General features: G+C 31.1%; 17 protein-coding genes, 2 long non-coding RNA genes and 4 pseudogenes across 37 annotated transcripts; 19 read left to right on the top strand and 4 right to left on the bottom strand.

Moving 5' to 3' along the window:
• Window positions 1-2661: 2661 nt before the first annotated feature.
• LOC111274741 (protein LURP-one-related 11-like) lies at window positions 2662-3760 on the top strand. The gene is made up of 3 exons (XM_022859629.2): window positions 2662-2923; window positions 3022-3261; window positions 3517-3760. Exons 1-3 carry the CDS (start codon window positions 2684-2686, stop codon window positions 3649-3651), a joined length of 615 nt encoding a protein of 204 aa, XP_022715364.2. The 5' UTR covers window positions 2662-2683; the 3' UTR covers window positions 3652-3760.
• Window positions 3761-4677: 917 nt separating this feature from the next.
• LOC111274740 (uncharacterized) lies at window positions 4678-8168 on the top strand. Its single transcript, XM_022859628.2, has 5 exons — window positions 4678-5350; window positions 6749-6901; window positions 7010-7151; window positions 7360-7601; window positions 7754-8168. Exons 1-5 carry the CDS (start codon window positions 4874-4876, stop codon window positions 7958-7960), a joined length of 1221 nt encoding a protein of 406 aa, XP_022715363.2. The 5' UTR covers window positions 4678-4873; the 3' UTR covers window positions 7961-8168.
• A 368-nt stretch (window positions 8169-8536) lies between these two features.
• LOC111274742 (late embryogenis abundant protein 41-like) lies at window positions 8537-9171 on the bottom strand. The gene is made up of 2 exons (XM_022859630.2): window positions 9067-9171; window positions 8537-8921 (listed from the first exon to the last, which is right to left on the bottom strand). The coding sequence occupies exons 1-2, from the start codon at window positions 9102-9104 to the stop codon at window positions 8699-8701; spliced, it is 261 nt and encodes an 86-aa protein (XP_022715365.2). The 5' UTR covers window positions 9105-9171; the 3' UTR covers window positions 8537-8698.
• Window positions 9172-15678: 6507 nt separating this feature from the next.
• On the top strand, window positions 15679-16696 carry LOC111318637 (FCS-Like Zinc finger 17-like). Its single transcript, XM_022921509.2, has 2 exons — window positions 15679-16032; window positions 16181-16696. The coding sequence occupies exons 1-2, from the start codon at window positions 15728-15730 to the stop codon at window positions 16395-16397; spliced, it is 522 nt and encodes a 173-aa protein (XP_022777244.2). The 5' UTR covers window positions 15679-15727; the 3' UTR covers window positions 16398-16696.
• A 1547-nt stretch (window positions 16697-18243) lies between these two features.
• LOC149511278 (agamous-like MADS-box protein AGL61) lies at window positions 18244-19440 on the bottom strand (annotated as a pseudogene).
• A 6305-nt stretch (window positions 19441-25745) lies between these two features.
• Window positions 25746-28533, top strand: LOC111274739 (subtilisin-like protease SBT1.5). The gene has a single exon (XM_022859627.2). The coding sequence runs from the start codon at window positions 25920-25922 to the stop codon at window positions 28236-28238; it is 2319 nt and encodes a 772-aa protein (XP_022715362.1). The 5' UTR covers window positions 25746-25919; the 3' UTR covers window positions 28239-28533.
• Window positions 28534-44009: 15476 nt separating this feature from the next.
• Window positions 44010-47024, top strand: LOC111274738 (ethylene-responsive transcription factor RAP2-12-like). Of its 3 annotated transcripts, none has more exons than XM_022859625.2 (3): window positions 44010-44444; window positions 45758-46689; window positions 46804-47024. In XM_022859625.2, the coding sequence occupies exons 1-2, from the start codon at window positions 44159-44161 to the stop codon at window positions 46645-46647; spliced, it is 1176 nt and encodes a 391-aa protein (XP_022715360.2). In that variant the 5' UTR covers window positions 44010-44158; the 3' UTR covers window positions 46648-46689; window positions 46804-47024. The 3 variants fall into 3 exon arrangements, with proteins under 3 accessions (XP_022715360.2, XP_022715361.2, XP_089612142.1); XM_022859626.2 differs by having other exon boundaries at window positions 45758-46693; XM_089756016.1 differs by having other exon boundaries at window positions 45758-47024.
• Window positions 47025-48434: 1410 nt separating this feature from the next.
• Window positions 48435-49736, top strand: LOC111274186 (uncharacterized). Its single transcript, XM_022858816.2, has 3 exons — window positions 48435-49155; window positions 49315-49404; window positions 49525-49736. Exons 1-3 carry the CDS (start codon window positions 48595-48597, stop codon window positions 49585-49587), a joined length of 714 nt encoding a protein of 237 aa, XP_022714551.2. The 5' UTR covers window positions 48435-48594; the 3' UTR covers window positions 49588-49736.
• A 2376-nt stretch (window positions 49737-52112) lies between these two features.
• LOC111318636 (GDSL esterase/lipase 5-like) lies at window positions 52113-55524 on the top strand. The gene is made up of 5 exons (XM_022921508.2): window positions 52113-53148; window positions 53310-53431; window positions 54113-54343; window positions 54538-54793; window positions 54983-55524. Exons 1-5 carry the CDS (start codon window positions 52869-52871, stop codon window positions 55225-55227), a joined length of 1134 nt encoding a protein of 377 aa, XP_022777243.2. The 5' UTR covers window positions 52113-52868; the 3' UTR covers window positions 55228-55524.
• A 771-nt stretch (window positions 55525-56295) lies between these two features.
• LOC111318635 (GDSL esterase/lipase 1-like) lies at window positions 56296-58476 on the top strand (annotated as a pseudogene). The gene is made up of 5 exons (XR_016334281.1): window positions 56296-56632; window positions 56724-56845; window positions 56987-57223; window positions 57492-57747; window positions 57838-58476. The product of XR_016334281.1 is annotated as a GDSL esterase/lipase 1-like (transcript).
• Window positions 58477-60778: 2302 nt separating this feature from the next.
• Window positions 60779-64237, top strand: LOC111274736 (GDSL esterase/lipase 1-like). The gene is made up of 6 exons (XM_089755470.1): window positions 60779-61061; window positions 61145-61266; window positions 61434-61664; window positions 61759-62014; window positions 62106-62240; window positions 63985-64237. Exons 1-6 carry the CDS (start codon window positions 60815-60817, stop codon window positions 64083-64085), a joined length of 1092 nt encoding a protein of 363 aa, XP_089611596.1. The 5' UTR covers window positions 60779-60814; the 3' UTR covers window positions 64086-64237.
• An 878-nt stretch (window positions 64238-65115) lies between these two features.
• LOC111274735 (GDSL esterase/lipase 1-like) lies at window positions 65116-66982 on the top strand. The gene is made up of 5 exons (XM_022859622.2): window positions 65116-65566; window positions 65653-65774; window positions 65931-66149; window positions 66267-66489; window positions 66579-66982. The coding sequence occupies exons 1-5, from the start codon at window positions 65320-65322 to the stop codon at window positions 66815-66817; spliced, it is 1050 nt and encodes a 349-aa protein (XP_022715357.1). The 5' UTR covers window positions 65116-65319; the 3' UTR covers window positions 66818-66982.
• A 5301-nt stretch (window positions 66983-72283) lies between these two features.
• On the top strand, window positions 72284-73157 carry LOC149511277 (uncharacterized). Its single transcript, XR_016334207.1, has 2 exons — window positions 72284-72541; window positions 72722-73157. It is a non-coding gene; the product is annotated as an uncharacterized LOC149511277 (long non-coding RNA).
• A 541-nt stretch (window positions 73158-73698) lies between these two features.
• LOC149511276 (uncharacterized) lies at window positions 73699-75124 on the top strand. Its single transcript, XR_016334293.1, has 3 exons — window positions 73699-73938; window positions 74038-74296; window positions 74379-75124. It is a non-coding gene; the product is annotated as an uncharacterized LOC149511276 (long non-coding RNA).
• A 9662-nt stretch (window positions 75125-84786) lies between these two features.
• On the top strand, window positions 84787-94556 carry LOC111274730 (phosphoinositide phosphatase SAC2-like). Of its 14 annotated transcripts, none has more exons than XM_089755328.1 (17): window positions 84787-85222; window positions 86038-86117; window positions 86307-86511; window positions 86594-86759; window positions 87485-87656; window positions 87866-87942; window positions 88233-88420; window positions 88522-88619; window positions 88725-88858; window positions 88958-89083; window positions 89436-89784; window positions 90100-90221; window positions 90458-90538; window positions 90965-91138; window positions 91411-91584; window positions 93628-93718; window positions 94057-94556. In XM_089755328.1, exons 3-17 carry the CDS (start codon window positions 86316-86318, stop codon window positions 94177-94179), a joined length of 2271 nt encoding a protein of 756 aa, XP_089611454.1. In that variant the 5' UTR covers window positions 84787-85222; window positions 86038-86117; window positions 86307-86315; the 3' UTR covers window positions 94180-94556. The 14 variants fall into 14 exon arrangements, with proteins under 14 accessions (XP_089611454.1, XP_089611453.1, XP_089611452.1 ...); XM_089755327.1 differs by having other exon boundaries at window positions 90458-90571; XM_089755326.1 differs by having other exon boundaries at window positions 87434-87656.
• A 480-nt stretch (window positions 94557-95036) lies between these two features.
• On the bottom strand, window positions 95037-97316 carry LOC111274732 (small ribosomal subunit protein uS2y-like). The gene is made up of 5 exons (XM_022859620.2): window positions 97066-97316; window positions 96009-96271; window positions 95700-95897; window positions 95401-95614; window positions 95037-95309 (listed from the first exon to the last, which is right to left on the bottom strand). The coding sequence occupies exons 1-5, from the start codon at window positions 97211-97213 to the stop codon at window positions 95212-95214; spliced, it is 921 nt and encodes a 306-aa protein (XP_022715355.2). The 5' UTR covers window positions 97214-97316; the 3' UTR covers window positions 95037-95211.
• Window positions 97317-97835: 519 nt separating this feature from the next.
• Window positions 97836-105986, top strand: LOC111274734 (protein SLOW WALKER 2-like; annotated as a pseudogene). Its single transcript, XR_016334009.1, has 15 exons — window positions 97836-98434; window positions 98908-98983; window positions 99808-99927; window positions 100644-100718; window positions 101122-101189; window positions 101305-101384; window positions 101755-101830; window positions 102364-102471; window positions 102556-102716; window positions 102852-102999; window positions 103342-103427; window positions 103877-103959; window positions 104054-104401; window positions 104729-104951; window positions 105121-105986. The product of XR_016334009.1 is annotated as a protein SLOW WALKER 2-like (transcript).
• A 380-nt stretch (window positions 105987-106366) lies between these two features.
• LOC111274733 (HSP20-like chaperones superfamily protein) lies at window positions 106367-107176 on the bottom strand. The gene is made up of 2 exons (XM_022859621.2): window positions 106860-107176; window positions 106367-106766 (listed from the first exon to the last, which is right to left on the bottom strand). Exons 1-2 carry the CDS (start codon window positions 107049-107051, stop codon window positions 106509-106511), a joined length of 450 nt encoding a protein of 149 aa, XP_022715356.2. The 5' UTR covers window positions 107052-107176; the 3' UTR covers window positions 106367-106508.
• Window positions 107177-109410: 2234 nt separating this feature from the next.
• Window positions 109411-110601, top strand: LOC111318634 (auxin-responsive protein SAUR78-like). Its single transcript, XM_022921507.2, has one exon. The coding sequence runs from the start codon at window positions 109914-109916 to the stop codon at window positions 110283-110285; it is 372 nt and encodes a 123-aa protein (XP_022777242.1). The 5' UTR covers window positions 109411-109913; the 3' UTR covers window positions 110286-110601.
• A 3289-nt stretch (window positions 110602-113890) lies between these two features.
• On the top strand, window positions 113891-116773 carry LOC111318633 (putative complex I intermediate-associated protein 30). The gene is made up of 7 exons (XM_022921504.2): window positions 113891-114132; window positions 114257-114370; window positions 114464-114514; window positions 114697-114788; window positions 115659-115739; window positions 115871-115969; window positions 116313-116773. Exons 1-7 carry the CDS (start codon window positions 114081-114083, stop codon window positions 116499-116501), a joined length of 678 nt encoding a protein of 225 aa, XP_022777239.2. The 5' UTR covers window positions 113891-114080; the 3' UTR covers window positions 116502-116773.
• A 5796-nt stretch (window positions 116774-122569) lies between these two features.
• LOC111274729 (uncharacterized) lies at window positions 122570-126629 on the top strand. 2 transcript variants are annotated; one of them, XM_022859609.2, is made up of 6 exons: window positions 122570-123032; window positions 123522-123615; window positions 123817-123884; window positions 124024-124080; window positions 125076-125318; window positions 126072-126629. In XM_022859609.2, the coding sequence occupies exons 1-6, from the start codon at window positions 122928-122930 to the stop codon at window positions 126222-126224; spliced, it is 720 nt and encodes a 239-aa protein (XP_022715344.2). In that variant the 5' UTR covers window positions 122570-122927; the 3' UTR covers window positions 126225-126629. The 2 variants fall into 2 exon arrangements, with proteins under 2 accessions (XP_022715344.2, XP_089611494.1); XM_089755368.1 differs by lacking the exon at window positions 126072-126629 and adding an exon at window positions 125413-125856 and having other exon boundaries at window positions 125076-125371.
• Window positions 126630-132797: 6168 nt separating this feature from the next.
• LOC111318631 (dormancy-associated protein homolog 4-like) lies at window positions 132798-134447 on the top strand. Its single transcript, XM_022921503.2, has 3 exons — window positions 132798-133305; window positions 133595-133694; window positions 133940-134447. Exons 1-3 carry the CDS (start codon window positions 133047-133049, stop codon window positions 133965-133967), a joined length of 387 nt encoding a protein of 128 aa, XP_022777238.2. The 5' UTR covers window positions 132798-133046; the 3' UTR covers window positions 133968-134447.
• A 112-nt stretch (window positions 134448-134559) lies between these two features.
• On the top strand, window positions 134560-136976 carry LOC111318630 (trihelix transcription factor ASIL2-like; annotated as a pseudogene).
• Window positions 136977-140137: the final 3161 nt, after the last annotated feature.

Below are 140137 nucleotides of genomic sequence, written 5' to 3'. Positions count from 1 at the left end.
GGTTCAGGAAAGCGAAAATTTTAGTAATTATTTTTATTTTTTTAATAATATGATATGATAAGAAATATTTATTAGTTTTGCGTAGATTTAATTTTCTCTTGAAAATATTTTAAGACAGATTTTCTCACATTTTTAATTATTTTTTGTGGACAATTATTTTTTATTTAATTAAAAAAATTAACTGAAAGATGAAAGGGTAGTCCACAAATATTAACTTGAATTTTCTAATATTTAATTTAAACAGTATTTGTGTTATTTTTATGGAATGTTGCCCAATAGATAATGACAGATTTTGTAATAATATTAACCTAAATTTCTTGGTAAGATTTGTATCTTACTTTACAAAAAGAAAGCCATAGTATTTGTTTACCTCTTAAATAAATAAATAATTGAAAATATAATTTTTTATATTTTTTTACTGTTAAATTTTAAATTTTAAAATTGATTTTTTAATATCATTGCATTAATAGCACATTGACAAAAATAAATAATATATATATAAAAGAGAGATGAAGTTAATGAATACAATTAACTGACAAGTGAGGGAAGAGATTTATGGAATGGAAAACATAAAAATTCAGTATTTTATAGGCGAAACCGCAAAAGCCTTTTTCTTTCCTATTTTAATGGAAAATTAGGATTATGGTATTGGACCACCTAATTAAATACTACAATATTATCGTTTGTGGGATGCACAAATCTAGACGTTAAATTATAGAAACGTGAGTAGTTAAGCATTAGAGATATGCGTCAGAAATTGGAAACCTTCCTAGAAAAGGCCTTGGAAATTTCCTGAATCAAAGCAACTGAAAATCTTCATGCTTTTTCAGTTAATTTGATAATTTATATGTTATATAATTAAAATATTAAAAATTATATATTTATATAATATTTTATATAAAAATTATATATCATAATTTATATATCGATATAAAAATATAAAATATATTTTTTTAATTTTATTAAATTTATTTATAATTATTATTAAATTTATAAATTATATTATTTTTATATTATATTTTAGATTACTAAAATTTAATCAAACCCAGACAAGGTTGAGACTTGCAAGACCCAACTGGCACAAATTAAGTATTATTATTTAATTTGTTTGATCAAACCACCAACTTCCTTACTCTGAGAGGCCCATTCTTATCCTAAGGAATAAAGGCCTGGGATTCATCCACAAACTAATTGCAAGCAATAGTCATTTGCCACGAACGAAACCAACACTTTAGTCGAGCCCGCCGGGATTTTTTCCAAAGCGGCAAGCCTCTAGTTTGGAAATTAAAAAAACCTGTACGCAAGTGTTTTTTATATAAAAATTATAACAAAATTTTTAACATATCAAAGAAAAATTAATAAACAAACCAAATCTAACATATAATTTGACAAAATTTCTTATGATGAAATTGAATATGAAATTTAAACATTTTTGGAATATTTTCCTTGTCATTGAAACAAAACCTTCTTAGCAACATGAAAGTTATAATTTGACAAAATTTCTTATGATGAAATTGAATATGAAATTTAAACATTTTTGGAATATTTTCCTTGTCATTGAAACAAAACCTTCTTAGTAACATGAAAGTATATTTAAATATGACTATTAGTTTGAGAGAAAAAAGTACATTAAAACATGAGGTCTGTGATTGCCTGATTGGCAAACATGATTTTGTATCGATTTCTATTTAAGTATTGAAACCTGTTAAACCTAAAGCCAGCTAAATTCGCCGGACATAGAAGGTAAAGTTTTAGACGTGTATTATCTTCAAATTGTGAACTCATGCTTAATGAAGGTTGAGGAAGCAACAACCACAAAGTTATGGTTCAAGCTTGTGAACCAATTATAGGCTTTAATTAATCAAGTATAGGGAGATAGTGAAAAAGCCATGGTTCAGTTAAAGCACACAGAAATTCAGACAAAGATTAACCTGTTTTTGTAGTGTCAGGTTAAATTGATGATTATGAAAGCCACATTAGCATGACATTGTTTTTTTTTTTTCTAAATGCTGAGTGAGGTGTTACGCATATCTGGTTTGATGATTTAGACCAGATTAGAGGGATCTTAAGGTAGCCATGACTTAATCTTCAAGTTGAAACAGTGAAACCCTACACTATGACATCCGATCGAGCTAATGGAGTCACTGAAATGATAAGGTTTCAAATATAAATTACAAATGTTGATGATAAACATATAAATAAACATTCAGCATTATTATACCCCTAATCATCACATTTTTTAAAGTTATCTCCTAATGCTTAAAGAACAAGCCAGGAGACGAAACCCAAATTATAATCCATATCCTTGAGCTAATCGCTTAATCTCTGAAATTAATACATTACATTCATTGGATGTTAATTAATTAAAAAATTTATATATAACACCAAAGTTTGGTTTAGAACTCAAAGTCTACTTTCCATTTTCTATTTTAAAGTATAATTTTCAAATATTAAGAAATAATACTAGCATTTTTTAAAATTATCTAAGTAATCCCAAGCGGTTATCAAGCACGTACTAGTCTATTAATATTATCTGGTATTGAATTCCGATTAAAAGATAGTATTTTACCAAATATGTTAATATTTTAGTTTTCTTTCGTACCCCACAGAATTGAAACTCAAAATTTTATATAAATAAAAGCCTCCAGAGGTTTTGGACCCAGAAATCCAAACTTTCTTTTAGATGGCAAAGATACATCCCCAAGTCCCACAAGCTTCTCTTGTCTCTATTCCCTTCACCACATCCAAGCAAGAAACTTTCACAATTTGGATGAAATCTCTCATACTCAGCGGCAAAGGCTGCACTGTATTTGATTCAAGCGGCCAGATTGTTTATCGTGTTGATAACTACAATTGCAAGTGCAGCCATGAAGTTTACCTAATGGATTTCACCGGGAAAGTGTTATTCACCATAAGAAGAAAGGTAAGAAGCAATTTTCTGATCATCATTTTGGAAAGTTGTACTTGGCTAAGCTGCAAACTATATAATATGGAAATTCAAGTGATTTTTTTTTTTGGCAGAAATTTAAGCTGCTTAGGTTCTGGGAAGGATATAGATCATTCAATGGAACAGTTGACGATGAAGATGAAATCCCAGCTTTTCAAGTGAGAAAAAGTTTCAGGATTTTAGGAGGAGACTTGCTATGCGAAGTTCGTATTCGGTTGAATAAAGATCAACCATGCCAATATTATCAGATTGAAACCTGCCCAGGCCAGTCAACATTCAAGATTGTAGACAAGCTCGGCGGGCTTATTGCAGAGGTAAATTTGGTACTTCAATAATGTTCAATATCTAGTTCTAAAATAGATTTTTTTTTATTACAAGCTATTAAAATTTGAATTCTTATCATTAAAATTTATAAAAATCAGTATTTTATCAATAAATCACGTAACTATTATCAATTTTAGAATAAAATTTCTATTAAAAAATTACAACACCCAGGATTATTTGTAATCATTAAATTAGGCTTTTTGTTTGAAGTACTCATTAGAAATTTTCGTGTGTTGCATGAACAGGTGAAGAGAAAGCAATCAAAATGTGGAATTAGCTTGGGAGAAGATGTTTTGACAATGGCGGTGGAGCCCCATATTGACCATTCTTTCATCATGGGCCTTGTTGTAGTGCATAGTATCATCAACTGTAGGATTTGAAATTGATGAAGCCGAAAGAAATACTGTAAAGCAAATCTGCGACCCATAGTCGTATACGAATTACTGTTGATATATTATGTATAAAGTCCTGATAAGCATTTCCACTGTCTTTTAGTAGTAATTAACAATAATCTCCTAATTATCCTTTCAAAATGTTAAAGCATTCAATCTAAACTACCTCATATAGATTAAGAAACTCAGAATATAAAATTATAAAAAATTCAAAATATAACAGGTGTGAGATATAAAAAAAACTTAAACTTGAATATAAAATTATAAAAAAATTTAAAATTTAATAGATGTAAGATAATATTTTTAAATATGCCTTTTGAGTTTTCATATGTAAGACTACTATTTTAATAATAAACATAATATGTATCAAGTAATAAATTCAAAAAGTAAAATGAACAAGAAAATTAAATAAACCTAGATTTTAATATCAAATTAAAACATTTAATTTAAAATCAATTGGTAATAAATAAAACAATCTAATTTAAATATAAAATTATAAGAGATCCAAAACTTAACTATTGTATAAATTAAATATTTATGTGAGTTTGATATCACCTTGACACAATTCAATTGATAAATTTACATGAAAATAAAAATATAAAAATATAAAATTTATGATATTTATATCTTTTTATTTTCCTAAAATATATATATTTTTTACACATGCACTCTAATCACACATATATATATATATATTCGATACGTCATAATCCAATAACATAAAATATATATTTTTAATTTACATAAAAATTTATTATTAAAAATGAGATTGATTTTTGAATCTAGCTCTTCAAAATAAAGATGTACTTTCATATATGCATTTCATAATTGGGCGATAAACCAATTATCATTTGACTTCCTTTTTTATTTTGACCTAATTAATTCTTATATATTTCATGTTTATTTAAAAAGTATATACAATCTTTTAAAAAAAAGTACTATACAAAAAGCCGTATGCAGCAATTTCAATTGTACGATATCGTTTTAATTGATTGCTCTGGCACTAATAACGCTGATAATCCCCTGATTACCTTTCCCTAAAACGCACATTATCAGGATCTCCCTCTGATTACCTTTCCCAGCCGGAACTTTTTTTTGTTTTTTCTCTTCCTCTCCCTCTTTGCCTTTAAATTTTCCCGAGAAAGTGATGCTCCTAATCCAAAAATAAAAAAAATACAGGTACGTACCAAAACACCCCAAAATTTGTTAAATGTGGTGGAGATCGCCTTCTTTCATTCTTGACAGGCAGCAGCAGCAACAACAAAACGACAGCGTTCCGCCAAATCCCGAATCACTATTTCTCTCATCTTCGCCTCCTTCCATGGCCGATTCTCTTCAAAACCCTAAATCCAACATTTCTGCCTATTACCAGACCCGTGCCGCTCATCATGCCGTTGTAACTAGCGATTGGCTGGCCCAGGCCCAGGCCGCCGTCGGCCGCCTCCCCGACGACGATGACTCGTCGGGAAGTGAAAGAAAAGCCGCCCTGACTGGGGGAGGAGGAGGAGGGGTACGAGGAGGGAAGGTGTTTAGTGTTATTAATGAGTTCAATAACTGGAGGAAGCAACCGGATTTGGCGGAGGCCGTGGCGGCTATTCGCGCCCTCGCGGCGGTTATTAGAGCTAGCGAAGCTACCACCATGATGGAGCTGGAAATTGAGCTTAAAAAGGCTTCTGATTCTCTTAAAGTGAGTCTTTTGGTTATTATTTTAAAATTAAAAAAAAGCTTTATTTTTGAAGTTCGTGAAGTTGTATTCTTTCGATTATGGTATAAATTATACTGTGAACTAAGTGAAATACTAAAATTTAGTTCAGCTTTGCTCGTTTGAATAACTTAAATTTATTGCCTTTATCATAATTTTATTAATCTTTTAGTGACATTTTTCAGTTCATTTTCAATGGGTACATTAGGTTCTTTTGATGGTTATATGTGTTATTATGTTCCCTTTGGAGGTGCAGTGTGAACATTATCCATTGGCACATGAATATTTCGGAGCTAAAGATGCGAGAGTTCCAATGAGGCTTTCTGTGTTATTGTATATGAAAGCCAGCGAACAACATGCCCTCGTTATCGGTATCTAAATTTTAAAGGCGGAAGATGCTCTTTTCTAGTTTTCTAATTTCGTTGCAGCAATGCTATTAAGTGCTAATGCTAATACCTGTATGATTGTGAATGCCTAATAATACTGCATCTTTTTTTCTTTTTTTTTTCTAGTTTGTTCTTGAGTTTCCCATGGACGCTATGAATGGTACTGGCACCCTGGTTACAGAAGTATATTATAAGTTGCTTAGGTATCTGCGGTATAAAGCTGTTGGCATTCTTAGGTCTCTTTAATTTTAAGCCATTGCAATTAGCGTCAGTACTTTGGTGTGGTTTGATATATCTGAGGCTTTTTGTCTAGAAGAATGTTCATGTAACAAGGTAATAGGTTAGCGATTTGTTTACTCTATTTCCAGATCTTTAATATTTGCTTGTTTAAGAGAAATTATATTGTTAATTAGAAGTTTAAAGGATGGCTTATTATGTGTTTAGTATGATGATAACATGGTGTTGGAGGAAAGGATTGGGGTGGCATGATAAATCTATGAAGATGATTTGTCCTTAAGTGGTGTCAATGCTATGTAGATTTATGAGATATCCTTATGGTATATGGTATACCCTCGAATTTATGACAGATACACGTTCTATCTTACAACACAAAATTCAAAACCCTTTTGTAGAATTTGAATGTGAATGTGAATGTGATAGTAATAAAAGGAAAGTGCTTTAATGGCATAAGCTCTTTTATATTGAATGAATTCATTCCGTGTATACTTGCTAGAAATTTAACATATTTTTTCTCAGAATACTTTGGATGAGGAATTCTGTTTATGGAGATGTGGAAATTAGAATTGCATTTTGGATAGCATGCAGAAATTGTCCCAGTTAATGCTGTTTTATGGCTGGTTTCGATGTGACAAAAATGACAAATCCATCAAGAAAAATGAATTGCTGTTCGCCAACTTTTGTTCATTTCTTTTGCTGCTTAGAGAACATTACCTCTCTTTCTGGTTTGCCTCACACTTAACCATATTTTTTTTTCCAGTCCTGGGACACAACTTCTATCTCTTTAACAGCAGGTTGTGATCTCTTCATGCGATATGTAACAAGAACGTCAGCTTTAGAGTATGAGGACTTTAATTCAGCTAGGTCTCGCCTGATTGAACGTGCAGAGAAGTTTGGGGAAATATCCTGTAAGGTATTTTGATAATTGTGGCTTTTTAAGTAACTGCTTCACTACTGTATCATTTCATTTTAAGTATGCTTCGCGCATCCCCATTTTAAAGACATTAGCCAAACAATGCAGGCACGCAGGATTATTGCAATGCTTAGTCAAGATTTTATATTTGATGGATGTACCATTTTGGTACATGGTTTCTCCAGAGTTGTTCTAGAAGTATTGAAGACAGCAGCACAAAATAAGAAACTCTTTCGAGTTTTCTGCACAGGTTCTGCTTTTTAATTACATGGACATCTGCATGCAACTATTTCTTAACAGCACTAAATCAGTTGTCATGTCATCAGAAAAGGAGTCTAGTCATTTTCTGTTTTTTTGCATATGTTCTATTCTGACAAGTGACTGCATTTTAGTAATTCGTACCAGATGATGTGTTTATGACAGAGCCCATCTTACCTTTTCCCTTGCTTTTAGTACAGAAGGAAGGCCGGACAGGACAGGATTACGTTTATCTAATGAGCTGGCCAAGCTTGATGTTCCTGTAAAGCTTCTAATAGACTCTGCTGTTGCATATTCTATGGATGAGGTGGACATGGTAATTGTTGGGGCTGATGGAGTGGTTGAAAGTGGGGGTATCATAAATATGATGGGGACATACCAGATTGCATTGGTGGCGCATAGCATGAACAAACCTGTTTATGTGACTGCTGAAAGCTACAAGGTGATTAAACTTCGTTTCTTTCTCTCTTTCGAAGTATGTGAACAAGGAAATTATCTTGTATACAACGTACCTAAGAAAGAAAGGGTACAGAATAGAAGTTGAGGGTATGGATTAGTGACTAGCATACTCACTTATGATAATTTTCCTTGTAGTTTGCCCGCCTGTATCCATTGGACCAAAAGGATATGGCTCCTGCCCTACGCCCCATTGATTTTGGGGTACCCATCCCATCTAAGGTCGAGGTTGAAACATCTGCGCGAGATTACACTCCACCTCAATATCTTACTCTACTCTTTACAGATTTGGGTGTTCTTACTCCTTCCGTGGTTAGTGATGAGCTTATTCAGCTATATCTATAGTGGCGCTTGAATGTAATTTTGTTCAAGAATTTCGCAGATGAAGCTTGTCACAACGTACTTTTTAGGATTTATTTATAGACCGCTTTATATCTTTTAAGTGATAATTTTGTATTCACTGCTTTAAAATTCATTTCTGGTCATATGTTAGTGGATTGTGTTTTTACCAAAATGTCGTGAAGCATTAATAAAATTTGAATTTGTTATGAAACTTGTCACACCTCATTGTAGTATATTCTTTTAGGTAGAGATTCATGTCGAATCAAATACATTTTTTTTAGTTTTTGTCAAATTTATGTAAAATTTTTTTAAAAAATTTAAATGGTGTCAGTTTTTTTTTTTTTTTTTGTAATGCTCTTATGTTTAAAATTTGACATATTTACTTAGGTATCCATAACATGGTTTGGTTTGTGCATAAACTGTGATTGGAAAACTTTATATTCCATTAGATTAATGTTTTTGTCTTGTTTTTAACCAATTTGTAAAAATATCAATCAAATTGGAATGAAAGGAAACTGTCTTATGCAAATCTACCATAGCAAACAAGATGCTTAATTGCATTGCAAAACTATAACCATGGACAAGGGGAACGCAAGTAAATTTATTCAGTCGATGGTAACAGAAATCAGCAAGAGCTCTAATTAACATTATTATCAGCCAAAGCTTCGGCTTATAATAAGTCTTTGCAGGTCAATTCCTATTCGAGTAAAGTCGTTGACTTGGTTTATGTTTCTCTACTTCTTATTTATTTTTCTTGGAAAGAAGTTTCTCCCTCAGCTCAGCAACATCAATGTCGCCAAAATGATTCTCTGGAATCCAGTTGCCGGTCTTCGGATCTCTCATCCAGAACGTCTCCTTCTGCTCTTCTGCTGAAACTAATTCTGCCTTCAAATCTGTTCTCTTCCTCATAACCGATGCCACGGTTGGCACTTTCATCTTCTCCGCTGCTACTGCGTATGATCGTCTACAAAATCACAAAAATAATCCATGATCGTTCATCATATCAAAAACCAAATAAAAAAAAAAACTAAACTTCAAACATATAAACCTAGGACAAATGGTAAGAGAGAAACACAAAAAGGAACTAAATATAATAAACTAAAGGTAACCCGAGTAGCTGAAAGCTCTTCATGGGAACCCGAGCCATTTTTTTTTGTTTAGAATAATGAATGGAATTTGAGATACAGAGGAAAATGGAAAAACTAGGTTTCTTTTTTTAGAGTTCGAAGGCAGAAAAACACATTATTTATAAGCGCTGCTAACCTAGGCCTTGGTTGTTGTTGTTGTTGTAAAATAGAATTCGAGAATAGTAGTGACTCCTTTTTTGCACAGAAAGATAATATGGAGAATCCAGATAAGGTTGGGAAAACAATTAGTTTATAATCAAGTAGGAATCTAGATTTTCAAGTTTTTTTTTTTTTTTTCATTTTTTCACTGATTAATAACTTAATGATAATATTTATAAGTGAAAATTAAAAAAAAAAAAAAAGAGCTACCAATAAGTGATTCGTTTTAAAATTAAAAGTTTCGAATTTAAATTTTAATATATAAAAAGATAAAAAAATTTTAAAAAATCATCAATTTTAATTTTATCAATGATATTTTTGAATTGAGAAATAAAGCATCTTTGTTTACCTAATTGACAAATGTGAAATGGAATTTTGTGGGAAAAACAAAAAGCTATAAAAACTTGCCTTCAGAGGGTGACTGATTGACTTAAAATACTAGTGAAAATTCCTGCTCCTTTGGTCTCCTCAATCATTCTGTTTAATATTCTTCACATTTCTTTTTTAATACATACAAATTGGAGGGGGACGAAAAAAGAACAAAAAAATAAAGTAATTGGAGAACAATTGTTTGGATTGGAACTTGGAAGATTGACATTCACTTAATTTCATTTCCTGTATCTAAATATGATTCATCCCTTAATTTACATCACATGCATTGCATCAGCAAAATAATTATGTGTTAAGTAAAGGCATGGTTTTGTGATCATAAAATTTTACCTTTGATATAAATAAATATATATAATATTAGAAAGTATCAATTTATATAAAGTAACTTTTTTAAAGTTTTATATAGTTTTTTAATTCTTAATTTTAATAAATTTAAGAGATAAAAGAAATAAATAAAAATAAATAAAATGATTTAATTTTATTTTTTAAATTTATTGAAATCAATTATTAAACATATATATATATATGAAGGTGAATGAGAATATATAGATTTTCAAGAATAAAATCTTATTCATGGAAAAATGTAAGTATTTAAAATTATTCAGAAAGCTAATTAGACTCATGCTTTACTTAGAATACATTAATCATATAACACAAGAAAAGAATATATTAATTATTCCTAGTGCAAATTGCAAAAGTCATTGATACCATTTGCCCATAACAGCAAAACCCAACATATAAAATATATGAAACTGGAAAACAGGCATCTCTTATTTTCCATCTATGCTTCGTCTTTTTCTCCAACTAGCTACCACATGTATATAATTTTGTAAGGAATAAGAACATCTGAAAAATTTTGTCTTAAACCCTCCATGAATATTGATGTTTAATGTGAGAAGAAAATTTTTAATTTTGACTTATAAACCTCAATTAGCTCGTAGGAGTTATTATTATGGTATTTGTTTTTCTCGTTTAACTGTAGATTGGATTGGTTGAATTTTAAGATATATCTCGGAGTTGAAGTAAAGAATCTCGCAATAAATTAAAAAAACAAAAAAAAAATCTACTCAACATTCATAAATCTGAATCCAAGATTACCAATTTTGATAATAGATTATACTGATTAGAGGTTTAATTGAATCAAATTGATATATTAAAAAGTTTGAATTCGAGCTCGACTCTCAACCCACAGCTCAATACTCGATTCGAATTCAATTAAGTTTCATTTTTTTAATTTACGTTCGATTTGTGATCGAATTCGAACTACTTGAACTCGCTCGATTAAGCTCGAAAATATGTAAAAATAAGTTCGATTCTTATACTCGACAAGAACTTGATTATTTGTGCTCGAATTTGAGATATTTTATTAATTAAAATAAAAAAATTTTAACTATAAAAGTTCGATTAGGCTCGTAAATTATTAGAATATTCGAACTTGACTCGATCGATGAGTCGAACTGTTTAAGCTCGAGCTCGACTCGATAATAATCGAACCAAATTCGAGTTTTATTTAAATCGAATCCAAACAACTTACGAGTACTAATGTATCATTTCTACCTCTAATATCGATAATCAAAGATATGAGTAGGCAAATCATGTTTTAACTTAACCATTATTCTTAAAATATAATTATAGGAAGAATGAGATTTAAATTTTATTATTTGTAAAGTTTTTAATTTTTAAATTTAAAATTTTATTTTAAAAAAATTTAAGATTAGTTAAAAATATCAATTTTACGTATTTTCAATGAAAATTAAAATTATTAATCGAAAAGAAATTAATATTACATTGCAAAGATAAATATAATTTTAAAATTTTTTTCAACATTAGATCGAGGATAGAGAATACAACATGCACTTGCCTTGTATCCATATTCATGCTTTACATATATATAAATATATATATAATAAATATATTTGTTAATAAATAATATAAATTATTATTTTAAATTAATTATAATTAATATATTTCTATTTAAATTATATATTAATATATTTATTAAAATATTACATAAATATATAAGATAAAAAAGTTTTTAAAAAGTAAAAAAAAATAATTTTTATTTTTTTTAAAGTTACGAATATAAAAATTGTCTATAATTATTTGCAAGAATGAAAATAAATTTAAAATATTTATTAAATATAAATATAAAAATAAATATAATATAAAAATTTAAAAATAAAGACAAAAATACTCTATCCATTTTATATTCTACCCGTTGACATTTCGAAAAGTAAGCAAAGCACAACCGTTGTTTATTGTCCAGCCAGCGATTATGCACTGAAAATTGCCATTTAGAATCAAATATCAATAAAAGTATTTTGTCCCATTTTCACCAATGATTCTTTGGTTTCTGCCCAGGACCAATACTGATGTTACTTGGAAGAAAATTTAACAAAAGTTGGGATCGAAAGCTCATTCAAAGATGAAAAGGAATTTATTGATTTTTTTTAGAAAAAAAAAAAACAAAGAGAGCTCATTCAATTATCTTGATGAAAATCAGAGTACAAAGCATGAGAAAATATTGATATTTATTGATATTTAAAACATAAGATATTTTCCCAAAATATTGATTTATTTACATTGCATATAATTACATTAATTAAGCTGTTTAGCCAAAAAAAAAAGAAATAAGTAAGATTAATTATGCTTAATTAATAATTAACTAGCTTGCCTGACTTATATATGGTTAGTATAGATGAAATAGATTAGCCTAATTTCTTTAATAAGACCTTGTCTTGATGGCAAAAAAAAATTGTTTTGAAAATATCACATTCTTAAGTTCGAGTCTCATGTCATGAATGTATTTAGCTTAATTTTATATTAATTTATTTAATTTATTATTTTTTAACTAATACCCCTTTATTATTCCTTCGACCTTCATTTTTTTTTTTTTTACGTGTGATATTGAACTATAGAACGAGACATGACTCCTTTTATATATTTCATAAACTTTATATTTTTTGTCTCAATATTTGAATTGAAGACCTTTAATACGAAGGTTTTAGCTCGTCAAAGATATTATTTCTTTTTTTTTTTTCAAATGATTTTAAATTAAATATTTAACACATTTAAATACAAAAAATGAAAAGGAAAACAACTTATACAAATTAAAAAGATAAGGAATTTAGAAAGATATAATTAATATTAAGATAAGTAATTGGAGATGTCTAATAACAATAACCATAATTTACAATAGTTATCAATATTTGATGAAGAAAGTTGGGCCAATTTCCTTTCCTATATGATTTGTGTACATTAATACAATACCATAAAATTGCATTATTATATATGAATGGATCTTTCTCAAATATATATATATATATATATATATATTTGTTTATTTCAAAGTAGATTAGATAATTTCAAGGATTGAGTTATTGTAAGATCTTTAAAGTTTATCCAAAAATTAGTAGTATTTAGAGATAAATTTTAAGCCCATTAAATGAGATTCGATTTAGATTTTTAGCTTGTTTGAAAAATGAATTGGGCTTTGGACATTAAGTTTAAGGCCTTGGCTCGACTCGATTCAAATAATTATTATATAAAATTTATTTATATTTATATTACATAAAAATAAATAGATAATAAAATAATATATCTATATACACTAATACCTTATACTTATATATATTAATTACATTCAAACACCAAATTAAATTAACAAAATATTTTTTAAAAATTTATTTTATTGATTATTTATTTTATCGTAGTTAATATTTATTATAAAATTTTTTTTTATTTTTTATTTGAAAATGTTAAAATTTGAACGATTCTAAATAAAGTTCTTTAAAAATAAATTGGATCTGGATAGCAAAATAAAATTTATATTTTGGAGTGGACAAATTTAAAATTTTTTTAAAATCTTGTTTAGAATCAATCATGGATAGATCTATTATGTGTGCATTTTAAAAGTATTTATGAGCTGGATTAAGTCAAGTTAGATCGGATTAATATTTGATATTAATAATTGATATATTTGCTTAAGTCGACCTAATTCGATATTTTAGACTTGAAATTTTTTTCAAATTTGGCTCAAGTGAAAAACCTAAATTTCAAATTCATCTATCAAGCCCAATTTATATAATAAAAAAATAAAAAATTATTTTTAAAAAATAAAATATTAATTAAAAATTCACATATATATTTACATAATTGTAATATTTTAATTATATATATTTTATTCTGAATTAACTTAGGTCGAACTCAAATTTTAATTTTTTATTCAAAATTTACTTCAAAATTTAAATAAATCTAAAAATTATATTAAAATTCATTTAATAAATTTTAATTTTTTTTCAAATCTTGTTCAAATAACCCAATTCTTAAACAATCTAACACATTCATATATGTGCATTATTAACTTGATTCATATATGCCATCTATCATGGACGGTGGCGACAAAAGAGAGCTGGCAGGGGTCCACGCCCACAAAACCCTTTCTTTTGGTTGGCAATGATCATAAATCACAATTCACTACATATACTTTGTTTTTCTGTTGTTTTCCAAACTTGAAATGCGTACAAACATTTTAGACAAATATAAATAAAAAAGGTATTATGGACATAATTTTCCCATTAAACTTTTATTATCTTATTTCAATTTTCTCCTTTGAAGAATATCTTATTTTAGTTTTAAATATTATCTATGAAATTAAAAAAATCATGGGACTAAAATATGAACCCCCTAGTTTTCAGTTACTGTGATTATCTTATTATATTCGTTTCACATTATGGGATAATCATATCAAATATGACGAATATTTCCTTTTGTATATACATAATTAACTAGAGGAACTTAATTAATTATAACAAAAAACACAAGCAATTAGCATGCTAACTACGTGTTTAGGCATTAATTATTATTTTTTTACTTTGACAAAACATGCCATGCAATAAAATATAGCAAAAGAAGCATATATAACTGACTATTGAGGATACTTGATATATACGTTATCTCACACAACCAAAACAACAAGGAACATGTTTTTGTTAAGTTTAGCAAATTTATACAAGAGTGCTGGATGATAAAATTTTTTATTATAATTTTATAATTATTCAATCACAATAAAAAATTTTGTAAAGATTTATCATTTATAAGTGTGTCAGTTTAACTCTTTGATCGATTTATATTTTTCATTAATTTTTAATACAATTTTGGTCGTCATTCACAAATATAACTTTTATAATTTACGGTGAATCTTACCAATGTGAATAGTAATAATAAATTTATTAAAAAGTAGCAAATAAAAAATAATAAATAAAAACTTAAGTGCATTTGACATAATATTTTAATAATCATACAAAATTTTAAATTTTGATTAATTAATTACTATAATTTAATTATTTTAAATGTTATGCTTCCATTTGAATAGCATATTGGGCTTGTTGATTTCTTTATATTCTTATAGAAAATCTTAATTAAATCTTAGGAGTAATAATTTAAGTAAGGCTTTCTAATCTTTAAAAGGATAATAGACCCGATTTTTCTCTCTTAATTTAGTGGTTAAAAAATAGATTAAAAATTATGTAAGTGTAGATTTGATTCCGTCATCTCGCTTCTCCTTTGTAAGGATATTAATTTTCTTTTAAAAAAAAAATCAATAGACCTGTGACATATTTTAATTTTAATTTTTAAAAAATTATTTTTAAAAGAACGTGATCATATTCCCAAAAAAGATGAATTACTAAAACAAACAAAAAAAGAAAAAGGAATTAAATTATTTATTTGAACACGTTTCTCATGTTTGGCAAAAGGTCTTATTCTTGGTGGGCCAAATGCACTTTAAAATGGCTGAAAAAAGCTGTCAATTGCTCTGTTGATAATCAATCACTTTGGTGCAAAATGCAAAATGCCAAACGCGGTAACAGTATAATCTCACGTTTCTGTAACACCAAAATATACGAACATATGAAAAAATATAAACATGTCCCCACATTTTTTTACCATAGCATGATTTGTATTTATTCTAATATGGTAAAAAAAAAGGTGGATATAAATAACCATCACTCCACTTCTGAAATCTCTCCATTCCCACAAATTTTCCTCTCATCTTCTTGTCTCTCTTTCTCTCTCTCTACTTACTGAAACAGCGATGATTATGAAACTTAAGAGCCATTTCAAGCTAGAAGGAGGCAGTGAAGATGGCAAGAAAAACCCAATTTGTGCAAGCTCTGGCAAGAGCTCATCAGTTGCTGTTGGGTTGAGAATCCTTACACAAATTCCACGGGGAAAATCTAATGTTGTTGTTGTTAAACCTGCATTGAAAATCAGCCTTCCCACCTCTAGAAAGCATCATGGCAATTCCAGCCGGTTGCCAGCTGATCAATCTTGCTTTCTCAAGTCATGTCATCTATGCCACAAGACCTTAAGCCTAGATAAAGAAGTTTACATGTACAGGTAACAAATAATTTCATACCATATTGTATATTTTTTGTTATAGAAATTTTTTTGGGGGGGATTTTCCAAAATTTTTGGGGCCTTTACAACATATATAGAAAGGTGTGAATATATATGCTGAATTCTGATAAAAATTATGTGATTGCAGGGGTGACCAAGGCTTTTGCAGCATACAGTGCAGGGACAGGCAAATTGTTTTGGATGAAATGAGGGAACTTGAACCGTCTACAAAGCAAATGATAGCATCTTGTAGAAATTGTAGCGCCACCTCCGGCCGACGAGAGACCCGTCTCCTCCTAGAGGATCTCCGCCGGAGAAACAAATCGCCTCATCAAAACCAAAACCATTGGGCAATAGTCTCATAACCATAAGTTCATACATATATAAGTTGATAACTAGGGTGTACTCGGTTTTAGTTATTAATTTGGATAATTCTTCTCTATAAAAGAGAAGAAAAAAGAGTGATCACGCAACTTTTTTTTTTTTTGAGATGAGGAATTGGAGAAGATAATTGATTAAAGATGTAAAGTGAATGAAGAAGTGATGGTAGCTGGGATATTTTTGTGACATGTCGTTATAGACAAGAATGGATAAATATAATTGTAAGTTATTGTCTTTTTTCATCAAACTTTTTAAGATAAGCACCCCTTTTCATTCTTTCCTACCACTATCCTTTTGTTAAATATGATATGATGATATATATGAAAATGATATAAAAAAAGACATGAAAGCAACATAATTTAAAATTTTGATAAAATTTATATATAAATTTGATTAAAAATAAACAAATATATATTTTATATTTGATATGTTAATATAATTATATTATGATATATAATTTTAATATTTTACACATTAAAAATAAAATAATTACAGTACATATATACAAATTATCAAAACCATCTCTTGCTTTTTTTTTTTTTGTCTACAACAATAAAAGCCGATAATGGCCAATAACGTGTCTTTCTGGATGCAGCATTAACAATGTTTATTGGTGCTACATTCCACTAGATATTTTGCTTTTTTGCACGCACTGTCAATATACTTTGGTTTTGACATAAAATATCTATGAGGGAAGAAAGTTCCATGGATTTTACAGTGTTTTTTGAGATATCATATGGCCGCATTATGAAATGTCCATAGATGATGCTATCTTGGCATTTTCCTTTGTGGTTAAATAGTCATCACTTTCATTTGTCAGATGTAACTTGTCATTGTCTCTCAATTAGTTGCATGCCATTCAATCAATTCAATTCATTTCCTAGTAGTAAATTGTTGAGCCATTACTCTTGGATTCTACATTAAAAAAAGTGTTCTAAAATCAATGGTTGCAAAAGTAAAATATGCTTTTTTATGGTAAATTAAGTCAAATTCTGATGAAAATCTCATATGCCAACATAACCAAAAACAACTTTGAGAAAATTACTAGTCCAATGCTGGGTGAACATTTGGGATCTCAGTTCTTTTCTCTTTCTTTGTTCTTATTAATTATATCTTGTACGTGTTAAATGAAAAAAAAAGTTGAAGAAAAATAATATTAAAAAAGGAAGAGATTGGACAAAGTATTGCATGGTGTTTTCATATATTTAATTAAAAGAATATCTTGAATATATAGTAGAACATTACATTTGCATTTAATTGTACATATATTTATTAATTGATTTAATTTTTTACTACATGAACAAAATTATGTAACCTAACAGTTGTAAATATTGACAAATTTGCTCTCAATAATTTATTGACAAGAAATTGGTGGACACCCCTTCAGCCCTTTCATTAAAACAGGAAAAAAAAAAAAAAAAAACCTACAAATTAGTTAGTGAGAGAAAAGAGCACAACAGAGATAAAATGGTTAGACAATTGTAATTAATTTAGAATTTGTTGTATTATTATCAAAAGAATACAAATGTTTGTGACTAATCAACACCTTCGTTGGACTAGATGTGGGCTTATGCATATAAAATTGGATGCAGATTACAATTAAAGAATGCTTCCCATCGTCTCAACCGAAGTAGAAAAGATGGTGGTGATAACAAACAATGACAACATTTTCTTGGTTGATGATTTCTATTTCTCAGCCATACATGACGATGAAGAAGTATTTTCAATATCAGATAAGAAAAATGCACCAGAGTTACAGTTGCAAGATGCTTTAGTGTCCTCAGTCATCTCTTCTAGACTGCCTTCTTGATCGGTATAACCTGCACCCAGTTTTTCTGCATTCTTTAGCCAATATGTAACAGCAAAATTACAGGAAAATACATCAATGGTTAAATGCCCTGACTTAAAACTGTAATGGTGCTTTAGAACCACAATTTTGTCATTCAATTGTTCCTGGTGAAGTATGAGATTGCAACACTAGTACTGTAGTACAATAGAAATTCAAATAAAACCCTGCCCAAGAGCCAAAATAATAATAATAATTATAAATAAAACAAGCGTTATTGTCATCGAATCGACTTCTTTTAGCTCTCAGAATTTTCCTCCTAAAAGATTATGCAGGAGAAATTAACATAATCCACGGTCAGGAGTGGCATTGCTAGATTTTCCCTCAACCATGAATTGGTGTACAAATCCTCCCTTATTCACTTCCTCATCAGCAACCCATGGCCGTAAATAACTAGAGTTTGGATGCTCAGTTCCTCCAGTCTATCCACTGCTGTTTTCCTAAAGTCCTTAATGGCCAGCGCATATTCCACGAGCTACACGGGACCCAAGTTCTCGATCCACTGATCATCCAACCAAAACCCAGCATTAATGTCTTCTTCGTCAACTTCTTTCTGCTTTGGCAACGAATCACTACCATCAGATGAGCCGCCAAGAAATCGATCAAGAACAACATCCACACCATCGGCGGTGGCGTAAACTCGTCTAGATTTTGATAGTATGAGGATACCAACTTCTGCTCCACACAATGTCGAGAGCTCTATAGCTTTATTGAACAACCCTCTTCTACGTTTGGAGAAAGTGACTTGGCGTTGCTTTTGTCTTCCAGTTTCTTGATTTCAATTCGTTGACGACCTCGGCTGGTTCTTGTTTTCTTCGCCTCTGTTGTGTTTGATGTCGCATAATCATCCATGGCAAGAAAACAGAACCAATTGAAGACAGAAAATTACTACAACACCGAGGTATCTCTAGGGCTTAAAGAAAGGCTGCTTGGGTTTATATATTTGAACTAACAAGCTAGGTTGAACAAAAAGAAGCAATATTTTAGCTTGTTTCTGCGGCGGCTGTGATCGGAATAAACAACCTTTCGTCACAAAAAAAAAAAAAAAAAACGGTTGACTTGTATTTGAAATTGGGCCAAAAATTGGACTCCATGGTTTTTCATGAATCTCAAAAAGAAAAAATTACTCTAACTATCTTGGGCTAGCTATCATTAATCAGTGGGCTTTGCCTTTTGAATGACATCCAGCCCTCCAGGCTTCTTTCTGATCAGTAAAAAATTAAGCCCTGCAAAATGCAAGTATCAAGGGACAAGAATCAGTCCTCCCAATGGCTTCTTTTAAGTAGAATTCCTCTCCAAATTTTATTATTTCATGCTTTAGCCAACTTTTTTTTCAAGAAAAAAATATAAAAACACCAAATATCTTTTTTTTTTTTTAGTTTAATTTGAAAAAAGATATCCTAATTGGATTATTTGAACCGAAAAATACGTAAATTTATTATTAAGCAAAACATTTAAATTCCCAACTCTCTTTTCCACATACATTTTTGTCTATATATTTAAAATCTTTATACCCATATATGCACGTACAAGTAATAAAATAAAGAGAAAAAAAGGGGGGAAAACATATGGGTCACCAATGCCATCCATTGCATTTTCTTTGAATATAAATTCAAAATGACCCTTTGACCACTATTAGTGCAATGTGCTGTCTCTTCAGCCCTGGCCATGGGGCCAAATTTTTCCAATTTTTAATCAATTTCTCATGAAACATTCAATGCAATAACCTTTTAATACTACTAATCAAGTATTCTAATAAAATTTTGTTAAATTTGGGACAAAAGCCTGTTTCAGAAGGAATAATTAATCTGCCTTCAGACTTCTAATTTCATCATTAGATGCTCTTCTAGATCAATTTTAATTATTTAGCTGTTGATAGCGTATAGTACTTGCTGATTAAAAATGTACCATTAATTCAAGTTAAAGGAGCCAAAGCGATGATCACCTATACCTATGAAAAACCAACTTTTGTCAAATTTTAACCGAGCTGGCCTAAGCAAAATGAGGAATGGACTGATAAACAACACGATTATACCTACAATATAGTATTCTGGCCAAAAAAAAAAGGACCTATAACATAGTATTTTCCTGCCAATTGGATGGTCCCCGATGGGTTTTATAAGAGACCTTTAATTAATACTATAAACATTATATTTTGGGGGGACACTTAGTATTAATGATGAGTATTTATAAATAACTATTGCAATAATACATTTTGTTGCCAAAGTTGTAGCCTGGCTACTGAAAAAGAGGAGAGCCTTCAACAATTTCAGCATTTCTGCAATGTTCTGCCACAAAACTTTTTGATAGAATCATTAAAAATCATGGGATGAAGCTTTGTACAGATTGAAATCATAATTCTTGCTGTATTTCTAATGAAGTATAACATGCTATCATCATGCAGATGATGAACAATTAATCCTTTTAATGGTTGATTAAGTTGGTAATTACCTATAGATATACATTTTTTCTAATTTAGTCAAAAAGTGTCCCTTGATTTTATTTTCAAACTATAAAAATCAATCCTAAATAAAAAGAAAAAGAAACACCCCTCACCAAAAGAACTAACACGTGTAGGTGTCGGCAGTTACGTGCAAAAGAGCATGATGATGAACTCAACTTTAATCCCTTTGCTTTGATATGCCATATATGTTATTACTTTGCTATCACTTTCCAAAACCTAGTGCTTAGCCAAAGTAAATAGTAAGGATTGGGTGACAATAATTGAAGCAAAAGAATACGACCATTGGCATAGAAGATGCAAGAACCTTCTTTGTGTACTGCATACAACTTTTATCCTTTTCAAACCTGCTTTAAAGTCTAAAATAACACTTCCTTTCAAGATTAAGATTTAGAGATAAGACCATGCAAAAAAAAAAAAAAAAAGGAAAAGGGTTTTAGTAAAAGAAGATTTGTCAAACATAAGAAAGCCTTTAGTTGCTTTGATTCAAAACCAAACCCTTTGAGGTCCATTCCTCTCTTTCTTTAGTTCTAATAATGATGGAACTTCTAATAATTGCATGTGATCTGTACCAAACCCCACTTCTCAACCTCCCAGTAAGTCCCTCCATTCTTTTTCAAATATTGTTTTACAGTTTCATTGGGGCCTCGATGTCTCATTGATCCCTTGCCCTATAGGCTTTGCTATGTTTTGTTTTGTTTTTGTTTTTTTTTTTTTTTATGGCAAGATGAAACCTTTTGTTGCACCATTTTCTTAATCAAACTAGCTAAATATCCTTTTAAGAAAATCAAATTAAAGACATAATTAAAATGATTAACAACTTGATTTGTCTTATCAAATAACCTTTATTAAAAGACTAAACTTATTGCAAACTTGTGCAAATGCAACCGTTGAGCTTTGTAAATATATAAGAACTAATTTTGTTGTGATCTATTATTAGAACAGTGAACTTTTAATTCCAAGAATCAGGGATTAATTTTTATACGAAAGAATATATAAAAATTCATTTTTTATTGTGAATTTGTTAAAATATGTTTGGAAGGACGATGTATCTACTGCACCACACCATGAGTCAACTAATTTATTTTTCGTTCTCTAGCCTTATGTTTGAGGGAACATAAAAAATTTAGTTTCGAGCTAAATTTTTTTTTTATTTATATTAAAATTTTATCCTATTAATATAACAAAATTTTTTTTTTTTTTTAATTTTTCACTTGACCCTTGTGGGAAGGTAAGAGAGGATTGAGAGAGAGTGGGCAACAAGAGGAATGGCATTATATGTTTCAAATTCAAACTAGAAAATCTGAAACGTAAAGTTTGTCGTCTGCAGATAGAGAAGGAGAGTCCCCACCATTTGCATGGGTTGTTGAGATTTGCATAATGTGTAACTGAAAAGGGCGACATTTTACCCCAAGGTCATCCATGGGCTTATAATAATACAAAGGAAAAATTGATGATTGCATCGTTTATTTGTAGTTTTAGTTTCTACAGCCATGGACCCACGCCTCCATTTTAGCCCCTCTCTCAATACCAATAATTCCACATTCATCATTTCACAACCTGTCCTCCCCATGCGCTGCTTTTCAATTCCATCCCAGCTAGCTCAAAGTCAAAAAAAAAAAAAAAAGTTTTTTGGGGAGAATAAATTATTAAACAAAATGAAATGATTTTAAATTTTAATTTAATTGATTTATATAATATTTTTATTAAAAAATATTATTTAATAAATTTAAAATTTGATTAAAACTCTTATAATTTATTTTTTATTCTTAAATTATGACTTTTTATGTAAAAAAAATTGATCGAATTAACTTTATGGGAGAATTAGAATGAATATATAATTCGACAAGGTGGTCTGATCTTGGTTATAAAATGTTTTTCAATAGTGAAATTGTTCAAAAATATAAATGGAGAACAGAAGAGGACATCGTTATGTATAGTAAGTTTCTTATACATATATTTGTTTAGTCCAAAGGGTTCACATTCTTGACAGTATCCACAAAGTGAGAATAAGTAATTTGCTTATGTATGCATGACTCTTTAGCAACAAGCAGGGAAGGCAATAAGGGTCACATGAACTTAATTACAACTGCTCCCCTATATCTATAAACAATAGCTTAGGCAAGTTAAGCAAAATATATATATATATATATATATATATGTATCGCTACTACTCTGTCTAACTTTCTTTACATTAAAAAAAAAAAAAACTTTAAATATTTTTTATTTATCACATGAGTAATAGCCAATTGAAATTTGAGGATAAAAAACTTCTAAATGACAAAATGCATCTTGGAGTAATGAACTTGGTCATGAATTCGCTCTATTCAATCATGTTATTTATTGGAATTTATCATCTTTCTGTATTAATAATTAGTGATAAATTGACAATGACGTCTTGATTAAAGGCAAGGAAGAGACTCGAATTTTTGTGATTTCAAAATTTATGTCTAGTGTGAGTTTGTTGGAATTTGATCATTTATGTATTAGTTTATTTGTTTATTTGTTTGTTTGATTTAATTTAATAATTTAATATATAAATGTTAAATTTTTTTTAAGCCAAAATATTTATTAAGTAATCAAAATGTGACAATCTAATAAAGACTACCATGGAGAGAACAGACTTTACAGTACAAGCACTGAAAAAATAAAATAAAAAAAAAAACACCTAAATGAGGAATTAAAATACGGAAACAACTTCAAAGACCTTAATAAGAAAATTATCTTGCATTTGTAATTTCATAAAAAAATTAGTGACAAATTCATAATTAGACCTAATTCAATTATTTTGTGCGTAATAGTGATAAAAAAATTATCTTCATTTGTTTTGATATGTATTTTCTAACAAAATACTGGTATAAAATAAAAGCTTGTTAAAATTACTTGAATTTACATATATTTAATCGACCAATTTCAATAATAAATTTTAACAAAGATGATATTAAACTTAAACTGTTCAGTTTTCCTTTAACAATTTTTAATTTAAAATTTTCAAAAAATCCAATTAAAGAATTTAATTAATTTCTTTATAAAAGTTGAAACTATAGACAATATATATATACGTATATTTTAATTAAAGTAAAGCAGAAAAAGCAAAGCTGTAATAAAAATATCAATAAAAAAGCAAATTAATTAAATCCCTGTTGAAAAAGGGACTGCTGAAGGATTTGGGAAAGAGTACTCCATTTCACACTGCCCCACTTGTCTTCTGCCTGGCACCAGTTTCTATGTTTTTTTTTTCTCATTTTGATTTTTTAATCTAAAAAATTACTAACCGGTGCGTATTATATACTGGCTGAATCAGCCAACCACATTCACAAAGCATATCTCTGTTCTTGACACGTGTGCATATGAATCCTTAAAAAATTACTATTATATACTAATAAAACAAATTAATAAATTAATTATTGGAAGGAAAAGAAAACAACATCCTGAGTTTGAAATGTAACAATATTGCCTGCCTCACCGTCACGGACTAAAATTCCACTTTATGTAGTCTAAATTTAAATAAAAATATTAATATTAAAATATGCTATAATGTTTTATACGAAACATTTATATTTTATATTATAGAATATAGTTAATATTTATTATTCATGGGTACAGTATATGAATTGTGACATTAAATTAGATGTGTAAACATCGAAATGATACATGTCAAGTGGGACCAAACCATTTGCAACAGTTGCATCATTAATTTTTCAAGAAACAATGACATTTTTGTTCATTGCATTTTTGTCATTTATTTATTTATTTTGCAGAGTGGAGTTATGGAGAAAACGAACGGGACGATTGACGTGTTATTTCTTTTTTTTCCTTTACTTTTTCGTAAATTTGGAAAAAAAAAATGAAACCCATGAATCAAGGAAATTTTTTATTGATTGGTTAATCTAAAATTATGACATTGTAAGGGTTTGCGATGTCTTCGGAGTGATTGTAAAAGGTGATGCAGTGGTATGAACTTTAGAATGTCAAAATTTGCCGACAAGGCAACAATACAGTAAAATATCTTTTAACGTGATAAACGAGTTAGATAATTAACAAATAATTGATTTAATTAGTTAAAATTCATTATTTTTATTAATAAATTTTAATTTTAAATATTATTGATAGTTGTTTATTAAAATTATTTTGAATATATGATTTCAATTATTATCTAATGTTATTAGATGTAACATATTTTATCTTAATTTAAAAAATTAAAAAATTTATTTATCTTAAATTCTAATATTTAAAAAAAAGTTAAATATGAATTTGTTTTATTATATTTATAGTTTATTTATTTAATGAATAAATTTTAAAATATTACTAATAATTATTTATTAAATTTAACAAATAAATAAAAATAAAATCTATTTACTAATTATTAGTCTTTAAATTAAACAAATTGAATATAAACAAATTTTAATATGTTTATGATTTGTTTATTTAATTAATAAAATTTTAAAATTTTATTCATAATTATTTATTTAAATTTAATAAAAAAATATAAATAAATAAAAATTAATTATGTTTACAAACTATTAATTGAATATTATATTTTAATGCAAATTTCAAACCTTTATCTCTACAAATAAATTTGATCTTAATTTTTTTTTTCACATGAAGCTTTTTTAATAATTTTAAGGATGTTGAATAGTTTTTCAAGTGTCAAAAATATAAAATGTTGTAGTACTAAAACATCACTATATGTATATCCATAAAAATCCATTCCAATGAAACAAAAAAAAAAAAGTAAAATCCCACCAGCCTCTCTTTAAAACAAACAGTTAAAAAAGTAATTAAAAAAAGTACAGTACGCTATTATGTAAGACAAACTAGACTAAAATATTTAAATCAATTAAAGAAAATAACAAAAAATTAAACACTCCGAATTTTCAACCTACAAAAAGCAGAAAAAGGACAAATCAAATAACGAGTCAAATGTGAATGACAGAAATCCCTTTCAAATATTTAGAAAAAAAATTCTTTTAAAAAAAAAAAACCCACCATTACTCTGCTCTTCTCTTTCTTTTTATTTACTGCTGTGCCTGGTGAGCTTGTGGCATTACATTACATTACAATTTATCTCCCACTCCAAGATAGGATACAGCTGCCACACAGTTCAAATCTCTCTCCTTTTTATGTAAGTTTTTCATCTGCACTCACTCTCTATTTTCATTAACACCTCTCTCTTCAAAGCTCCAGTCTTTTCTCCCAATGGGCTTCTTTCTTTTCTTCTTTCTTTCATTATTTTCTTTAGCTTCTTCCGCTTCTAGGGAGGATCAGAAAACCTTCATCGTTAGAGTCCAAAACGATGCCAAGCCTTCCATTTTCACCACTCACAAGCACTGGTACGAATCTTCCCTTTCCTCTGTTCTCTCCCCTTCAACTCCAAACCAAGTTCTTCATGTTTACGACAGCGTTTTCCATGGCTTCTCTGCTAAGCTTTCCCACACTGAAGCCCTCAAGCTCCAAATGCTCCCCCACATCATCGCTGTCATTCCAGAACAAGTCCGGCACCTGCAGACCACGCGCTCTCCTCACTTCTTAGGCCTCAAAACCACCGATAGTGCTGGCCTTTTGAAAGAATCCGACTTTGGATCCGATCTTGTTATCGGCGTCATCGACACGGGCATTTGGCCCGAGCGTCAAAGCTTCAACGACCGTGACTTAGGGCCTATTCCTTCTAAATGGAAAGGCGAATGTGTTACAACAAAAGATTTCAGTTCCAATTCTTGTAATAAAAAGCTGATTGGAGCAAGGTATTTTTGCAATGGTTACGAAGCAACAAACGGCAAAATGAATGAAACATCGGAGTTTCGTTCCCCACGAGATTCGGATGGTCATGGGACCCACACTACTTCCATTGCTGCTGGAAGGTACGTGTTTCCAGCTTCTACATTAGGTTATGCTAAAGGAGTAGCTGCTGGGATGGCACCTAAAGCAAGACTGGCTGCTTATAAAGTTTGCTGGAATGCTGGTTGCTATGACTCTGATATTCTCGCCGCCTTTGATTCCGCCGTTGCTGATGGGGTTGATGTAATTTCCTTGAGTGTTGGTGGAGTTGTCGTGCCTTATTATCTTGATGCCATCGCCATTGGTGCTTTCGGTGCTGCTGATAAAGGGATTTTTGTGTCGGCCTCGGCTGGCAATGGGGGTCCTGGTGGATTGACTGTTACTAATGTGGCCCCTTGGGTGGCTACGATTGGTGCTGGGACGATTGATAGGGATTTTCCCGCTGATGTTAAGCTTGGAAATGGGAAAGTTGTGTCTGGAGTCGGTGTGTATAATGGGCCGGGTTTGTCTCCGGGTCGGATGTACCCGTTGGTTTATGCAGGGACCGGTGGCGGTGATGGGTATTCTTCTTCTTTGTGTTTGGAAGGTTCTTTGGATCCTGACTTTGTGAAGGGTAAAATTGTCTTGTGTGATAGAGGGATTAATTCCAGGGCTGCTAAGGGCGAAGTTGTGAAAAAGGCTGGAGGGATAGGAATGATTTTGGCTAATGGAGTTTTTGATGGGGAAGGGTTAGTTGCTGATTGCCATGTGTTGCCAGCTGCTGCTATTGGTGCATCAAATGGGGATGAGATTAGGAGGTACATTGACTCTGCATCTAAATCCAAATCACCTGCCACTGCCACTATTGTCTTTAAAGGTACTCGGTTAGGGGTCCGGCCAGCTCCTGTTGTGGCTTCATTTTCAGCTCGAGGGCCTAATCCGGAGACTCCGGAAATTTTGAAGCCCGACTTGATTGCTCCTGGTTTGAACATTCTCGCTGCCTGGCCTGATAAAGTTGGGCCATCTGGGGTTCCATCTGATAAGCGAACGACAGAGTTTAATATTCTTTCAGGCACTTCAATGGCTTGTCCTCATGTTTCTGGATTGGCTGCTTTGTTGAAGGCAGCTCATCCTGAATGGAGCCCTGCGGCCATTAAATCTGCCCTGATGACCACTGCTTATACGGTCGATAATCGTGGGGAAACTATGCTTGATGAATCCAGTGGGAATACTTCTACTGTTTTGGATTTTGGATCTGGTCATGTTCATCCCACAAAGGCTATGGATCCTGGGCTGGTTTATGATATAACTTTAATGGATTATGTGGATTTCTTGTGTAATTCGAATTATACAAATAACAATATTCAAGTGATTACCAGGAGGAATGCAGATTGCAGTGGGGCAAAAAGGGCTGGCCATATTGGAAATCTGAATTACCCATCATTTTCTGCTGTTTTTCAACAGTATGGCAAGCATAAGATGTCTACACATTTCATTCGGCAAGTAACTAATGTTGGGGACCCAAATTCAGTGTATAAAGTTACAATCAGGCCGCCAAGTGGCACAGTGGTGACAGTTGAACCAGAGCAGCTTGTATTTAGAAGGGTAGGGCAAAAATTGAATTTCCTTGTGCGAGTGCAGGCAATGGCAGTCAAGCTCTCTCCAGGGAGCACTAGCATGAAAAGTGGTTCAATAGTGTGGTCTGATGGGAAGCACAATGTCACTAGTCCCTTAATTGTGACAATGCAGCAACCTCTGTAGCTTATTGTTTGTTAGGGTTTTGGGTTTTAGGAATTTTGGTCTCCTTATTATATAGGGTTTATAAGAATTATCTCTATATGTGTAATGAGATTGTGCTGGCTTTTTCTATATCAGAAAGGGTGGAGTTGGCTTGTATTGCAAGGTGAAGGTATAATCTGCACAGGCTACCGGAAAAAGTGCAGGTCTAGTGTATCTTTACTGTAAGATTAAGGAAGCAAGAATGTTTTGTAGAAATTCTGTGTGTTGAGAAGATGTCAAATGATAATGAAAAAAGTTCTCTTTTTTCATATTTAAAGTCCAAATCTTTTGCTTCTTTGATCCATTGAATTATCAACTGATATCCAATTCGTCTATTGCCTGCATTAGTTAATGCATGTGGGAACTGGGGAAGATCTCACTTGGTGCCTATTGTCATGTAATCTTCTAGTCAAAGCACATATATGCATGCAATTTGACTGCTTAACAGCAAAGGCATCACAATAATAACAATGATTAGGACAAAAATCATGTGGGGTTGCCTTGTCAAGTAAAATTGCCAACTTCTTTGTTTGTTTTGAGCATTTAGGTTGTCTCTTGGTTTTGGTGGGATGTAAATGTAATTGTTTCCTAAAGATAGAAGTGAGAAGCCCTTGAGCTATATAAACCATCCTTCTAAACTGACAGTACCGTAGGTAGGTAGTCGTGTTTCAATCAGTATCAAAGGAAATTGAAAAGTGCCTCTGCTAAACTTATCAGGTATCTTTTCAGTTAAACTAAAGAGAAGATTTCTGTCATCAGAAAACTCATCCTTTTCTTGGAAAGAAGTTTTGGAACAATGAAAACAAAACGCATTAAAAATATAAGCATTAAAAATCACATATGAAGTATACGATAGTGTCAAAACAAGCATATGCATTTGCCGATATATGAAAATGAACTAGGCCTGATCTTTTTTCTTTGAGAAATGAGACGTTCAAACTCATATGTTTAATTAGAAAAGCATGTGTAGATATCCAATTTGATCCAATTTGAATAAATTGGGTCTAGTCAGGACATATTGGCCTAATTTTATATTTTACTTTTTACTTTTTTATTTTTATTTTTATTTTTATTTTCTATTTTCTATTTTCTTGGTTTCTTTGTTCTTAATTTTGTTTTAATTTTTTATATATAATTTTTTTTTCTTCTAGAAGATGATGAAAATTTGTTGAAAATTTGGGGTGGTAGGGTTGAACTGAGATTCAAGGATTGATAATCTTGAATCCTAGTCAAAAAAGGAATTGACATTGATAAAAAATTCTTCTGATCAATATGTATAAATATAGGCTTGAACAGAACAAAAGGATACACGATACGAAGAAAACATAAGCAAAAAAATAGGTTTTAGAGAGCAAAAATAGTTTGAGAATTTTTAGGATTTTTTTTTTAATTTTTGGGTTTTTTTTTTTGAAAAATTTCTGAAAAAATTTCAGAATCCGATCAATTTTTCGGTGACTTTTCCGGCTAACTTTGAATTTTCTGACAAGATTTTTCAGTTTTAGGTATCTTTTTCCAGATTTTGATAGAAATTCAACCGGATTCTAGAATCTTGTAGAGAGAGAGGAGAAAAAAGAGGGGAAGAGAAAGAAGGAAGAGGAGAATTCTACTAAAAAAGATTGATTTTAGCTTTTTATATCTTTGCAAAATGACGTCGTTTAAAGCGTTAATAAATCCCTAGGATTCGCTCGTTTTTGTTACAATCGGATTTTAGAATTTTGTAGAGAGAGAGAAGAGAAAAGAGGGGAAGAGAAAGAAGGAGGAAGAGAATTCTTCTAAAAAAGACTGATTTCAACCTTTTATACATCTGTAAAATAACGTCGTTTAAAGCGTTAATAAATTTCTAGGATCCGTGCGTTTTTGTTTGGACCAACCCGACCCGATCATAACTCACGTCTAACCCGAGTGCCAATCATCCCCTGGAGCAGAGCCAAGCCGAGCCGTGCAGTCCCGAACCATGTTTTTGAGCTGTTTTCTCTGCCTCAAGTCGAATCGATTCTAGCCGTAAGCCGAGTCGTTTTCATTTTTTTGGTATTTTTAATTTTAATTTTTTAATTTATGTGTTTGTTTATTTTAAGAGTATTTTTGAATGATTTAATTTAATAAAAATGAAATAAAAAATAAAAATTTTGAAAATAAATATTAATTATCCAATGGTGGAATTTATAGAAATTTCAAATCATAAATTTTTATAAATTCTTAGGTGAGAAATTTTATCTAAATTTATCCTAAATGGTAGAATAATTTAGATAAAGTTTCAATAACAATAATTAATATTTATTTTCAAACAAAAAAATAAAAAAAAAACATAAAAATATAAAAATATAATTTTTTTTGAATTAAATACAAATTACCAAAGGATGAGATTATTAGAAATTTCAAATGGTAAGTTTTCTAAAAAATTTTTAAGTGAGAAATTTTCTCTAAATTTGACCCAAATAGTGGAATGATTTAGATGAAATTTCAATACAAGTAATTGTATTTTTTTCAAAATAATAAAATTTAGTTAAAAATATGTGATAATTATCCAATGATAAGATTCTTAAGAATTTCAAATAGTAAATTCATAAGAAAACTCTAGGTGAGAAATTTTCTCTAAATTTAGTCCAAATGGAGGAATAATTTAGATGAAATTTTAACAAAAATAATTGTCATATTATTTTTTTTCCAAAAAAAAAATTAAAAAGAATTTCTAAATAGGCCCAAATGAGGAAAAAATTTAGAAATTCAAAACAAGAAAATATTTCTAATTTGACCCAAATGGTAGAATAATTAGATATATTTTCAACAAAAAAATAAAACTAACAAAAAAAATTTCGATTACGGAGCCTCTTCATGATATCAAATGAGATTTTTGAATACTCTTGAGGTGATGAAATATTTTTTTAAGAGTTCCACCAGATTGATAGAGAATTTTAAAAATTATTTTCAATATTTAACATAAAATTTGAAATCATTAAACTCAATACCTTAGGATAAATTTGAAATATTATGACACCATCCTTTGGATGGGCATGTGAGGGTGCTATAACATTTCTCATATGTAACAGAACTCATGAACCCAATTCTAGTTAGTAGACCCAAACTTATTTTTTTAGGGATCTTTAGTCAAACTTAGGACAAGACCTTAGGATAAATTTGAAATAATATGGTACCATCATTTGGATGAGCAGGTGGGGGTGCTATAACATTTTTTGTATGTAACCAAACTTTCGAATCCTGTTTTGATTAGTAGACTCGATTATATTCTTTTAGGGATCCTTAGTCAAGCTTAAGAGCTCCTTAAGAGGATAAATTTCTTAGGTGACCAATCACATCTAAATAAAAGGGATTAGTGATGACTACATTCGTTTGTTAAATCTAACTATAAATTTTTGAATCTATATGTTATAATAACATGTATAACAACATATAATGATTTTGGTAGCAAAACCCCTGTTTAACTTCATTAATGTAACGTGTATATATACATCAATTATTGATTAAAATGCTCTATCTATCGAAATAAATAAAGTTCAATCCTAATCAGTGCGTTTTCAATCATGCAGTTAAGCCGGTCCATCTCTGTCTACTAATGGAACAAAATCGATGTTAACCATTAATGAAGATACCATCACCCGTGCGACAAAAGCGACATAGCTGGAAAATGTCACTTTACAATTTTAGGTTATTGTAACACGGTTTCTGTCTGCTTTTTTCTTTATCTAATTTTATTCATATTTAAAAGTTGTAAATCAGATTAGTTTTCTTTTTTTCTTTTTTCTTTTTTCTTTTTTTTTTTTGGGGGGGGGGGGGGGGTGTTGTTCTAACATTCTGTCATCATTTCCTTGATTGTAAATTATGAGGGGAAACATAAACTCGTCGTGTAGCTTAGATGTTGAAGCTAAAAGCAGTAATTTGCGGGCAAAAGAAAAAGCTTGGTTTTGATCAACGATGCTTGCATATATTGGGAACAAAACAACAAGAAAGTATGAGATGAGTTGTATGCATTTGTCAAACTTTATGTTGAAATTAATTCATGGTCTTACTTGGGTTTGTTTTACTTTACTACGTTTTATTCGAGTCTGGGTCTAGCTCATATATAAAAGCCCACATAGTTGGAGGATGGCCGAACACAACCAGGCCTCTTAGAAACAGGGAAGGCAGGCCTATCAAACAGGTCGGCAATGTCATTAGTTTGGCTTCATTTGCGTCAACTTCAGTACTTTTTTGTTTCTTTTCCACAAATAGCACAAATAATTTCCTCCCTCAATCTTTTTGTTTTTGTTTTCGTTAGGCTATTTCTTTTTGTAGTTTGCTATGGTTAAAGACAGTGAGGATAACCCTCAAGCTTAGCAGGATGTGGGGCTATGAATTAAGGTTGAGACATCACGACCATTTGAGCCAAAGCTCAAATTTTTGGTGTATATGACTGATAGATTTAACATGTACAAGTGTTATGGACCTAAAGAAAAGTTTTGAATTTCATATCAAACATAAAAAGAAGGTCATTAGAGTATAAAAAGATTCACACAATCTCTTTTTTATGAGGTACTTTTTATATGACAATGAGCCTAGAGAGGTCAAAATGGACAATAACTCATAAGGGTATAAATAAATCCTTAAATCCTAGAGTCACGTAGGTCGAAGCTTAAATCTCGACTCATGATAAATGATATCAGAGTTAGCCTTAAATCGTTCAATTCATGTCAAGTACCTCGAGGGAGGTAAACAGAGTGGCTAGCCTCCATAGGCAAGGTGGCTATCCTCCGTAATGAAGGTGTCACGAGTGAGAGAATATCATAGATCTAAGGAGGAGTATTGAATCTTATATCGAACATTAAAGGAGTGTCACTGAGGTATAAAAAGGTTCACACTATCTCTTTCTTGTAAGACATCTTTTGTAGGACAAAATTGTTCTTGTGAGGCGCCACCTTTTGTAGGACAAAATCGTTTTTGTAAGGCGCCTTTTGTAAGATAAATCGTAATGTCGAAGGGATCATCTCTTTCTTGTAAGGCGTCTTTTGTAGGACAAAATTGTTCTTGTAAGGCGCCACCTTTTGTAGGATAAAATCGTTTTTGTAAGGCGCCTTTTGTAAGATAAATCGTAATGTCGAAGGGACAAAAATGGATAATACCTCATAAAAGTGTGAACCATGACGGTCAAGCTGATCTAAAACGTCAGATGAGTAGATGCCCAGATCCTGAAATCTATGGGTTTAAGCTTAAGTCTGAACCCGTGACACAAACTTGATCCAAAGCTCAAGGTCTATATGAAAAGGGTTGAACGAGACGAAACATATTTTAAGAATGTTTCTGGCCTAGAATGCTTCTTTGGATATTGTAAAATCAAGCCCATAACAGATAGCCTGCACTGCATCATTCCTATTTCCCAATATTGAACCGAACAGTAAGACGAATGAAAGCATCTTCTAACATTGATTGCGAAGGAAAATGATTTTTCAATTTAGTAAGTAGAAAGTGAATTGCACAAAGCCATTCTTGTCGACATCATTTTGGATCAGCTTTTAAGCCGAAAAAAATGGGTACATCTCAGTCAATTGCCCCGAGGATCCTCTCACTCAACACCTCAAATGCTCTGATATTTGCTCTTTGATTAAGACTCTTTATTTAATTAAGCCATCTTCTCTTAAGTGCTATCTTTTCACCATTCATATTTGTCTTTTTGAAAACAAAAAACAAAAAAAAAACAAAGAAGAAATGATGAATCAGGTCATGTAAGACTTCATTAAGATGTTGAAAAATTCACATGAAAAGGCCTGGAACGATCTAGTTTCCTCTGTATATTACTTCTACTTTCGGAACTCTCTTTATCAATAGCATTGATTAGTTGCATTATATCGAGCAATAACCATTTTCTCTGTTTAGGTATGTAGAGCTGTTACTTGTTGACATCAACTTTTTGCTACTAGCCGCCCTTGAAGCAGTGCTGATTGCTGAATGTTGACTCCCATTGCTCGATATAAAGACTTTGAAGAAAACAAGTACAATTCATATTCTAAAACTAGATTAATCATTCAAGTTGCTACTGTTTTGATGGCAAGAGCCTATGATTAAAGAAGAACTTGATCAAGATTGAAAAGAAAATGACTACATTTTACTTTTTTGACAAAATACAGGCCAATAAAGTTGATAGCGTAATCGATTAATATTATAGATTTTCAAAATCTAAATTGAATTTTTTTGAAATCAAACATACCTAAGCTCCTCTACATTTGTAATCAGGATTAAACCAGAAAAAAAAAAAATCTCCATTTCAGAGAAGAATCCAGGTGGTCCTAGAAATGAATCTCACATCTAACTTTACGTCCTGTTTCAGAAGAATTATAGAAATTAAAGTGGAAAAGTTTCCCTATGTTGTTCATTTTTTGTTTGATCCACATGGTCATGGCTCGTGAATTACAACACAAAATGTACGAAACAATCAAAATAAATAAAGGACATGCACGTCAGAAATTTTTATCTTTACTTGCACCCGAAAGTGTAGGCAATGTTAAACTAATTAATTATATCTGTTAGATAAGGCTCTAGGGTTAATATTTTAATCCAATGAAAATATTTTCATACTATACCTTTTTTTTCTCCGGCCCTGTTCCTTTTCTTGAAATTTATCTATTCAAAAGTAAGCATAGAGAACCTACTACAAAAGTAGGCCAAAGTTTTAACTAGGAAACGAATTGTAAATTATACAAAAAACTGAAACAAATTGCTCCTATTTATCTTAGTGAAATACATTAATAATATTATATCTGATAATTTAAAATAAAATACAATAATATGATATAAAAATAAGATACAAAAATAATATAATTTAAAATTATAACAATAATTTTATATGAGATTAATAAAATAAAAATTATATATTTTATATTTTCATATCGACACAAATTATAATATATATTTTTTATATAAAATATGATATAAATACATAAATTTTAATAATTTATATAATATAAATACACAAATCATCAAATTTAAATAATATGTATCTTTGATTGTTTCTTCTCTTAGTACGGATTCGAACACACTATTTATTTTTATTTTTTTCTACTAATTTTAACATATCATAAATTTATGCAACTCTAGATAGGAAAAATTATGGCAAAAATGGTCCATTATCCAGGACAAAGGCCAGTGATTTACCTTCTTCTTTTTTTTGGCTAGAAATTGTTCACCTAATTAAGTGTTCATTAAATCAAGATGCAAAAAAAAATAATAAAGATGTTTTTATTGCATGTATCATCCACTTAGCCGAAATTATTTATTGAACACATATTATTGATTAGTAATTTAATTAGCACCACCAGCTAGTTATCTGTATACCAAACTTTGGCATTATTTGCATTCTTATTTTAGCAAAATTATCATACTTATAATTAGACACTATGATCTCCTTCAAAAAAAAAAGAACACTATACCTACATTGGAATAAAGCTTATGAAACCCTTAATTCATGATGATTAAATCAAAACTAATCCCACAAAAATTTAGCCAACAAATCTCCCAACTGCTTTTCATAAAGCTTTATGTTCCCTAGAATCTATTGAATTTATTAGAGTTTCAACTCATCAATTATAAGTTGCAGATCACACAATTTTATTTTTTTTTTTGCTTTATGGTGTGTTATATTAAATTTTAAATTTAATTTAATTGATTCATATAATTACTTTTAAAAGATAACATCTAATAAATTTAGAATTAAAACTATAACTCCTGAAACTTTTTTTTTTTTCTCATGCTGTGGCATATTTTGTAAAAAAAAAACATGTTATACTATATATATTTTCATCTGTACACATGAGAGTTAGAATCTAAAACTTTAATATTCTTAAAAAAAAATAGAACCATTAAGCCAAACTTAAATTGTTAACAGCATTGTAATATTAATCTTTACTAAATATTATCCTTGTAGATTCTAGGTAAGATTAAACTGTATGACAGTGTTTCCTAAATATCTTCCAAGGGTCCAGAGTACCCAATTTCATGTCTTTGCCTAGGAGACAGTTATGTAGCAGAACCACCCTGGTATGGGTTTCATGAACAAAGCTTTACACCCACTTGCCCAACTTGGATTTTAATGTATCGATAACATCAATGATTAAAATATATAAACATTAGTAGTCCTTTTGCCAAATTGAAGTGTGTAGTTGGAAAATAATTGAATTAATCGGTTGAATTGAATTAATTTGATTATTTGATTAATTTTTAAATCAATTTCAATCAATTATAAAATTTTATTTTAAAGAATTTTCAGTTTGAAAATTAAATTAAGTAAAATTTTAATCAAAATGTAATAAAACTCAAATATAAACTTAATAAAATACATGAGATTGACTATTGTTTTATAATTTGTTAAAGTTTTTAATTTAATATTTTGGTATTTAAATATTTTATTTAATTTGTTTAAATATGAGAAATTAGAAGTTTAAAATATAACTCAACTTAAATTTATTTTATTATTTGATTAATTCAAAAATTAACATAATTAAATTTGATCGATTAAATTTTTAAAACTAATAAATTTAATTTGATTAATAAAAATAAAAAATATATAATTTAATTTTAAATAATTTAATTCAAAATTAATCTAATCGAATTGACACATTACCTTTCTTTCACTTTTTAATTGGGGTTACTTATATCAAAATTATTTGAAATAAAATAATCATGTCCATCACATCTTTTACTATTAGAGAGTATTTAGTATGAGATAATTTGTCTAAAAGCTACGGTAATTTACATTTAATAATTATATCATCTTATTTGATAATTATTTAAAAATTTTACATGATAATGATCTTAAATTATCAAAGTAATAAGATCATTAGTTCAAAAAATTATATGATTCTCAACCTAAAGAATAAAATTTTTTTATCACCATGAGAAAATAATTTTTAATATTATTTTTTTGATTAATTTATCTTAATGAAAGATATACTTAATATTGTCTTAAAAAGCTAGCTGGTAAAAATTTTTTAAATTTTATTTCTTTAATAAGTTATTTTAAAAAAGGATTTCTATTACAATCAAATAAATGTTTATTAATTATAAAAATACTAAATTTGTTTTATAATTTAAAAAAAATTATTTTTTATTAAAATTGATTTATATTATATAATTTTATATAAAATAACATTTAGCTATTTTATAATTTATTAATTCAATAAGTATTAAATTTTTTGCTTTTATATATAAAATTATTTTAGATATTTTGTATTTTATAATTTATTTTTCATATATTATCAAATATAATAATATAAAATCACAGGTGATCAAATCATCGTAATGATTTTATCACTATGTGAAATAAATCTTTACAATAATCTTAAAAATAATATCAAACATTATCTTAAAATAATTAATCAAATCATGACAAATAAGTAAGGAGGAAGATGTATTGGCCATTCAACATTTTGAAAGATTAACCCTAATTACTTAGTCTCTTTTTTTAATCTAATCCGAATTAATCTCTTTTGTTAGAGAATCCGAATTAGTCTCTTAGTAATAAAGAATTGAACCAACTTGTACTTATATAATGGGTTAATTACCTTCTTTCAATACGAGAATAATGATGGTGATCACATATATAATATAAAAAAAAAATTAAGTGTGTAGAATAAAGCTTTGAATTAAATGTCTCAACTAGCTACAAGTTGTTGATTTTTATTATTCAAAGAAATTAAAAAAGTAGATAGATATTTTGTAGATTTTTATTTTTTATATATAAAAAGAAAAACTTTGAATATCGACCATGATCCACTAGGATAGAATTATAACCCCCAATATTATCCTTATTCACAGTGGGAGGGAGTCATACTTATCTACATGCATTATATAAATTAACTAGGTAAAAAAAAATCCTTTCCAATTGGTTTTGGGTTGAAGTTAGTCAATCCATAATAAGAGCAAATTATATCAATGATAGATTCAAAAAAAATTTTTAAAAATGTATTCATTTATAATATAAAAAATTTACCGATTAATTTATTAAATTTATAGAAAAAAATATAAAAAATTTTTAAAGATATTAAAAAAATAGTTTTTCTTCAAAATTAATCTTAAAGATGTCCATAAATATTCTATTTTAAAGCATGAATCTGCCTTTGAATTTTGTGTAAAATTAAAAATTCTTCCATTGTTAAATTAATTCGTAAGTATTTGTCCATAAAAAGAATTAATTTGTAAGTAGGATCCTTTCATCTATCTCTAGTTTCCAGGTGAATTGTAATTAAATGATCTCACATATATGTATACAGACAGATAATTGGCAGTTAAAAGGAAGCAGAGAAATCCCAGGCAAATAGTAGGCAGGCAGGTTCCAATAATTGTAATTTGTAAGCAAGCAAGCAAGTTGGTCGAAAAAAAGAAAAAGAAAAATGATAGTCAATATTTCAGATTCATCGTGTTATCTCCAAATCGTGGAAGCAGGATGAGAAGAAAAACATGTTCATCTCCAAAACGAATGACCAATAACCACAAATAAAATAACACAATCTGCAACATCGTTGCCCAGGGCTGTGCGTGTGCGACACCCACCCCCAACTCAAAATCTTGCCTTTAGCCCACCATCATTTTCTGGTTGTGGTCCCCTTTGTCTTTTCTTTTCTGTCCTTCTTTGTTTTGTTCTTAAAACTTTTTCTTCTTGTTTTGTCGTTTTGTTTCCATTTGTCTATTGTTCCTCATCTACGGCAGATTGTGGTGCATGAACCGACGCTTTCACCTTCTTTTACCTTTCTACTGCTATATTTTTTTCCTGATTCTATCACCCCAATTCGTGTTGGGCCCCCCGCGGTAAATTGTGTGTGAAGTTTCGAGTTTCGTGCTTTTCTCTTCCCAAGTTACCCTTCCATTTTCAATTCACCAATTTGACAAAGTTTAGTATAATGGTCTTATTCATATAAATATATATTATATGACGAAAGAAAATCCAAAACCAACGATCAATTCATGGATGAAGTGTTAGAATAAGAATTTTTAAACTCAAGTCTTATCTAATTCTTGAAATCATTTTATTATGAAATAATTATTTTTATTTAAATTTAATTTAAATGAAAGGATTGAATCAAGTTTTGAATAGATCATTAAAAATGTTAATCAAACTTGATCTGATCCATAAAAATTTTTATTTTTTTAATATTTATGACCATAAAAATTTAAATTTGATCCATTTGTTTCATAAAAAATAATTTTTAAAAAATAATTTTAAAAAATTATTTATATTTTTTGAAAAAATTTTATGTTATTTGGATAAATTAATAAAAAATATTTTTTGTTATTCGGTTGCTTTCTAAAAAATCTATTTTTTTCAAATAGTATTAATATAACTATTAAAATATTAAAAATTATTTATTATTAAAATTATTAATATTAAAAAATAATTAATTTTAATAATAATATTTAATATTAAAATATTATGTTAATATAAAATATACTTAAAATAAAAGTATTTATTATTTTTTATATTATTTATCAATATATTATATTAATATTATATTATTTATTAATATATTATAGTATTATTTCTTAATATTATTTATTAATATATGATTTATTAATATATTATAATATTATTTATTTATTAATGTAATATTATTTTTAAGTAAAATTATACTCAAAAGTGTTGTTAAATAATTATACTCATAACAGCTATTTTTTAGAAAATATCATTTCTTTTCAAATTCATAAGATAATTTTCAAAAAAATTATCTCATTTTCTATTAATTAGTAAGTTATTTTTTGTTGACCAACAAACTTTTTGTCAAACAAATACATAAAAATATGAAAATAATTTTTAAAAATTATTTTTCGTGAAACAAACAAAGCTTTAATCATTAAAATTAAAAATTTAATTTTTTATCAATAAATTATATTATACAAATATATTGTTCTAAACGAATATCCCTATTTAATACAATATATTTATATTTATTATTGAAATGAACAGGCATTCATGCATTAACAATTGACTAAATACTTAAGTGTTTTACTTTCAATTTTTATATGACATTATATGAATCAATACAATTATAATCATAACAAAATAACGTTTCATTTATTAATTTAAACCCAATAAATAAGTTGAATAAACAAATCAATATAAAGTTAGACAAAATTCACGTAAGATAAATTACTAATAAATTAATAATAGCATGTGGGGACAAGCAAATCACTCATTATGTTGAAGATGTTCTCAATGCCTAACTGAGGCCACTAAATTAGAGAATCTAGCTAGGGTTGGGAGATGGAAGAGGATCACATGTCTTCAGAGGAGGCTTAAGAAAATTTTCATCATGTGTGTAATTTGGGAGGAGTCAAGATTTTCTTATTCATGGAGTAAGATGATTTGAAAAGGAAAAAAGAAAAAGTAGTTAAGAAATAAAGGCAACAAAGGTGTATGTTTTCAAACAATTCTTCCAAAACACGTTTCTTTTTTTTTCTCAAAACCCTAAAAGGAAGCACACGTTAATTGAAGATTTTCTCTTTCTTCATCTTATCATCACCAAGTTCAATAATCATGAATATTTAGAATCATTCTTTTTTACAAAAGTCATAAGAATTCATATTATAATATCTAACATTTAACATAAAATGAAAGTTTTTCTGTAAGTTGAAAAAATTATAGATTTCATATTATAATATCTAAATTATTATAATATCTAACATTTAACATTTAACGCAAACAAACTCTTTGAAAAAATTATTATCATCATCATTATTATTATTAATAAATTGAGAAGATCCAAATCAAAATCTTTTAATCATATTAATACATATACTTTCCATTAAGTAAAACCATTAATAACTTATATATTTTAATTAAAATAAAAATTGTAACCCCAAGCATAGCCGGAAAGAATTTTCTAGTTATTACGAAATTTAAACCATCTATAAGCTTATAAACTTCACAAAATTTTAAGTAGATTTTAAGTTATATTTGGTATATAAAATTATGATATAATAAAATAAAATAATATTATAAATATAATTAAATTAAATAATATTATCTTTTTTATGTTTGATGTGTATAAGAATTAAAATAAAATAATTTAGTTATTGATTAAAATTATCTTTCATCAAAATTTATATAATTTAAATTATTAATATAATTTTTAAAAATATAATAAGATATATAAATTTAATTTCATAGATTAAAAATAATTTTTTATTTTTTTAAATGATAGAGTTATCTTATTGATATAAAATATCTAATTCTTTCAATAATTAAATCTTTTTATTTAATTATATAACAAATATATGATATGATAATTTATATCTTATTTTTTAACTAATTTTATATATCAAACCTAGTATTAAAATCTTAAATGTTGATATTAAATCATTATAAAATTATAGTGAAAAATATATATTTTTGAATATTTGAGGTAATAAAGAATTAAATTTAATTACTGAAATTAAAATAAAATTGAATACTTTGTCAGTGAGATTGCAGAAGATGGGTCTAGTGAATTTTGGCGATTTAACTTTGCTTGGAAATGACGATCGAGTAGTCGAGCAAACAAAGGCTGAGGTCGGCAGCTGGCAGAATTCCAGGCCTGGTGTGATGGTTTATCTTGAGTCTCAGCCAGAAGACTGTGCCACGTCCATTTCCATGTCACTATTTTCCAACACGTATTGCATATTGCGCGTCTTTTTTGCATGAACAAAAATATCTCCTCAAGAATTTTACAATTTTGCAAAATCAAAGTCAGGAAAGCAGCTGGCTAGCACCTGACATGATTTATGGGGAAAAAAAAAAGAAATTGGCCTGTATAATATGTTGTTAAAAGTGGGATTTTATATACATTTATTATATAAGATAATGAATAACATAATATGATAATTTTTTTATATAATATTTGATTTTTAATTAAAGGAATGGAGTAAATTATAAGAGAGATTAATTATTTTCATGTCATAAATTGATTCAATCTTTTTAAAATAAAAAAATTATTTGTAATTTATAAAATTAAATATATATGATTTATTATATTTTAAAAATTATATTAATAATAGTTTAAATTATATAAATTTTGAAAAAAATTATTTTTATCAATAAATAAAACTATTCTATCCAAATATTGGTATACATTAAATAAAAATAAAAATATTTTATTTTATTTTATTTGTAATCTAATTTTATTTTATTCTTTCGTAATTTTATATATCAAATATATTTTTAAATTACTAAAACTAAATAAAATCTATATTGCATACAAATTCCTGATTTTTTCTTAATATATTTATTCATGATATATTTTGATATTCTCAAAATAAATGTAAAAAGTTATATAAAAAAATACATTTATGTGTCCAACACTTCATCTTGAATCATACAACGTAGCTTAAAAAATAATCGAGGGAGGCACGGAATAATGTGGAAAACTCGTGAATTCAAAAAAAAAAAAAAAAAGTTTAGGTGCAAATCAGCAAAGATTTTTAGGTAAAACAAACTCATTCTCGACAATATTAGGTAAACACTAAACACAAGCCTGAGAACATTGGGTGCTTTGGCAAAAAATTAAATATTTAGGGTCAGATGGAAAATACATTCCTTTTATTTTATTTTATATTTTGTTTCCAAATGCCTCTCAAATAGTATACAGTAAAAGTTGTAGTTTTTTCTTTCCTCTGACTTTGCAGGTATTGGTGTAGTTTTGACTGTCGACGTATATTTTACCTGCCCTTGGACTGGAGGAAGAAAGAAACAAAACAAGGAAAATGCAAGTTTTGCTATTGCAACCCACTTTGACTAGGAGATGACAACATTGTCCTTCATGTGCTTTCGTGGATTATAATTGTTGATTAGCTTTTCTCTAACCCCATTAGAAATCATAATAGTAATAAAGAATTTGTGAGATATCCTATGTTTGATAAATATCCTGTGGTTTTTTTATAATGCGTTATCAAAATCATAAAAAAAAACTATTCCTCGTATTGAACTTTAGAAGATTAATATAGATATATATCAATTCGAATATTAAATAAGCACATTTTTTTGTGTTTGTTTGTTAATATAATGTTTTTAACATTATAAAATTTTACACTTTGCTCATTGTTTTGGTATTTTTATAAATAAAAAACAAGGGTAACCACATGTTAGGTAGCACAAAAGAAATGGCTATAATGTTGTCTGTCATAATCCATTTCTTCGTTAATTAGCAATAGTTTCGTATGTATTAATGCACATGAAAAAGAATCGTTTGTCAAGAAAGTAAAAGTTACCCATTTATGATTTCCAAGTTTTGAAGTTTTCGTCTTATCATTACAAATGTATTTTGTTTTGATATCATTAGAATTTTTCAATCCATAAGAAGGTGACATATAAAAACCTTGACAAATTATTTTATATTTTTGTAACAATCAAGACTTTAATTAACTTATTGACTCAATAATTTCCATTTGGATGTTGCACAAAATATATATTATAATTAAATACATTATATTTTGTCAAATTATTTTATTAATTTAACTAATTTCATTGACAAAGGATATAATGTATTTTATTAGTTAATTTCATGTGATATTTGTTACACATCATTATATCATATTTTAAATTATCAAATTACAAAAGATTAAGTAATTTATTAACCTATATTATTTTTTTTACCAAAGTAGGGATGGTGTAAAATTGTCAACCAGGAAGGCCAATTTCTATATTCGTAATTTCAATGCAAAATAAGGGCATAAAAGTAAAACAGTACAACTACAATTTCCTCCGCAAGAATATAAAAATCACGCCAACCCACTGTAAGCCCCAACAAAGTTAAGTCATTCATTTCACTACCCAACCAACCACCGAAACCAAAAGCCAAAAGGAATACCTCTGTAATTTTTCGTAATCCACATTTTGCCCACAAATCTCTGAATATCTTTTCACTGAAGTCCCTTATTCTGATCGAACAACCATGTGTGGAGGTGCAATTATCTCCGGTTTCATCCCCCCGACGCCGTCGCGTCGCCTGACGGCTGATTACTTGTGGCCCGATCTGAACAAATCCGGGTCAAAAAAGGGGTCGGGTAAAAGGTACTCGAAGCCGGTGATTGATTTGGACGATGACTTCGAGGCTGACTTTCAGGAGTTTAAGGATGAGGAATCCGATGTCGATGACTATGATGTTGATGCTGTTATGGCTGATGTCAAGCCTTTTGCTTTCTCTGCTACAAAGAAACCATCTTCTGCTGTCAATCTTGGTAAATAATTATAATTTCCTTCCTTTGTTTCAATTTTTTGTTCTTTGGGTTTTGTTTGTGGAGCCTTTTCTAAAAATGGGTTCTTTTTTTTTTCTTTGTGAAATGAGCATGTAATTTTGGGCAAAATTAGTCTTTTTCTTTATTTTAAATTTTTCATTTTTCATTTTGGAAAATTTTGAAGGTTTAATTGAGTTAGATCATTAGCTATTTGATGGAACTAAAAATTTTGATGGAACTAAATATTTTTAATTTTTACTTTATATAGCTAAATATTTCTATTATTGAATTCCTAGCTTACCTGGTTGTGTGATAGATCTAGGCCTTTTGAATAGATTGGTTAGTATTTTTAGTTAAAATTTTATGAAAAGTTCGTTTTTTTTTTATCAAAAAAATTGTCAATTATTCATTTTTTTTTTTTTTTTCAGTTGTTAGATTTTATCTCTGGCTATGTATATAAGCTTTTCATTTCATTATCTTTTACCCTTTATCTATTTTAGAAAGTTAATTATTTTCACTTTGGCCTTTAAGATTTGCTTGTAATCTGAAAATAGCAGGAAAAAAATAATAGTTGTTAGATCATAAAATCTTAGCAATTTAAAGCTTCTTCAACTTGAATAAATAGAGATCTGTAATAATAGTGGGCTTTTCCATAAACCCACATCAGCTGATTTTGTAGTTTGTCTGCTGAGATTAATATTTCCCCCTTAGTAGTATGGATGTTTTGGTTCTTTGGAATCTTGTTCACTTTTTAGTACATCATATTATTTTTTGTTCGGTCATTTTTTTCTTTCATTCTTCTTAGAATTTAAAGTAGGAAATTTAATTTAAAATTTTCTACCGTTAGATTTTTTTAGTATCATTATAAAAGTGTCTTCTTATTTATTTTTTATAATTTTTTTGTTCATCTGCAAATTTGTTAAAATTAACTTTTAATTTATATCAAAAATTAAATTTACAATATGATTTTTCTTATTGTTTCAGTCTGACCAATTTGTGTTGTTTCATATATTTATACTTTCCTTTTGTCTATTGGTATTTGAAATCTTAGTATGTATTACGGTCATGGTTCCTATGTCCAAAAGGAGAAACCAAAGTCTGGAGGAAATGGAATTTGAGAATTAATACCTCATATAATAATTTTCTGGATAATATTTACCAAATATGTTCCCATGATTTTCTTGCACTCGAAGGTCTTAAATTCTATTGCCTGGCGACAGTTATCTAATGATTTATAGTATTTTCATCGGTTATAACATTTATTTATGGTTCATGCACCTGTAAGGTGTTAACATTTTCTTTTTCAATTATTGAAGATTCAAGCTCTGTAAAATCCGTGGAATTCAATGGTCAAGCTGAGAAAACTGCAAAAAGAAAGAGGAAGAACCAGTATCGTGGAATTCGACAGCGTCCATGGGGTAAATGGGCTGCTGAGATCCGAGACCCAAGGAAAGGGGTTAGAGTCTGGCTAGGAACTTTTAATACTGCTGAAGAAGCTGCAAGAGCTTATGATGCTGAGGCACGGAGAATTCGGGGTAGGAAAGCAAAGGTGAACTTCCCTGATGAGACTATGCGTACTTCTTCAAAGCGTGCAGTTAAGACAAATTCTCAGAAACCACTATCCAAGTCAAATTTGAGCCCCATTCAACCTAATCTCAACCAGAATTTCAATTACTTGAACAAACCTGAGCAGGACTACTATGAAACCATGGGTATCATAGAAGAGAAGCCACCAATGGATCAGTTTGCATATTTGGACCCTGTTCCTGCTTCTGTAGATGTTGGATTGAAACCCTTTGCTCAATCTGAAGGCCCCTTGTATTTTAATTCAGACCAGGGAAGTAACTCCTTTGATTGTTCTGACTTTGGCTGGGGAGAACAGGGTGTCAAGACTCCTGAAATATCATCTGTTCTTGAAGCTTCAATAGAGGGTGATGAGTTTCTAGAGGATGCAAACCCTATGAAGAAGCTTAAACCAAGTTCTGAAAATGTTATGCCAACTGAAGACAATTCTGCAAAGAGATTGTCTGATGAGCTATTGGCTCTGGATAATCAGATGAAGTACTTTCAAATGCCATTTATTGAGGGGAACTGGGATGCCTCAATTGATGCCTTTCTCAATGGAGATGCATCTCAGGATGGTGGAAACCCGATGGATCTTTGGAGCTTTGATGACTTCCCTGCCATGGATGGGGTTGTTTTCTGAGCAAACTTTCTCTACTTGCTAGTTTTGTAAATAAAGCAACATGTTAGTGAGTTTCACCCCTCTGGTAGCTGCATATCGTTTCAATTGTGTCATCTCTAGCATTATTTTTTTTGGACCAATGTTCAGTTATTTATGTCTTGCTTTTTTCTTGTTTAGTGCTCTCAGGAATTGGTCAATCTGTTGTGAAGTTGGAGTAAAACAGCTATAGTTGCTTATGCTATGTCTGCAGTGCTTTCAGAGGCGTCTATTATATTCACCTTTATCTTTTAGACATTGGACTTGGAATTTTAAATTTGAGTGACTGTATCAGTACTGTGTTATTTGTGTTAAAACACTGAAAAGAGATGAATGTTTAGCCTTGCTATTTGTTTCTCCCATAGTCTCTTTCAGTAACTTAAGGCCACGATTCTTTTTGTTCTTTTTTATAAATAGTATATCATGTTTTTCCCCAAGAAGAGGTCACTGCTGTCTTATGATATCTGCAAAAAATATCGCTTCCCGTCTCTGGCAGTTAAGTGGTCATGCTTTATGCCTGCCTATTCATCTCAGCCTGCTTCTTTCTGGAGAGTCTGCTGCTGTAGTTTTTTTATGTATCATTAAAAAACCTGTGAACGCTGAAGATTTTGCATATGCTTGCTGACTTTAGTGACTTGGAGTGACGAGGCTTTTCTTTACATTGTGATTTATCCTCTCGTCATCTGCCACGTATATCAAAATATGGTATGAGGGAAATTAGAAAACTAGGACCGGATAAGGTTTGTGTACAGCAGCCACGTCAAGACATATGCATTGCAGTGAAGTATGCAGCATAGAGACTGGTAAAAAAAAAAGAAAAATCTATCAATCTTCTCCATGTGAGAACCTACCAGATGGCAAATTTGTTGTCGACATGGAAACGTGTTGATAGGTTCACTTCTTCGGTCGTGGGATTTGTTTGCTAGCTGAAGGTCAAGGGATTTGTGGTGGGCTCCATCATTTAGGCCGCGATGGGGTCAGGGGTGCGGGTGCGATGGGCCCCAGTATCATAGGTTTTTAGGGGGTGGCAATCTTGGGAAGATGAGCCCCCCTGCCTGCGCAGTAGCAGGAATACTTTGTGAAAAAAAAAATGGTGGAAGAAATGACGTGAAAGTAAGCTTTGATGGGATATCATGATTGTCAATAAGGACACCACAATATTGGCTCCAAAATCAACCCAACCGCAACACAAACAGTATGGCCCTTTTCCCTATTAATCGAAAACCAATAATCACATACATATTTCCAGACAAAGTTGTAGGCCTTGGGAAATCCCCCCCACAAAAGATGACTTGATCCCATGGGCATTGCTCTGGCCCTTTAGCAACAGATGGCAAAAGAGATTAATCAAAAGATTAGACATTACCACATGATCAATAATTAGAAAAAATTGAGTCTGGTCAGTGCTTATTTCAAATGGGTTGAATAATTAATCCCCTAATACTCCACTTATTCATGGCTCTAGAGAACAATTCCTTTATGCATGCAAGTTGCCAGCCTGATTTACAAAGTGCATATGATTAGCAAAGAAAAAAATTTCTCAAAAGTGGAAGTTCAAACCTTCCAACAATTAAAGCTGCACGGAATTAACATGTTGAACGGTGTAGGATTATCTGATCTCAATTTGCCACGGCAACTCTGTCATTTTTATTTGTTTGCATTTGAATCTAATCATTGAGTTGAATGAAGGAAACTTCAAATTTACGCTGAAATCTATTAATATATACTTTTTGAGTCCTTTCTTTATATTCAATCTACCCTGAAATCTATTCGAGGCTTTGGGGCCTCTTTAAGAAAGGAATAATAGAATGCCGCAGTTAAAGGAAAACATCAAATTCCTTCTTAATCTAGAAGTAGCAACAATAAACAAGCGATTAAATTATCACTTAAACTGTTTGATTAGTTTGGCTTAGTCCAAGATGAAGGTTTATCATGAATGCGCCACCAATGCGAGATTCAGGTTGTTCATGTTTCCAGCAACAATATAAGCAAGAGCGTTTTCTCAGGAAATGCTGTTTCTTTCTGTCTGTTTATTTTCTTACCATAGTTGCCACGGTAGGGTTGGGTGTATTGATTGTTGAATTCATTTTGAAGCCTCAAACGCCGGTATTTTCTATTGAAACCATAACATTAGATGCATACCAGTTGGATGTTTATTCCAATTCAACCCTGTTTGTGTCATCTGTTGCTTCTTTGGTCCTAAATGCTGCCAATCCTAACAAGATTGGCCTAAGATACAGCCCTTCAAGGCTTCAACTTTACTTGGAAGGACTTCCTATCGCAGTTATTCGAGTTCCCAGCTTCTTTCAACCTGCTCATAGTAACAATGTCAGTTTGAGAACAAGGGTTTTGATTCCTTGTGTGAATGTTAGCCAAGTGTTGGGTGGGGGCTGGTTGCAAGACCAGCAGGGCCAGAAAATTGTTCCAATCAAACTATCAGGCGATATTCGAGTGAACCTCCATTTTCTACACATTACCCTGCCAAAGATCAAGGTTTGTAGTGTATACTTTCATTCACCTAGAAGAAGATTTACTTTCTGAATTCCTTGTTTCTCAAGGCTTTCAAGTTTCAAAGCTTTGTCTTATTTTCTCACCATGAACTGTGACATAAATTTTGATCTCTACTTAAATGTACTGATTCTTATCTTACAGGTTGCCCTTGATTGTGACGTAGATATCGAGTATAGGGAATTGGCATTCTTAAATGAAGCTTACAGCAACGAAGCTGTTAAAAATCTGGTTGTAAGTGTCATTTCATATCTCAAATATTGGCCAACTTCCCCTCAAGTAATAATCATGCATGTTTAGAAACTTTATGCATATGTTTTCTTTGATTCATTTATAAATTACTTGACTTTGCAGGCATCTTTTTCAAATGATTCCAAATCCTTCATCAAGAAATGTGCCTTAGCTATCTACATATGAAAAAAAAGGGGGAAATTTTCTTGCTAAGAAATTTCTAATTGCTACATACCCTGACAGTTCTCTTGTTCCTTAAGGAAGATTGAGATCCTTGTTAATGGCATAGGCAATTCTTCTCCACCAAAAAAAAAAAAATGGTGGCATTTGATTCTCAAACTTCTAAAAAAAATGGTGCATTGACAATTATCTTGTTGAAAAAAAAAGACAGTTATGTCAATCTTCCTAAAGCACGAATTTCATACGTTCCCCTTTACAGGATTGAAGATTTCAACAGTTAGAAATTATATATAGATGATATTGGACTTCTTTCAGCGAGCTTGATTTGACTCTCCCAAAACTTGTCAAACGCGACCAATCTTTCTTGACTTGGATAGTTTCTGGCGAGCTTTTTAATGTTTTTGATGAACAAGCACCTCCCAGCGCATTAAGGTTACATTTCACACCCATACTAATATATGCCTTTTCTCTACGCGTTATTTGACATCTATGCAGGAGGATTGTTTGTGATGGCCGTTTTTATAATGCATTGCTTTTGCAAATTTTACCCTACACTATCAAAATATCACCTTTTCCCTTCGGCTCAAATGAAAAACATTATAGGTTGATGATCAACCTCTTCCTTTCGTTATGCGTGTGGGAAGGGTCTAGAGTTAAACAAACAAGTCAAGCAAACGTGTAGTCTAGCTCCTTACCATTTATCATATAGAAAATTTTCTAATAAGCTAAATTCTTAATTTTATCTTATTATTATTAAGAGATGATATTTAATAATTTTATAATTCAAAATTTAAAATCTATAATTTCTTTTCATATCCTTAAACTTCGATATTCTTTATAAAAAAAAATGAATCCATTAATTAGCTTCAAGGGATATATAAATTAGAAATTCATCACATAATTATTATTGATTGACCATTTTTATATGATTAATTATTTAAATGGATTTTAGGGAAAATAAGGATATTAAAAGGTTAGTGTCTCGAGTCCACATTTTCAATCTAAAAAATATATCTATTAGATAAAGGATTGCCTTATTAATATGAAATTCGTGATATTTTTTTCCATCCAATTAATACAACGTTCTCGTTACTCTTTAACTCTTTCACTTTCTTTGACCGCTTTGATCTAAACTTACTTTGACCTAAGTATCTCTCGTAGAGTCATCCACAAAGGAGAAAGACCCATCTTGATTTTACTTCAAACCTATCTCTCAAGGCTCACATGAACGAAAATTTGGGCTCACTTATCACATCAATGAAAAATTACGCTCACATTAATGAAAAGTTGAATTTATTTTGATACCACTTGTCATGTGTTCACATTACCAACATAAAACCCCATATAAAAGAAGAATCATGATTTTATAGCCCAAAACCACCCCTTGTCTTACTGATATGGGATTCTGTAACACTAGTAGCTAGCAAGTATGAAAGAAAATGAGTTCATTCATACAAAAGTCAAAAGCCAAATTAAATATTTCTCAATACGTGTCTTTGGAAAGTGACATACTAAGATTTAGATAAGAGAGTCGATATTAAGACAAGAAAGGAGTATATTGATGGATGAAGTCTTATTATTCATTGATGGTGTTGGATTTTTAATTCCAATTATTTTAGATTCATTTTTTTATAATTTTAAGTAAAAAAAAAAATCTAAGATGGATTAAAGTAATTAAACAATACTCTCACCTTAATTAAAATGAATGCATGGGTTAATTCCCCAAAGAAATAAATTAGTGAAAATCAATTTATAATCCAATATATAATTAATTCAATTGTTTTTAGATCTATATATTTTGAATGAAAATCCAATTATTAAAAATTTAATCTTATTTCATAAATCTCTCCCCTTTAACCTTCAAAATTTATATGTAGATTGAAAACCGGAAAATAATTTTAGGACAATGTTGCATGCAGACAATCTCCACTTTTTTCACACACACGTTTTTTTTTTTTTTTAGGGATTTAATTGAAAAGTATTAACATTTTTATGAATTATAATAAAATTTTAAAAATTTATAATTATGTGAGTGTGTAAAATAAGTGTATTAAATTAGCATATATAATATTTTTTATAATTTAAGCACAATGAGATATTTTCATTGCAGGATGATTTGAGAAAAGCTCTAATCGAAAAAAGTTGACTTTCTTATCCTTGAATGCAAACTAATAATAATCAAACTCCAAAATAATAAGAGAACTTAAAAAAAAAAAAAAAAAACTCATGAAATTTTTTTTCTTTAAAGTTCAATTGACAAAATTTGCATGTAATAGATTAATTACTTGGCTTTTTCAGTGAGAGAATAAAGTATTGCTTTTTTCAACTTTCGTACACGTCCTTCTACATGTGTGCTTGCCATTGCCAATCACGGATTTCATTTGACATTTGACAAACTTTTCCCAAACCACCAAAGCCCAGCTGTTTGACAGACGATGTAATTTTCATTTCGTCCATTTTAAGTCATGAGTTTACTTCTCGAAATCTCTTACTATTCTATTATTTAATTTCAATCCCTTTCGTCTCCGTATATAACATGGCTGCGACTGCCAAATTTTTTTTAAAATAACAGACTTTTACTTAATTAAACAATCCAAATCCATATAAATTTTTAATTTAATCTAAATATCAAATAGTACTATTATGTACTATAAAATATTAGCTTAGTCAAACATTTGATGCTGGCATTTATGTTATTTTTAAAAAAAATCATTTTTTGTCTTTCACCACTTCGCACTGTTCATAGCCGGTTTAATTTGAATTTTGTTCACTAGTAATGATGTGTAAATTTTGGCCACATGGAACCTTGCAGTTTGTCTCCTTTTTAATGCTGGGTTTCATTTTAATGTTTTTTTTTCTGATCAATCCTTGAACTTTGAAGTTGGGTTTTTAATTCATTTTATCTAGATTCCATGAGTAATATATCTTTTATTTTTTATTTTTCATTTTAATTCATCATATCTAGATCCCATGAGTAATACTTGCACTAATTATTTTTGTGGAAAATGTTTGACAAATTAATTTATTAGGATCGATCTGAAAATTTTATCTACTTAATTCAATCGAACTTCAGAAAAGCCAAATTAATTCACCAAATTAAATGCTGTAGAATCTTTTTCTTTTCCTCATTGGTCAAATTTAACAGAAAAAATTGTCCATGTCCCCCAGTCATTGTTTAAATGCAAAAGGCAATCTTAGTTTGCGTATATAGTTTTGTCATTTTCACATATCAAATGGAGACAAAGTTAATGTATTTGGAGAGCGAACTTGGTGATTAATGATGCCATATGGAGAAGAATTTAATCATGGCCAGACTAAGCCCTCCGTCGTTCATTTCCTTCCTTCACGTAGCACTCCTTGCAACATGTTGCAGAGGGAAATCGCAGCAGCTGCCAAAGAAGCATGTGCCTTTCTTCATCTTTGGTGATTCATTTCTGGATGTTGGCAACAACAACTATATCAACACCTCAACTCTTGACCAAGCAAATTTCTGGCCTTATGGTGAAACTTATTTCAAGTTCCCTACCGGAAGGTTTTCTGATGGGCGTTTGATATCAGACTTTATTGGTGAGATTTTTCAAAATCTTGGTCTTTCTGTCTTTCTTGTTTGTACTTTGAATCAAGTTCCGTTTGGTTAACCAACAAGCATTCTATCTGCCTAACATCTTCTCTTCTTGTCTCATCTTAATTGTACACATTTTTAATTTTTTTTCTATTTTCTAATGTAGCTGAACATGCAAACTTGCCATTGATCCCACCTTTTCTGCAACCGGGATTTCGACAATATTACCTTGGAGTAAATTTTGCATCTGCTGGAGCAGGTGCTCTAGCTGAGACATTTCGTGGAGTTGTGAGTATTATCTTCTTCTTTTCCCATTTCTTCATTTTTATATATTCTGGAATGTTTATAATTATACATAATTATTGGAATGAAATTGATAATATAGAAGTTTCGAATTTAGGTATGTTTTCTTCTGTTGAACACATATTTATGATTTTTTTTCCTTACATAGCCATTAGCCAGTTTGAATATATTTATCCATGCTCATCTGAAATGCTATTAAGTTACTAGTAGAAATATCATTTTAATTATCTTATACAACTTACCATATGTATAAGGATTAACAGAAGAACGTAGAACAGAGGGAAATAGCTAGGAAAAATTAAAAAAAAGGAAGGATTAGGAGAAACTGGAGATAGTCCTGCCCAAAAACTAGTGGCCTCAGTGAAATTTTGAGACAGTTTTTACTGTATATAATTGGCTGGATGCACCTACTGTTTTGGGTCCTGTATTATATCCTTTTGATTTGCAAACATCAAATGAAGGCCAAAAAGACCCATCTTCACAAAAACATCAAAGAAGACATTTTGTACATGAATTCTGAGGTCAACATGGAGAATGAATGTAGACCAGAGAGAATGAATGATGCGTCAAAACGTACATCCATGAATTTTGTGGAGATTTTGATAGCAGGGTTGAATACTATAGCTCCACTTTTTTTTAAATGGTTACTCAATTTTCAGTTTTCAGGTGATCGATCTTAAAACACAGCTAAGCTACTTTAACAAGTTAGAGAGTCGGATGAGACAGAAATTAGGAATTGATGAAGCGAAGTTGACTATATCAAGGGCTGTCTACTTGTTTAGCATTGGAACCAATGATTACACGAGCCCTTTCTTGACCAATTCCACTATCTTAAACAACTACTCTCACTCCACATATGTTGGGATGGTAATCAGCAACCTTACAACTGCCATTAAAGTAAGTAATTCTTCTTTAATGGAATGGTAGATTTTCTAAAATGGAAGTTTTTTCTTTTAGGAAGGAAAAAAAAATCATGGTTAGTAAAGTTCTTCAGCTTTTAAGGGTATAAATCTGCCTGTTTTGTCTTTGTGACGGGACAAAATGCGGCAAATTTGTGACTTAAATGCTATGTTTCGGTGTTAATTTGGCAGGAAATATATAGACGAGGTGGTCGAAAATTTGCGTTCATCAACTTGCCTGATTTAGGTTGTCTTCCGGGGGTAAGGTTACTCAAGACTGAAACAAATGGAAGCTGCTTGGAGGAAGCAACATCACTTGCAACATTACATAACAAAGCTCTTTCCAAGCTTCTGTCTGAGTTAGAAAAACGATTGAAGGGGTTTAAGTATTCATTTTTTGACTTCAACAGCAATCTCAGACAGAGAATGCATCATCCCTCCAAATATGGTGCGTACAAACAACATTAAAATGATTGGAAGAAAAGGATTGTTTTTAATGATAAATGTGGTCTGGCATTACACAGTAGATAAGGACACCGCTAAATGTTAATGGAAATATATGTTTTTTTTCCCAAGAAAAAAAATTAATTTAATTACAAACAAGCAGATGAAAGTTCCAATTTTGTTTCATGATCAGGTTTTAAAGAAGGGGAGACAGCATGCTGTGGAACGGGGAAATATAGAGGAGTATTCAGCTGTGGGGGGAAAAGGACAGTGAAGAAATTTGAACTTTGTAAGAATCCGAATGAGTATGTGTTTTGGGACTCTTTCCATCTCACCGAAAAGATTTACAAACAATTGGCAAATGCAATGTGGAGTGGAACAACCAATTCTAGTGGTGTTGGACCTCACAATATGAAGAAACTATTCCGAATTCCTTAAGCAAATTTTGTCCCAAAACTCAGAATTTATTCACGAAAACGTGTGTAGATACATGGGCTCCATTCCGATCCATATAATTTAGCATAGGATATGCATTGACGTTTTCTCTAATAAAGAATAAATTCATGTTTTTAGGGGCAAAATCTGATTGGATTTGCTCTTGGCTTGTACTAATTTATAAAGCTTTGGGTTACTTTGCCAAATTCACTTTTGTTTTTAGCAGAAGAGGATTTGACTTGGAGTTTTCTATATTTCTTTTTAAGATAAAGTTGTTGTAATTAACTTAAGTGGACCGTCAAAAATCTTCAGAAACATGTATTATTTAAATTCATTTACTTAATTAATACATTATTATTATTATTTTGCCAGATAATACATGCATTATTAATAAAATAAATGTAAAAGCATGTATTAATTTTTTTCATATTAATATATATTCTTAAAACTAGAAGAATAAAATCTAGTCATAATTATTTAAAATTAAATTGTTTTATTGATGGGGAAAAAGGCAATTTTCTTTTCCTCTTTTTTTTTTTTTTTCTATCGACTGTTGTTCTTGGAATTTTAGGAAAAAACCTTTAAAAAGGAAAAAAAAAAGAAGCTTCCACTTAAATAGAAATGATAATCAATGCATTGCATTTTAATTTGTGCTAGTAGAAGGAGAAAATGATAATGTCTTTCTTGTTCAGCAAGGACAAGTAATTGAAAGTTGAGAAACAGCTATAAAGGAGAGGCCACAGAACAATCTAGTCTTCGAGAAGAATTGCAATTAGTCTTGCCATTTTATAATTTTTTTTTTATGACCAAACTTCTTAAATTCAGTCAAATTTTGATTTGGTATACATCAGTCTGAATCAATTCAATTAAAATAAGTCATCTAATGAGATCAGATCATTTTCTCTGATTATATGTCAACCTTGACTATATGATATATATGTTATTGACTTATCTGATTTATTAGAACTTTCTAGCGTAGGCAGTCCCCCAGTTTTCACTAAAAGGGTGATTGTTTATTCAAAATCTGGTTGTGTTCATATTATATATATATATATATATATATATATATATATATGTTTCTTTTATTCTTCAGGTACTATTTAAATTGAGAGCTCTATAAATAACCATTGAACTCATGCAAAAAGTGCAACATAAACAGAACATGGCAAGTTTAAGGTTTCATGTCATTTTCTTCCTTCTATGCACGAGCATTGTCAATCTAGTTAGCTGCCAATGCCCGCCTGAAAACCGTGTTAACCTTTTTATCCTCGGGGATTCGATATTTGACTCTGGGAATAATAACTACATCAACACTAATGCTCAGGCAAATTACCAGCCTTATGGGAAAACCTATATCAAGTACCCCGCTGGGAGATTTTCTGATGGCTTTCAAATTCGGATTTTATTGGTAATACGTTTTCTCATTTTTTGAGTGCATTTTTTTTAAAGACAAACGATGTTTCTCAAGTAATTAAATTAACCTTGGTGATTTATTGCAGCTGAGTATGCTAAATCACCATATATTCGGCCTTTTCTACATCCAGGTATTCATGCTTTTACTTATGGAGTGAACTTTGCTTCAAGTGGAGCTGGTGCTTTGTTTGAAACTCATCGAGAATTGGTATGTAACTATTCTAAACTGGTCTTAATGCAATGGGGTTTGCCTACTTAATCATCAGGTTACTATATATATTTTGACATTTGGTTATGGAATTATGCTTGTTTACTTACTTCTATATCAAACTTTCTGGTGCCTCTCCAGCTCAATCCAATTGATCTGAAAACTCAGCTAACATTTTTCGAGGACATGGAGAAACAGTTGAGGCAGAGACTAGGTGATGCAGAAACCAAGTCATTGCTTTCAAAAGCTGTTTACTTAATTAGCATTGGAAGGAGTGATTACTTGGTCCCTTTCTATCCAAACTCCACTGTGTTTCAAACCTACTTAAAAGAAGAATATGTTGGGATGGTGATTGGCAATCTGACTGTCACAATCAAAGTAATGAAAGAGATTTATTTACCTAAAATTTCATATTTTTTATCTAACATTTCCATTATCTTTTTTTTGTTAATCTTTTTCTTATACATAAGAGTGATATATGAGAGATCGTAATACGAAAATAAAAAAAGAGATCGTAAGTATTAAAATTTGAACATTAAATTTGATAAATATTATTTCTTAAAAACAGATACAAAAATCAATTGAACTAAATTTCAGATTTAATATCAATTTATTTATTTATTTATGCTTCAATTTGATGTCGTAGGAATTGTATGAAAAAGGTGGAAGGAAATTTGGGTTTGTAAATGTGGAGATATTGGGTTGTATACCACATGTGAAAATACTTGACCAAGGGAGCAATGGTTCCTGTTTTGAGGAAGCAACGGCACTAGCTGAGCTACACAATAGAGCACTTTCCTTGGCCCTCCAAGAGCTAGACAGCCAATTAGAAGGATTCAAATATACAAATTTCAATTTTTTCAGTTCCCTCAGTGAAAGAATTAATAATCCTTCAAAATATGGTATGCCTCATTACCTTCTTCCCATAATTCTTGACGTCAAAATATTTAAATCTTGTTCTGAAATTTCTTTTGTGTTTTATGGTTTTGAAGGTTTTAAAGAGGTGAAAATGGCATGTTGTAGAAGTGGTGAGTACAGAGGAATTTTGAGCTGTGGAGGAAGAGGGGGAGTGACAGACTATCAAATATGTGAAAATTCTAATGAATATTTTGTTCTTCGATGCCTACCAATTAACTGCAAAGGCCAACCAGCAATTAGCTGAGCTAATGTGGAGTTCATCAGATCACAACGACTCAGGGCCTATTTACAATCTCAAAGCACTAATCAGCCTTTGATTTCTGATTTTGCTTAATAAATTTCATTGCCTGATGACGTTATAATAAACTGTTTAATTATGGATCGTAGTATTTTCCCTCGTTACAATGTTATTGCTTGAGCAAATATAATAAATTTATAGGGAAGGAGGCCCTGAATTCCATATGTTAAAGATTGGTAGCATGTTCATATATTATTTTTATCATTGTTTATTTTTAAGTATATAAAGGGATTGAATCTTGACAGTAAGATTCTTCATTCAAAAGCACCTTCGAAACTGTCGGTGCCAATACCATGGTATTGAACATTTGAGATATCAAAAAATACATTCTTTGTTTCTTTTTTTTTTTTTTTCTTTTTTTTTAGATATTTTAAAATTATGTTTTGTTTTTAACATTTGAAACTCTTACTTTTTATATTTTAAAATTATTTTTTATGATTTTTTTAACTTTTTGATATTAAAAATTATGGAATTTTAAATTTATAAAAAAATTAATTTTAATATTAAATATATTAAACTAATTTTTTTTAAAAAAAATTCTATGAAAACCAATAACGCCTAGGGAGGAAGTATATTTGATTATATACATGCTCATGGTTATGATGTTTTGTAAAATTTTTATAATATTTGGTCAAGGGTTCAAAGAATGACGGAACAACAAAGCCCACCCCAATTTGAAACAGGCCTTTTAGGATTCTGCAAATCATATCTTTGCGGAAGGTCCAACTCTGCATCATGGCCTTCACCCTTTTTACCTGTACGGCTAATTTTGGTTTCCCTTTTTTTTTGGCCAAGATAATTTTGCTTAAATAAGTTTCTTTTACACTTTTTAAAAACTTTTTCACCTGGAAAGAAGGATTTCTAGTTTTTTTTTTTTTTTTAATTTGATCATTTCTCCAATTCTTGAGCACAAAACTTGTATAACTTTAAAATATGGTTAGCCAACAATTTAATAATAGCCATCTTAAGAAGTCAAATACATTTTTCTTCCCTTTATCTGTTTACAGAAATTAAATCACTCAGCTTATATTATTACATGAACGAAAAAGATTTGGCTCTGCTTTGTTTTAATGAGATTTTCTGTTAGATTGTTGCATTTGATGAATGAATAAGCTTGCTTATCATCAAATTCACATATAAATATTTGGATTAAGTGATAAGAGAGTCTGTATATTTTTTATTATCTCAAGTTCTAATCGATTAAAAAATTATAAAGTAATTTTTTATGAATTTTTAAAATTTAATATAAATAAATCCATTTAAAATTTTGAATCGATCCAAAAAATGTGTCAAGCAAATATCAAGAACCTCTTACTTCTTTACAAAAATACCCACATTTTATAACCAATCTTCTTTCTTTTGAAAATGAAAAAAATATTAAAATTTGGTTTGCAAAATAGATTGCAACATATGCCATCGGAGAAAATGCAGAAACTTCGATCCTCATAAAGTAAGTGCTAATTAATGGGCAATCTACAGTTTGCGGCAAAGACAAGTAATTGAAATTTGAAACAGCTATACAACTTAAAATTTTTTATTGCCAAACAAGTGGCCAAAGAACAATCTAATCTTTAAGAAGCAATGCAATTACTCATTGCTATAAAATAATATATATTTTTTATGACCAAACTTCTCGAGTTCATCAAAATTGATTTCGTATACATCAGTCAGTCTAGACGGTGGATCATATGAAAAAAAAGTATTACATGACACAATTTAAATGTAAGGGACATAACATAAAATATTCGTTTTATATAATCATTTTTTATCATTCTGAATCATTTTAATTGAATAAATCATCTAATGAGATCAGATCATTTTTCCTAATTATATGTCTCGAATATAACATATATATTATTGACTGATCTAATTCGTAGATTATTTATGTGATTTGCCAAAACTTTCAAGCATAGACAGTCCCCCAGTTTTGCACCAAAAGGTTGGTTGTTTATTCGAAATCTGGCTTGTGTTCGTATTTTATATATAAATATATATATATATATATATATGTGTGTGTGTGTGTGTTTATTTTATTCTTCAGGTACTACTTGAATTGAGAACATAGATTGGCATCTGCTTTCCAAGAAAATGTATAAACTCTGATCCTAATAAACTAAGAGCTGATTAATGGATAATCTACAATTTTCCATTTTTCTTAAAATTGAGTCCAAGGATGGCGCTGTTACTTAAAAGAATAAAGTAAACACTAGAAAGTCAGCAGATAAAATGAGAAATTGTAATGGTTTATTGGCTGAATACATTGTAATGTAATAAAGTAAACATCTTGCAGCTCAAGCTTCAAAAAATCAGAACCCAATTGATAAGAATTGCAAAGTTAGACGAAGTAAAAAACTGCTGTTTTGTAAGACTAATTTGTTAGTCAATGGTGGTGCTGACCAATTTTATCTGCTGCACCAATAGGCCGCATCTGCAAATGATGTGAGCCGTGACAACTCTCATATATGGAATTTGATGGCAAATAATGAACTAATTAAACCATTTGTCAACCGTTGAAATTTATCAATCTTTATTAGTTTAATTTCTGAACTTCAGCTATTTCACTAAAAAACAATTAACTGACACCATTAATTCCATTCAAAAATAATTGCAAGTTCTGGCCTTATTCTGCGATGTTACGGGGAAATTTCAGCCATCACATTGGACTGAGTCCTGCTTCATGCAAGAAGCAGGAAACTCTATAAATATCATGCAAACTAAGGAGAGTGACATAAAGTGAAAACTCATTTTCTAACATGGCAAGTTTAAGGTTCTTCGTATGTTTATTTCTTTTTTGTGCAAGTTCTCTCAAACTCGTGCGCAGTTGTAGTCTGCCCAAAAACCATGTCGCCTTGTTTATCTTGGGGGATTCACTGTTTGATCCTGGAAATAATAACTACATCAACACGATTGCTCGGGCAAATTATTGGCCATATGGGGAAACCTTCTTCAAATACCCCTCTGGAAGGTTTTCTGATGGTCGTTTAATTCCAGATTTCATTGGTAAGTAACACAATTTTTTCAATTTTTCCTTTTTGTAGTGAAATATAACTGTTGGTGTTCTGAGTGTTTTGGTTTTCTTACAGCCGAGCATGCAAACTTACCACTAATTCCACCATATCTTCAACCTGGCAATCATCAATTTACTTATGGGGTCAATTTTGCCTCGGCTGGAGCTGGTGCTTTGGCTGAAACTAATCAAGGATTGGTATGACCTCCCTCTTGCTCTGGCTCTTGCATGTGTAATACATATACTGTTTTAGCGCTTTACATAATCTAAATATACTCTGGAATATCTTCAAATTTGTTCTATTTCGATTTCTGCTTTGATTCTTATTTCACACCCATATTTTACAAATTGCGGGTTAATTTCAGGTGATCGATTTGAAAACTCAGTTGAGTTACTTCAAAAAGGTGGAAAAGCTGTTGAGACAGAAACTAGGCAATGCTGAAGCCAAGACCTTGTTATCCAAAGCAGTTTACTTAATTAGCATTGGAGCCAACGATTACATATCCCCTTTGAGCACAAACTCCAGTGTATTTCAGTTCTTCTCCAAAGAAGAATATGTAGGAATGGTGATTGGAAATCTAACTGACACTATCAAAGTAAGTTTCACATATAGTTGAAGCCTTCCAATCTGTTTTCCCCCTTAACACAATTAAGTTGATTGCAAATGCAAATTTGATTTTGATGTTTCAGGAAATATACAAGAAAGGAGGAAGGAAATTTGGGTTTCAAAACTTGGGGCCATTGGGTTGTGCGCCATTCATGAAAGCACTTGTACCTGGAAATACAGGTTCCTGCTTTGAAGCAGCTATAGAACTAGCAAAACTGCACAATGCAGCTCAGTCTAAAGCCCTGCAGGAGCTGGAGATCAAACTAGTAGAATTTAAATATGCAAGGCATGATTTTAATATTTCTGCTACTGAAAGGTTGAACAATCCTGAAAAATATGGTATGCACTGAGCTTTTCTTATAGTACTACTTGAAGGGAAAACCATGCATATTCTAATTATCTAGATTTTTTGACTCAAAAACTTTTCAAGGTTTCAAGGAGGCAAATATAGCATGTTGTGGGAGCGGTCCGTACAGAGGAATTTTAAGCTGTGGGGGAAAGAGGGGAGTGACAGAATATGAATTATGTTCAGATCCTACTGAATATTTGTTCTTTGACTCGAGTCTGTTGGGCTAAAAGCCTCCAATCCAATCGCACCAGCGGAAGCAAAATCAAGCAATAAATCAAACACACAAGAGACAACAATTTAACGTGGTTCGGTCCAACTGACCTACATCCACGGATGAGAAACAAGATCCACTAGTTGTAGAGAATTACAAACATACATCATATCATCAACCCCACTCAATAATCAATACTCATAAGACACTCTCAATCTACTCTAGTCCTATGAAGTATTCTCTACCCAAACAAACACAAACCCAAACTCTTGTGCACCTTTTTAACACAACCAAACACATACCCATATGTTCCCATACATCATACCTATGTGGACCCTCTCAATCTCCTCTAGTCCACTCACAAACAAACATACACACCCATAAGATGTAGAGTCCCAATACTCCTATGGGGTGTCTATCCCACAAAACCCTACAACTCTCTTACATCTTTTTCTCATACCTAACCTTGTGGAGACTTCACCTATTTATAACCATACAAACTTGCCCATTAAGAATCTCTCTCCTCTTAGAATTCTTCTCCTGTAAGTCAAACTTGCCTATTAAGAATCCTCTTTCTCTTGGAATTCTTCTTTTGCAAGTCTTCTTGTCCATCAAGCAATATCTGACAAATCCCAAACAAATCTCTAACAAATCTCTTATGGGATTTGAGTCAATATTCCCAACAATCTCCACCTTGACTCAAATTCCATCAATCATCTGTCTTCATGCTAGACATGCTTGGCTCCACCTACAATGGAAGTCTCACAATCATCTTCTCTTCTCTTGTGTCTTCACGTTTCATACAAACCAATCCTCAATCTTCAAAACTCGAACTCTTCTTTTGAATCGAGCTCCTCTAAGCTTACTTCTTCACATGTCTCAAACCAAGCTTTTCACATATCTCGAACTATCAACTCTTTCTATGTCTCGAACAATCAACTCTTCCTACATCTTGAATCTTTAACTCTTCTCACGTTTCGAAACTTCAGCTCTGATACCACTTGTTGGGGATCACCACAGCTCTGATACCACTTGTTGGGGAACACCACAGCTCTGATACCATTTGTTGGGCTAAAAGCCTCCAATCCAATCGCACCAGCGGAAGCAAAATCAAGCAATAAATCAAACACACAAGAGACAACAATTTAACGTGGTTCGGTCCAACTGACCTACATCCACGGATGAGAAACAAGATCCACTAGTTGTAGAGAATTACAAACATACATCATATCATCAACCCCACTCAATAATCAATACTCATAAGACACTCTCAATCTACTCTAGTCCTATGAAGTATTCTCTACCCAAACAAACACAAACCCAAACTCTTGTGCACCTTTTTAACACAACCAAACACATACCCATATGTTCCCATACATCATACCTATGTGGACCCTCTCAATCTCCTCTAGTCCACTCACAAACAAACATACACACCCATAAGATGTAGAGTCCCAATACTCCTATGGGGTGTCTATCCCACAAAACCCTACAACTCTCTTACATCTTTTTCTCATACCTAACCTTGTGGAGACTTCACCTATTTATAACCATACAAACTTGCCCATTAAGAATCTCTCTCCTCTTAGAATTCTTCTCCTGTAAGTCAAACTTGCCTATTAAGAATCCTCTTTCTCTTGGAATTCTTCTTTTGCAAGTCTTCTTGTCCATCAAGCAATATCTGACAAATCCCAAACAAATCTCTAACAAATCTCTTATGGGATTTGAGTCAATATTCCCAACAGAGTCATATGTCTGATAAGGCTAATAAGCAGATTTCCGAGCTAATGTGGAGTGGAACACCCAATGTTACGGGGCCTTACAATCTGAAAGCGTTATTTGAAGCATGATCGAGATATCGTTTCAACATAACAATAATAATAATTACTTGTTTGCTGTTTTATATGTAATGATTTTACTGATTGATTCCCTAGTAGTTGTGAGAATAAATAAGCCTCATAAAGAGTGCAAAAATATATGAAATTTCATATTGGTATTGTCATTTGTTTGACCCCAGTAGGTTTAATATGTGGTGAAAAAATGGTGGACAAACTGTCGATATTGTGTGTTATGTTTGATTTTCTACGCAACCAAATTGAATTGAAATGACATGGTTGACTTCGAACAACAGTTGAATTCACCGACTCCTTACAAAATTTTATTTTTTGAATTCCCTAAGCTTTACTCTTTTTTGTAAATAAATAAATAAATATATATATATCAAGTTCTTAAAAGAAAGTGAAAAATGCAAAAACTCTTGATAGCCATAAATAAAATAAGAGCCAATTTATAATCCATTAATCAACTATTCCATTATAAAAATTGGGTCATCAAGGTGGGTGATGTTAACCTTTTCTCTTAAAATGGTTTTTGCAAATTATTTTTGGTTTATAAAGATTTTGAGCCACATAATATATATATATATATATATATATTATGGTTTAATTGGCCACATTTCTATCTTTATAAATAAAGCTAAAACTCAAAAAATGTTAGTGAATGACTTTAATACTCTTTTGAGATTTTAAAATATACAATTATGTTCCTGAATTAAATGCTTAACATTTTTTATTATTAGTATATCATATTTGTTAAATTTAAATTTACTTAGAGCAAATCCTAAAATCGCAAAGCACGTTTGATTAATTGATACTTGAAATAGATAAAATTCATCCTTGAAAGCTACCAAGCAACAAGAATCAGCTCCATCTATCTAATACAACTTTTAAATATTTATAAAGACAATAATTGAAGAAGACAACTCCCCTTCAAAACTTACAACCTAAGACAATAATGGAAGAAGACAACTCCCCTTCAAAACTTACAAACTAGGTTTCTCCTTCTTGTCTTTGAAGACTGCCAATGTGTTCTTCCTTGGTAACAATTTTCTAAGTGGATTAAGAGTCTAAATTATACCTAGAAATCAGAATCATTCTAAAAAGTGAGATTATATTCTTACATATATATATTCTTAGGAATGACTTTTCTGATTCTAATTTGCTTTAAGTAGGACGCTAGCAACTCTATAAATATCAAGCCAAGGAGAATACAGTGTATCCCACAGAAAGTGAAACTGTTTCTAACATGTCAAGTTTAAGGTTCTGTGTCACTGCCTTACTTGTCTGCGCAAGTTCTGTCTACCTCGTAGGCGGCCGCAGTCTGCCAAAAAACCATGTCGCCTTGTTTATCTTAGGGGATTCAATGTTTGATGCTGGAAACAATAATTACATCGAAACGACTTTTCGAGCAAATTATTGTCCGTATGGCGAAACCTTCTTCAAATATGCAACAGGGAGATTTTCTGATGGCCGTCTAATTCCGGATTTTATTGGTAATTAAGACAAAATTTTTCTTTTCCTTAATTTACTAGTGAAATATGATTGCGTTTTGATTAGTGTATGGCTAACTTCGTTGCAGCCGAATATGCTAATTTACCACTAATTCCACCATATTTACAACCTGACAATCATCAATTTACTTATGGGGTCAATTTTGCCTCGGCTGGAGCTGGTGCATTGGCTGAAACCGGTCAAGGAATGGTATGTGCTTTCTCATTAATTGGTCTTTCATGTGTCATATGCAAGCACTCGATCTAGCATCTAGCGTCTTGTTAGAAATAGATAATTTCTTCCATTTTATTTCACACGGTTTTATAATGTCTTTACATTTCCTTGCATATTGGGGTTTAATTCCAGGCGATAGATTTGAGAACTCAGTCAAGTCATTTCAAGAATGTGGAAAAGCTGTTGAGGCAGAAACTAGGTGATGCAGAAGCCAAAATTTTGTTATCCCAAGCTGTTTACTTAATAACCATTGGAGCCAATGATTACTTAAACTATAATGCCAAATCCATCAGTGAGTCCAAAGAAGAATATGTAGGGATGGTGATTGGCAATCTAACTGCTGCTATCAAAGTAATCTCGTATTGTTCAAGCATTTTAATTTTTTCCCTTCTTTAAAGTTCCTTTATATCCCAATATGAATAACTACTAAGTTGTAGCGCGTATATATATTTCATTTTGATGTTTCAGGAAATATATGAGAAAGGAGGAAGGAAATTCGGGATTCTGGCCTTGGGGGATTTGGGGGCTTTTTTTCCACCCATGAATGTAGCCACAATACTATCACAACTGCACAATGCAGAACTTTCTAAAGTCCTGAAGGAGCTGAATATCCAACTAGAAGGATTTAGATACGCAAAGCAGGATATTAATCTTACTGCTGCTGAAATACTGAGTAATCCTGAAATACATGGTGGGCGCAGTGGCAACTTAGTCTATACTACCTAAGTGTAAAGCAATTCATATTTTAATCTAAATTTTGTGTCTGATCATGTTTTGAAGGTTTTAAGGAGGTAGCTACCGCATGTTGTGGCAGTGGCTTTAACAGAAGAAATTTCGACTGTGGAGGAAAGAGGGGTAATTGTACAGCATATGAAGTATGTTCAGATCCTTCTGAATATCTCTTCTTTGACGCTTATCATCTGACTGAGAAAGCAAATAAGCTGATTGCAGAGCTACTGTGGAGTGGAACACCCAATATTACGGGGCCATATAATCTCAAAGCACTATTTGAAGCATGATGATCATCACTTTTGTTTAAGGAATAATGACTTGATAATAAATACAGTATGATTTTATTGCCTGATCCCTGATAGTAGCGGAAAGTGTATTCCGCCTCTGCTGTATTCTGATACTATTAGTATATTATAATGTATGTATCAATAAGAACAGCGTTTGTTTCACAAGATTATCATCTATAATTCTACACAGCATGCAAGAAACCGGGGCCATGTTGACAGGTATTGATCTTATATCTTTGTAAATTGAAGGAAGGTAAGTCCCTGGCCAATGATATATCCAGGCCGGTGGCTTCTTACCATGAGATATACTGATCAGTAGATAACCCCAAATAAATCTTTCTCAAATATTGAACTAAACATAAAAAAAACCTCTGCATAAAAGTAATTTCAGATTAGATATTTATCATATTTTGAATTGCTAAAACACGGGAAAACCCCATGAACCATCCCATTTTTTTAAGTAAACCCCTATGTTCTTATCATTCACAAATAATTTTTATCTTTTGATTAATTTGTATCCAAATAACTATCATTTCAAACAAAAAGAACAGTTAAATTTTGTGACGGTGAAGACCAATTAATTTTTTTTTATCTACGTAGAAGTTTATATATGTAGACACTAAATTTGTCTGAATTTTAATTAATAATTCTCGAGCTATAAGGTCGATATCTGATTTCATTTTAACTGGACTACAGAGATTTCAATTCAACTGGGCTTCAAGTCCAATTTCAATTCGAATAGCCCTAAAGTCTAATTTCGATTGGGCTCGAAGCCCATTTTGTTTTTTAAGCCAAGCCTGCCTTTTATTTTCTTTGTTTTATTAAATTAAATAAAAATATAAAATACAAAAAAAATACAAAAATACAAAAAAATAAATTGAAAAAAAACAAAAATGGGGGATGGCAGTGGTGCCTTGTTCGACACCACTAGCCACCATACCCTACCTCTGATCACCCATCACATTGGTCACCATACCTTACCCTCTAGTCATGCATACTCTGTTCACTACCCTCATATAGGCTCATAATCATCATGCCCTACTACTGTCGAAAATGACAAAAAAAATAAAAGAAATATGAGACTCATGCTTGCATCCCCATGCCTAGCCCTGTGTCATTCCCTCAAGCACAGAGCACTGCCGGAGCTCTATAAACAGAGCTCCTGACCGAATCAAAAAGGAGGAGGGGATGCTGCCCAAGAACAAAAAAACTCTGCAAAAAAAAAATAAACACAAAAACTCAATCCCCTGAAACAAAGAACCCAGCCAAGAGCCCCTGCACAAAGAAAAAAAAAAGTCAAAAAAAAGTTTGGCCGAAATTTTGAAAGCAGATCTAGGCCATTTTGGATACTTTCGGGTGAAACCAAGCTCAGATTTATGCTCAGGGGGAGAAGAAGAATTTTTAATAATTTTTAAGATTTTTAGGCTGTTGACGACGGTGCCGACGACCGACGATCAACGATCGAAACGACAGACGGTGACGGGCCGACCATTCTAGAGAGAGACAGTCTAAGAGTGTAGAGAGAGAGGGGAAGAAGAGAAAATGTAAAAAAAATTTTTGGCATTTATAGAAAGCTGAAACCCAAAATGACGCCATTTCATTAAACGGTTAAAACAACGTCGTTTTAAGCCCTTAGGGATCCGTGCGTCAACCCATGACTCGACTCGGGGTCTACACATCTGACCCGTTGACTCGCATCTCCTTTAGCTTTTAACCAGTCCAACCGAACTAACCCGGACTAGCCCTAAACCGCTGAAGGTGACCAGACCGTCGAATCAACGTTGACCGATTTGGTTCAGGTAAATTTTTTTTTTTTTGAATTTTTTGATTTTTTTAAATATTATTTTTGTTATTTTAATAATTATTATTAATATTTATGTATGTAAAAATATTTAAATTTATCAAAATAAATTTTTATTGTTTTATAATATTAATTAATAAAATATATTATAAAAGTTTTTATATTAACTTTAAAATAAAATCTTATAAATTAATAAAAAATAAGAAAAAAAAATTTTTATCCGATGATGAGATTCAAAGGTACTTCAAATAGCGATGCCCATGAAATCTCTAGGTGAAAATATTTTTTTTAAATACTACCAATGTATTGGAGTATTTATAAAAAAAATTTCAATAAAATAAAAAAAATTTTGTTAAAAAAAAACTAAAATTAATTAATTTATTAAGAAAAAAAAACTTTTATCCAATGATGAGATTCTAAAAGTATTTTGAGTAGTGATACTTTATGAAATCCTTAGGTGAGAAGATTTTTTTTAATATTATCAGTGTATTGAAATATCTATAGAAAAATTTTAATATAATAAAATTCCTTTTTCTTCAAAACTTCAATTAAAAATTAAAAAAATAAAAAAAATTAATTTATAAAATTTTTAAATAAAAATAAAATGTGTGCATTAACTTATTATCATTTACATTGCATGGATGGCATAATTTTTTACGAAAGGTAAATTTAAGCTTCCATGGTGGGATTTTAAGGTATTTCAATAAGTGATGTCTAAGAAATTTCTAGGTGAGAAAAAGTTCTTCTAATATTATCAATAAACTGAAATATTTTAAGAATTATTTCAATAAAAAGATTTTAATTTATTTTTTTGAAATAAAAATGAAACAATAATAATAAATAAATAAATATTTTTTATAAATAAAAAATCAAGAAAATTATTTTACAAACACCGAAAATGAGATACCTTTTTTTATCAAAATCAAAAGATAACACGTAATTAATTGGTATTATTTTAAATGGATGTTATGGGAGTATTAATCTTTTTTCACACGTAACTGACTCTCGAATTCAAACTATTACATATATTCTAAAATTATCTCTTTAATAAATTTTAATATTTTATTAAAAAAATCTATTTTAATAATTGATCATCGCACCTAACAAAAAATAATAATAACAATTCTATTTTTATTTTAAATTTTATCGAGCGGCTCAAAAATCGTTACAATAATATCTGACTTAATACACTCGCCTTGCCTCCACAGAATTTCAGTGCTATAAATCAAATCAAATGCTGTAAAATTTTGGAACATTTAGAACGTATCTCAAGATCACATAGATAAAAATAAAATGCAACATCTATACCTTGATGACAGACAAATACCCAGCTGCTTTCTCATAATTAAGGTTAGAGATGTATATTAATATCTCGGCCATGTTTGTGTTAGAGACTCGTAAAGACAAACGTACAAGAGAGACAGGAAGAAAAGGACATCACCAATTAATTTCAGACAAACAAAAGGATAACTGTAGTATATCTGCTGATGGAAGACACGAACAAAGGATAGAATCTATAGTAACATAAGGCAATGCATGGTGGCCGTTAGACTCTCAAACTTCATATCGTAATCGTACTACAAAAATTACACAACATACATACATACAACGAACAGATCTTATTGATACTAATCAGCTGTCTTGTCTCCTTGGTGTTCAAACTCAGACAAAAATCTCAGTTTCAGACGAATTGGACCCAGAAATTAAACCTGTTTGAGAGAGAGGGAGAGAGTGAGAGATAAGCAACGGATCAGAAAGGAAAAGAAAGGAAGGAGAAGCACTACTACCAATACACCAATGTTAGTAATGGCAAGTCCGAGTTATAATTTTCTTTTATCTAATCAGCTTATGTGTGAGCATCACACCCTTCTCAGCCCACTCAGCTGCTATAGCCTTGCGTTACTGGGCGAGGAAAAAACTGCGACTATTCTCAAATTTCCATCTGAAATTCTGTTATTGAAACCCAAAAGAAACTTTTCTGACGGATTGATCGTCATTGATTTTCTTCGTAACAATCTCTACTCTTGTTTTTTAGGTTAATTAGGTGATTTTGACTCGATTTTACAACATACGGAATAACATATATATATATATATAAAATTAGACATAATTTTAAAAATTATCATCAATTTTTTATTAAAATGTAATTGATCAACTACTAAATTTATCTTTTTAAAGAAATATTAAATTTGATTAAGAGTTTCTCGTTTTAACCTTTTAAATAAAACTAAATTTGAGAATTCAGTTATAAGGTTATAACACCCTTATAATGTCCATCATAAAAGACGATATCATTTAATTTTAAATTATCTTAAAACCTTAATTCTAATTGTTTTATATTTAATATTAAAAATAATTTTTAAAATTTTTCATCAATCTAACAAAATTTTTAAAAATATTTAAGAATCTCATTTATTTTATTAAAAAGACTTCGTCATAGAAAAAATTTAATCATTTTTAAAATTTTTCTTTTATTAAAAATATATCTAATTTTTTCACAATTTGGACAAAAATTAAAAATATTTCTTTACTTAAAAATCTCTTAAATAATCATCAATTTATAATTACTAAGAATTCCATTTTTGAAAATTATTTTTTTTGCTTTATAATTTTTATTTCTTAATTTTTCATCATTTAGGTTAAATTTAGAATCTAAAATTTTATTAATTTTTTAATTTTTGAAAAGAAAATAATATGACAATATTTTTTTTAAGTCTTATTTAAATTTTTCCAACATTTGTGTTGAATTTAGAAGATAAACTTTTCATCGAGAAATTTTATGAAAATTTAACTATTTATGATTTTTTTTAAAATTTCATCCTTAGATAATTATTAAATATTTTCATCTAAATTTTTAAGTTTTATTTTTTATTTTTATTTTTAAAATTTTTTATTTAAAAAAATATAATTACTTTTATTAAAATTCATCTAAATTATTTTACCTTTTGGATTAAATTTAGAGAAATTTTTCACCTAAAATTTTTTTTAAAAATCTAACATTTAAAATTTTTAAGAATTTCATATTTGAATAATTATTAATTCATTCCTAAATTTTTATTAAATTTATATTTTATATTATTTTTTAAAATTAAAAATAAATGTTAATTATTATTATTAAAATTTTATCTAAAATTTTTCTCCATTTAGATTAAATTTTAAAAAAATTTCTCACTTATAAATTTTATAAAAATTAATTATTTGTAATTTTTAAAAATTTCATCATTCTATAATTAGTATTAATCCTCAAAATTTTATTAGAGTTTTTATTTTATAATTTTTTTAATTATTTCTTCTAAAATAATTTCTTCCCATTTTTTTTTAAATTTAATCATGCAAGAATATTTTAAAAATAAACTAAAAATAAGAAAATAAATTAACAAATTAATAAATAAAAATGTAAAGAAAATACCAAAAACAAATTGTGGCTCGGCTAGGTGCTTGCTACGGCTCGGCTTCAGAAACAAATTTGGTTGGACATCTCGGTTAGAGGCTCGGCTTCACAGCGCTGCTGGATAATGAAGTAGGTTGTTGGTGGAGCACGGCTAGGTCAGATCGCCTAGTGGGTCAACGCGCAAGTCTTCAAAGGGGGTTAAAAAGAACCTGGTTCCTTTTAACCTCAAAACGACAGCAATTTAAAGCCACTATAAAATCCCTTTTTCAAAGCTGTTCTCTTCATTTTTCAGTTTCTTCTCTCTCACTAAAAATTTAGCTCTGCTTCTCTAATCTCTCATTAGCAGGATAAACTCAGGCCGGAAACTTCAAGGGTTTCCAGATCCCGGCAGCGCCACACACCGCCGTGTGTCGACCGTCTGCCGAAAACCAAAAGATTTTCAAAAGGTCTCCACGAGTTTGTCTAGGTCCCCTGGTCTTGGATATAGGTACGGGATTTCGAAAATCGCACTCCAGTGACTTGAAGCTCCAAGGTATGTTGTTCCTCAGACCCTTGGCTGCCTCGTTACAAATTTTGAAGCTCCAAAAACGTCTTGAAGAGAACCAAACTAAACCCAGGAAGACGTCCTTTCTTTTCTCCTTTTTTCTTTTTCTGTTTCTAGTTCTTTTGTTTCTGACTTGGTTTTGCTTTTTTTTTCTTGGTCTACTGACAGTTAATGGATACTTGGCAAGAGGTTGATGATGATGGCAGAATTGGGTTATGTGGAGGGCGATTGTAGCGTCTGTTTTGATGTTTTGATGCGTGCTTTTTGGTTCTGCTGCTGCTGTTGTTTATTGTGGAGTCTGAAAATTTTCAGGTGGTTAAGATTGTTGGAAATGTACTGTTAATGGCTTGTTGAAACTTTAGATTTTTGCTTTCTGGAAGTTGGTTTGCAAGGAATTAGGTTGTAGCTGGAATTGTGGTTGGGTTTGAGTTTCAACAACAATGGTGTTGGATTTTGGTGGTGAAGTGGTGGCTCGGATGGAGGAAAAGGTTTTCAACAATGGCGGTGTTGTTTTCTATGTAATTGTTGCCGGGTTTTTCTCTGTATTTTCTCTTCTGGACACTTATTTTTCTGTGTAATTCTCGCTGTGTGTGCTGTTGTTTTCTGTGTGATTCTCTATTTTGCTCTTAGTATTGCCATGTCCTTCTTTGTGTGTGCTTGCATGTTTTTTTGTAATATAATTCCCTCTGTTGAATGGAGTTTTCCGTGTGATTAAAATCCTCAAATCATATTTATCTTTTCACCATATTGAAACTGAATAAAAATCATTTTCATTCAAATTGAATTATCATTTGAGGATAGTAGTTCAACTCAACCTTATCAATCTTCCAGCCAATTACAAGTTTTTTTTTCATTACTGAAAAAATAAATAAAATGAATTTTAAACCGTGAACAAAACGAAGAATCTACAGTATATATTTGAGCTTTATCAACTGAATTTTTAAGAATGCGTAGCCCACCACCATATTATAGTTACAAGAATCAGCAGCGACCAAGCTTTCAGGATGGGGCAAACTTTGCCATCCTCGGAGCTGGAGTTCTTACAAAGAACGACGACTTCTCGGTAATTTAGGCTTTCCTCTGTCGTCATTTTTATTAGAACTAGAACAAAGCTAAAAATTAAAAACAGACCAATATTAGTATTTAATTTCATTTTCTTGGAATTAATATTGCAGCAAGACTTTTCTGGTTTTCACAAACGATTGAGCAGCATAAATGTATAATGACTTCAAGACACTTGCAACAACGAATATCAACTTCCAAAAAAGGGATTACAATCGAACTTTTGCTTATTTGTTTTCCACAGGCAAGCATGATTATGTACTGTTGCCGAACCAGACGAACTCGTAGACAATGTGACTAAGAAAATAATGGAAGTTGTCACGGTAAGTTACTAAACTATTGAGTTCCTTGATGAAATCTACTTCAACAACATAAATAATGACATTGATTTTCCTTGTTGAATTTTATCATTTCATTCGAAGAAAATACATGATGAGCTAGGAGGAACGAAATTTGAGTTCCAGAATTTAGGGCCCCTCTCGGTTGCCTTCCCCATGAGAAAGCTGAAAGAGATATCGACAATCCTGATAAGTGTGACGATAAACTCTCAGAATTGGCAAAGAAACACAATGACAAACTTGAGAAAGCGATGAAAGAACTAAAGTGAAAAAGAGATTTTGAGTATGCAATGCTCGATTACTTCAAAGCAGTACGAAAGAGTTCAGAGGCCAGAGGCTTGTAGTACGTGTTTACATATAACATTCCATATTATAACTTATAAACGCTTTGAAATTAATTGTATATTATTGATCTCAAAATGCAGTATTTCTTTTCTAAAGGGTTGAAGCAAAAGAAGCGAGCATGTTCCGAGGAACTTAAGGCAGCGAATTGCACAATTAGCGATAATAGTGATGATTGCCCAGATCCAAGATGTTGCTCACCGTAATCATAATAAGGTTAACAGCGATCTGTACCTCCACATTCAAATAGGACCATTGTTTGTCGTAAGTGGTAATGTATATCCTGATCGACCCCAATCAACTAAATCGTTGTTTTCGGTAGGACCGATGCGCAAGATTACAAAAAACTGAGATCAGCTAAACCCCAAAACCTGATTGACCGCAACCCATATTCAAATCCAATATTCTAAGCCCATATTCTGAAAATTGAACAAAGACCAAGTTGGGTAGTTGTTGGTCAGTAAAAACCAATGAAAGGTTTTCAATTCCTAAGGTCTTCATTTCAAAAATCTTTCAAATCCTTCCTTATAATATATTATTGTATCACCAATTATATTCAGACCTCTTATACTACCTAACAAGCCCGGCAAGGGCAAATCTAAAAATTAACTTCATGCTGAGCAGAGCTGACCCAAATCTATTTATGTTACTTATCCTAGCTAGCTAGATTTATTTCTGTTGTTTTGTTTACTAACCAAATTAGTTTATAAGAGCCAAAAAATTTTGGGACCTGACCTGTTCATTGCATAGGCTGTAAGGATCTAACAAAAGAAGAAATCCGAACCATATTCTCCTTGTTCAATCGACAACAGTGCGCTAGCCATTGTGGTAAAAGGTAATGTCAAAGACAGGAAAAGAATGAAACCCATTCCTATTATTCTCTGTTTAAATATAAAATTTGGGCAATTCAGGTAGTTAATGTAAATAAAGGTTTTGTAAAAATTTAAGGTATTTTGACTTGTAAAGTTGCGATTATTTTACAGAAAATAATTTTTGAAAAATAATTTTTAAAAAATGTTTATATTTTTTAAATTGAAAAATATTTTTTATTATTTGAATGAGTTAATAAAAAATATTTTTAATTATTTGGTTGCTTTTTGAAAATTTTGTTTTTTTCAAATAATATTAATATAACTACTAAAATATTAAAAATTATTTATTATTAAAATATATTGAAATTATTTATTATTAAAATTATTAATATTAAAAATAATTATATTTTAATAATAATATTTAATATTAAAATATTATGTTAATATAAAAATTACTTTAAATAAAACTATTTATTATTTTTATATTATTTATTAATATATTAATATATTATTTATTAATAATATTTATTAATATGTTATATTAATAATATATTATTATTAATATATTATAATATTATTTGTTAATATAATATTATTTATAAGTAAAATTATGTTAAAAATATTGATAAATGATTTTACTCATAAATTATTTTTTTCAAAAAAAATAGTTTTTTTCAAATTTATAAGACAATTTCTAAAAAAAATCATCATTTTCTATTTATTAGTAAGTTATTTTTCGTTAACCAATCAATTTTTTACTAAACAAATACCTAAAAATATAAAAATTATTTTTTGAAAGTTACTTTTCGTAAAACAAATGGAATCTAAAATCAAACAATAATGATTTTTGATGCACTTGATATTGTTATAAAGATTTTATTGTTAAATTAGAAATAATCAAACAAAAAATGAAATTGTCAATTTAAATTACTTAATAAAAATTTTGGCACTTATAAAATTAATCACAATTATATTTCACTATTTTCTTATTAATCAGAATTTGATTTTGATAAAAAAAATTTTAAATAAAATTATGAATGTATCAATTTGATATAAAAAAATCAATTTTTTAAATTATTCAAATAAAATATTAAATTCTAACTAAAATTTAAAAACACTCGTGATCGTATTATTAAAAAAATTATTATTATTATGAAGGTTGGAGAGTGAAAGCAACAACAACAAGCGTCAATGGACAATAGCGTGTGAGCAAACACGAAACAACCCTTAATTTTTCTTGGCAGGTATGATAAGCATAACCATCCAAATGCCAATGAAAGCATAGTAAGAAAGTAGAGAAAGACTTTGGACAAGAGGACAATTGTTTAAAGTAATTATTGGTTCGCAATGATTAGTGGCCATAAGGGAAAACAGGCAGCAATATTTTCCACATGAAAGACCAATTTTGTAGCTACGTATGCAAAAAGATAAGACGTGGAGATGGAAATGAAGTGGCGGAGCTTTTGCCACAAATTGCGAAAAGGGAATATGACTTTATTGGCGGAGCATTTTGAAAAGAAGATGAGGATATATTCTAGGAAATAAATAAAGTTACCCAACCCAATATAATAAAAGCAAAATTAGATTATTCTATTATTAAATTAGAATCATTAGAAAGTTATGTTTGAAATTTTTCATACTTTAGGTTTTTAATTCCACGTTCTCAATTATTGCTCTTTCTCTCTCTAAAAGATTGCAAATCTAAATTTAAAAGCACGTTTGGTTCAAAAAAAATTATTTTTTTATATAAAATTTTATTTTTTTAATGTAATTTTCATATTTGGTTTATGATATCTGATTTTTGAAAATAATTTAAGATTTTTAACAGAACTCAAATATCCCAAAATTAGAAATTCATTTATTCTTGTAAATTTGTAAGATTTAAAAAAAATAATAATTTTATCTCATATTTGATCTTAATAATAAATTTTTAATTTTTTTATGTTATAAAGTACTATGTGTTTTATATATGGAATACAATAGATCAATTGAATAAAATAGATATTTTTATATTGAAAATATAATAATTAATATAATATTTTTAATACTTTTAACTATATTTTTTATATAAAAATGTAATATTTATTATTAAAATTACATTTTTTTATATAAAAACATAATATTTTTAAAAAATAAAAATCATGTTTTCCATATAAGAAACCTCATCTTTGTTATATGACAAATACCATAAACCCCATATCTTTATCTCCGCTTAGGACTCTGGACTTCAATCAATGAAGCTAAACAACAAAACAAAGCAATAAAATAACTCTTTAAACTACCCTGCAAGCAATAAAGCCAAAAAAGAAAAAACCTTTGCTAACTTTGCTTATATATTGTTTTAATTTTTAGGTCTCTTTCCAGGCATGGGGATGGTTCAAAACACACATATTGAGAACACCCATCATTGCTTCCACTGATCCCTACGTGAACAAGGTGGTTTTACAGAACCATGGCAACATCTTTATTCCTGTTTATCCCAAATCTATCTGAGAGTTACTTGGCTAATATTCCATATTTCAAATGAATGGTAATCCTCAAAAGAGAATTCGTGCACTTATTGGAGGTTTCTTGAGATCGCCACAGCTTAAAGCCCGTACTACAAGATAAATTGAAAACTCTATCAGACTTTGGGTTCTTGGCAACATATGCAGCTGATACATGTTCAAGAACAAACCAAAAGTGTCGTATAAACGTAGTCTTTAATCAAAGACTACATTTATATATGTATAAGTATAGTCTTCGATTAAAGTCAAAAATTACTTTTTTTTTTCCTAGAAACTTCATCTTTAATTAAATGTAATCGTTTAGTTAAAAAACGTAGTGATTATTTATCTTTAAATAATATGTTTATTTTCATAGAAACGTAATATTTGTTATAAATATAACATTTATATAAGAAAAACGTAATTTTTAATTTATTGTATAATAAAAACATTGTTTTTTACTTATATTTATTTATTACAGATTGCATTTATATTTATAAAAATGTAGTTTTTAACGTTATTATAAACATATAATGAAATATATTATAATAACAAAATTTTATTACGTAATATGAGATTTCGTAAATCAAATATAGGGATATAACATTTCAATGACAAAAAAAATCATCTATTATTAGGAATTTACATTTATCTTATAATTACTTTTTATCTTGAAATCTAAAATTTTTAAAACTAAATACCCCTTAAATATAATCAAGAAATATTAAAAGTTCCTTTAACACTTACAATTTATGTATTTGTATCAAATAAAATATTAATAATTCATATATTTATATTATTTTATATAAAAATTACATATTTAATTTGTATCAATTTAAAAAGTATAAAGTATTTTTTCATTTTTATTGAATACATATATAATTTTTATTAAAATATTAAATCATATCATTTTTATATTTGTATATTATTTTATATCGTGTCATTATATCATTTTTAAATTATCAAATGCAATAAAAATTTTTTTTATCATGTTATAATTACATTTTATAATTAAATTTTTAAGCATTTAGGTCATATTTAATTAGTATAGGATAATAGATAAGATAATAAAATGATCATTTTATATTATATTTAGTTTGTATTTAATTGAAATGAATAATATTACAATAAGGATTATTATATTTTTTGTATAAAATGATTCAATCATCCCAAAATAAATATGATTATTTCTAATTCATGGACTAAACTTATATATCATATTATATTTTAAAAAATTATATTAATAATTTTAATTATATAAACTTTAAAAAATAATAATTTTGATAAATAAAAAAATTATCTTATCTTAATATTTATACACATCAAATATAAAATAAAATAATATTATTTAATTTAATCTTATTTATAAAATTATTTTATCATATTTTATTATAATTTTATATATTAAATAAAATCTTAATTAATAAAATAATTCTCATAACATTATTGGAAATTTTTATTGCACATCCAACAAATCGCCAGTTCGATAAATAACTATTCACTTCCTTTTGAGAAAGGACGTTTGCCCATTATTCCCACTTAGTCGTATTTGTTGAATAAATTACGTGTCCAACTATGCAATTATGTTATATAATAACATAAAGAGTACCAACTACAGTTTTTCAAGTGAAAAATGAAAATTTTGTAAAACGTGAAAAACATGTCATTTTTGTTGGACAAAAAAAAAAAAACAAAAACACGCCGATTTTTACCCTCTCCGATTAAAAAAAAGCCGCGTATCTTGGTCCCATAGTTTTCATTTTTGGCCTTTACCTCCATGGCTTTTTGCAAATAAATATGCCCTAATTCAGTGTAGTCGGTAAATAACTGTATATCAAAATTGATGTCTTAAAGGTATGTTTCAAATTCATGCCATTATAGCAAGTTAAGAGTAAAGCTCACGATATTTAACTAGAAAAACATAACTAGATTTGTTTACTGGTTTAGAATTAGGATTTGAACAAGATTTTTTAAGTTTGAATCCAGCCTAACTCAAAATATTATTTAATTAATAAAAAATAAATTTATATAATTTTAATTTTAAAATATATTTTTTAATATTTTAATATATATTTTAAAATTTTTGAATTGTTTTAACTTGACAAATCAAATAGGACAAAACATTGAAAAAAAGTTATTAAAATATTAACCGGATTTGATACGGTTTAACCTAATCCATGAATAAACTACACATATGACTCTACGTAAATGGGCCTCCAAAGCACGTGATGGAGTTAAATGAACTTCTTGTTTTCCCTTTATAAACCCATTTAAAAAGCTATTTAAGGAAAATTAACAATAAATAAATTGTTTTTTACCCAATAACGTCAATAAGAGTAATAGTAATTATTATTTTTTAAACAAAGGAATAGTAATTCTTATTTCTTAACTTTTTCTACATATGTAACCATTCAATATGAATAATTTTTTTTTTTTTGCACTTAATATGAATAATATTGCTTTATTGTAGATTTATGTAATTGAAACACAAATATACATGCATTAAAAATGAAATTTTCATCAATTGAAACATGCCAACTAGTCTTATTCAAAAATTTTCGTCAACAGCGCTTAAAAAGATGAATACGAAGATCAAACTTCCTAAATTAAATTTTAGCCTTGAAATTTTCATTAATACCATCTTATCCCAATTCCTCATACCTAACTAAGTTATATTTTTAATTCTTTTACGAATGAACCTAATTAAGTCTTAATTCATGTAAGAAAAAGTTAAAATTATAGTTGTAAATCCATCGACTGCTATATTATGATGATAAATATTTCAACAATAATAGAAATGATTCCATCAAAATCCAAAAAGAATTCCTTATCTTGCAATGGGATACATGATAATGAACATATTCTGCGGGACCAAATATTTTTAGTGATAAAGAATTTTTTAGTTTTGTTTAATAATTTTTTATTGGTTTAAGTAATTTTTTTTATGTTGAATTTAATGAATTCATGAAAAATTATGATGATAAATCTTTGAATTATAAAAAATTTAAAAATAAACAAATTCTATTGTCACTTTAATCAACATCAGTTGATAATAAATGTTTTCATATATTATAAAGAAATTTTAATTTTCAATATAAAAAATAAAAGTGAATTAACTTATTGATCACTTAATTATGATAATACTTTTAAAATGATTACAAACTTTTAAAATTTTAAATTTAATCACTAAAATTTAAATATATTTTTTTGTTATCTAACTGTTACTTTCTATGGTGAGCTGATGTTATAAAATCACTTCAATTGTCAGTTACCACGCAATATTATTATGTTAGTAAATTTTTTTTTTAAATTATAATATTATATTAATAATATAATATGATATATCAAATAAAATAATAATATCACATAATATCGGATAATTAATATATTAATATCGTATCAATATATTTAATATTAATACTTGGATGATAAAAAAATTATTTAAAATTTTGTACCTAAATTTAAAATTTTAATAATTAAATAATTATTTTGAAATATAATTATAATTAAAAAACCAATAATATATTTTAACTTAAAAATAAAATAAAAACATAGAAATGAAAGCGAGTGCGCAAGCGACCTGTAAGACCTGCGAGAACAGCCCGACCAAGCACATGCTCCCTTGGACCTTGGATCCCCTGCTGCAATATTTCTTTCAACTCTTAACCAATCACATGCTGGACACCTGACGTGACCGTCGGCTCAAGACAACAAATGGAAATGGGGACAGAGTAGTACGCCAAACAAACCGTGCACATTTCACGTGTCTGATAAGGAGGATGAAACGTCCACGTTTTACCACGTCATACGGCTAGCTGTCTCCAGCTACGCCAGTGATCTTTGCCACGTTGAAATGGTCATCTATCTCCAATCGTCCAATCGTCCAATCGTCATCGAGCTTCGCTTTCGATAGTCTATTTAATTTCACGGTCAACTTTTTTTATTTTTTTTTCTCTTGGTGATTAATTTAAAAATAAGAAATAAATTTTCTACTTTTTTTTTAAATTAAAAAAGAAGTGTGAAGAAAACCTGAAAATAACGTTTTTCTTCTCAGAAAAAAAGAAAGAAAGGTGGGGTTGATTGAGTGGTGATGGAGGAAACAGCTAACCCCATGTTAGGATTCTTTAATTTTCATGCACAATCACGAGCCATTCGCTTCTGCTAGGTGGGTGAGTGTTTTGCACATGTCTTTTCTCTATTAAACTAATTATTTTTTTATTTAATGATGATTTCCCAATTGATTATTATGAAACACAAAAATATGTTCCATTTCTTCTCAGTTTAGTAGTTTTTTTTTTTAAATGGCGTTTCAAATACTGTTCTACTACTTGTTTATTACTCCCATTAACAGATTAGTAAATTATTTAAATGTTATTTGGACTTTGAATTTGCACTCTTATTGCGTTCCTTTTGTCAATACAATATTTTCACCATGAAGTTCCATTTCGATCGTGATTGAATCGTTTATTTATTTCTATTGTCTTGACTTTTGATTAATTAGGTATTAAGTTTTAAATTTGATTTTATCTATTAGATTTGTAATTTGACATTTATTACAGCAAATATTTATTTTTTATAAGTAATAAAATAGATTATTAATTTAATTCGAAACCATGAAAATACATAAACTTACCACGAAAGATGGTGGGAACTCTGCTGCAATCTGATAGATGTTTCCGTTGTTTTTCTAGCATACACCAAGCCTTGGCCTTGGAAACCATGGAAGAAAAAACCAGAAAATGGGATAGGGACCCCACCGGCCACCGCTGGCAATGTCGATTGATAGAGTTTTATATGACGAGTTCCTCACCTCTACGACCAATTTGTCTCGCCCACTATTTTAAGAGTCAACTGGTTGGTGAGGCAATCACTTTTCATGATTTTTTTTAGTTTTATAAAATTTCTTTCGTCATATTTTTAATTATTATTTTTTATTATAATATGGATCTCATAAATTATTTTGGTCTAATCATTTTTTTTAATTTTTTATATTGATTTAGTATATTTAAAAATTTTATTCTCTTTATATTGTTTGAGTAAATTTCGTGATTGATCAATGAATTTATCCAAAATATTATTTAGATCATTAAACTTTAATTTATCCTTATTAGATCATTAAAATTTATTAATTGGATTAAATTTATTCACCTTCTCATATTGAAATAAAAAAATAATAATAATGTGAATATCAAATAAGTGATAACATCAAAATCATAGTCAGAATTTGTATTGACCATGATTATTTTGAGATATCAGAGTAAAAACTAGAACATTTGATGGTTTATGTGGCTAATATATATTTTTTCATCAATTTTTTTTATGAAACGTGTTAAAGTGAATAAATTTAATATAGATTACAAAGTTTAGTAAATTTATTGAAATAAATTAAAATTTAGTAACTTTAATGAGATTTTAGTTAAAGTTCAATAACCAATACTGAAATTTACTCTAATTCTCACAAAAATCGAATTTTAATCCATAAGAAAAAAGAAATTATTTTTTTTACCATCCGAACAACAATTTTGACTTTTCTAATTTACTAACTTGTAATAAAACAGAAAATAAGTTTTTCCAATTAATTTGTTTTTGAACAGGAGGAATGTTTATTGATTATTGATTTCTTCATTTGTTTTTGAATAAATTTATTTCTTAATTGTTGACCTAAATATAAAGACCATTAAAATATGAAAAATCAACAAGTTAATCAATTACCAGCTTAAAAAAATGCCATCTATCTTAGAGTTGACTCAATCAATTACCAACTTTAAAAAATGCCCATTAATTTCATGCTTATCAACTTGGCAAAGTAAGAAAGCTACACCTCTACAATTCCTCTGGTTCAAAACCAAAATAATGAAAAGGAAATAAAAGATTACTAAATTTTTAATAGTTTTCTTTTTGGAATTAATGATTATGCAAACAAATTAGGTAAAAGTTAATCTATTAATAAAATATTAAAATTTTAATTTGAATGATCGAAAATTAAATACGGCATGCGTCCAAGCATCCTAATTAAGCCCAGCAAAATTGTGGTGGCAAAAAGCTTAGAAAATCATAATCCAAAAAAAAGAAAATCCAGGTGGATATCTCTGTAATTCCCATAATTAGAAAAATATATTATATAAACCATAATATCAGTTGATCAACAAGGAATGGCACATTAGCATATTCTTACTCATGAGAATATCATTATTTTTTTCCTAATTTTATAATAATTTCGTTTCATAAGTGAAACAATTATTGAAGATTGGACCCACCTATATGACCAGTGGAAAAAATAAAATATATACAACCAATCCATCAAGACGAAGATGCCAAGAAACATGGACATTTTATGGGGGAAAAAAAAAACCCAAGCCTGAGTTGACTCGGAACCACACCGAGTCATTAAACGAAACAAAGGACAGGTTCACGTGGTAAGACTAGAGTATACGATACGGCTATTGAATTAAATTGTCCCTTTTTTTATCAGGACCGTTGAAAAATGGCAATCAAAACGCGCTAATGATTGTGATAAATTCCAAGCAAAACTTGTTGGTTGCCCAAATCTACTGTTTAATTATGCACACAGGGACTTTTATAGCCGAAACAATTGACTTTTAGGAAATTTATATTACCAAATTTGGCAGGGAATTACTTTTTATTTCGAAACAATATTTATTTATACCTTATTAAAATTAGTTAAATCATTTTCAATAAGATACGAAAAGAAAAAAATTAATGTCGTATAAGAAATTAAAAGTGATAGTTGTGTATACAATATACATAATATAAATAAGCATTTAAACTCTACTTAAAAATAAAAATAAATCCCCGAATTTTATTACATAAAATTAAAATTAAAATTATTATTTTATTGTAAAATTATAACTTTAACATAAGCGTGTCTTATCATTAAAAAAATTACAGCTGAGATAAACTAGATCTGTTACCTGGACCCATTCAACCGAGTCATAATGAAAAAATATTATATGTCCGACTCATAACTCGTCAAACAATCATTAACCGCCGTAATTAAATCAAAGAGGAAAACCAAAATCGAAACGGAAGTTACTGTTGATAAGCCTCCTCTATTCTTATCTTTTGTACTGGAAAAGTAAAATTTAAAACACGGCTATATCGCAAAGTTTTTTATTTTTGAAATAAAAATATTTAGTTTCATATAAATTCTTTTTTTTTTTTTTACTCCTTTTGTGGTTCCCGTCTCCATTAGCTGTGTGCCTTTCTCCTCTGCTTTTCGTTCTCGATCTCTCTCTTCCTATTTCTGAAAAACGAGCCGTTTTCTCGCATATTAATTCCCCCTTTCATTTAATCTTATATATTTTTTCTCTTTTTTCTTTTTCAGCTGGTTTTTCCAGTTTGAATCACCGAGTTGTGAGGCGTTTTTTATTCTTATTTTTCTGTGTTTTTATGGTATATATTGTTTGAATTTTGTAAAGCGAGATAATTTTTCTTGTTCTATATATTTTTTTTTGCGGTTTTTTCGGTGATCTGTGTCTTGAACCCGAGCTTTGAGGCTCGGGGAAACTGAGATCCGAAAAGCTAATGGCAGCCGAGAATTGCACTGATGGTGTCCCCGACCCGAATCCTTGTTATTTGCAGAAGTTCAGACTCTACGAGACTCGCTCGGTATTTTTTTTCTCACTCGTATATACACACGTTTTTGTACATGTATTCGTAGGCTTGTGTATATGTTTACGTGTGGACAGGTTTGGTTTAAGGATTTTGAGTTGTTAGTTTTGATTTGCATATATGTTTATTACGCTAAAGCTCTTCTCCAATTTTTTTTTTTTTTGGTTTTTTTCCTCCTTTTTCTGGCTGTTTAAATTTCATTTTGTGGAGATTTCTTTTGTCCAGATTCTTTCTATTTTTTTTTTTTTTTAATTTGAGCGTATATGATGATTTTTAGCTTTAGCTTTGAAAGCTGCTTTGTGATTTGCTCTGTTTTTCCCCATGGGTAGCGTGATAATGGAATTATTTTTAAATGAAGTTTGAAATATTTACCAATGGATGCATAATTTCTTTTGCATATGAAATAATTCACGAAATCTTGATTTAGTTATTTCTGATATAGTATTTTGTGAGGTTGACTCAGATTTTTTTGGCTTTTGAATGCGTATGGAACTGGTTTTAATTCGGAATATAAAGTTTAATTCTGCAGTTTAAATTCTGTTTGTCAAAATTTCTGCTTGTTATTATCGGCAGTGGTTTGGTTGAATTTGCATTTCAGAATTCTTTCTATATCCACCAATAGAACTTTTTAGTATTCTAATTCAACTTAACAAGATGAAGTCTTCACCTAATAAATAGGCTCATGATTGTAGGTTTCTTTGTTTGGATTTTTGTGTGTGTACAGTACTCTTTAACTGCAATCGTCTCCTATGAAGTATTTGACTGTTTTTTATCTTATAAAGTCGGTTAATTACTCCTGAGATTTTGGGCAGTGATTGTTAATGTGCTTGGAAGCTACACAAACTTTCTGCTTGCATGATATAGAAAATTGTCCGTATGCTCAGAGCAAGTAGTACGTTATCAGATAACTTGTCATCTTTTTCCTCTTTTTCCATATGATGCTTATAGAAATAGTAGAGCTGCTTTTGTTTTTATATCTCTTTCCTTTGCCCCCCAAATTTCTTTGAGCTGATAATTATGTAGTTTTGGTCTTCATTAGACAATATTAATGCAACATTTGTGTATTCTTGGTGTGCAATAGAACTTTTATATGCTTGGAAGAGACAAGAACAGAACTCTTTGGAGGGTACTAAAGATTGATCGATTAGACCCATCTGAACTAACCATTCTTGAAGATTCTACAACATATTCAGAAATTGAATACTGTGATCTGTTAGGACGGATACATGAAGGAAACAGGTCCACAGGTGGACTTAAATTTGTTACAGCTTGTTATGGAATCATTGGTATGTAATATCTGTCAGGTTCTTCACCTTTCTTCTCAGTCATTTTTAGTATAAGCTAATGATTTTCTCCCTGCTAATTTAGGGTTTGTAAAATTTTTGGGACCTTATTACATGCTGCTGATCACAAAAAGAAGGAAGATTGGTGCAATTTGTGGCCATACTATCTATGCCATTACCAAGAGCGAGATGATTCGAATTCCCAATTCTCCTGTCCAATCCAATATGGCTTATTCTATGAATGAAAAAAGGTCTTTTGTCAATTCTGCATGTAAATGTAATATGTACTTGGTACTTATAAGCAGACATATGACATTAGCACTGAAAGTATTCATTGTCCATTTGTATTTAGACGAAATTGTGTTGTGTTGTGGTTTTTTATCTTTTCTATTAATTTATGTTCTCTTTGAGTTTTAGAGTTCTCTTTTTAAAGTAGAAGAGTTCCATGGTGTAGAGGTAATCTCTGTACTATATTTGTTGATACACCCTTCATGTTATATTGTTGACATGGGCTCGTGCAATTTGAACTTATCTAAAGCTCTTCTTCTGATTGAATACATTCCTCTTTTTTTAGTTTTTTGTTCTTTTATTTCATGTTGAACCAATTAAGTCAGCTTTCGCCTCTTTAATGTTGCATCTCTTAGTTAATATCATTTGTAGAGGCTATTGCCAGTTTATTTCCTGCATATGTACAGGGGCCAACTTCATTGCTGTGTGATGTTAGTTTAACATGTTGAATGAGACAAGGTATCATCAGGGTTTCTGGGGGAAAATTACTATCTTTCTCTTTTATTTCCTGGTTAAAATTTATAGTTGAAGCAGTTTTTTTAATTTCTATTTGTTTTTCTATTCATCAAATAGTAACTAGACATGCGTTAACGTGGCTTGCCGTTTCTTTCTTTCTTCTTTTTGCTTGTTGACGTAGATACAAGAAGCTTCTCTGCACAGTGGATCTTACCAAGGATTTCTTTTTCAGCTATTCATATAATGCCATGCATAGTCTTCAAAGAAATTTATGTAAGAATGAGACAGGACTAGTACACTATGAAACAATGTTTGTCTGGAATGAGTTCTTGACTCGAGGAATCCGGAATAATCTCAAGAATACTCTGTGGACAGTTGCATTGGTATATGGCTTTTTCAAGCAGGTATGATACATTTTAGGCTTCTTCCTATTCATTAACTTTTGTGATAGGTGAAAAGGGAGGTAAGGATTTGCAGGAAGATGGTTAAGTTGAAGTAACTATATTATCTTCTCTCAGTTTCTATATCTGGTTTTTGCTTGAAACATGTTACTTTAGAAGAATGGTTTTAAAGTTTTCATCTAACATTTGTTGTTTTCGACTTTGATATCCAGGTCAAACTTTCTGTGTCTGGCAGGGATGTTAAGTTAACTCTCATTGCAAGACGTTCTCGACATTATGCTGGAACGAGGTTTAGATGTTTTACAAGCTACTGATTGAAATGTCTGCTGGACTAGTTAGAACCGCCCTTAACAATTTCATTTGGCCCATAATTCATTAGGAAAATTAGCTTTGTGCTAGTTTCCGTTGTCAAATGCTTTGTGATTTCACCTAGTTCTATGTTTTCTTTGCTTAATTTTGAGTTCTAATTTGTGATTGCATGCTTCTGTCATATTATAAACAAACTTTTTTTAACTTACTTTTGTTGCCGATCTTGATTCAAAAATGACTCACTTTAGTTATTTCTCTTCTATGGCTCAGATATTTAAAACGTGGTGTGAACGAGAAAGGTAGAGTAGCAAATGATGTTGAGACAGAACAAATTGTGTTTGAAGATGTTCCTGAAGGATGCCCCACACAAATAAGTTCTGTTGTCCAGAATAGAGGCTCTATCCCACTTTTCTGGTCCCAGGAAACTTCACGCTTGAATTTGAAACCTGACATCATATGTATGAATTCTTTATTGTTAAATAAACACACTGAGAGCCATAAATCTGTAGTTCTTGATGGTAACTACTGTAGATTTTCCTAATTTCACCTCTGTTTCCAGTATCAAAGAAGGATCCAAATTATGAGGCCACAAAACTACATTTTGAAAACCTTGTAAGGAGATATGGAAATCCAATAATCATATTGAATTTGATAAAGGTAGGCCTTGTGCTGATAATTTGTTAGTTTCCATAAACTTTGTGATGTTCTTCTATCTGCAATGGTTTCCTGATTCATTCTGCTTTCTATTCTGGTGATTGACAGAGGTGGGAGAAGAAACCTCGGGAAACTATTCTTCGTGCAGAGTTTGCTAATGCCATCAGATTTATCAATAAAAGTTTATCCAAGGAGAACCGCCTGAGGTTTCTTCATTGGGACCTAAACAGACACTCCAGAAAGTACTTCTTTGTCCCCTTCTTTGCTTGCTTATGCAAAATTCTTGCTTACTAATCTTTTAAAGGATGGTTGACTTAATGGGGCTTGATCATTTTCTGCAGAGCTGCAAATGTCTTGGCACTTCTAGCCAGAGTGGCTGATTATGCATTAAACTTAACAGGCATCTTTTACTGGCAAGTAACACCAAATTGTAGACCGGAGGGGTTGTTGAATTTATCTTGCTTAGTGTAAGTTTCATATATTGATTTGATCATATTTTCATGATGCTGTATTCTGTCTTTCTTCTTTGTTATAAGTTAAATATTTTTTTCAAATATAAATATGTAAAATTCCTATTCTCTTTTGCTACTATTGTTTGATTGAAGGGTATCTCAACTTGTAATTATGCTAGAATGCACATCGTATATGCATGTGTAACCTACAGTGCTATTTGTGCTCTCTTGCATTTGCTTTTTCATTGAAAAATATAACCTTTTAGGTTGATCATAAATGTAGTTTTTGTTGATTTGTTTTGCTGGTGCTTTTGCTAATTATTCATGTTAACTACTTTTTTCTACTTTGCTTGCAAATCTATTGCAGGCAAAATGATGAGTGCTCGGCTCGGATCCCTTTTGAAAAAATTGATGATGTTGAGAAGTTGGAAACGGATGTTGGTAGTGATAAACATAATTCTACTGAGAATGTAAAACCCCCCATGTTTCAAACTGGAGTCCTTAGAACCAACTGCATCGACTGTCTAGATCGCACTAATGTTGCTCAATATGCATATGGATTGATGGCTATTGGACGCCAGCTCCATGCTATGGGGTTCACAGAATCCCAAATTATTGATCAAAATGGTCCTTTGGCCGAAGATTTAATGGGAGTTTATGAAACAATGGGTGACACACTTGCCCTACAATATGGTGGCTCTGCAGCACACAACAAAGTAATCCTTCTTAGAGATTTAGGGAGCTTTCGTGTCATCCCAAAAGAAACTGATGAAAATACAAAACAATTTTCTTTTTCAAATTTAATAAATGTTCCATCCATGGCTATCAAATTAACTTTTATTGTTTTAAGATGGCAGAGTAAACTTTTAAACCTTGTGGTAATAACATGGAGTGGCTGGCCAAGTATCATGACAAGAGAGCTTACTAGTTTGGCTTCAGAGCCATAGATCATTCTCTGCTTTTGCTTGTACTGAAAACTTAAATTATTAGGTCCTGAGTACTTATTAATCTGCATCGATCATGTTAAACAGATATTTTGCCAAAGGAGGGGTCAATGGAAAGCAGCAACTCAGTCCCAGGAGTTCTTTAGAACTTTGCAACGTTACTATAGCAATGCATACATGGATGCAGAGAAGCAAAGTGCCATTAATTTGTAAGATAAAAACAAGCCTTATTCTTTATATGCCTTTTGTACCTTATGACAGGAAATGCTTTTAGTGTTGTGCAAATTGCAGTTCTTGATATATTATACCTAGGGTGTGTTTGGTAGCATGGAGGGTCTGGTGCGATGGGAAGTCCCATTGCACTACCTCATAATACCAAATGCTCTCTTAGTGCATAAGGATGGTGGTGGATAACACTCCTAGAATTTGTTATCATTCTTTGCAGGTTCTTGGGTCACTTTCAGCCACAACAGGGTAAACCAGCACTCTGGGAATTGGATTCAGACCAACACTATAGCATTGGAAGGCATGGTCCTAATCTTTTTAATGAGAATGCTAGGTATTTCGAGTGTCCGAATTGAAAATACCTGTTGTACCAAATTTCTAGTTCCAAGGAATTTTTTGAGACTATATATTGCGAAATAATCCTAGTTCTAGATATAATATGCAGATATTAAGCAATATTCTAATGTTTCTATATACTGTGTAAGTCTCATAACTTTTATGATTTTATCACAACGATTGTTTTCAAAACTACACAATTTTTGGATTTGAACCAATCAGGAAGAGAATGCTGCTCTTAAATAATAATAATATCAATATTCTTTCATCTGTTTGTTATGGGATAGGTCATAAATATTTTTGACCTGCTGTTTTGTGATCCCAGTTTAATATGGTAAATCTAACCTTTCTTGCAAAAACAGCTAATGAGGTCACTTTCAAATATCTGTAGGCCATCTTTTAAAAGGTCACTGTCTGATGGCAACATTCTTTGTGGAACTGACTCTCCCATGGCTGCTTCAAATGTTGGACACTGTCAGCCTTTGTCTGAAAATAGAGAAGGAGCTACCCATGGTCTTTCAGAGTCCACTCCAGAGATGCCAACTTGTGAAATTCCTTATTCCAGGTGTGTACCAACTTTTTTGTTTTCCAAGTTTATTATCTTAATGGTTGATATAATAAAAGAGTAGCTATTGGTTTAAAATTTCTGTTGAGATTGTAGTTCTTGCTAGAAGTTTATAGCAAGGTTTCATCCTAAAGGTGCCGACAACTTAAATTTTGAAATCTTTCTGCGGTTGTACCAAGGAACTATGATAATAAATCACCTTCATTAAAATAATTTTAAACTGATTCAGAGATTTCAACTGCTGTCTCACCAAATTTTTGCTGGTTTTCTAGGTTTACTCCAAGAATGTCTTGCAGGCAGCTTTTCGGAGATATGGAGAAGGACCATTTTCTTGAAAGTAATCGTATATGTTATGATGAAAACGGGGATGAATGTAATTGCACCAATTTTGATATGGACTGGCTTTCTTCATCAGGAAATTCATGTGACGATGATATATATGACAGGTAGTTAAAGTCACCCTCTGTAATCGTTACTTTAAAAAAGAAGATAACTTTCCAGTTAATGTTTTTCTCTATAATCAATGATCATTGTGCCAACTACTAATTATTTCCATTCCCAGCCATTACCATCACCAACAAAAGTTAATTTGAGCACAGCCTTCCAACTACTTACTTTTCAGTTTGTTATTAAATAGAGGAAGAGAGAGAGAAAGGAAGGCAAAAAGAGTCTCATGGTTTTGTCATTATACTATTGACCAAGACCCACCAGGAGTGATAACTTATACATTCACTTGTAGGTCCTTATTTTACATCTACATTTTAGAACAATTGCATTAACTTTTAAATATATGGCGAATTTTATTTACACTCCATTTATTACTATATACACCTTACTTCTAAATACATCCCAAATTCAAAACTTAATTTCCTATTTCTACTAAATACAGTCTATCCCTCACTTTTTATTTTTCATTCCTACCCTTTCTCTCTTCTTCTCTGTTCACTTTTTGAAATCGAGCTTTTCAAAAATGAATATTCGAGAAGCTTTGAAGTTTCTCGAAAATGGGCATCCGAGAAGCTTTGAGGATTCTTGAAAATCCATTTCTGAAAAGCTTAAAGGCTTATTGGATATTCATTTATGAGAAAACTCAAAAGTTCTCAAATATTCATTTTCAATAAGCCTTGAGTTTTCTTGGAAATGGATATCCGAGAATATTTGAGGCTCATCGGATATGTGTTTCCGAGAAGCTCGATTTTACTTTTAATCACTAAAAAACCTTAATCATATGCTTATGAACTCATTTACTTGATCATGTGTGTGTGAATGAAATTGAAATCGATGTTCTTAACATGCATGACATAAACTTGTTCTTTAGGTAGAGCTTCCAAAAAATTGAGAACACTATTTTTTTGTTTTGCATGGCCAAAATGGAGTTTTTGGTTTTCTAAGCTTAGGACAAAAACATCTTTATGCCCATACATACTTGAAAACGAACATGTCTCTTTCATTCGCACATATGATCAAATAGGAATGGGCACATTCTTGACTCATGTATTTGCATGCATGTTAGTTCGAGCTTGAATACTCTATAGAACATTGATACTGACAATGTCATTAGTAAACTGGCAAATCAGATAGTATCTAATCTTTCGGCCACCGGTCTTTATTGCTGAATTTGCCAGTCTGTTGATGACTTTTTTCAGTGGTCCAAAGATTAGATATCTCGATTTTTTCATTATCAAGAGTTTATAATTAAATATATATTTAAAAAAATTTTTATGTATTCTCGAAAGCGGATTTTGGAGAGTATAGAATGACTCTTGGAAATTCATTTTCGAAAACTCAAAATATTCCTGGAAATGGATTTCCGAGAGTTATATTTGTTCTCGGTAATTCATTTCTGAAATTATATTACTTTCTCGGAAATTTATTTTTGAGAACACAATATAATTTTTGAAAATCCATTTTCGAGAAATATGAGGTGGTTTTGGGGTGTATAAGCTATTAAGGGTTTTTTTATCATTTACTAAAAGTTAAAACTGGTATTTGGTAAGTGGGTATTTTTGGAAGAAAATTTTGAAGGTGGATGGAGAAAATTTGATGGTGTATTTAGAAAAGCCCTTTAAATAAACACAATTTATACCAATTTTGTCAACTTGAATGAAGAAATAAGACAATAAGCATTTTGCCATCTCCCTTTGAGGTGGAAAAGTACTTTAGAAAAATGAAAATTTCTACAGGTACAAGCTTTCCAAACTAGAATAGAATGTCTGCAACCTTTGGAACATCATCTTCCTCTGAACTTAAAACAGAATGAAATTAAAGACAGAGTTGAAAAGGGAAAAATGGAATGGAAGTTGGATTTTGTTGTAGTAATGTCAGTATGATAATGTTGATTGTGGTGAAAAGATAGTTTCTGCAGTGTTTGCAGGGAATATATGTCTCTCCATTCTTGCTGTCTGAAACTTCTCTAAATTTACTTGTAGTTGCAAAAATTGCATTTGATTGCTGAAATCTCATAGATGAGTCTGTATCATTTCTTGCAGGTCTACCATGGGCTTATCCTCCGAAAATATTGGTGCTGAACTAAAAAATTATATGACCACATCTCCAAGTGAGTCTGGTTCAAGCATAAAGGTTAGTAATTTGTCGTTTTATAATTGATTAACAACTGTAACTGAGATGAACTGTCCATCATCCATTCATCCTACTTATTTGTGTCCTAACCACCCCACCCCCACCAAAGAGAAGATTCTGTCCTTGAAATCAAAGCACACGTCTGCTGGGCAGTATATAAAGACAATATTTTTATCTTAACTAAGCTTAGAGTTGCTAATATTTGAGTTGTATTCCTTATACATCATACCTTTTTTTTTTTTTTTTTCTTTTTCTTCATCCGTTTGATTTTCCCATGCCATTAGTTGAAAACAATCTGTTTTTTTTTTTTTTTTCGGTTTGTTTGTTTGTTTGTTTAGGGAGGGGACCGAACTGCATCTGAACTCACCTGTGATGGTATTCTGGATGAATTTTCTGAGAGCTTTGTGGATTGGGTAACGCATGGAGACATGCTTATTCCGATGAAGTATGCTTCGAAGTAACTACATGATAAAATATGTTCCGACTACAATCAAATTGAACCCATCCGAAGGATGGGAGTTCATTTCAGAATAAAAACGATAGAGATCGGCTGAGAAAGAAGAGTTGCGGCTTCTGCCAAGGAAAAGTAATTTTCAGCTCATGTAATACTGACAGCATTTGCTTAATCATGAAATCCTTGGTAGGAATGTCACGGAGGAAGCAAGCAGAAACGGTACATAACTAATTTGATTTTGGAGCTCTGACCACCTCTATCTACCAAGATTCGAAACACCATAGCTTTCAACCCTGTAAATATTTCATAAATAGATAATGCCTCAAGAGCCCTTGAAATTATTGGCATCCTTGTATTTCCTTTTATTAATAGCTTTTTTTGGAAGTAGCATTTCTACATTCATATCCCATCATGTTCTGGATTTCAGTTTTCAGGATTTACCACCACCAGTCAGAGGTTGGGAATTCAGATTTAGATACCAAAAAATAAAAAAAAATCCGAAATTTCAAGACATTTTCCCCCCTTTTAGTGGTTTATTTGCTTCCTTCTGAATATGATGAATCGGTTGGCTGAGCACTAGGTAGTAATCCTCCTTGATTCACTCTCCAGAACCAAGAATAGATTTGAATTAGAAACTTTGAAAGTTAAGAAAGAAACCATTTTCATATATTAAGGGCAAGGCAAGAATGTGATAAAATTGTAATATAGAACCCTAAAACTAAACTTAAACTAAGGAGAAAATCTGTAGTTTAACAATTATAACATCTTAAGCAAAAGATATTTAATTTGTGAAAACAATATCGCAGTAGGAATGAATGAAAATTGAAAAGCATGTATTAACTTTCTGATAACAAGTCATCAAAGTACAAAACAAAATAATTCATAAATTAAGATACCAACACAAATAACAACAATCTCTAGACATTTATGTCTGGAAAACTATAACTAAACTGTGCCAAAAACACAATTCCATCTTAATGATAGAAGTTCAAAATAGCTCATTTTTAATAGCAAAAACATTTGTCAAAAGAAAAATCTCTCATTCCCAAACAGTGGGAGCAGTAGTAGAAACATCGATTCCAGAAACAGGGATTTGTGGGGCACTTGCAGCATCCCAAACATCAGCATTAACAGCAACTGCATTTGAAATTTTGAAGTAGATTACTCAAAGAAACAATCATTGATATGTAGTAAATTAAGTGATGTTCACGATAATAAACCATCTTACCTTGTTCACTCCAGTTAACAGCAGGGACACCAGAAATAGGTGGCTGAACCACATCAGCGGACCACTGATCACCTATTTGTGCAGGCCATTGGTCAGCTCCTAAAGCACCCATTCCATAATCAGCAGCAGGGAGTCCATAATCAGGGGCAACAACTGCTTCCTCCTCTTCCTGCTGTTTAGCTTCCTCAGGCTCCCTGTAGAAAAATAGATCCACCTACATACAATGTCAAGTATGAGGACATGCATAGTACATCACATCCAAATCATATCCACAACATCATCATGGTGTGCTCTTTTACCATCACATCCCACTTCTGTCCAGGAGCAATTGTACCACGCATCTGAAGAACCATCCTTGCTAACAGCCAGAAAAGACAGCCAATGCTGTGCTTTCCCTTGTTATTAGCAGGAATGCCAATGTCAACATATCGCATTGGAGAGTCAGTATCACAAAAAGCAATGGTAGGAATGTTTCCAAGAGCTGCTTCCTTGATAGGCTGTGGATAGTATACTCAAATGTTATCCAAAAACATTGTGCATAGAAAGTATAATTAATTTACTGTATATTGAAACATGATATAACTCAACTCAACCAGAGTAAAATTTACCTGGTGGTCAGTCCTAGGATCAGTAAGGATAAGAAGGCGAGGCTCACTGAAGGATGTCTGGAGTTGGTTAGTAAATGTACCAGGAGTGTGCCTTCCAGCAATGGCATGACAACCAGTGTGCTGTGCAAATTTCAGTACAGCTCTCTGACCATAGGGTCTTGCAGATTGGACAATGATGTCCTGAGGGTTCTCTATAGCAACAATTACACGCGCAGCAAGCTGAAGCTTCTCCCAGGTCTTGCCAAGGTTGATGATGTAGATTCCTATGAAATACAAAGAGATAATTCCATCAACAAAAACAGAAAAAAACACGTATGACTATGTAGCTTATAACCAAGTAGACTAAGATAATTCATGCTATCCTTAAGAAATCTATTGCATATAGTAATCCTTCCCTGAAGGATGAACAAATTCATTCCATCTAGTCAATTATGTTTAGTACACACCATCAAATCGGGTGTATCTGATCATAAATTTAACTGGCAACTAAAACCAATCAATCATCAAACATTCACAGCTAAAAAGATTGGCCCAACATATAAATAACAATGTCATTTCCGCGAGCAACATATTGGTCCTAAAATATCCAATTGTCAAAATACACAGAAGCCAAATAAAAAGTTCGGTTACCATAAATAACCTCATGTTTCAGACAAATTCTGCATATAGTATATTCCAAGAAATGAGAGAAGCTAATTTTCATCTGATAAGCTAACACATATAAAAACAAACAGATTCTTTCGATTTAATATATTTGACAAATTAAATGAGAAAACACACTAAAACCAAAGTCTTCAACAGCTAAAAAGTACACTCTCTAGTAATCAAACAAAGCAAAGAAAACCCAAACCCTTACAAACATAACACTGAACAAAATAAACACAAATCTCAAAACACAAAACATATGCAAGAAAAAAGGGGAAACTTTAAGCTTCAGAAGCAAAAACCCAGGAACTCAAACAAGTGATAATTCAAGTCAAAAACAAAACTGAACCCAAAATACAAATAGATATAGGAAAAGAAACGAAATAGTAATAAGAAAATACAATAAATTTACCGTCATTGCGGCGCTTAAAGACGTAACGCTCCATTTGGAAATCACAGTTCTTGGTACCGAGATGGACCTCAGCAGCCAACATCATCTGGATGTCGGCTTCTTTAGGAGATAGCTGCCTCGCGGCTGCTGGGACCGTCGTGGTGGCCATGCTTCGTTTTTCTTAACTGCTAAAAACCCCGAAAAGGAGATAGGGTTTTCGCAGAGGAGATTCTAATGAAGATGTGAAGCAAACGAGGCGGCTCCGGTGAGAGGGCTAGAAGTGAGTTTTTCTGTTGTTTATAAAGTAGGGTTTCGAAGACTCAGCCTAAGGAAAACCCTACTTGTTAAATGACCAATTTAATCTTGTTTTTTAATCGTATTTTCCAATTCACTGACCAAAGCCCAATAAATTTTTGGGCTGCATGAGGAAAGGGCCGATAGTTATGTATTTTGGTATAATTTTAGAAAAACCCAAAAAATTATATGGAATTATAAAAATAACCCACAAACACTGCACTCCACTGCAAGCCTGATTTGGTCTCCCTTGAACTCAAAAGTCAAACCTCATTGATTTAAACCCTAAACCCTCTTTTAGCTATGTTCTGATTGAAGCCCTTAAAACTCGAAAACCTCACAAGACGTAGAGCTGTTGAGATCGATATAGCCTCATTTGCTTCCTCTCTCGGCTTCTCCAACGATGCTTCCCTCCCTTACTCGGGCTTCAACGATGTCGATTGTCGCAAAGCTGGTCCCCTTAAACCTCCAAAACCCGCGAAAACCCTTAACTATGAAACCAAAGTTCCGATCCTGAGAAGAAACCCAACAAGACCCTAATCCCCAGAACTGATAAAAACAACAAAAACAACCAAAGACCAAACTATAAAAACCAAAGTTCCGATCCTGAGAAGAAACCCAACAAGACCCTAATCCCCAAAACTGATAAAAACAACAAAAACAACCAAAGACCAAAGCCCAAGCCTCTAGTTTTGTCACCTGAAGACACCGATAAGAATAATAGTTTTTTAGAGGACCTGATAAGTTTAAGAATTTGCCAGCTCTGCCTTTGATGAAAGCGAGTGGTTTGAGTGTATGGTACGAGGATGAATTGGAGTTGGAGAAGAAAGTGTTTGGAGAAGAAGGGAAGGGGAAGAAGACTGTGGAAGTTAGAAATGTGGAGTGGAGGAGATTGGTGGAGAAAAAAAGGGAACTGGGGGAGAGATTGATGTGGCAATACGCGAAAGATTATGAATTATCGAAGGGGAAGTCTGGGGATATGAAGATGGTGTTGGCTAGTCAGAGTCAGGGACGGCCGCTGATAAAGTTTCTGCTTTTTCATTCGTGGTTGCGGATAATCCTGTTGCCAATTTGAAGTCGCTTGATGGGCTTTTGGGTATAATATTTCTTTTTTCTGTTGTTAAGTTTTAAGGAGTTAGGAATATTTGGTTGTTGAGTTGTTGGTTTTAGTGTGTTTCATTTGTGTTTGTTTTGTGTTTAACCCATTACTGAATTTATGCTCATTTGATGAACTTTTGGTTGTGTTTGCCCGCAAAGCTTGCGAGAGCGCTTATGCTTTTGTTGGCTGTTAAAAAAATAAAAAAAATTTTTTTATTAGATAAGCTTTTTGTGAGTATGCTTGTTAATCACATGTTTTTAGTGCATTTGATTTATGGCTATGGGTTTATTTCTACATGTTGAATGTCGGAGGCTTAATTATCTTTTCATGAGGTTCTTTGAATAACGTACCAAAGACAAAAGTGTCCTGTTCACTACATCAAGATTATTATATGCATTTGATTTAATGGCCCCAGATATTTCCCCCTACTTGCTGAACTTCTGTTGTTCAAATGAAATTCTCTGTTGCAGGGTTAGTAACATCAAAAGTAGGAAAGCGTTATGCATTTATGGGATTTGAAGCATTGAAAGAACTTTTTATTTCAAAGTTAGTACTCTCTCTCCCTACCTACCTAAACCCCTTTCTTCCTCCATGAGTTACTTCTCAATCTAGCACATGCTAGTGTCACGTGGCCATTACCCTCTTCCTTCCAAAACCGGCTTATCATGGTGTACAGCGCCCAACGTTTTTATACCCCAAGAACCCTCCTTTCATGTCCGATGTGGGATTGGAGTGCCTTGCCTACTCTCCCTTGGAGCGCTTGGCATGACATTCTCTCCCACCCAACCTCGTGACGCCTTCGTCATGGAGGCTGGCTACCCTACCTTCCCCCCTTGAGGCGCTTGACGTGGGTTGAACAATCCAAGGCCTGCTCTGATACCACTTGTCACGTGGCCATTACCTTCTCCCCTCAAAACCAGCTTATCAAAGTGTGCAGCGCCAACATTTTTATACCCCAGTGAGCCCCCCTTTCATGTCCGATGTGGGATTGGAGTACCTTGCCTACTCCCCTTGGAGCGCTTGGCGTGACACTAGCACATGCATGTAGTTCATGTGCTACTTTAGGATACTAGTGAAAGTTATGAGTTAATAGTGGCTAAAGTAGAAGGTATAAGAGCTTTTATGTGCCAAGATGTGCCCACGATTGGAGACCACTGTCTGTAGTGGCTGTTCTTTAATACTTTTTCAAGCTAATGACATTATGGACACGAATCATCTCTATGCACTTGTGGATGATGCCTAGGTTTTAGGAGGTCAGTGTAGATTTTCCAAAATCCTAGGTAGCAAGTGTATTTTGACATAATCTGACGATTTTTATAAGTTTTATGTATTTTTCCTATTTACTAGTTACACGCTTCAATTTTTTTCAGGTCATTGCCTGATCAAAAGCTGAAAACACTTCTACAGCGTCCTGTTAATGATCTTCCAAAGACAAAAGATGAATAATCCCTTCTACTTTTCTGGTATTGGGAGGATTGCTTGACGCAGAGGTATATTTAACCTTTTTTTCACCTAAGCAGTCATGTGGCTTTAGTAAGCTTCCTATAAGTTGATCTCATGGTCAAATTTTAATCAGGATGGTCCTTTAGACCCAGAATACATTAACTTGGGCATGTGTATGATTTATGATTCTTATAAGTTGGCTTCCTATAACTTGGCTGGTCATGCAAGCATTAGTTGATTAAGATTTGTTTTGGCTTGTGTATGGTTTACCTGCACTTGTAAAGAGTTGAATATGTAAGAAAAAACTTAGTGTTCTTTTATGTATAATTTCGCTTAGTGGATGGGCTGGATATGTTATTTTTATGATAGTGATGCTGTATATGTCTCATCTGTTGCTTTTGCTCTTTTTTATCAAGTAAAAGGTACATCTTTGATATCATTAATTATCTATTTCTAGTATTAAAGAATCTCAATGTTCACATCAGAGACTGCAGCTGCAATATGGAGCTTTAAATTACTACAAGCTTCTATTTGCATTTACTATAAAATCATTTTCTGGCTGTTGTGAGAATGAGGTATTGTGTGGTTGATGGGAGTAGAGGATTGCATCCTTTTAAAACAGAGGATACTAGCTTCTATTTTACTTAACTGTGCTGCCAAAATGTCCTTCTGTTAAATATCCCTTGTGCCAATTTCAACTGGAATTGATGATATACTTCAGTCATACAAATCATGTCTTACACATATTGAACAACTTTTTCAGGTATGAACGATTTGTCATTGCAGTTGAGAGGCATCGAGAGATATGTTACTGGCTCTGAAAGACAAGGCACTAAAAGTTAGTCTTATCTGCTAACCTGTGCATTACTTGTGATCATTAGTGGATTTTACTTTTGTGGATGATTGACTAAAAAGAGTTTTTCCTGTTTATAAATTGTACAATCATCAAAGTTTTTTGACCTTTTCATGGAATGTTGTTGGGATTCCCAATTAAATGGTATTTTAAGCTGACTGGATGCAGTTAATTGGAAGTGTATCTGATTTTTAACTTAGTTGGATCGAAAAGAGATCATAGATCAGTCAAGAACATGTTGCTCTGAATTGTGCAAGGTCAAGGTTTTACTTTTAGGAATGGAATCAGATATAGGCTAATATGAGAGCTTAGAAATGCTTGTCCTCTTTTCATTCGTATTTTTATTAGGTTATATTACAAAATATCTGAACTTTTTTACATTTTACAGACCATGTATGTACTGCTAAAAGCAAATCAGAGCAAGAACGCAAGCTGCTATCTTCACTAGTTAACAAAGTAAGTTGATATTGAATTACTTGAACACTAAATTTTTTTCCTTTATTTAAGCTGTATACATTATAAGCTTTTTAGGCTGTACTAATTAGTTTCATTATATTTTGGTTATCTACAGCTTGGAGATCCTCAAAATAAGGGTGTATCAAATGCCGACTTTTATTTATCAAACTTCTATCAGACCACCGTAATATGAAGGTACAAGCTCTGATTCCTTTGCCTTTTCAGCCACTTGGTGGTGGGTATTTAGATGTTGCATTATGCAGACCAAGTTAAAAGGTAAGAGTTTTCTTTGAAGTAGGATATGTTTCAAAACTAGCTAAATTTGTAGTTTAAGATCATTGGTATTATGGTATATAAGAGCAATTGCCTTGCCTCTTGGATATAGAAGGTGAGGTAGACATAATTGTAGGACCGAAAATATGAAGCTATTGAAATGAATGCCCTGGAATTATCAATGGTGCTATTTCCTGCGCAGATTACTACAAGAAAAATTTTCAGGCATTCTTTCACATGTTAGTGATGCATATAGTATTATATTTATGCTAAGATCTTTCTTTTATGGCAGGCTGTGGTTATTGATGAAGTGGATACTTTTCTTTTTCGGCCTCATTTAGGACTACGTGCAAAGTATCATGCTTTATGTCCATCTACTTATTGTTCCAATATGATATTATAAACCTTGTAACTTACAGTCTTTTCTACCCATGTATCATCATTGTTATTTACTCTCATTAATAGTGAATCATGATGTGCCTAATTGTGGTGATGTTAATTAAGGAGGTTTGCATTTTATTTTCAAGTCATCCGATGAGGGAGAACATTTCATAGGGTCTTCAGAAATTCAAAAAAAAAAAAGAAGCAGTGTTTTATATTAATTAGCAATTATGCAGCACATTTCTTACTCCAAAATATTTTTCTTTGATTGAATTGCCATAAAAGTTCTATTGCTGTGAATTCATTTAGAATTGCTTGTGATAATTAGAAGTTTATCCCTGTATTACATGAATTGTTTGTTTTACCAATATAACATTGTCAGTTTTTGCTCTGGTTGTACTCTTATGGATTATGAATTGACTGTTGATGTATAGTCTTATCTTTAGGTTATGATGCAATTCATTTTTTTTTTAATTTTAGTTTTAGTTGGGAACTTTAATATGCCCTTAGTCATGTACAGGTCAGGTCAATTTTTTGAGCCAAATTCATTTGAGTCACAAAGGAGATGGACCAAAGGTAGCAAAACGTTTGATAAATGTATACTTTGCACTTTTTAAGGTATGTGTGGGTTTCTATTCAATTACAAGGTTTAGTTTGTATGGCTGCATTTCGTGTCGAGTTTTAATAATTTTCTGTTTGCATCTGGTTGTAGTGTTTACTATGCATGATTTTAAAAAAGATTTGCAACTTTTTCCAACTTCCTCAATTTCTCCTCTGGCATATACACAGGGAGTTAATAGAGCATTTCCTTATGTTTCAAGCAATGAAGCTGATGACATAATTGATATAGAAAGACCAATGCTCTTTCAACTGGTAGGCTACAAAACTTGGCACTTTATTCTTATTAGACAGCCAGAACCTGGCTAATAGATGCTTCATTGCTAGTCATTGTTGAGCATTACCATAATCATGCATCTTGGATGTCAACATGGACAATTAATTTTGCAGGTTCATTCCGAGAACTTTAATGTAGGAGTTCAAGCAGTAATGCTTCTTGATAAAATCTCATCAAAAAATCAGGTTGCCAGTGACCGATTTTACCAGGCCTTGTACTCAAAACTTTTACTTCCTGCTGCTATGAATTCTTCTAAGGCAAGTGAAGTTGAGTTTGGTTAATTTTTTGTTCCAATGCAATATGGTTGTGATCTAATGCTTCTGTGTTTTATAACTGTGGGCTATGATGTGATCATATATAGGAATTTTTGGAAATAAATGTATTGCACAAAGCTTTTTCAATTGGATATTGTTTGACATCTGGGCTATTCATTGACTTCATAATTATGTGGAACATGATTGTAAATTTTGTTTCTGGTTATTACTTCTTCAAACAGTATTATAATTCACTTAATAATATATTAGCATACTAAAGCTTTTGTGGATTCTATTACTTAAAAAATAACAAATTCCTCACATTTACATGGCATGTCTTTTCAGGTAGAAATGTTTATTGGACTTCTTATGAGAGCCATGAAAAGCGATGTCAATTTGAAACGTGTTTCTGCCTTTTCAAAACGTGTATTGCAGGTAATGCACTGCATTCCCTCTTTCCTTGCTCTTTTTTTTTTTTTTTTTTGATGCTTGGAAGAAAAGTGTACAAGGACGATTGTCCGTGTGCTTTCCATTTCATTGTCAATTTTTTAAGTGCATGAATGAATGTTGTGTGGACATTTATATAAGTATAATCATTTTCTTTTGTCTTCCTTGTTGGCTTTGATTAGCATATTTGTAATTTTCAATTTTATTACCGTGTTGCCTGTGGTTCTGGTTGGGAAGAAATGGGGCAGGATATTTGTAGCTGCAGAACAGGACAGCTCTTATTTTTCCATGGCAGTTTTATATCTTTGTTGAGTTTCTTGTGATGTTATTTTCTGAGTTTGTATAACAGGTATTCTACAAATGAACTGGCTGTTGTCTGATTTCTATAGCTTTTGGTGTGCGTACATCTTCAAAATTTAACAATTTGAATCTGGCAGGCTGCACTTCAACAACCACCCCAATATGCTTGTGGTTGCCTTTTTCTTATCTCAGAAGTTCTCAAAGCAAGGCCACAATTATGGTCAGGCTGGTTTCATTTAGATGTGCCATGCACCGAATTGTATTCTGTGTAGAAGTTCTTCTCTTCTGACTAGAAACCTTTTTCCATTGTTCAGGAATATGATGTCCCAGAATGAGTCAGTTGATGAAGATCTTCAACATTTTGAAGATATTGTAGTGGAAACCGACAGTGAACCTAGCTTGGCATCCAAGAAAGAAGAAAGTAATGCCGATATCCATGGTGATGGATCTGCCAACTCTGATGGTGATTCTTCGGAAGATGAAGTTGTCTTGCCATCCTCTTATTCTGATGATGCGGAAAAGTTGTTTATAAGAGAGAGTTCAAAGGATCTTCATAATCCCAAAACAATATCTGATCAATATGCATTAAAATCTCAAATATCCTCTACCCAATCTTTCCTGCCTGGAGGATACAATCCAAGGCACAGGGAACCTTCTTATAGGTATGTTTCCTGTCATCTTTTCCTAGCTTCTAATGTTCCATGTAGTTACTCTGCTTATATTTTAGTATGTGTGACTGACTAATTGGTCTTCCTATAAATTGGCATCATTATCATACTAATTATTAAGAGAATAAGGGTTTTTCTGTGAATCAAGGAAGAGAGGAACTGCAACATGATTACATGGTCTATGGGCTTTTTCTCTTTTCAAGATTTTCGTTATATCAATTGCACCAGGAATTTTATCTTCAATTTTCTTTTTAATCTTGTTGGATTTTCAATGATGATTTTGTTCTTACTGCGACTTTGTGTGTATCACTGTCTCAACAGCAATGCAGATCGTGCAAGCTGGTGGGAGCTGATGGTACTCTCAACACATGTTCACCCCTCAGTTGCCACCATGGCTACGACCCTTCTGTCTGGGGCCAATATTGTTTACAACGGAAACCCATTGAATGACCTATCACTTACTGCCTTTCTTGACAAGTTTATGGAGAAGAAACCAAAAGCAAGCTCATGGCATGGTGGATCCCAAATTGAACCTGCCAAGAAGGTTAGCTTAAACTTCTCATTCAAAGACCTTTTGCTTTGAGGTTTCATTCACTATGTGGAACTTTCTGGTTTTGTGCCATGCTATTGATTGATTGAATTACCTCTATGGTGGAAGTACCTAGCTGCCAATAACTTTAAAAAAATCTGCTGACATTTTTTTGTTTTCTCAGCTTGATATGAGCAACCATTTGATTGGACAAGAGATTTTGTCATTAGCTGAAACAGATGTTCCACCAGAAGATCATGTCTTTTCACAAATTTTATATGAACAAAATGAATTCCTCTAAGAAACCAAAAAAGAAGAAGAAGAAGAAGAAAGGCGCAGAGGAAGAAGCTGCTGAAGAATTGTTTGATGTTGGTGGCAATGACATGGATGATGATTATGTGGATGGCGGTGATGAAAGTGATAATGAAGAGATTGAGAATATGTTGGATTCAGCCAATCCTTTTCTTGATGCGGATGGGGACTATGATTATGATGATCTAGACGAAGTCGCCAATGAAGATGATGATGACTTGATTGGTAATGCCAGTGATGCGGAGATGGAGTTACCCTCAGATGATGCTGATGGAGAGGATTTTCACACTGGTCCAAACAGTGATAGGATCGATGATGATGCCACTGATATTGGAGACAGGGATGATCTTAGCGATGATGAAGAAGGATTTCATCAAAGAAAAAGGAAACGAAAGTCTGGCAAAAATGCTTCTGCATCTCCCTTCGCAAGTTTTGAAGACTGAGCATTTGCTAAATGGGGATAGTCCCACTGAGAAAGAACCTACAAGAAAGAAGAAGCCCAAACCAGGGAAAAAAAATGTCATCAAAGTGAATCCTGCCTTACCTGACTTGTTCAGAATCTCTTGGGTATTACATTGGGAACGCTTTGTTTAATCATGTGCCAGAGGATTGATCCGTTGAACCTTTACTCTCCATCAATTATGGAAGAGACATGCCTCGCTCCGGAAGAAGGAATGAATAATATTCCCAACTTTTTCCGTTAGGAGTTAAGCTAAAACTGGTAATGATTCCAGTATCTGCCCCATTCTTTGGAACAAGATGCCCAGAAAGAGAAGGGACAAGAATTGGCCAAGTAAGAAAAACAGATTTTGTTGTCTTTTACAAGGTAATAAGATTTTCTTAGTTGTTTGTTGTTTTCATCTGATACAACTTCGATGGAAATTTTGATGGCAAGTGGTAGATTTTGTGAATGGCTGTTGACGTATTCTTAAACAGAACAAAATTGGCAGTGTGCTTCATTGAATAAACTCTTTTGAGTTCGTTTGACTCACCACTCCCTTGATCCTTAATTATCTTAATCTTTGAACAAAAGATTTACCTATATCTACTATATTAACAAAGTCGAGGAAATTTTCTTTCAATTCAGCAGTTTTACCAGCAGATAATCAGAAGCCAAGTGGCACAAATCTACCGAATTACATTAAATTTCAAGTGAAAACACAGATGACATCTAGATGCATCAAACAATATTTGATTCCTCGAGTTTTCAATGGAAATGCCGATAACTCCTTGTTTCCCACAAAAAAAATAGCCCTTCTTTTAAGCTATGGCAACTTCCACTGTTTTAGGCTTTGGTGGCGGGGGAAGCTTTTCAACAACCAGAGTCAAAACCCCATTTTCACATTTAGCTGTAATAGCAGACATATTGGCATTCTCAGGCAACCGGAACTTTCTCACCAGCTTCTGGAGTGGCTTCCTTTCAAGCCTGATGTATTTACACCCTTCATCTTCAACTTCCTCACGTGTCCTCTTCCCAACACTTTTAATCACCAATGTGTTCTCATTTTCAACAGTAACCTGAAACTCAGGGCAAGAATCAATGTTAGCGAAAACATGATAACAAAATCAAAAACCCTGAAAGGCTTTTTGGTTTTTTTTTTCCCCTATTACCTGGATATCCGACTTGGACAAGCCTGGACCATCTAAGTAGAAAATGAATTCCCTGGGTGTGTCCAAAATGTCGGCTGGTATGCTCTTACTCTGGTTCTCCTGAGTGTCATGAGTCCGTGAGGGGAACATGAATTTTTCGATGTTTTCTGGGAAACTAAACCAATGGGTTATTGAGTCAGCAACTCGGCTCATTTTCAGACGCTGTTGGAGGAAAAAAGAAGAGTACGCTAGAATCTTTGACGCGAATAACTACTTTGAATGAAAAGGGTAGTACTTGTTTCTCTTGTCTGCTTAGCTACTGAGAAAATTGCCGTGGGAACAGATATATAGAAAGAGAACAAGTTTACTGGAACGATCTGGAAAAATCTCGACTATTTTGGAATCCTCATTTGCTTACACGTGTAATTTTTGGGGTATTGTGGAACACTTGTATATCCTTTGATGGATGTGACGTGGCGCTTTGATGTTGCAACGGAACTTACTTATTTATATATATTTTGACCATTTGATTTCAGTCATACATCATTTGCCACGTGACCCTGTCAAACACTCATATTGGATCCTTATTTGGGCTTCTGTCTTTCCTTTCTTTTCTAGATCAAGATTTACTGATTTGGGCTTCAGTTTCGTGCCATCCACAAGCAATAGGCCGAACCTCTTCCATTTCTTTTATGGTAACAGGTGAAAATCCAGGAATTCGAGGCATTAACCTCTTCCATGCTACAAACATTAATATCATTTTGTTAAATATTATTTTTTAATGGTAATCCTATGAAATGAGTTACTCTCTTAATTCTACCATGTTAGTATTTGAGAACAAAGTGTTAACAAATACATGTGCTAAGTTATTACAATATTAATACATAATTAGCTTCCTAATTTTTGACTTGATTTGTGATTTTCCCTAGCTATATAGGAAAAACTCCTGATTTTCTCTAATCGTAGTCTTCAAGCAAGCATAGATTCTTTTATAGCTAATTAAAAAAAAAACAATGATTAGTACTAGGTGATATCCCACTCGGTACATGACATGAATCCTCCAAATCTATGATATGATCTCGAAATGTTCCTTCTAAAGCACATGATCCAATTGCTGAATCTTGTTTCTTGTTAACTTGCAGATTTTCCACCCAACTGCTAATTATGCACCGGAACCTAGTGAACCCTACTTACCTATACCCTTTATCGAATTACGAGTTCAATCATTTAACTCATTGTTTATCAACTGAAAGTGTCTCTTTGACTTAATTAGCATGTGAGACTGGAGATTAAGGTGAGGGATTAGGGTTGATTTTAAGGGCTTAGGGGGCTGATAATCAAAGAGTTTATGTCATTAGAAAAGTAAGTAGTTAATCTTGTTATGCCTTTCTTTTTAATTTTTTAAATATGATTAGAGTTATTTGTCGTCTTCCTATGATTTTAAAAGTCAAATTATTTTACATCAATTTAATATATTCAAAATTTTATTTTATAAAATTATTTTAAATAAAGATCGAACTCTGATCAATATAGAAAAAATTTCTCTTTATTAATTGAATTAATATTTTTCGTAAGTGATTTTTAATCTAATCTTAAATTAGATGTTACGGAGAGTTATGTATCCGATTAATCTTATATATATTTTTTGCATAAATTTTTAACAAACAGACACATATACGTGGTTAATTAATTACTCAAAAACATACCACTGGGACCACTGGTAGTTGAACCCATTAGAGTTATTCGTCTCTAGTGGCAATGTGCCCTTTAGCTACCATTGGAGAGGGACCACCGAAATTTAATCACTTGACTTAAAGCTACCTAGTTTTTTCTCTCTGATTTAGTGATTTTCTTTTCTTTTCCTTCTAAATGCAATTGATTCTATCAATGATAAGACTTGTTAGGGAAAAAAGTTTAATCTCGACAACCAACCCAAAAACAATTATCGAAAGTTAGCAAAGCTTAAGGTAAAAGTTTCTGAATAATATTGTTCCAAAAAGAGTTGTATGTGTGTGTGTGGTGAACAGATATAATGAATTGGGGTTGGCAGCCTGTATTTTGTCGAAGGCTCCATGCATGAAAGACAGAAATTCTATTATAACAGCCTGTTTGGTAAGGCATATAAAATATGTGAAGACAGAAGTTAGTACAAATTGTAACGCATATGGGGGAGATAAGATGTCACCAGCTCGAAGCTTTGTTTTTTGCTATGGCTTTTGAAACAGAAACTATATGGCTTTACCGCTTTAGCATATGGAAGTGGTGACTGCTTACCAACCAACAGATTTCGTTGCTATTAATGATACATGAAACAAGAAGAAACCACCATTGCCCTACCATATCATTCTTGTTACATTATTACCCTTTTATTTACATTTTAATTGATTTAGACATGAGGTTGTTTGATGATAATCTTTTATCGTTGTATATCATGTGAAATTTGAGAGTCCTCGACTTCAAGATATATATATATATAAGAGTCCTCGACTTCAAGATATATATATATATATATATATATATATATATATCAGAAACAGTTTTGTTAAAAAAAACCCAGTAAGTAGAGATGGTTTATGATTCCAGCGGATAAAAAAAGTGAGATTTAAGTTAATACCACTTGAAAATCAAGTTGTGAAAGTTAACAACATGGAAGGGTCTTGTCTTTCCCACGACAAGGTTTGGATTCATTCACGTGGACTGCAACTGCCATGACCCCAACTATGTTGAATTACTGTAAAACATACCCTAGACTCGAATGGAAATCACGTGAAAATGAAAATAGAAGAAAAAAAAAATACAAAATTTGAGGAAAAGGGTATTCATGTAAATACATATAAAAAAGACAAAGAACATTTTCCCTAACAAAAAAGTCCCCCAATTATCTCATTCTTAGCTGGTAATTGCTATTTGCAATGTTTTTCTCACCCTTTTTCTGTCTGTCCCCCCTCCATTCCTTTATATGTGAACCTCCTTCCATATTTCTCTGCAATTCTTCTCAAAATAAAACCCTTTTTCTTCTTTAGTAGTCTCCTCTCTTTTTGACAAAACTAGGAAGTTCTATAGCAAAAGCTAGCCATGGCAAAAGTTGGGAAGCTAACAAAGCTGAAGTCAGCAATAAAAAGATGGCCATCTTTAACGAAGCTGACCTGTAGCAGCAGTGCAATAGCGGCTGCAGAGTCCGAAGACAAGTCAATTCCAAAGGGTCTTCATGCAGTATACGTTGGAAAGTCGCGGCGGAGATACCTGGTAGGGTCTGAGATCATCTGTCATCCGCTTTTACAAGAGCTGATTGATAGGTCCTCTGGTGGAGGTAATGGATTTGATGATGGTCATGAAGTTGTGGTTTCTTGCGAGGTTGTTTTGTTTGAGCACTTGCTTTGGATGCTTGAGAATGGTGGAGCTCAGTTGGGGTCCATGGAAGAGCTGGTTGAGTTCTACACTTGCTAACAAAAAGGGAAGAAAACAAAGCTAAAGGCTTGTCAAAGTTGTAAAAAGATTTAGAGGCATGAAAAGGCAGAGAAAATAATAATGAAAATCAAGTAGTATAGGCAGTTAATTTAGTGTATGTGTGTCCTTTCGGGATGGTGAGAATTAACCCATTTGAGTTTACTGCGGGGTGATGTATGTTGCTCATCAAGAACTTTCATTAGGAATTTTCTTTTCTTTTCTCTTCTTCTTTTCTTTAGAATGCTTGGTAAGAAGGGTTACTTTTATATGTTTACAACCAAATGGTTGAGAAATGGAAATTTGGCTGTTTTCATAATTCAATCTTCTTTCTTCTTCCTTTTTCATTTTCTTTGTTATTTATGTAATTAATTTTATGTTTAGACATAGCTAGCCATGTGGAATGAGGCCTAATTCTCAACTCTTTGTGCCAGCATAAAACAAGGTGGCAATCAATATTTGGACAGAGATCAAATCAGAAAATGGCTGCTTTAGTTCACTTTGTTGATTTTTTAATATATGTACAAGTAAATAATGCACCTAGTTTTCTTTTTTTTTAACTTTCCCTAGAAAAATGAGAAAAAGGAAAAGAAATTATACCAAATTTTAGTTTTGCTTATGGCCCTTTCTATTAATAGTCCATTGTACTGAAAAGGATTGAATGCCGATTTTAATGAAGAATAGGAATTCCCTTCTCCTGAAAATTTCAGCAAGTGGGGTTTACCAGGAGCTAGCATCAAGCTTGCCTAAGCATGATGTAGTAGAAGTAGCTTTACAAACCTCCGAAACCATTTTCTCCACAGCCGTCTCAATTAAAACCACTTCAGTTTAGTCCTGTATAGAGATGTTGATGGTAAGGCAATATAGACAATGTCATGTACTTCAGTTTTGGTCCCCTATCGTTTGTCATGAACCCCAGAAGACTATAGCTCATCCAAGATTTGCTCATAGAATCTTACTGGGGTTATGTCAACAACAGCTCAATATGCATATCATCTTATCCAAAGCCTAACTTCTCTTACTGTACTACTTGAATAAGTTATTTCAGCGTCCAGGAATCTGCAGTGAAAGTGCATTAATATCAACCCCAAAGTTAATGTTATTCCAAGTCAGATCCTGTTCAGCTTGGTGAACAAGGAGCAAATGAAACTTTTTTTTTTTTTCAGTCAATTTCCTTATTTCAATCAATTTTTGAGGCAAAATGGCAACAAATTGTTTCACATTGAAGTAGTGTGTCAATGTTGGTATAAATCATCTTAATTCACCTTACAACAAAAGACAAAATTTCGGTTGGTTGGCATGATATTAATATATTATTGCAAATTATTAAGAGTTTTTTCAGGAGTTAGGTGAAATTTGAATCGACAGTATTTTTAGGAACAAAGAGGCAGAAGAGGGAGAAATCATAGAATTATGATTCTAGATGTATAAAAAATTTGGTTAACCTGTCGGAAATGGACAAAAGTATTAGAGGTTTAAATGACCTTAATCTAACCATAAAACATGCTTCTTGACATTAGATTAGTTTTTTAAGCTGCAAATGATGGAGTAGTTGGGAGATGCTTGCTAGCATCCAAACATTGACACTCGACAGTCGACGCCATACTTTTCCAATTGTTATTTGTTTATTATGCCAATTAGTTGAATTAAGTGATTGTTTATATGTATCATCAAAGCTAATTTTGTGTAAATGACATAATTAATTTCCCATAAAATGTTTAGCACAACATATAAAAATAAAGAATTAAAATTTAGAATTAAAATTTTTATGTACGAAACATCTAACTTAAAATTAAATGATAATAAATAAAAAAATTTAACTTAAATATAAAATTTTATATATAATAAATATGAGATAAAATCATTTTAACGTTAAAAATGAAAACTTTTAATATAATCATAAATAAACCGAGGAAAAGAACGAGAGTTTTTTAAGACTGATAAAATCAAAGAACGAAAAAGCATAATTAAAAAAAAAAAAAAAAAAGATACCCTTTGGTTTGTAAAATATTGGGATAGAAACAAGACCATGAAATGAGAATATTAATTTCGATATATCCTAAAGTGAAGACCAAAATTTGAAGATACTAACTTGTATATAAACAATATTGCTTCATTTACATGTCAATAACTCTAAAAATGGTGCTATTATATGATTGTAACTGAAACTTGCATCATCTTAAGCTCCTTGTTAAAAAGCAAATTTTGCTATGTTTAGGAGATAATTAGCAAAAACTGTTGAACACTCAAAACTGTGAGGTCGGTCTGTTTGTCCACTCGCTAAAGAAAGAAGATTACACGTTCAAATCAATACTGGAGAAACCGTCCTTAAATCATGGGTATGTCAATTTTTTTTTAATATAGTCAATTATTCATGTTCGCCGGTCGCCATTTTTATATAGATAAAGGTTAAGCTCAGCAGTAAAGTAGAAAATTTATTAATTTAATGAATAAAATCCTGTAATTTAATCATTATATTAACAAATTAATAAAGTCGAACCAAATAACACTCCAAAACACCGGCAGCTACCCAGCACAGTTATATGTAATTGAGGAGCGCCCGCCAAATGATAGGAACTGTGTGCGCTTACCACGGGCTGCATAGACTGATCGTTACCGGCTTCCGCCGCAGAAAGTCGGTTCTTCTAGGCCAAAATAATCAGCCATGATCTTTTTTTGCACATTAAAAACAATGTCGGTACGGAATAATTCAACAATGTTGTACTCTTATGAATTGTACCAAAATTAGGCCAATTGATGATGAGATTTTGGTCAAAAAGGTCTCTCCAAAATCCATATGTTACCTAATATAAATTAGAAATTTAGAATGATTTATATGCAGAAAAAAAAAAAAAAAAAAGATGCAATCAACAGATTAGGAATATGGGAAATTAGGTATTTTTGGCTGTTTCGTATCGGGCCATTTGGGGAAATTGTAAATTTATAATCAACTGATCAATGCTAGATTCCCAACTGGCAACAGTAAGAGCAAGTTGTGATTTGGAATCAAACATGGCTTCTTTTTTTTTTTTTTTTTTTTTTGTAAAAGCAAACAATGATAACAATGCTATACACACAAGTTTTTGTCACTCTTTAAATTAAGCCAAAGGAAGCTGGATTTTTTTAATACGGAACCACAAGATATATAGTAAGAAACAATAATAAAATTTTATTAGTTACTCAAAACATATCTATTAATCTTGCGACAAGTTATATTAACCTTTGAAAAAAATGTTTAAGCTTAATTGCGTCATATTAATAACAATTATAATTTAACTTATGCGTAAGATTTTTTAAATTTCTTTTCTTCCTTATCACATTAAACCCCAAAATTTTTCAATAAAAATGGGTTTTATGATAAAAAAAAATGGCTTTATTCATTATATAAATTTTTTAAAAGATAAAAAAAAAAAAAAAAACCTTTTTCACTAACCCCAAAGAAAAAATCTCTTTTTTTTTTTATCAAAAAGAAAGAAAAAAAATCTTTTTTGTAATTGGGCTTTGAATTCCTCCCAACGCCCATTAAAGTGTAAAACCAAGATGAAAGCCCAAAAAAATCCGATGTAAAGGGCCCAAAAAAGAATAAAATAAAAAGGAAAATAAAAGATGCTTCTTCTTCCCTTGTTGCCAACCGTGACGGTGAACAGTGAGAGACGCCGCCTACTGTGGCTGCTTAGCGACCGCTGTTTTTTGTTACTTTAATCCAATATTTTAGTATTATTACCATTCTAAATTTTCAATTTTTTTTTTGTTGAGTTCTTAAAATAGTTTGAATTTTGTTCGAGAATTTGCGAAGAAATGTCAAGGTTTCGCGGGTTATGGCAAGCTTCCCTTGATGCAACCAGGAAAGGTAAAACTTTTGAGCATTAATTTTAATAATCAGTTTTTGTAACGTATTAAATAAAAAAAAAAAGAGCCCTTTTTTTCACTTGCTAATTGATTTTGAAATTTTGATTTTTTTTTTTAAATTGTAGCTCTGACATGGAATGTTGAAGATTGGATCCCTCCAACTGAAAAATACATATTCAATTTCAGTTCAAAAGAAGAGCTTAAAAAATGGCATCTTTATTCTGATTCTGAATTTGGAGGTAACTCTACACTCACTCAAATTTCAGTTTCTTAACAATGTTTTTTTCTAAATTAAGCTTTTGCAATTGTTTTCTAATCGTTTTAATTTTCAGGGTTGTCTTCGGCTTCATTGGAGATCAAAGATGATGGAAATAAATCAAGTGGTAATAGTCAATCTAAGTTGTAATGTTATTTTTTTGTTTACTATATATGTGTGTGTGAGTCGCTCTACTGAGCTGATTATGATTCTGATTCACTTTTCACCGTGACAACTTCATGTTTTCATTGTTTATTATTTATCTTATTTGTGTTCCTAATCACCGATCATGGATAACCTCTTTGTTAGGAGTTTTCTCTGGGAAACTTTCCCTGGATGTTGAAGAAGGTTCAAAATGGAAAATAACTAGGAGCGGCTTCTGTGGAATGCGGTCCAAGAAGGTGAACAATTGTTCCAGTTCTTTTAGCTGTTATAAATCTGTTGTGAAGTAATTTTGGCATGTCCCGATTTGTACTAGTTTAGTTAGTTTTACTGTGTCGATGTGGATGATGTCAAGTTTTCACATTCCTTGCTCATATCTCTCCGAGTCTTTAGTACGGACTTTGGATTTGGCAATCAAATTGATAGATTTTTACAGACAATAAAAGGATATGTTCCTTAGTCACTGAAAGTAAATTATGAATCTTGAAAAGGTGTTTAGCTTTATGAATGATGTATAAAAGCTAGTTTCTAAACTTACTTTTTCAATTACATATATTGAAGTGATAATAGTCTCTGGTGGTATCTATGTGCAGGCTTTCATATGATGGGTCTTGTTATGTTTATTTTGTCAAACTTGTTCTTATTCTGTTAAAAAATTCACCTTTTTCTTAGCTTTTATAGCATTAAGGGTTATTTTTGTTATTTTTGTTATTTCTTACTTCTTTCTTTTTATTATTTCTTTAGGCTGCTCCATCATATCTCATACAAAAATATTAATTCTGGCCAATCCATTCGCTAGCTCAGTCTTTAGAATTTTTTTTAGAACCTTGTAGCTCTGTTTTCCTTTTCTTTAGACGTTTCATGAAGTTGAATGTGTATATATTTATATAGTATGTGAGAGATTTTAGTTCTATATGTTTCAAATGAGTGAATAATTCCAATTTTAGGTTTCTTTGTAGGATTTCAAATGTAGAGAGGTAGCTTCTCCTCGTAGATAAGAGCAGAATATTTTCACTTTTTTGTATAAGCACCATAAGTGAGCTTGGTTCTTTTGCGATAATATATTTGCATTTGATGACCCTTTTTTGTTTTCATTTCTATTTCTTCAGTTTGATGGCTACATTGATTTGGATGCATACGATACAATAGCATTTAAGCTCAAAGGAGACAGGAGATGTTACATATCTACTGTGAGTTGTTTTCTCATGTTGAGGTGGTGAACATATATCAAGGCTTCTACTTATGTTGTTTATATCTTTTAGACTTGTTTGAATTTTATATAACTGACAAGTGTTATATTGAATCTACAAACTTGATGCAGATTTATACAGAGAATTGGGTGAATTCACCTGGACAGATGGAAGATAATTCATGGCAATCTTTTATTTTTGTTCCCAAAGACAACTGGTATATCGCAAAGGTAAAACTGTCATATTCCTTAAGCTCATATTCTTAGAGATTGATGTTACTGGTTTCTACTCATGGGGTGCATGTTAAAAGGTAACTGAACTCTTGAACGTAGGATTTAAGTTGATGATGGCCTTTAGATATATTCCTAAAGGGGGATTTACTCTATGAAGTAGCTCATCTTTCTAATTGAGTCGGGAAGGTCTCAATTGCCTGGTTGAATCCTTTGTGAAATGCTATTTTATGGTGGGGACCAAGGACTGATTTAGACCAGCAACCGTGGAACAGAATATTGGATGATGTATTTAGTTACAAAAATTTTTGGATTGTGCTCCATAATTTGTATGATCTTGCAGATTCCTCTTGCTCGTTATTTGCCAACATGGAGAGGAAATGTTATAGACGCAGAGTTGGAGATGAATCCATCTCGTATTCTTGGCATGTCTTTATCGGTTAATGCCGAAGGCGGCGTTCCTGGTGCTGAATCTGGGCCAGGTGATTTTAAATTGGAAATTGATTGGATTAAAGCCCTGCGGACCGAATGAATTATGGTACTCTTAACCTAGTAGACATCGAGGCCTTAAATTTTGAAACGATTCGTTTGCCAATAATACCGGCTAACATGGTGATTGAGCTTTTCCCACTGCCCACCAATCGGCCTATTGAGACAACCCTTCAATGGTTCCATTCCAACCAAAAAATGTTGGCTGGTTTGCCCATTTGTTGGATTCAGTGGGCAATTGAATGCAATTGCACCTCTGAGGACAGGTAAGCTTTAATCATAAATATCAATTTCAGTTAAGTTCTTTCAATATAATTTTTTTGTTAAAATTTTTTTAATCATATTTAAAATAATTATTTTTCAATCACAATTATAATTATTTTATTTTTATTTTTAATTTCATCAAAATTAATCTCATCATTTATCACCGTCAATCTAACAAAAGTAGTAGTGTCCTTGCAAGCAGCAACTAGTGGATAGAATGTCACACTTTATAGCCCTTCAGGAGGTTGGGAAGGGAATGAGAGGGGAGTAAAAATGGCTGTTTATCTCCATTATTTACTCAAGATCTGTCTGACTTATTCTCAAATGTTGAAGATGGTGTGAATCTGTGAATGGAAGAACTACTAGCATAAATTTATGCCAATCAATCATTTCTGAAACAAATACCATGTTGTCAGTGGCCGATTAAAAAAATTCTCTTTTCTTTGAAAATACTTTATGCCTAACCTATGATGATGTGAAAGGTATGAATGGTCATTTCAGTGTCAATATCATCAAAAAAAAAAAAAAACTGGCGGCTTGACATTTGCTAAACTTTGACACCATCATCTGCTATTTGACCATACCTAGATTGGCTTACCATCCAATGCATTTCTTTGTAAAATAGTAAAGTGAAAAAGAAAAGGAAAGAAAAAAGAAAACTAGGAGTGGTAGGCTGAAAAGGACATTTCATATTGTGCAGTTACTCTACCAGAAATCAATTGTTTATTCAACAAGTCTTTCTGCTTATATTTATGAATCCAATTACTTACAAGCTGCAACATTGAATTTTTTTTTTATACAAAATTTAAAAGTAAATAAATTATTTAATTTTTTAGATTAAAATAAAATATATCATATTTAATAATTTTAAATAAATAATTACAAATCATATATTCAAAATAATTTTAACAAATAAATAATTAAAATTTAATCTATAACTCCTAATTTTTACAAAGTCTAATCAAAGATTTAACTTTTATAATAATTTTAACCAAAGATTATATTTCTACCAATAATTTTTTTATCGATCCCTTTTCATGAGAATTTAATCAGAATATTAACAATTTACTTAAGATCTAAACGATTGAACACTTATGAGTTATTTTTAAATAATTTCTTCAACAGAACAACTGTTTGAAAAAATAAAATTTTTTAATTCAAAAATTAAATATTTTTATAATCTTAAACTTGAACTATAAGTCTACAGTTTATTTTATTTTTTACATTATTCCCGTTTTCTTTTCCTTTCCTCCTTATATTTAAAGATAAAATAATCTTTGTTCAATTTTTATGTGTAATCTTATAGCAACTGCCAACGGGGTTTGGCTTTTCTCTATCTGATATATGCCACTTTGTTTACAACTATTTGACAGTTAATCGATTTCGGATCCCAACTTGCAAACCTAACAAAATAAGAAGATTTTATTATCTGAACAAAAATAAAACCAAATAAATTTTTTTAAAAAAATCCAAATCAAACATTTTGATTTTTTTCGATTTATTTCAGACTTCTAACCACCCAACCTCGTCCGCACAATTAAAATTCTTCTCAAAATACTGCTTATGGATATAGGCATATAGTCATTTCATTCCTCCTTTGCCAATCCCAATTGCATTACAAAACTACTATATATAGATTTAAGAGTTAATAATTGCAATAAACAACAATTCGGTTTGCAGTGCAATTGACAACTTGCAACATTACATGAATTGTTACTCTCTTAGACCAACTGCCCATATGCTTTTCTTTGCTAGTTGCCTTTCCAATTTAAAAAATAAATAAATAAAGTAGGAATTTCGACACATGTGGGTATCTGACACGTCTTAAAAAGGATGTTGTGGGTCAGCCAGAAAGACATTTAAAAGGACCCTAATATATGGTTTTTAGAATTTTGGAAAATAATAGGAATGACGTGGAAAAATATCTTCCAAATGTGACACGTGCAATTGCAATTGCAAGCTTGAATCTCCACATTATTGTTCCAAGTTCTTCAATTTCCAGAACAGGAAGCAAATGTGCAGTTTTTTCATTCGTTTTCTCGGGTAGTTTCCATCCTGGATAGCTCCAATAAAGGATCATTGGTATTTGAATCCAAGACTTTTTACTATCGAGACGAATGAACTAGCCAATTGAACCTATTCTTTTCTTAGATATTATCTTTCATTTTGACTGCAAATGTTGACTGCTATATATCTTCAATCTTCAATCACTGTTTCGAGAAAGCACTTCATCCCCAAATGCTGTGTTGCCCTATTGGCTCGCTGATGCAACCTACTTACTAGAATATTGCCAGCTTTGCCTTTCTATTTATGGGGGCACCGCCCCTGTCTCCTTAATAATTCCAGACTGGAACTGGAATCCCGGAATCTGGCATAGAGAAATTAATTAAAAGAAAACAAGGGGAAGTCTTTATGAGTTTATTTTGCTTGGCTAAAATTTAATTGGATATATATTAATGTGTCTGTGTGAAAAGAGTGGATAAAGCCGATCAACCATTGGCAACAATATTTGAATGAAATTAAGTGATCCAAATTCAAAGATTTGAGAGACACTGTCGTAATCATGGTTGATCCAATATACAAAATCATTGAAGTTCATGCACCTTCTCTTATCTTTAGGATTACAAAATTTGTATATGAATCGCATTATAGTTACTAAAAAAATCTTCTAATATAAACTATTGCATAATAACCATACGACATTTCTTTGTTTGTGAAGTGAGATTGGTTTAAAAAAAAAAGAAAAGAAAGAAAAGGTAGTTTTTCTCTCCATTTGTACAATACAACCACTTAATTAAAAATAATAAAAAGGTTTAACAGATTTGTCGGTTGCCTAAGAGCTTAAGTTTCATTTTAATTACCAAAAATCTCAAATGATATGTAAATTAAATATAAATTTTCACTAATTTTTTTTTTATGTCTTGATTTTGGATTGAGTAACCTCTTTTAATCAAATTTTTTGCATAAAAAATTGAGGTTTAAATAATTTCATCTTAAATCATAAGTGATGGTGTGATATTTTGAATAAAGATGTTTAGGGTTCGCTTAACGGTTCAAATAAAAATGCATAGTAATAACAATATTTTTCAACTACCTTTGTTTGTCCAAATTTTTTTGTGTCAAAAATTTGAAATGTGGAAGAGAATATTTTTTGAAGTCATTTTTTAATAAAAACGTCTTAAAAAAAGTTTTTTTTTTTTTCATTTATTTGAAACTTATAACAAAATATTTTTTAAGGTATTTTTTAACAAAAATGTCTTAAATAATCATATTTTATTTTATTTAAAGTGTTTCTAGTTGAAAAGTGATTTAAATAATATTGTTATATTTTTTAAAAAAGATTTATTTAATCCTAGTTAGTTATTTAAGACATTTTCGATAAAAAAAGTCTTTCATAATTCTATTTATTTTTTTAAGAGATCATTTAAGACGTTTGTTTAACCAAATATTTATTTGAATAATAGTTTATTTAAAGTATTTTTTATGTCAAACGTCATTAATTATAATATAAAAAAATTAATAGTAAAAACCTACAATTGACTTGTAGTCACTTTTAAACATACTTTTTAAAATGATAACAATTATTTCATATTTTTTTATTCATGTCAAATTTTTTTCTTCGAAATCCTAAAATACTATAAGAAAATATAAGTTTCTGATTTTGATACTTTGAATACTATTAGAATTTGTTCCTTTCTTTCAAAATCAAATTATTTTAAATTAAATATTGAAATCAAATACTTATAGTAAAATTTCGAAAAAAATTTATGAATTCTTTCGAATTAAACAACTCATAATTTCGTTGCTTATTGAAGTTTGGACGACAGTAGTACTCTCTGGGTTTTGCTGCTTGTTAGATCAACTACTTTCTTTCTTTCTTTCTTTATGCCAATTTTATCCAATCGTTGAATAGTAGGGATCTTGATTGGTTGCCCCCTCATTCCATATCTTCATAAATTAATCAATGTCAACATTTTCATACATACTTGATTCTTTTTGATCTACCAACTTTCTTCAAGTTAGGCCAACTATTCCAAAGTGAATTGTGATTTCAACTCCGCTTCTTTTATCTATTCCTTGATTATAACCAAAGCTATTGAGATATAATTAATTAAGAAGTTATTTATAAATGTTATGAAAGAAAATTTGTTCATATTAAAAAATTTTGTGAATATGATATGATATATATATATATATATAAATTTAAGTTCAAATATATAAAATATTTTTTGTAAAATAAAATCATAATATTTTTGAGTTAAAATAAATAATATATCATACATTGAGTATGAGTCTTTACAATTTGAGTATCATTTTGATACTGAATTTAAAGCAATGAAAAAGGATTTTCATTAGTTTGGGTGTAGATTTAATACTAAATCCATATTTCAACAAAGCATAAAATAAAAGATCAAAATGCTTATTCTTAGTTGTATTAAATTGTATTTTTTATGTCTTAATTTTATTTTTATATATTTTTGAATATTTATAATTCTTACTTTTATATTTTAAAACTAATTTTATGATTTTTAAAATTTTTTATATTAAAAAATATGAAATTTTAATATTAAATAAATTAAAATTTTAAACAGAAAGAATAACACTTTTTAGCATTGACTTATTTTTACATTATAAACATTTTCTTCTATAGGAAAATTGAAGAGATTTTATAGTTATATGTAATCTCAAGGAAAAAAAATCATCATTAATACATCCCTTACTAAAAAATAGGTTGGAGCCCTCAAAATTTTGAAGAGCAAAATGTTTCATGGGAGTAGTGTACTCCTAGGTGCATGCATTTTTATGAGCCCAAAAAGGATTGTGTCAAAATACACATGGCAATTTCCAGAATCATGACCAAAAATTTTTATAATAATGATAAGGGAATTTTTTCAAAGAATTTAAGAAATAAAGTTAATTAAACCTAAAATTGAGCAAGTTGGGTATGAAAGTATTATATATTCTGAATTTATTTATTTATTTATGACATTACATGTGAATAGTATAGAAAGGATGAAAAAAGACGAAGTTACGTAAAAAAAATACAACATAAGTTCATACTTTTTAATATAAAAAAAAAAGGAAAACGATGAATCCTCCTGTTTTCAATCAAGTTGAAAGACAAAATTAATGGATAAAGTTTGTGCCCCCTTTAGCTAGGCTCAAGTTGGCCCAACTTTTGATCTTACGTTAAAATTAGAAGGATGACTTGTTTCTAAAAAATTCATTTTATCTCATTTGATTTATGTTTTAAATTTTTTTTATTTTACTTGTAAAAAGTGAATAAAAGAAAAGACTGGGAATATTAAAAATTTCATTCTAAATTTATTAAATATTATTTTTAAATAATTTTATAAATCAATTTAAATAAACTTCAAAATTCTAATTAACAGTTAATGATGAAAAAAAAAAAAAAGAAGGGCAAAACCAAGGAATATTATCCAAAAACAGGTAGTGTAATTTTCCAAATCCCAATCATATTCCTGGAAGCTATCCACAAGCTGTTGCAAGCTAAGCAGTTGAACATCAACAACAAAAGTGGGACCCAACTTTATTTTTTTATTTTTTAATTATTAATATGGGCAAAGTTGTAGTCAAAAAAGGATCCTTTAATTCCTCTTTTAACAGTAAACACAGAACCTTCTGGATACACAAATCTGCAAAATATCTACCGTTCGATCAATCCCCACCGTCCATCAACCTTATCTACCATCCCCTTCTCTTGTTTTTATTTATTCTATTACTACTTATTTTTTTGTTTATCTATTTGATTCAGTATTAAAAAAATAACAATTAAATAAATACAAACCATAAAATTTTAAAAGCACCGGTTTCTGGAGAATTCTTGGGCCTTTGTGTTGTTGGGAGAGAAAGGGGGAAACAGTCTTTCTCTCTCTGTTTTTTTTTTTTTTTTCTCCTCTTAAACCTTTACCTACACGGAAACATATGCTAAGGATTCCGTGTTGCAGTTCCACAAAGATGTAGTTCTAAGTCATGTCTATAAAATTATAGTCTTGTTTTGATGTTTATATCATAGGTGGGTTTGGCTTGGTTTCAAGTAATTTTGGTTCCTGGTTCCTGGTTCCTGGTTTTGTGTATTTGTGTTGGTTATAGGTTATAATCTGTCGACAAGAAAAGGACTTTTGGGATTGTTGTTGTTAGTTTTGAGTTGGGTTTCTGTCTTTGGTTGGTTTGGTTTTGAAGAATGGCAAATGGAGCAGAGAAAAACAATGATTTTTATGCAGTTTTGGGGTTGAATAAGGAATGCACTCCAACAGAGCTCAGGACTGCTTATAAGAAACTTGCCCTGGTTAGAGTTTTAGCCACCTTCTTTCAACCATCTTCCCTTTTAGTTCTTGTTTTCCCTTTTCATCCCACAATTCTATCAACTTGGTCTTGTTAAAATTGAGAAGTAAATAATAAAAGAGCCTTTGAAAGATCATGGCATTTGATTTAAACTGTTTCAATAGTGGTCTCAATGTATACTTATGCATTTTGAACCTGGATTTCATAGTTCAGTGAAAAGTCTTATTTTGTCTAAGAAATAACAACCAATTTTATAAACCGATCCATCGGATTTCTGGGTCTTTAGTGTGACGTTGAAATGATGGGTTTTCCATAGGAAATCTGGGAAAATAGATAATTGGATAATGAAGAAGGAAATTTGACTTTATTTCCATTTCCATTGCGGAAAAAGAAATAAAAAAGATGGGGTTGGAATATTTCCCGGAAAAATTATGTGAATCGATGGAACATTTCTGTAGTAACAGCAAGTTTCTTGTTTGTGTTTGTTGGGCAGAGATGGCACCCTGATCGTTGCTCAGCCTCGGGAAATTCAAAGCTCGTAGAAGAAGCCAAGAAGAAATTCCAGGCTATTCAACAAGCCTATTCTGGTAATTTTCTCTTACTACTATTATTTGAGTAATTTTCCTCGATGCAATTGCAATTTTCATGTTTATTTATAGTTTTAAAAGAATGGTTTTGTTGCATTATTTAAGTTGGAATTATTGGATTTACCTTCACCAGTTGCTGTTCTTCACTGACTTTTTAATTATTTTGTGCATGTTTTTCTGCCCTGACTTGTCATACAACAGTTCTGTCTGACGCAAACAAAAGGTTTCTGTACGACGTAGGAGCTTATGACAGTGATGATGACGAAAATGTATCTTTCTTTTCTGTTCTGAACATCTTTTTTATTTCTCTTTCACTTTCGTTTTGATTCCTCCTTGTGATAGATATGAAGGTTGATCAAAGCAAAGAATAAATGTTTATTTTCCTTTTGATGCAATTTTTATTTGCAGGGCATGGGAGATTTTTTGAACGAAATGGCAGTGATGATGAGCCAGACAAAATCTAGAGTAAGCTTCTGTCATTTAGTTAAAACAAGGAAGAGATTCCATTGTTTTTTGGATCCAATTTAGGTCTCATTTTCATGTAAATGTAGAGCAAGTAATAGGGTAAGGGTTGCTTTTGGAAAATCCTAGGTATTAGCTGTTTTTAACCTTTATTTATGGCATTGCCTCTGTTTTAGTTGACAAAATAGATTGCAAATGGGCCAATTAGAGGTCACGAGTACAAAATAAAAATGACTTTTTTGTATAAACCCAAAACTTTTTTATTTTTTTGCTTTTTGTGGTTGATATGATCGATTATCTGTTTGGAATCCCATAAAATCCGTTAGAGTTGGTCCCATTATAGGGATTGGCCAATGGTCTCCCTGCCCTACGGGAAAGACGCTTGAAAGAAAGACTTTGTGGACCTTTGGAAAGTGTATTTAATTAATTATATTTGTATGTTCCAAGCATGCTTTCTGTCGTGGGTTTAACGTTTTTAGGATTCATATGAATGTGAGAGAGGAAATTAACAATTAATAATACTTTTACCATTATGTTAATTGGATTGCATATTTAAAGTAATGCTGCTATAATATACAACTGGATGCCATTTGATGGTCCTAGAGATTTCGATGCTTAGAGTAGAGAGATTTGATGCTTTGTCTAAAGATTAGTAACACATCTTAATCTTGGAGAAACATAATATGGAATTGATGAAGGTAAATCATGATTTTTTAGCTGCATTTTCACCCTTTCGCTAAATGGCTCTAGGATTTACAAAGAGTTATTATGAGCTTCATATTTCAAGACTGAAGCCTTGGCGAAAAAGAATGTTGGGGTCCAAAAGGTTGCAGATTCATGGGAAAATTAACACATTTTAAACTTTGATCAAACTTGGCCATTCCTAAATGCCTTAGAGATGTAGCACCGAGGAATCAATCACAATTTTTTGGGTACTTGTTTAATATTGAGGAATGTAATAGTATTTTTGACAAGTTTTTGAAATTTTTAACCTATAGGAAAATGGAGAGGAAAGCTTTGAGGAATTACAGGAATTGTTTGAAGAAATGTTCCAAGCGCACATTGATTCATTTGGATGTCGTGGTCAGCCCACTACATCCTGTTCTGCTGCATCTTCATTCGCGTCTTATGGTGAAAGTTCCAGTTCCAATAAAAAGAATTCCTCTGGTATTAGTTCTGAGGAGACTAGGGTGGAGAGTACTTCTAGCTTTGATGCACAATTTCACGGTTTTTGTCTCGGGGTAAGTGCAATACCTTCCTGCATATTATTATATTCTATTTAATCTGTGAATTAGTTCCTGCATATTATTATATTCTATTTAATCTGTGAATTAGCCTCATCAATTAATACAGTGTCATGGGCTCTTCTAAACGTTATAGTGGGAGTGGGTAAGTTGGATTCTATAGACCCCAATCTTCCTGAATTTTTATTTGACATATGTTGGAATTAATTTAGTTTACAAAATGTGCAGTTTGTTAATGCATGAGAAATAAACTCAAGATGGCTCTAGTCTATTCCTAGCTTGACTAAATTGTATGTGCTGTTCACAAGCAGATTCATCATGTGATTTGATACATAGAAACTCGTTACATAGTGCTCTATTTTGGACTATAGATGCTCTATTTTGGACTATAGATCGGTATTTAGAAGCACTTACATCTAGTCCAGTCTTTTGGTTAATCTTTGTCAGCCTTTTATGTCAAGTTATGTGTCATAAAATAACATTACCGTTAAGGGAGCAAACAGTGGACTAGGTATATGAGATACGGTGAGAGATGGTAAGTGCTTGTATTTTGCTGTCTGTTTATCTCATTATTAACATGTTTATTCTAAAAGCATAGATTGAAACTGGATTAAGTATTTGGGCAAATTATATGCAAGTAAATTTGGCTGAGGTATTTGAAATACTTTCAAATTTTCTCCGCACCATCCTTTCAAGTAAATGTAAAATTCACATGGATGCAATTGTTTCTGATTGATATTTTGAAGACAGGTGGAGCACAAGCAAGATATCAGGCAAGAGAGAGGAGCCAAAGGAGGAATGCTAGGAGTAGCCGGCGTTAGTAGACGCAGAAATGGCAGGAAACAAAAGGTTTCATCTGGCCATGATGTTTCTTCCAACGACTATGGCATTTCTGCTTCATGATACACCTGTTTAGTAGTTGATTAATGCAAATTCAATCTGACCATTTTGGCCAACTTACGATATTGACTCGACCGATTAGGGAGATGAATGTGCATCCTGTGGCCAAGATTGAACCAGTGGGTGAGATTTTGCTCGTCATGGACAGTGCCAAGGCTGCAACATCACCACCACTTGGGAAGTCAAATCTATCGCAGGAAGATTAGCATGGCTGTTATACTTAAGCATCGCAAAGAAATGAGGCAGCTATTAGAGTTTTACCTTTGTTATCATGGCCTGTCTTGGTTTTACCTGTCTGGCTTTTGTAACCATGTCAAATGAATTTTCATCTGAAGCTGTATTAACTCTTTACCCTGTTTAGTACTCTATATAATGCTAATCAATTGGCTTCCATTTAGCCTATGCTAATTTGTTACTTCCCAGCACATTTGGCCAATAAGATGATCAAATATTAGTCATAAATTCTTGGGGTATAATCTTGGTACATACTTCAATTCCAACACAACCGAAAGGGGGATGGGAAATTGAAATCATGCTCCATGTCTGCATTTTCGTCCATAAGGTTACCGATTTTTACATGACTAAAATTGTTTCGATCAAGGAGGAAATTTTGGTTGATTGGTTCCAATCTTTGATTATTTTTTTCTTTTCTTTTTCATCATGCTTGGGCAGTTCTAAACTAGAAACAGCAAGCAATTAAACTCAAAAGAGGGTAATTCTTGCAGCTGCTGCTGGAATGGTCAGCCAAGAATGTGTCCAAAATCTTTTCTGATTGCTCTATGTTGTCCAAAGGTGAGGTGGCAATGTTGGGTGGGTCCAACTTCATGTGGTTGGGGACCCAGAAAAAGTGTTGCCCAATGCGGTGATTATAGCCAAGGCTTGCAAGTTGCACCACTCCACTTTTAACCCAAAAAGAGCCTCCTCCATCTGCTTTTTGTTTTGATGGTGAGAGATTGAGAGTATCCCCCTCCAGCTCAACATCCAGCATCACTTTTTGGTTTGATGAAGGCAAATAAAGTCATCGGCCCCAAAACCATAAGCCAATATTCCAAGTTGCCAAAAAAACTCAATGCCGAGTACCAAGGGTCCACTTTTCTCCACATTTCCCATCGCTTTCCATCTCCCTTACAACTTGGGCAACTTGCAGGGTTTCTGTTTCTGATTACTATTATTATTTTCATTTTTCAAATAACAGAAAAAGAAAAAGAAAAAACTATTTCTCGTCTCAATTCAAGGGGGCTGTTTGATTCCATTTTAATGTGAAAAAAATGTGGGGGATTTAAGTTGAATGTTCATCAAGTGACTTAAATATCTAATTTTAAAGAATGGTTGAGAATTTTTGAGATTGGTTTGATGGTTTCACGTCATTCATTTGTATGATTTGTACTTTTGGGATTAGATTTTGGGTCAGGTCGATGGATATTAAATTAAAATGCTTTATTTTCAACTGACCAGAATTGAATCTTGACCTAAAGCTAGCAAAGAACATTATTATCTTCAGAAAAATAATTCACAATAAATCTTCATTTTTCTAAATGATTACATAGATTATAGCATTGTAATTTTATTCAAAATCGTTTCTTTAGATATTAAAAAAAAAAAAAAACAATAGTAGAAAACAAATAAAACAAATTAAAAATTTGAATAAAAAAATTTATTATGCAGTCATCAACATCAAAGAAATTTAAATTTTAGATCTCAACTCCCATAAATTTTTTTTCCCCTAGTAATAACATTCTTTTGAATAAAAAACAAACTAAAACATGGAAAACGTTACTACTAAACTGTATTTTTCTTCATTATAGCATGTACATTGAATTAAGCATGCCTTTTTGTATTGCTAAATGAATTTTAAAAGCTCATGAAAACGACAAAAAAAAGTACATCAATTTTTAGATCAATTTATGGAACATTTCCATATAAACGACACCTTAATTCGAACTATTTTTAGTATGTGATCCTTGAATGAAACCCTTATCCAAATTCCAATATACAAAAGCTATATATTCCTTGCTGCGAAGATTAAGACATTGGCTAAGTATATGGTATCCATTCTATGTTCTTGTGCTAATAGTTTTGCCAAAGTTTCACTATTTGAAGCTGAAATATTGTGGCATTGGCCATTGGGAGAAAGTTATGATAATGATGGGAACTACTGACTAGATGTTGTAAAATATGGCAGTGGACAAGTTGAGTGGTTGGGATACAGCAAAATTTAAACAAAAGTACAAGTTGATGTTAAGTAATTTCATTGTGTTTTTTCTTTTTTTGGGGGGTGGGGAACATGATGTTAACCTTTGATTATTAGGGATACAGCAAGTTGAGGATTTAAAGATAAAGCTGGTGAGTATCAAGTTGAAATAGAATGATAGTTGGAAATCATCTAGATTCATGACCTCAAGGATTGGTTTGGTTGACATGTTTCCCACTTGTGAGGAAGAGGTATTGGTAATTTGGCACCATGTTTTTCACGCAGAGGTTAGATTCCCAAATGATATGATTCAATCTTTAACTTTTTTTGTCTATAACAGAGTTTTCAGCTTTGATCACAAGCAACATGCTATAAGTTGGAAAGATCCTAAATTTTAAATCGTTTTATATGTTTTTATAAGGTTAATATCATTAATAGCCTCTAAGTTATAATAAAATATTTAATATAATATTTAAATTTTAAAATTTTTTTATATAATATTTGAATTATAAATCTATTAATTAATATGATACTTGAAGAATTATTTATTTATTATATATTATCATTTAAAATTAATTATATTAGAGATAAATATCACATTAATTAATAAATTAATAATTTATATACTAAATTAAAAAATTTTTAAATTTAAGTATAATATTTAATATTTTACTATTAAAGTCATTTATGATATTAACTTTGTTTTCATATATATTAAATCTCGTATATTTATAGTTAAAATTGATTTTTGAAAATTTAAATTTAAAAGAAGAGAGTTGAATTTTAAATTTAGTATAAATAATACTGTCAGCAAAAAATTAAACATATATAAAATATACTAGCATATATTGATTCAATAATAGATAAATATATCTTCTCACTCAAAGCATCGAATTCAAATCTCTTTCCATTATCGACGAAGAGTAAGCCTTTTTAATTTTTTGCCCCCTTGGGGTTGAAGTTTAATGGACCTAACACAGTGGTGAAATTGTTAAAACGACCACAGCCCCCACGAATGAAGGAGAGGCGTAATGGACCTAATAGTCAAATGGATTACCTTTTCCCAAAAGAAAAAAAGAAAGAAAAACAAAAATGGCTAATGACTGACGTTTTACTTTCAGCGTGAGTTAGACAGTGGCTCTAATTTTGACTGTCGAATCGGATAGGACGTAATCGAATTGAATCGATATAACGAGAATTTTGAGTTTAAGTTTGAATTTAATTTTTAATTTGAAGTTTGATATTTTATTCGAATTCGATTTAATTTTATTTTTTTAATTCGAATTTGATTTGTGATTAAAATTGAGTTATTCGAACTGATTCGATTAATATGTTAAAATAAGATCAATTTTTATATTCGATAAGAGTTTGATTATTTGTGCTCAAGCTCAAACTCGAATTCGAGATATTTTATTAATTAGAATAATAAAAAAAATTTAAATATCAAAGCTCGATTAGACTCGCGAGCTACTCGAGTTAGGTATAAGAATACTCGAATTCGGTTCGATCGATAAGTCGAACTACTCGAGCTCAAACTCGATTCAATAATAATTGAATCGAATTCGAATTTTATTCGAATAATACACGAATAACTTACGAGTATTAATATATCATTTACATTTTTAGTTGTGACATGTGGATGACAACTAAGCTATCATTGGGCCATTAGGCAAGATTCCTGTTAGATATTATTGGGCTTTGGGGTCATGCACCACGCAAACGTGTCGACCTCCATTCCGATGAATCAGTCAGTGCCAGCTCAAGCCCAAAGGCAGCTAGGTCAGCCTTGTCTTTCAGAGGTATTTGGGTCAAGAAATTTAGATCTAATGTTTAAAGACCCTGTGAAGAATTAAACTACTAAAGTCAACAAGAAATGAATTGTCTTCCATTCATGTAAACACATTAGAAGGAATTTTCTTTCAAGCGGATTAAAGTTATATATATTTATGTAATGTACATCACTTGGGATTTGGGACATTCTGAAACATTGAAAAATATTATTCTTAATGCAGTAGTTACATAGTCAAACCATTTATTTTAAATTGCTAGAGAATTCAACAACCTATTTATATTGTCGTTTAGAAAATTGATATTATTGACTAAATTAAGATGCTTGATGACACAGACACTTGGTTTAAGATAGGGTCTCTTTCTTTGAACATTTGACATTTGCATTTCTCTTTAGACTAAGATAAGATATACACTATGTTTGAAATGAGAGAAAAAAAAAAGAAGAAGAAAGTAATGGAAATAAAAAAAATTCTTCTTTTATTTGGATAAATTTTTAATTTTTAAAAAAATATGAAAACTCAATAATTTTTTATTTTTTTTGTAATTCTCACTTTTTTGATACCTCAATTTAGAGAAAACTAAAAAAAAATTGAAATTTTTTTATTTTTATAAAAAGATTATTACATTCATTTTTTATCAATACTAAAAATCTAATAAAAAAACCTAATCACATCATGATCATCCTGTAATTTTTTCAAAGTCACGTCTTTTTTCAAATAAATTTCACATGTTTCTTCAAATATAAAATTTTTTTATAATTTTTTGATGATTTGATTTTAATGAATGATCGGATATGAATAGATATATTTTTTTGAGTTTATAAGATGTTATTCTGGCTCATAATAATTATCAATGCATGTTTATTAAATATCTTATTATTTCACTTGATTAAAAATTATTGATGTAACAGTAATTGTAAGATCAGATAAAATAATAAATATATCATGATTTATAAATGCTTTAAAATCACAAAAAATAAAATATTATAATTAAAAAAATTTTTTATAATAAATTATTTTTTATTTTTTTCACTTTTTATTCAAATAATAATTATTAAATTTTTTATTAATTTTAATTATCTAAATAATGGATATATATATATTAAAAAAAACTATTTTTTTATTAATATTAATTCAAACATAGGGACAGCAATACAAGCTAGGATGACCCGACCCATTGGTTCCTTGTTTGAATTTTGAGAAAAGACAGTTTTGGAGCTTGTTGGAAGCCTCCAAATGATAATATTTTAATTATGCTATATAGTATCTTTGTGAATTTATTTTTAAAAAAAAGTAAGCACAGTTACTCTTCATTCCCGTGAAAACAATTAAATTACATTATTATATATCTCTTTTATTCAAATGATATTATATAATTATATTATTGAAAAAATTAATTATTTATTATAAAATAATTTATTAGTTTATTAAAATATGATGATAAATAATTAATTTTTTTAATAATATAATTATATGATATAATTAAAATCTAAAAGATAAATGTTGACGTGTTGTAATGATTTTCCTTCCATTCTCATAGCCTGTTTTTTAGCACATGTGGCATCATCATTATTATTATTATAAAATTGGATTATTACAATAAAAATTTAATCTAATCTTTTTTTTTTTCAGCAGCAAAAGGTGGTAGCAGCTAAGGCTAGCTAGATGCAAAATCCTAGTCACGTGACAGATAAGGAAGTTCACACCAACCCAACTCAGCATCCAGTGTTGGTGGATCTACATAGATTTACTTCAATCTTATCCCATTGACGTGTAAATATTAAATCTATCAAAGTGGGGGCCCCATGTTCCCACCCACTTGACCAAAGTCCATTTTCTCCCACTTTTTTGCTAACGGCTCCCCTCCCCCTATCACTTTGGAGCCTTACTCCTCATCTCTCCTCTCGGCTTAATTAATTTGCTATAAATTTTGACTGCCCCATTTCCATTTTACTTTTTTCGGATTATTTTTTTAATCTTAATCTAGTTTTAATCTCATTCCTTATTTAGTTTAACTAATTTAAACAAGACATAATTTTCATAACCCAGCCAAAAATGGATGTTTTTAAGCTAATACTCAAGTAATAATTAATTGGGTTTCAAATGTGCATTAATTTTATGCCACAATCAATTTCATTTTATTCTAATTATAATAAAAATCGTTAGTAATATAATTTAAAATAAAAAATAAATATTATATTTAAATAAAAAATAAATATTATATTTAAATAAATATTATATTTAAATAAATATAATTTAAATAAAAAATAAATAAATCAAAAATAAAAAATTATATTTTATATTTAAAATATTAATATAAAATTAATATAATAATTTTTTAATTTTACATATAAATAAAAAATATAATATAAATAAATATATAAATCATCAAATCTAAATTAATTAAATTACTCTTCTTAGACAGTATCCCAATTTAACCATGCTTCGTTTGATGGCTCCAAATGAAACAATATTAGCCGGAGCCATGCAGCCCAAATTTAGCCCTCATCAAAATTTAACTTCGCACCTTATCCATTCCTTCTCTCCCCCTCACCCCTTCCTCTATAAAAAACCCTAATCCACCATTTCCGCTCCGAGAATTAAAAATAAAACTCTTTCAACATATCCCCACCAGCTCGCCAAATCTTCCCTTTTCCGTTTCGTTCCTTCCCCTCTCTTAGTAACAGTCGTTTCGGCGGAGTCACAAGAACAACAACATCAACAACAAAAAAAGATATATATAGCAACGAACTATAAATATCAAATAAGTAATCTCTTGTTTGTTTTGTTAACGGCTTTTTAACGGGTGTTGCGTTATAGAGAAGAGCTGATCATATATCGATCATGGGGTTCCTACAAAAACTTTGGGACGAAACGCTTGCCGGGCCTATGCCGGAGACCGGCCTCGGAAAACTACGAAAGTATGATTCCTTTTCTGCCACAAGATCATCCCATGCTCCTGTTGTCGATGGTAATAAGATAAGGGTAACTAGGAGCATTACGATTCTTAAGAGTAACTCTGGTTTTAGAAACCTATCTGTGGAGCCGGGTTCGGCTCCGGATTCTCCTTTCGGGTCTAGCACTCCTGGGACACCTTTGTCACGTAAGTCTATTTTCATGGTGGTCATCACTTGTTTTCTTTCTTATTTTCTTTAATTGACTCGTACGTCATAGTGGCAAAGGGTTGTTTTGTTTCTTAGTTTTTGTCCATTTTTCTTTTGAAGAAAGAAGATTTGAATATTGTTCTTTTTTAAGATTACAAGAGATCATCTATACACCAATCAATTAAACCAAATATTCAAATATAATAGCATTAATAATTTGTTTTTCCAGGTTTAAGTTTTGAAGTTTTGGTAATTGTATGTATTTAGAACATGTGTTAATGGTTGCAGCGGGGACACCACGTGGGGATTTCAGGAGATTCACGAGAAGAAAATCGTCAGCTGAAGCACTTGAATCCGCTGAGCCTACAAGTCCGACTGTTTACGACTGGTTCTCTCTCTTTGTTTCCTATTTATATATATAAACATATTCTATCTTTGCCTTGATCAAATTTCTTTCACCCTTAGCCCCTTGGAATAAACATGATCATTCAAACAAAAAAAAAAATTTTGGAACATGGCTTGAAATTAGGTGAATCTTGACTTAAACTAGTTTCTTAGAAAAAAAATGGTCCATAATTTTGTTGGTATATATATTTAACTAAGTGTCTTTTGTAATTTGTGTTGATATTGTAGGATTGTGACGAGCGCTTTGGATCGTTGAGGGAGGAAATTGACGATTTTTCTTTTGAAGAATCAACGTGTCGAAGAGACTTTTGTACATAGAGAAACCTTGGTGGAAATTTCATTATATATCTTAAGCATCTATGCATATATGATATATGTATATATCAATAAACCCTATATTTAGCTAATAAGTTGGTTACAACAATAAGACGGATTGAGTGATTGAACGAACAATCCCGACCGATCGAGAAAATCACTGCATCTTGGAGTTTCTGAGAGAGGAAAGACAGACGTAGGAGAGGCTATTTTGAGCATGTATAAATCTTTGTTGGCGAGCTAGAGATTTTTTTTTTCTCCATTTTTTGTACATATGATTTTCTTGTTTTCGTGTCTTGGCTTTGCTATGTACATAGAGATCTGTGTACATTTGAATCCTCTTCTAATGAAACTCGTTAATTTGCAGCTTGAAAAAAATATGTATGGAAATTTACGTCATCTTATTAGATTTTGATACGTACTTTTCTAAGTTTGTTTTGGTTTTGTGCATTTTTATCATTCATTGTCTACTTTTTCTTGTACGCGTAATCTTCTTTTTCACTCTCATTTTGCCTGATTTGCTCTCGGGAAAGTGGGGGCAAGAAAAAACCGAAGCAGTCACTGCCACCAGTCATTCTCCACTAGCTATACATGAGATAAATCTAAATGGACTTTGTAAGTTCCCTCAAAATTTGTCCATGCAAATCGACCGCAAAAACAACTTGGTTTAAGTAATCATTTGACAAATATTCCCTCACACTTGAAAATTTTGATCTCAAGATATAGCTATATTTGATCAACAAGTTAAAACAAAAAGTGCTAATTGTCTAAATTAGGTCGAATTTGAGCTTAAAATTTTTTATTCAAAACTTCAAGTCTTTAACTCACAAACTTGACAAGCTGTCTGATTCACTATCAAATCTACATATTGGGACAAGAACATATCCATTGAAATTTCAAAATGATATCAAAATAAACAAAAAGACATGGCCTGGTCATTATTATTGTTTTCTCTCAACATGAAATTAAGTTGAGAAAATTTAAGGTTCAAATCTTTCCTGCCTTTAGCTAATAAACACAATGAAGCACAAGAATTGTTGTAATTAGCTGGTAGTTCTGAAGCAGCTAGGAATATATCAGATGATCTTCTTTCTGCAGCCTTTATGACTTTGGATGTTATTAGGCACTAATATAATTTAGACCATACGCCTATATCAACTGTGATCATTTATATAGAAGCAGCCTGCAAATTATATGCATACTTCAAAAAATTATTTTTATTAATAAAGGACTGAGCATGCATCAACAAACCCAAATGAAAACTATGAAGACTTAAGTGTATAAGTACAACCCATAATTCAACAAAAAACGATGGCGTTTTCCGTCGGTTGCCCATTTAAATTTTAAATCAGATAAAAACAAGGAGGTACAACTACTAAGCCGGCAACCCTTTCACGCCGGTGAACCATAATTCCCCAATCAAATCCTTCCACCTCACCCTCCCTTTTATACATCCCTCACGGCTTCACCGAAACCGTCATTTCCCCTCTTTCCCCCCCGTCAACTGATAGAAGACACTAAAAGAATCAAAATCCGAAAATAAACAATAAACAAAAAACCATAATTCTCTCTCTCACCGAAACCTAATTTTCTTTTTCTATTTTCCTTTTTTTTTTTCAAATTATTGAATTTCCTGGATCTCCATGGAGGAAGACGAGGAGATCCAATCGCACCCGTCGGCTTCCGCTACCGGATCTCTCTCCAGTAGTCACCGTCACCGTCACCGTCGTGCAACGGTCGTATAACCGTTACGGCAACCACTGCGCCTCCTTCCAAACCATCACCACCATATGAGCATCAGCAACATGAAAACACGCTTACACTGGCGCTTCCGCCGCCGCAACAACCGAAGAACAACAGCGGCGGAGGTGGAGGCGGAAGAGAAGACTGCTAGAGCGAAGGTGCAACGAGGGTTTTAATCGACGCGTGCGGAGAGAGGTGTTTGGAGCTGAGCGGTGGGAACTTGAAGCAGAACCATTGGCAAGAAGTGGCAGACTCCGAAAATGGATATTTAGTGTAAGAATCGAATCGATACGGTTAAGAAGAAGTGTAAGTTAGAGAAAGTTAAGATTGCAGCTGGAGGTGGGCCGAGTAAATGGGTCTTTTTTGAGAATTTGGATCAACTTACAGGACCGACGGCGAAGATTGCTTTTAATGAGGCGGCCGTGGCTGGTGGTAGTGGTGGAAGTACTGGCTTGTTGTTTCAAGTACCCACGGGGATTCTGGTTGGGATCCGGTCCAATTTTAATCCATTTCGAGTTTCTCAACTTCAAGAAAGAAAACGACGACGACGACAAAAGCAACCGAGGATGCTTGTATTAAACAATCAGAACAAGATGCAGCTTAGGAAACGGCGTCCGGTGGATACGAATTCCCATAAGGACGAGGAGGAGGAGGAAGAAGCGGATTAATTGGATAGTTTACCGCCGCCTCGGACGAGGAAGAGAGCGAGAAGGGTGGTTCATAAGGGTGTCAATTCAGGGGGAAAGGAAATGAAATGGGGAAATTCGGTTAGGGAATTGACTCGGGCAATATTGAGGTTTGGGGAAACTTAAGGGTAGGCGGAGAGTGCAAAGCTACAACAGGTGGTGGAGATGGAGAAGTAGAGGATGAAGTTTGCAAAGGAACTGGAGTTGCAGATGATGCATTTTTCCATGATGACGCAGCAATAGATTTCACAGTTGAAGCATGGGAGAAAGAAGTGGTGGAATTGGGAATTCTAGTAATCAGCATAGTAACATTAATAATAGCAATAATAATAATAATAATAATAACAACAGCAACAATAACATTAATGATAAATTCAGTAGGTTTTTGTTATTGGTTTAGAGGTTAGATTTTATGTGTTATCTTGGGTAAAGACCCTAGATTTGTATTTGAATTGGTAGTTTTTGAGTATATTTTTATACTTGCTTTATTGTAATTAATTAATCACAATCTAACTTTAAGCAATGTCAAGATAGTGATTAGATGCTCAATTAGTTTGTACCCAAAGAAAATTCTCTTTAAATTCATTGTGAATGTAGTTGGATATTATCAAATCAAATCTGTTGATGACTGCGTTGCTTGTGTGTGGTGAGCCAGTTGATGACTGCCTTCCAGTGTATACTACACGGTTCCTCCCAACCTTAAGTTAGTTTTATCATACTTGCTGCAAGCATAGAATCTTCTAGTTGCATCCGAGTGGATTCTGGAGCAAGACTCTGGTTCACTGCTTGCTGATAGTAATGTTTTCCCAAACTAATCATATGAAATCACTAGAAATGATCGATTAGTTTACTAGGTTTGTTTTCCAGAATGCCAAAGAGTAGAAAACTTGCTTTGAACTGCAATGTTGTGCTAGCCAGAAGCTAGGGTTTTGGTGGATTGTCTCCTTACTGATACGCCAAGCGAAACCAATAGTACGGTCGTGCATAAACAATAAAAAGGGCCCTGATAATAAGGCAGCTATAACTCACTCTTCTAGCGTAAATGCAGCATATGTTAGGATTTAGAAAGAGATGAAAATGAAGCTGGTCATACTTAAAGGATATGTATTAGTTCTAGATTTGCCCATGATTGGTGAGTTGATGGTAATGAACAATTATAACTGGCTTCTAATTTCATCCCAGGAATGCGAAGACGACTTCACTTGACCAACAATGTGTTCTTCAACTGCTAGAAAGAGTCCATTCAGTGACTATATAATTCTGGAGAAAAACAACTCTAATATTGTTCATCCCACGCAGTTTCCATCCTTTGCTGTTGGTCAAGAAACTATAGGATAATCTGCATCAAGGTTTCGACTATATTATTCATCAGAAGATACCACATCCTACCAAGGCAATGTGGAAATCATTATGCGTATGACTTCTCCCTGCGATAGAGCTAAAGAAATCAAACAAAAACCATCTCAATAAACACCTACATAGCAGTAACAAATTAGATTTAACCTTATTACATCTCTTGGCAAATGGAGTTCATTGAGACCAGAGAATTTTCATCAAAGAGTAACATGCTGGAATATTTGGCACAAATAATAAATTCAGAAACAAATAGTTTAGCAGGAATTGGATTCTTCCTGTTTTCTCCAAATCATGGCATCAACAGTTTTAGCTTACTGCATGTGGGTGCTGTGCCCACTTATTAGAGTCTAATATTTCATTTTCTTATTGTGAAGGGTACTAAACCAGCATTAGCGAATAGCTCAGATGCTAGTAACCGCAAATTTCCGACCATATATACAATGAGAAATCTCTAAAAGATGTCAGCGTTTGCTATTTCTTTCTAGCTTAAATGGATACTTCCAACTAGCTTTTTCATCCATGCCAGACAAGCCATGTTACCAACATATATACACTGTCAGACATTAATGAAAAGAAACCAATCTTAGCAAAGAGCACATATAATGGACAACGAAATGTTGACAGTTTCTGTTATGCCTCTGTATTGAAAATTAAGAGTGGTGGCTCACCCAATCAAACAGAGAAACCTAAAGATATCAAAGTTAACATAGATGCCCAAAACAGGGTTGATGATGGGAACAAAATGATGCCGTTAATCCTAGGTAATTATTTGATTGATAAAAAAAAACCTAAAGATATTGGCTTTGTAAACTTGAACTTGTGGACTTTGATATGGATATTGAACAATACGAGTACATAGGCTCCGTTAACTTAAAACTCGTGGACTTTGACATGGTCATTGAACAATAAAACTATATGAGACTAAAGCAGCGTCTCTTAGACCAATGATTTATATCCAGTATCGCAGAAATGGATACCCTAATTTTCTTTTCCCAAAACAGGAAGGCAAATGGAATAAAAGGAACTGCTAAATTGATATCAAATACCATATACACATGCGTTTAGATATCGTAGTAAGTAGTCAGGTCCTCCATCAAGAAAAAGCATTTGAAAAAAAAAAAAACAAGTTCAAATATGAGAAGATGAAGACTTGTCCAAAAAAGATATATGAGAAGAAGACACGAGAGTTAATATGAGTAGTTCAAAATTAAAAAAAAAAAAAAAAAAACTTATAAGAGAATAGTGGCAAGTTTGTTTAATTGTATATGAACCATGATGATATAGTTGAAGTAAAGGAGAAGAGACATTATCTGATTGAATTTCTTTTCTCTAGTAATTATCAGGGAAGAAACATCATCAAGGTGAAAACTTTAAATCCGTCGTATGGGTTATAGAAAATACTAATTCTTTGATTGATGAGATGCATTTTTATTAACTATAACTTAGTAATTGTTTAAGGAATTGACTATAAAGTTTGACGACAAAAACATTTTTCTTTAGTTGAATCTGATGCTGTAATTCTTCATTAAATCAGATGATTACCTTAGAAAGGGGAGCAAATCTAATCCCATGATAACAATATGCAACTTTCAATGACAAAATAGTCAAATAATGGCCCAAACCATAAGAAAAGACGGAAGATTGTGGAATTCTTCACCCCTCTTTTGACATTCTTTTGGCACTTACGTCCCAGAATATAAATAATTCAAATACTAATATATTTTGATATCATAAGATTTCTTTTTGTCTAAAGCAAAACAGAATCAAAGTTGACAACTTTGAAATCGCAAACATATCGAGAAAATCCAGGCAAAGCACATAAGTGGGAAAACAAATAAAAAAAGGGTCACAGTAACAAATCTCAAAGTCCAAGTTCAATGATGTCAATTGTTGGAGACAAAGCCAAATAAGCAATCACAGTTACTTCGAACTAAATAGATAAGCTCCTAGTTTTCAAGCAATCGTGTAATATGCTTTTGCTTAACATTTCAGTCAAGTGTCAGCTATAGAATTTTCTTTCTTTTTTTGCGTAAAATCTTAACCACCATAGAAAATTCAACAACCCCAGTTCTCTAATCATGAAAATAGCTATATAATTAAAAACCTAGTAAGGATTATGACTCTATATAAGCTAGAACTACAGAGAAAGTTGTAATCAAGTCAAGCTGAAGAATGTAAGTGCTTAACCAGGGCTTTAAAGAGCAGAGAATAAACTTTGATTGGTGGCACTAAAAACCCCAGAAATTTAGTGAAAGAAACCTTGCTTGCTGAATTATGGAATTCAAGCTGAACTAACCAAGCATTCCATGCTTTTCCATTTTTTTTT

Source organism: Durio zibethinus, chromosome 26, assembly GCF_047325235.1.
Source record: "Durio zibethinus cultivar Kanyao isolate XHJ-2024 chromosome 26, ASM4732523v1, whole genome shotgun sequence".
NCBI lineage: Eukaryota > Viridiplantae > Streptophyta > Magnoliopsida > Malvales > Malvaceae > Durio > Durio zibethinus.
Note: the sequence above shows the minus strand (reverse complement) of the source record. Positions and strands in the feature narration are given on the sequence as shown.

Excerpts from the sequence above, each read along its gene's own strand:
- LOC111274741 (XM_022859629.2), top strand. The coding sequence starts at position 2,684 with ATGGCAAAGATACATCCCCAAGTCCCACAAGCTTCTCTTGTCTCTATT. Across the intron at positions 2,924-3,021 it reads TATTCACCATAAGAAGAAAG|AAATTTAAGCTGCTTAGGTT; the intron begins GTAAGAAGCAAT and ends TTTTTTTGGCAG. Across the intron at positions 3,262-3,516 it reads TCGGCGGGCTTATTGCAGAG|GTGAAGAGAAAGCAATCAAA; the intron begins GTAAATTTGGTA and ends TTGCATGAACAG.
- LOC111274740 (XM_022859628.2), top strand. The coding sequence starts at position 4,874 with ATGTGGTGGAGATCGCCTTCTTTCATTCTTGACAGGCAGCAGCAGCAA. Across the intron at positions 5,351-6,748 it reads AGGCTTCTGATTCTCTTAAA|TCCTGGGACACAACTTCTAT; the intron begins GTGAGTCTTTTG and ends TTTTTTTTCCAG. Across the intron at positions 6,902-7,009 it reads TTGGGGAAATATCCTGTAAG|GCACGCAGGATTATTGCAAT; the intron begins GTATTTTGATAA and ends CAAACAATGCAG.
- LOC111274742 (XM_022859630.2), bottom strand. The coding sequence starts at position 9,104 with ATGGCTCGGGTTCCCATGAAGAGCTTTCAGCTACTCGG. Across the intron at positions 8,922-9,066 it reads AAGAGCTTTCAGCTACTCGG|ACGATCATACGCAGTAGCAG; the intron begins GTTACCTTTAGT and ends GTGATTTTGTAG.
- LOC111318637 (XM_022921509.2), top strand. The coding sequence starts at position 15,728 with ATGATTATGAAACTTAAGAGCCATTTCAAGCTAGAAGGAGGCAGTGAA. Across the intron at positions 16,033-16,180 it reads AAAGAAGTTTACATGTACAG|GGGTGACCAAGGCTTTTGCA; the intron begins GTAACAAATAAT and ends ATGTGATTGCAG.
- LOC111274739 (XM_022859627.2), top strand. The coding sequence starts at position 25,920 with ATGGGCTTCTTTCTTTTCTTCTTTCTTTCATTATTTTCTTTAGCTTCT.
- LOC111274738 (XM_022859625.2), top strand. The coding sequence starts at position 44,159 with ATGTGTGGAGGTGCAATTATCTCCGGTTTCATCCCCCCGACGCCGTCG. Across the intron at positions 44,445-45,757 it reads ATCTTCTGCTGTCAATCTTG|ATTCAAGCTCTGTAAAATCC; the intron begins GTAAATAATTAT and ends CAATTATTGAAG.
- LOC111274186 (XM_022858816.2), top strand. The coding sequence starts at position 48,595 with ATGAATGCGCCACCAATGCGAGATTCAGGTTGTTCATGTTTCCAGCAA. Across the intron at positions 49,156-49,314 it reads TTACCCTGCCAAAGATCAAG|GTTGCCCTTGATTGTGACGT; the intron begins GTTTGTAGTGTA and ends CTTATCTTACAG. Across the intron at positions 49,405-49,524 it reads AAGCTGTTAAAAATCTGGTT|GCATCTTTTTCAAATGATTC; the intron begins GTAAGTGTCATT and ends TTGACTTTGCAG.
- LOC111318636 (XM_022921508.2), top strand. The coding sequence starts at position 52,869 with ATGGAGAAGAATTTAATCATGGCCAGACTAAGCCCTCCGTCGTTCATT. Across the intron at positions 53,149-53,309 it reads TTTGATATCAGACTTTATTG|CTGAACATGCAAACTTGCCA; the intron begins GTGAGATTTTTC and ends TTTCTAATGTAG. Across the intron at positions 54,794-54,982 it reads GCATCATCCCTCCAAATATG|GTTTTAAAGAAGGGGAGACA; the intron begins GTGCGTACAAAC and ends TTTCATGATCAG.
- LOC111274736 (XM_089755470.1), top strand. The coding sequence starts at position 60,815 with ATGGCAAGTTTAAGGTTCTTCGTATGTTTATTTCTTTTTTGTGCAAGT. Across the intron at positions 61,062-61,144 it reads TTTAATTCCAGATTTCATTG|CCGAGCATGCAAACTTACCA; the intron begins GTAAGTAACACA and ends GTTTTCTTACAG. Across the intron at positions 61,665-61,758 it reads ATCTAACTGACACTATCAAA|GAAATATACAAGAAAGGAGG; the intron begins GTAAGTTTCACA and ends TTGATGTTTCAG.
- LOC111274735 (XM_022859622.2), top strand. The coding sequence starts at position 65,320 with ATGTCAAGTTTAAGGTTCTGTGTCACTGCCTTACTTGTCTGCGCAAGT. Across the intron at positions 65,567-65,652 it reads TCTAATTCCGGATTTTATTG|CCGAATATGCTAATTTACCA; the intron begins GTAATTAAGACA and ends ACTTCGTTGCAG. Across the intron at positions 66,150-66,266 it reads ATCTAACTGCTGCTATCAAA|GAAATATATGAGAAAGGAGG; the intron begins GTAATCTCGTAT and ends TTGATGTTTCAG.
- LOC111274730 (XM_022859611.2), top strand. The coding sequence starts at position 85,139 with ATGGCAGCCGAGAATTGCACTGATGGTGTCCCCGACCCGAATCCTTGT. Across the intron at positions 86,760-87,433 it reads TATTCTATGAATGAAAAAAG|ATACAAGAAGCTTCTCTGCA; the intron begins GTCTTTTGTCAA and ends TTGTTGACGTAG. Across the intron at positions 87,657-87,865 it reads TATATGGCTTTTTCAAGCAG|GTCAAACTTTCTGTGTCTGG; the intron begins GTATGATACATT and ends TTTGATATCCAG.
- LOC111274732 (XM_022859620.2), bottom strand. The coding sequence starts at position 97,213 with ATGGCCACCACGACGGTCCCAGCAGCCGCGAGGCAGCTATCTCCTAAA. Across the intron at positions 95,615-95,699 it reads GACAGAAGTGGGATGTGATG|GTGGATCTATTTTTCTACAG; the intron begins GTAAAAGAGCAC and ends CATTGTATGTAG. Across the intron at positions 95,310-95,400 it reads TGTTAACTGGAGTGAACAAG|TTGCTGTTAATGCTGATGTT; the intron begins GTAAGATGGTTT and ends TTTCAAATGCAG.
- LOC111274733 (XM_022859621.2), bottom strand. The coding sequence starts at position 107,051 with ATGAGCCGAGTTGCTGACTCAATAACCCATTGGTTTAGTTTCCCAGAA. Across the intron at positions 106,767-106,859 it reads TGTCCAAGTCGGATATCCAG|GTTACTGTTGAAAATGAGAA; the intron begins GTAATAGGGGAA and ends CCTGAGTTTCAG.
- LOC111318634 (XM_022921507.2), top strand. The coding sequence starts at position 109,914 with ATGGCAAAAGTTGGGAAGCTAACAAAGCTGAAGTCAGCAATAAAAAGA.
- LOC111318633 (XM_022921504.2), top strand. The coding sequence starts at position 114,081 with ATGTCAAGGTTTCGCGGGTTATGGCAAGCTTCCCTTGATGCAACCAGG. Across the intron at positions 114,371-114,463 it reads TTCTGATTCTGAATTTGGAG|GGTTGTCTTCGGCTTCATTG; the intron begins GTAACTCTACAC and ends TTTAATTTTCAG. Across the intron at positions 115,740-115,870 it reads GGAGATGTTACATATCTACT|ATTTATACAGAGAATTGGGT; the intron begins GTGAGTTGTTTT and ends AACTTGATGCAG.
- LOC111274729 (XM_022859609.2), top strand. The coding sequence starts at position 122,928 with ATGGCAAATGGAGCAGAGAAAAACAATGATTTTTATGCAGTTTTGGGG. Across the intron at positions 123,616-123,816 it reads TATTCAACAAGCCTATTCTG|TTCTGTCTGACGCAAACAAA; the intron begins GTAATTTTCTCT and ends GTCATACAACAG. Across the intron at positions 124,081-125,075 it reads TGAGCCAGACAAAATCTAGA|GAAAATGGAGAGGAAAGCTT; the intron begins GTAAGCTTCTGT and ends TTTAACCTATAG.
- LOC111318631 (XM_022921503.2), top strand. The coding sequence starts at position 133,047 with ATGGGGTTCCTACAAAAACTTTGGGACGAAACGCTTGCCGGGCCTATG. Across the intron at positions 133,306-133,594 it reads TCCTGGGACACCTTTGTCAC|CGGGGACACCACGTGGGGAT; the intron begins GTAAGTCTATTT and ends TAATGGTTGCAG. Across the intron at positions 133,695-133,939 it reads AGTCCGACTGTTTACGACTG|GATTGTGACGAGCGCTTTGG; the intron begins GTTCTCTCTCTT and ends TTGATATTGTAG.